Here is a 133,143-nt window from a genome sequence, read left to right as displayed (position 1 = left end):
CCATCTGGGGTCCCTGGGGACAAAAACACCTGGCGCATGTTTCGTTGAGTGGACTTCTTCCACTGCCCACCACCAACCCACACCCAACCAGGTTTACACTGTGTACCTTGTCCACCAACACCCGTGGAATGTATTATGAGTTACAGCCCTTCAGCCACCAACTACCTGTCATGGTCTTACCTCTCTCCTGTCTCCTTCGTTTGACATGTGCTGGCGGCCATCTTGGTTTCTAGGTCTCTTGTAGCCTCCCACCCTGCGGCTCCTCCTTCCCACTGGGAGGAGCTGGATACCTGGCTCACATATATAGGAGGTCTGTGACTTCAGTTCCTTGCTTGGTCCTCCTGTGTGCACATGCTTCTAAGACTGCTGCTGCTTCTGGTTCTGATCCTGGCTTCGTCTGACTTCCCTGCTGGTTCCTGATCCTGGCCTCGTCTGACTTCCCTGCTGGTTCCTGATCCTGGCTTCGTCTGACTTCCCTGCTGGTTCCTGATCCTGGCTTCGTCTGACTACCCTTCTGGTTCCTGACCTCTGGTTTCACCATCCGTTGGACTTTTGCTTTACAGCTTGATTTTCAATAAAGCCTTCTTATTTTCACTTATCTCTTGTTGTACGTCTGGTTCATGGTTCCGTAACATTAGGACCAAGCCATGAATTTTGACGGTACAGAGCCATCCTCGCTACCCACGCTGGTTGCCAGACTTGATCAGCTGGAGTCCCTGTTGGGTCAGTTCGCCGTGGCGTTGCAAACCCTGCTTGAACGCACGGCTCATTTCGCTCCCGTTGCCGATGGGTCGGTCGTCGCTCCTGGGCCCGCTCCTACGGCCGATCCGACTGTTGCGCCAGAGTCTACCTCGACACCTGTTGTTGCGCCTGCGGTGTTTCGGGGTATGTCCGGTTCTGCCCCCCTTCCACAGCGATTTGGGGGAGAGCCAACTCAGTGCCGAGGTTTCCTTAACCAAGTGGGCATTTATTTCGAGTTGCTGCCACATGCCTTTCCCACTGAGAGATCAAAGGTGGGGTTCTTGATCTCGCTGCTCTCGGACTAGGCCTTGGCCTGGGCCAGTCCTTTATGGGAGAACAACAATCCGGTGGTTGCCGAGTTTTCCGGTTTTGTTGCTTCTCTTCGGAAGGTATTCGATGTGCCGGCTCGCGCCGCCTCTGCTGCGAAGCTCCTTATGTCCGTCAGACAGGGTTCACGATCCGTAGCCGAATACGCCATTGAGTTTCGTACCCTGGCAGCAGAGGTAGGTTGGAATAATGAGGCCCTGGTCGCTGCTTTCTCTCATGGTCTCTCGGATGCCTTAAAGGATGAGGTTGCAGCTAAGGACCTACCAGTGGAGCTCGAGGCTCTTATTTCTTTCCTGATTTTGATTGACACCAGACTCAGGGAGAGACCTTCCTTTAAGGTGAGCCTGCGGAGGCCTCCTAACAGTTTGGCGCCTACGTTTGCTGTCCCACCCGTGCCTCCCTCTCCTCCCACGCCTCCTGGTGTTGACTTGTCTGGGGGTGAACCCTCGCAGCTGGGGTTTGCTCGCTTGTCCGAGGGGGAGAGGGTACTCCGGAGACGCGAGGGCCGATGCATGTACTGTGGTCTCGATGGGCATTTTCGGTTGGCATGTCCGAACCGTCCGGGAAACGCTCGCACCTGAGATCCTGTCGGGGGCAGATCTTGGGTGGAGTCTCCTCGTCCCCGGTTTCCCGTGTTGATAAACCACTGATCACTGTTGTCCTCTCCTGGGTCGGGGGCTCGGTGACGACCCAGGCGTTGGTGGACTCTGGTGCTGGTGGTTTTTTCATTGATAGTGAGTTCGCTGCCGCCAATTCCATTCCTCTACAGGCTCGAGGTTCCCCGCTGGCTCTAGAGGCGATAGACGGCAGACCCCTCCAACCGTCACACATGACTCATGAGACCCTTCCAGTGGGGGTAGCCATTGGTGCCGCTCACAGAGAGTCGGTCTGCTTCCAAGTTATTTCGTCTCCACACTACTCGGTGGTCTTGGGGTACCCCTGGCTCCAGAAGCATAATCCGACTTTTGACTGGAGATCGGCCGAGATCCTCTCATGGTCACCACTGTGTGGGGCTAAGTGCATCCATGGGCCTGTCAAGTTGCTGTGTACTTCCTCGGACTCTCTGTTGCCTCCTGAATACGAGGAGTACCGGGATGTATTCGATAAGGTACGCGCAGTTGCCCTACCTCCGCACCGCCCATATGATTGTGCCATTGAGTTACAACCTGGTGCCGTTCCTCCTCGCGGCAAGGTCTATCCACTGTCGGTTGCGGAGAATGAGGCCATGGAGGAGTACGTGATGGAGGCGCTGTCCCGTGGTCACATTCGCAAATCCTCGTCCCCGGCAGGGGCTGGATTTTTCTTTGTGAAAAAGAAGGGCGGTGAGTTGAGGCCTTGCATCGATTACAGGGGTCTCAATCGCATCACGATCAAGAACGCTTACCCGATACCCTTGATTTCCGAGCTGTTCGATCGCCTTAAAGGGGCCACGGTCTTTACCAAACTCGACCTGAGGGCGGCATATAACCTGGTAAGGATCAAGGCGGGCGATGAGTGGAAGACCGCCTTTAACACCAGGACCGGTCATTATGAATCCTTGGTTATGCCCTTTGGGTTGTGCAATGCGCCCGCAGTCTTTCAGGAATTCATCAACGATGTTTTCCGTGACCTGTTGCAGCAGTGTGTGGTGGTCTATTTGGATGACATCTTGGTATATTCTGAATCCAGGGAGGCCCACATTCTGGATGTCAAACGAGTGTTGCAACGGTTACGAGAGAACAAGCTGTTCGGTAAGCTTGAGAAATGCGAATTTCACCGATCCCAGGTAACCTTCCTAGGTTACATCATTTCCGCTGAGGGGTTCTCCATGGATCCTGAGAAGGTTTCGGCTGTCTTGCAGTGGCCTCAGCCCAGTGGTCTTCGTTCCTTGCAGCGTTTTTTGGGCTTCGCCAATTATTATCGGAAGTTCATCAGGGACTTCTCCATGCTGGCCAAGCCTCTCACGGATCTGACCAGGAAGGGCAGTAATTCCCAGGTCTGGCCGCTCGAGGCCATCCGGGCTTTTGAGGCCCTAAAATCCGCCTTTGTGTCAGCTCCGATTCTGTCTCATCCCAACCCTGGGTTGCCCTTTGTCCTCGAGGTGGACGCGTCCGAGACGGGAGTAGGCGCCCTTCTGTCTCAGCGTAGGACACCAGAGGGTCCGCTGCTTCCTTGTGGGTTTTACTCCCGGAAACTGTCACCCGCGGAGTGCAACTATCAGATTGGTGACAGGGAGTTATTGGCCGTAGTGCAGGCTCTCAAAGAGTGGAGGCACTTGCTCGAGGGCTCGGTGGTTCCGGTTCTCATCCTGACGGACCACAAGAATCTGACCTACCTTTCTGAGGCCAAGAGATTGACACCACGTCAGGCCAGATGGGCTCTGTTCTTGTCACGTTTTAATTACGTGGTCTCCTACCTACCTGGTTCCAAGAACATCAGGGCGGATGCCTTATCACGGCAGTACTCCGAGCTGTCCAGGGAGGAATCTATACCGACTTCGGTCATACCTCCGAATCAGATCCTGGCCGCCATTCGCACCAGCCTGACCTCTCCCCTTGGTGAGCAGATTTTGGCGGCTCAGTCTGGTGCTCCCTCTGGGACACCCAACGGCAGATGTTTTGTGCCTGAGGAGTTGCGCACTCGGTTGTTGCGAACCTACCATAACTCCAAGACCGCGGGGCATCCTGGTAAGAATCAGCTGTCCTGGGCTGTTTCACGTCTGTTCTGGTGGCCTTCCCTACGTTCCGACATCGCCGCATATGTAGCGGCATGCTCCGTTTGTGCCCAAAGTAAGTCCCCTCGGCACCTTCCGTTGGGTCTGCTGCAACCCATAGCCACCGGGGAGCGCCCATGGTCACACCTGGGGATGGATTTCATTGTGGACCTCCCTGCATCCCGTGGCCATACGGTCATTCTCATGATTGTGGATCGGTTTTCCAAAATGTGGCACTGTGTTCCTCTTAAGAAGTTACCCTCTGCACAAGAGTTGGCCACGATTTTTGCCCGGGAGGTCTTCCGGTTGCACGGTTTGCCCAAAGAGATAGTGTCGGATCGGGGGAGTCAGTTTGTGTCCAGGTTCTGGCGCGCCTTTTGCTCCCAGTTGGGGATTCATCTCTCCTTCTCCTCGGCCTACCACCCTCAGTCCAATGGGGCCGCAGAACGATCCAATCAGGCCTTGGAGCAATTCCTTCGTTGCTATGTCTCCGATCACCAGGACAATTGGGTTGACCTCCTGCCTTGGGCTGAGTTTGCCAGGAACACGGCTGTGAACTCTTCCTCTGGGACGTCTCCCTTCATGGCCAATTATGGGTTCCAACCTGCCGTGTTACCGGAGGCATTCTCTCCCCAGGATATTCCGGCTGTGGAGGATCACCTTTCTGCTCTACGTGCTTCTTGGGTACAGATCCAGAGGTCCCTTGAGGTCTCTGCGCAGCGCCAGAAACTCCAGGCTGATCACAGACGAGCGCCTGCTCCTTCCTACCAGGTCGGAGACTGTGTATGGTTGTCCACCCGCAACCTCAACCTTCGAGTGCCCACTCCCAAGCTGGCTCCTCGCTTTGTTGGTCCCTTCCGAGTGCTTCGCAGGGTAAACCCGGTAGCCTATGCCCTTGCGCTTCCACCTGGCATGCGGATCTCCAACGTGTTTCATGTCTCCCTGTTGAAGCCACTGGTGTGCAATCGCTTCACTTCCTCGGTTCCTCGGTCTCGTCCGGTCCAAGTGGGCAATCACGAGGAGTATGAGGTGAGCAATATCCTGGACTCACGCCTGGTCCGCGGTCGGGTGCAGTTTTTGGTCCACTGGCGTGGTTATGGTCCTGAGGAGCGTTCCTGGGTTCCCTCCGCAGATGTCCATGCTCCTGCCTTGCTCCGAGCCTTCCACGCACGCTTCCCTCAGAAACCGTTTTTTGCACCGCGGAGGAGGGGCCCTTGAGGGGGAGGTACTGTCATGGTCTTACCTCTCTCCTGTCTCCTTCGTTTGACATGTGCTGGCGGCCATCTTGGTTTCTAGGTCTCTTGTAGCCTCCCACCCTGCGGCTCCTCCTTCCCACTGGGAGGAGCTGGATACCTGGCTCACATATATAGGAGGTCTGTGACTTCAGTTCCTTGCTTGGTCCTCCTGTGTGCACATGCTTCTAAGACTGCTGCTGCTTCTGGTTCTGATCCTGGCTTCGTCTGACTTCCCTGCTGGTTCCTGATCCTGGCCTCGTCTGACTTCCCTGCTGGTTCCTGATCCTGGCTTCGTCTGACTTCCCTGCTGGTTCCTGATCCTGGCTTCGTCTGACTACCCTTCTGGTTCCTGACCTCTGGTTTCACCATCCGTTGGACTTTTGCTTTACAGCTTGATTTTCAATAAAGCCTTCTTATTTTCACTTATCTCTTGTTGTACGTCTGGTTCATGGTTCCGTAACACTACCTAACTGTGTACTGGCCCACCTTTCATACTTCCACTCAGGTGTCAGGCATCCACTTGAATAACATCACACCGGCCATAAGCAGAGTCCAATATCTTTGTTCGCAATAAAGAGTACAACTTTCAAATATTGCCAAGGCAATAAAGGCACTTTGAAATTCCATCCGGCAAGATCCTGGTAAAGCATCGAGTTCTTGTTCTCTTTAGATCAGTACTGCAATCTGGCAAGGCCCATACTGAGGGAGAACAAAGTGGGCGAACCAAACACATTCTACTTAACTGTCTGCTACATCCTATAGCTGGCCATACACCTATAGATTATCTGCAGATTTTCTATGGTTAGATGGAAAAGTGCAACAGATTTCTCCATGTATGCTAAACTGTGTGGATGGAGGAATCTCCCACTGGGCCAAGCTTCAGTATCTTGCTAGTCGGCCCCGCTGGCTCTCAACCTAAACAATGCCTGCACCCAATCAGAATGTTCAGGTATTGTAAGAGCCAACAGGGCGGAAAATCAAGGTATGGAAGCTTGGGCCAGTGGGAGATTCTTCCATCCACACAGTTCAGCGTAGATGGAGGAATCTGTTGCACTTTTTCCATCTGACCATAGAAAATCTGCAGATAATCTGTAGGTGTATGGCCAGTTTTACTCTCCAAGGTCTTCAATACTCCCCCCTTCTAGGGATCCTGCCAGAGGGGGTAATTTCCTGTAAAAGGAGGGGCCTTTTGCTAGCGAATAAGTTAACTGCTTCCCACACAAATATGTACAGTACCCAAATAAGGAAAATGAACCTGAATCAATATAAGCATGACTAAGACTGAGACAGGATCTGTATACAGATCCTATTATCTATCGCTTTATGGTTAGATATAGTAATATTATTTTAAAATGCCTCAAATCATTGCATTATTCTTATATATACTAATAGCCAGATTCAGGTAGGGGCGCGTATCTTTAAGGCGGCGAAGCGTATCGTATTTACGATACGCCGCCTTAAGTCTGAGAGGCAAGTATTCACAAAGCATTGCCTCCTAACTTACGGCGGCGTAGCGTAAATGGGGCCGGCGTAAGCACGCCTAATTCAAATAAGGATGGGTGGGCGTGTTTTATGTAAATGTTTGGTGACTTGACGTGATTGACGTTTTTTACGAACGGCGCATGCGCCGTCCGTGTACATATCCCAGTGTGCATTGCTCCAAAGTACGCCGCAAGAATGTTTTGGTTTCAACGTGAACGTAAATTACGTCCAGCCCCATTCACGGAACGACTTACGCAAACGACATAAAAATATCAAATTTCGACGCGGGAACGACGGCCATACTTAACATTGACTAGTCCAGCTATTTGTTGGAATAACTTTACGCCGGAAAACGCCTTACGTAAACGGCGTATCTTTACTGCGACTGGCGCACGTACGTTCGTGAATCGGCGTATCTAGGCTTTTACATATTCTACGCCAAACTCAACGGAAGCGCCACCTAGCGGCCAGCGTAAATATCTTCGTATCCGTCGTATCTTAGATAGATTTAAGTGTATCTAAGTTTGAGCATACACTTAGGCCCCATACACACGATAGAATCCATCCGCTGAAAAATCCCAGCGGATGGGTTTCAGCGGATAGATCCTATGGTGTGTACACTCCAGCGGATCTGTTTCCGCGGATATTTATCCCCTGGGATGGATTCCAGCAGATCGAATATTTCCTGACATGCTAAACAAATCTATCTGCTGGAATCCATCCCAACGGATGGATCCGCTGGTCTGTATAGACTCACCGGATCCATCCGTCCGAAGGGATCCCCCGCATGCGTCGTAATGATTCGACGCATGCGTGGAATTCCTTATATGACAGCGTCGCGCACGTCGCCGCGTCATAATCGCGGCGACGGCGCGACACGTCATCGCCAGAGGATTTCGGCGCGGATTTCAATGCGATGGTGAGTACACTCCATCGCAGAGAAATCCGCTGAAATCCTCGAGAGGATTTATCCGCGGAAACGCTGGACCGTATTCGCGGATAAATCCTCTCGTGTGTATGGGGCCTAAAACTTACGACAGCGCAGATTCCGAGTTACGTCGGCATATCTACTGAGCTGTTATGTTTTACCCCTTGTAATACACTTCCATTATTTATGTTGTATGCAACACCAATCACATAGGTGTGTGGCTATGGTGGCAGCATAACAAAATGGACTTGGGTATACTTTTTTATTACATATTTTATAATTTGGTCCAGCTACTGTTGAGATTTATATACCTATAACAGGCTACTAATAACAGCCAGGAGGGTGACACTCCCTTCCTTATTAGGCTTCATGCACACAGTCGGTTTGGCCCATGGACAGCAAATCCTGGCATTTTTCGGACACCTGGGAGGCACAGGTGCAGCGTCCAGGCGCTGCTGCCTATTAAACCTATGACCGGCTGAATTACATGCTGGCTGAACGCTGTACTGAGCTGTACTTGTGGTTAGGGATGTATTCTTGGAGGCACATAGCCTTGGAGTAATGGTTTATGTCCAACCAATACGTTTTATTTTAGTTTTGGATAGGGTTGGAAAGGATTCGGACTGCTGTCAGGGTTCCACTATTTTCTGGGGCTCAGTTAGCAAGGTTTCCTTTTTCCTATTGGCCCGGTGCAATGGTTTCAGTGGACAGGATGCACAGAAAAACACACTGGATGCATGCGAGTGCCATTAATTCACTGTAAATTGCACCCACACTGGGAACTGCACTGCACTTTAGTTCCCATGCCTTTTCCCTGTGTTTGAGGAGGCACAGCATCCCATTCAAATGAATAGGCTGCTGTGCCCATGCAAGACACATCACATCATGAGCTCAGCCAAAAGCCTCATATACATGATCTTATTTTTTGCGGACAAAGGACTGTAGGACTGTTGTCCGAAGGGCATTGGCCGTGAGCTTGTCTTGCATACATACGGCACACAATTGTTGGCCAACAAACATGAACGTAGTTACGTACTACGTGTTTTTTCAGCTCTTTAGCGCCACCTTTTGGGCACCTTCTGCTAATGTTGTGATTGGTGAGCATTGCTTCTGAGCATGCGTGTTTGTACTTTGGACTTTTGTCCGATGGATTTGTGTACACACGATCGGAAAATCCGAAAACACACAATTGTTGGCGGAAAATTTTAAACCATGCTATCCAACATTTGTCGGCGAAAAATCTGTCAACAATTGTCTGATAGAGCATACAAACGGTCATCACACAATTCCCGTCGGAAAATCCGATCATGTGTACGAGGCTTAACACAGACAGAAATACAGGGTTTTTACCCTTCCCCTATTTCACTAAAAAATACTTTTATTGCTATGTAATCTACTGAGCAGATACAGGTACGACTTGATACAGGTACATGTAATTGTGAAAGATGGACATCTTTCTCTGTGTGCCACTCTTGGATAGAGATTTGCCTGTATATTGGCAACCCCAAACTACAGCACAGGAGGTGAGAATGGTAAGATCTGTTACATATAGTTACATAGTCTGATTGAAAAAAGACACAAGTCCATCCAGTTTAACCAATAGAAGGGGGGAAAAAAATGATACTATCCTACATACAATCCTATACCCACAGTTGGCATAAACCCCCAAAAAAAGAATGATTCAATTTGCTCCAGCAGGGGAAAAAATTCCTTCCCCAAGAGGCAATCGAATGTTCCCTGGATCAATTTTACCTATAAATATTAGTATCCAATTATATTCTCTGCATCTAGGAAAGAATGCAGACCTTTATTAAAACAATCTACTGAGCTAGCCAGAACAACCTCTTGAGGGAGTCTATTCCACATTTTCACAGCTCTTAGGCCTCGTACACACGATGGGTTAACCAGAGGACAATGGTCTGAAGGACCGTTTTCATCGGTCCAAACCGATCGTGTGTAGGCCCCATAGGTTATTTAACCTTAGGTTAAAAAAATGGCAACTTGCTTTAAAATTGAACCGATGGATTGCTAACCGATAGGTCAAAACCGATAGTTAGTACGCACAACCATCGGTTAAAAATCCATGCATGCTCAGAATCAAGTCGACGCATGCTTGGAAGCATTGAACTTCGTTTTTTTCAGCACGTCGTTGTGTTTTACGTCACCGCGTTCTGACACGATCGTTTTTTTAACTGATGGTGTGTAGGCACGACGGACCATCAGTCAGCTTCATAGGTTAACCTAGGACAACGGTCCTTCAGACCATTGTCCTCTGGTTAACCTATCGTGTGTACGAGGCCTTACTGTGAAGAGGCCTTCTGTACGTGAAGGTTAAATCTTATTTCCTTCAGATGTTAAGAATGCCCCTTTGTCCTCTTTGATGGCCTTAAAGTAAATAGCTCAACACCAAGTTCACTATATGGACTCCTTATATATATATATATATATATATATATATATATATATATATATACTGGTTGATCATATCCCCCCTCCTCTTCTCAAGAGAGAAAAAATTCAGTTCCTCAAGTCTTTCCTCATAGCTGAACTCCTCCATGCCTCTTATCAGTTTGGTTGCCCTTCTCTGCACTTTCTCCAGTTCCCCGATATCCTTTTTATGAACTGGAGCCCAAAACCAAACTGCATATTCCAGATGAGGTCTTACTAATGATTTGTACAGGGGATAACGATATCTCTCTCGCTGTCCATACCTCTCTTAATACAAGAAAGGACTTTGCTCGCTTTGGAAGCATTTTTGTGAAAGGAGAGAGAGAAAAAGAGAGAGAGAAAGAGAGATGCAAACGCTCATAATCGCGGTATGTAAAAGTGGCAAAATTGATGTTTTAACCATCGGTTACTAGCCGTCAGAAGAGGTTTTCAAACGTCCTGTGTACATGAAGCATATGTTAATAAGTAGAAGTACCAACACTGAACCTTGGTGTACACCACTGATAACCTTGGACCATTCAGAGTAAGAATCTTTAAACACTACTCTCTGATTTCGGTCTTTTCATTTTCCTTCCTTTTACAAACTGATCTTTCCAAGCCTGGAGACTTTACCTTACACATTAGCCATGTGTGGGGAACTGTGTCAAACGCTTTGGCAAAATCTAAATACACTACGTCCACAGCCACCCCTCTGTCCAAGGTTTTACTTACCTCCTCATAAAAATAAATCAGATTTGTTTAGCAGCTTCTGTCTTTCATGAATCCATGCTGTCTGTTACTTAAAATATTTTATCTAGCAAGAACTCATCTATGTGGTCTTTTATTAAACTCTCCCGTATCTTTCCAACTAAAGAAGTTAAACTAACAGGTCTATAGTTACTTGGTAAAGACTTTGTTCCCTTTTTAAATATAGGCACCAGATTGGTCTTACACCAATACAGTGATACTATTTCTGTCAGTAACCACTTGCCGACCGCCCCACATACATGTACTGCGGGACAACGGCTCTCCTTCGTAATATCACGTACATGTACGTGATTTTGCTCTTCCGTGTATGCTCGTGCACTGCCAACGACCAGCTCTCTCTGTGATTGGACACAGCAGGAGCCAATCAGTGGCCCCGATGTCTGCCACAACCCGTCAAGTGTTCCCAAGAGAGGCGGTCTGCCTATGTAAACAAGGCAGATTGTTGTTCTGTGAGAAGGGAAGATAGAGATCCTCTGTTTCTGCTAAGCAGGAGCACGGATCGCTGTATTCCCACAGTTAAAACATCCCCCCGCATAGTTAGAAAGCACTTCCTAAGGACACATTTTACCCTTTGAGTGCCCCTGATGTTAACGTCTTCCCTGCCAGTGTCGATAGTACAGTGCATATTTTGTTAGCACTGATCACTGTATTAGTGTCACTGGTCCCCAAAATAGTGTCAGTTAAGTGTCCAATTTGCCTGCTGAAATATCGCAGTCCCACTATAAGTCGCTGATCGCTGCTATTACTAGTAAAAAAAAAATATATATATATATGAAAAACTTTTGCGCAAACCAATCAATATACGCGTACTGTGATTTTTTTTTACCAAAAATATGTAGCAGAATACACATTAGCCTAAATTGATGAAGAAATTAGATTTTTAAATGTTTTTAATTGGATATTTTTTATAGCAGAACGTTTTTTTTTTTTAAATTGTCGGTCTTTTTTTGTTTAGAGTGCAAAAAATAAAAACCACAGAGGTGATCAAATACCACCAAAAGAAAGTTGTATTTGTAGGGGAAAAAAGGATATCAATTTTATTTGTGTACAGTGTCGCACAACGCAATTGTCAGTTAAATTAACGCGGTGCTGTATTTCGCAAAAAATGGCCTGGTCATGAAGGGGGGTAAAACCAGGAGTGTATAGAGTCCCTAAAAATTAGAAACAATGGCTTTGAAATGACAGAGCTCAATCCTTTTAGGATCCGTGGGTGGATGCCATCTGGTCCAGGTAGAGTTGCCACCTCATCCCTTTAAACCCGAACACATGAATTACATGGGTTCTGAGGCTCATTTTATGCCCATAAGGCTCCAAGTGAGTTTTAATTACCACCTTAATCAGCCACAGAACCTGTGTAATTAATATGTGTTCGGTTTGAGGCTAGGTCCACACTGCTGCGAACTCTTAGCTTAGGTTTGTCCTCCAATTACATACAGTTGTGTTCAAAATTATTCAACCCCCCACTGAAATTGATTGTTTTGGCCAGTTTGACATTGATTTTGATCATTCAGTCATCCTGCTTACAATTAAATCAAAGAGGCACGTGTAGGTCAGACAAATATAACATAACATTTATAATAAAATAACCACAAATGTCTTTTCTGTGCTTACATCATTATCAGTTTTATTCAACCCCCAAGTGACATTCAATCTTAGTACTTAGTACAACATCCTTTTACAGTTAGAACAGCTTTTAAACTTGAAGCATAGCTTGACACAAGTGTCTTGCAGTGATCTACGGGTATCTTCGCCCATTCGTCATGGGCAAAAGCCTCCAGTTCAGTCACATTCTTAGGCTTGCGCACTGCAACTGCTTTCTTTAAGTCCCACCAGAGGTTCTCAATCGGATTTAAGTCTGGTGACTGCGATGGCCACTCCAAAATGTTCCAGCCTTTAATCTGCAACCATGCTCTAGTGGATTTGGAGGTATGCTTGGGATCATTGTCCTGTTGAAAGGTCCAACGTCTCCCAAGCCTCAGGTTTGTGACGGACTGCATCACATTGTTATCCACTATCTCCTGGTACTGAAGAGAATTCATGGTACCTTGCACACGCTGAAGCTTCCCTGTACCTGCAGAAGCAAAACAGCCACAAAGCATGATTGAACCCCCGCCATGCTTCACAGTAGGCAAGGTGTTCTTTTCATCATAGGCCTTGTTCTTCCTCCTCCAAACATAGCGTTGATCCATGGGCCCAAACAGTTTCATCAGTCAACAGAACACAATCCCAAAACTTCTGTGGTTTGTCCACATGACTTTTGGCATACTGCAGTCGACTCTTCTTATTCTTTAGAGACAGCAAGGGGGTGCGCCTGGGAGTTCTGGCATGGAGGCCTTCATTACGCAGTGTGCGCCGTATTGTCTGAGCAGAAACTTCAGTACCCACATCTGACAAATATTTTCTCAGTTCCTCAGCAGTCACACGGGGACTTTTCTCCACTCTACGCTTCAGGTAGCGCACAGCAGTCGAAGTCAGCATCTTCTTTCTGCCACGACCAGGTAGCGTTTCAACAGTGCCCCTTGCCTTGAATTTGTGAATGATGCTTCCTATGGTGTCTTTTGGTATGTTTAACATCTTTGCAATCTTCTTATAGCCATTGCCCTTCCTGTGAAGAGTAATCACCTCTTCTCTTGTCTTCCTGGACCATTCCCTTGACCTCACCATGTTTGTAACCACACCAGTAAATGTCTAGAAGGAGCTGAGTATCACAGTCATTTTAAAGCTGCCTAATTAATGCTTATTAGGCTTTATTGCTGCTCCCTGACATCCACAGGTGTTTTCAATACCTGATTGAATACACTTCAATGAACCTCTGTTCTTCAGAGTGGTAGTCTTTAAGGGGTTGAATAATTGTGTAAATGAAGAATTCACAAAATAAATATTTACTACTGTATTACAAAACCGATTGATGTCATTTTAGTTGCATATGGTTCTTTAAGAAGTCCTTGTAGGATTTCATTCTGAATACAATTACAAATGTACACTAAATTCCCTAAAACCCTTTACAGCATTGGGGGGTTGAATAATTTTGAACACAACTGTATTAACAACGTTAAAGGAGATCATACAGAGTGTACAATCAAATGATATAGTGTATGGCCAGTTTAAGGAAGGCCACCAGTAGATCCAGCCATGAATTTAATTATTTAGAACAGTGGTTCTCAACCTGGGGTCGGGACCCCCTCGGGGGTCAAATTACTATTTTCCAGGGGTCACGGAATCCTGGGCTGTTCCTGAAGCCCGCACTTCTCTCCCAGCCTTTTCGCGGCCGCCCAGTAGGGCTGTTCTTGGAGCCCGCAGCCGTCCCCACTCTGCCTCTTCGCAGCCACCCATTCAGTTCATCGCATGGGTGGGGGGAGAGACTAGATGTCAGCTGACTGATGAGGAATGTGAAGGGGGAGGAGCCGGAAGAGACCCCATCTCCTGCTTTTGGCATAGGTGTCACTGCTGCGAGACACCACATAGCTGGAGACACAGTGGGTAACACTACCAGGCTGTGATTAGAGTTGCCATTAAAAGTCCTCATTGCAGTTCTCAGATCAGCAGATGACCTTGATCAAGAGCACCTAAGTTGACTGATCAGAACTCCCCACCCAGCACTGCCACTGGTACCCATCCCCCCCGCCAGCACTGCCACTCATCCCAACTCCCCACCAGCACTGCCACTCATATGCCCCCCCCCCCCAAAAAGAGAATACATGGAAGGGAGAGGAAAAGGGGGAGAAAGAAAGATGGGGGGGGGAGAGCGAGAGAGAGAAAGAAAGATGGGGGGGGGGGAGAGATAAAGAAAGAAAGATTGGGGGGACAGAAAGACAGGAAATTAGGATAGAGAGAGATAAAAAGGGAAAGAAAGGAGAACACAGAGTCCGTGGGTTAGAGGAGCAAATTACTTGACTTGGGTGCTGACAACCCACGCTACTAAAATAATTTTACTGTTAGGGGTCCCCACAACTTGGGACATTTTATCAAGGGGTCACAGCAGTAGAAAGGTTGAGAACCACTGATTTAGAACAATGAAGGAACTTTGGGCCAGATTCACGTAGAAGTGCGGCGGAGTAACGTATCATAGATACGTTACACCGCCGCAAGTTTTCATCGCAAGTGCCTGATTCACAAAGCACTTGCGATGAAAACTACGCCGGCGGCCTCCGGTGCAAGGCGGGCCAATTTAAATGGGCGTGTGCCATTTAAATTAGGCGCGCTCCCGCGCCAGACCTACTGTGCATGCTCCGTTTCTTTAACCCCCGCTGTGCTTTGCGCGCCGTGACGTCATTTTTCCGAACGGCGACATAATTCCGTATTCCCGGACGGCTTACGCAAACAACGTTATTTTTTAAATTTCGACGCAGGAACGACGGCCATACTTTAGACAGCAATACGTTTGCTGACTAAAGTTAGGGCACCAAAAACGACGACTAACTTTGCGACGGGAAACTAGACTAGCGGCGACGTAGCGAACACGAAAATCCGTCGTGGATCCGCCGTAACTCCTAATTTGCATACCCGACGCTGGTTTACGACGCAAACTCCCCCCAGCGGCGGCCGCGGTACTGCATCCTAAGATCCGACAGTGTAAAACAATTACACCTGTCGGATCTTATGGATATCTATGCGTAACTGATTCTATGAATCAGTCGCATAGATAGAAACAGAGATACGACGGCGTATCAGCAGATACGCCGTCGTATCTCTTTGGTGAATCTGGCCCCTAGTATCCATAATATGCTTATGTGAGGTGCATACATTTAAAATACATAAAAGCTAACAATGTTGAGACCACAGGTAATATCTGTAAATGGCTTGGGTACAGACCACACAATCATGCTCATATACTGCACCTGTAATGCATCCAAATGTCTTTTTGGTATTAATAATTTATATTCCTGTAGTGCTTTTCTCCCTGGGGACTCCATGCACTTTATCTGCTGTTGGGACAGATGATGAGGCAGCCACCTTGAGCAAACTCAGTAGAATATCATCACAGAGCCAATTAACCTACCAGCATGTCTTTGGAGTGTGTTGGAGGAAATCCACACAAGCACAGGAAGAACATGCAAGATAGTACACTGACTGGGACACAAACCAAGGACCCCAGTGCTGCAAGGCAGAATTGCAAACAACTAAGCCAGTGCGCTCATTGGTTCATTGGTCCACCTGCTTGTAAATTTATACAGATTGTGTGGTCTCCCTTCAAAGTACTGTAGGAATGTGTTCCCTAACAGCCTTGCTCTGTTTAGTGTATTGATTATTTTGAAAGTCCTCTTTTAGAATATGGTGCTCAGGGAAGTTCTGTGTAAAGCCTCGTACACACAATCGGATTATCCGACGGGAATTGTGTAATGGCAGGCTGTTGTCGGTAATCCGACCGTTTGTATACTCCATCGGACAATTTTTGTCGGATTATCCGTGGACAAATGTGGGATAGCATGCTTTAAAATTGTCTGCCAACAAATGTGTGTTGTCGGATTATCCGATCGTATGTACACAAGTCCAAACACGCATGTTCAGAAGCAATGCTAACCATATAACACAACATTAGCAGAAGTTGCCCAAAGGGTGGCGCTAAAAAGCTGAAAAAACAAATAGTTTCGTGTTTGTTGGCTGACAATTCTTTGCCGTTTGTATGCAAGAGAAGTTCACGACCAACGTCCTTCGGACAAAAGTTCTACACTTTGTCTGATGAAAATCCGATTGTGTGTATGAGGCTTTAGACCTCTTTCACACTGGGGCCTCCCGTGTGATAGCGATAAAGCCCCGCTCGTTTTAGCAGCGCGTTACCGCTGTTAAAGCAGCGCTTTTCGGCCACTAGCGGGGTGCTTTTAACCCCAAAGAAGGGGGTTAAAAACACCTGTGTTACGGCACTTCCGAAGCACCTTTCACTGCCCATTCAATAAACAAATAGACCATTCAGCACTAGTTCACACCTGAATCACACAGGAACGTTGTCTGCATTCCTGTGCAACTTCATTTGAATGGGCTGAAATCACACTGGATCGCACCAAAGTACTCCTCAAAACTTTTTTAAGAACTACTATCCCTTGCAATCTGATGCAGGCTAACACACAACGTTTGTGATCGGCGTTTGGGGTGTCATTAGGAATATATTGACCCCTGTCACAGATCGTACACCCAATGCATGCAGGAAATGTGCACGGAACATGGGTTTCCCGTACTGGGTTCTGGGGAGAACAAGCCCTAAGTGAAAAAAACTTTGCACTGCACAGTATATTAAAAAAATGCACTACACTGCATGTAAAATGCACACCTCAAAACACCCTTAAGCCAATCGGATTTTCGGACGGGAAAAGTCTGCGCCGCATTGAGGCAGTAATTGCTACAAAAGGGGCCCAAACCAAGTACTGAGTACATATGCATGCTTATACTTTTCAGAGGTCCGATATTGTTCTATGTACAATCCTTGTTTTATTGATTGCATGTAATATTCTAATTTTCTGAGATTGTGGATTTGGGGTTTTCATGAGCTGTAAGCCATAATCATCACAATTATGACAAATCACGGCTTGAACTATCTTGCTTTGCATGTAATGAGTCTATCTCATATATTAGTTTCACTTTTTAAGTTGCATTAGTGAAATAAATGAACTTTTGCACGATATTCAAGTTTTTCGAGTTTCACCTGTACTGTTTAGAATGTTCAGATTGTGTTAAGACATTTTCTCTTCCTGTTTAACACAGATGCCTCGTATACACGACCGGTTTTCCCGGCAAGAAAACTGCCATGAGAGCTTTTGGCCGGGAATACCGGCCATGTGAATGCTTTATCGCAGTTTTCCCGACAGGAAAACTGTGCTAAAAAAAAGAGAACTTGTTTTCTTCTTTTCCCACCAGGATTTCCAGCGGACTTTTTCCCATTGGGAAAACCAGTCGTGTGTAGGCTTTTCCGAGGGGAAAAAAACGTGCATGCTCAGAATCAAGTATGAGATGGGAGCGCTCGTTCTGGTAAAACTAGCGTTCAGAATGGAGATAGCACATTCGTCACACTGTAACGGACTGAAAAGCACGAGGCTGAAAAGCGCGAATCGTCTCTCACCAAACTTTTACTAACACGAGGATCAGCAAAAGCAACCCAAAGGGTGGCGCCGTTTGAATGGAACTTCCCCTTTATAGTCCCGTTGTACGTGGTGTACGTCACTGTGCTTTGGACGGGCGGTATTTGGCCTGAACCTGTGTATGCAAGGCAGGATTGAAACCTCGTCAGGTAAAAAAATGCATTTTTTTTCCTGCCTAGAAAAACGGTCGTGTGTACGAAGCAAGAGTGTGATGTCTGGGCATACAGCCAAGATAGCTAAAATTGCTGATTGGAGGAAAGGCACACACCCCCTCTCCAAATAGGCAGAGACTCTCAAAGGTTGTTTTGTAATAGAATCTGCTTCCTGCTAATCTATTTATAGCAACCTGCCGGGACAGAAATTTCAGGCTGTTTTTATCTGATGTGTCCGAGAATTTGTCAGGAGTTATCAGGCTGATAACAGAGGAATGCTTCAGGAGAGAGCTATGGGACTTAGCTCTTTGAAACGAGATAAGAAAACACTGCAGATATATGTGCCCAGCTCAAATTGTGTCACTTGCCACCATTACTTGTCACCAAATGCAGCCTGTCACTTGCCACCATTGCCTGTCACCAGATGCAGCCTGCCACTTGTCACCATTGCCTGTCACCAGATGCAGATGCAGCGTGTCACTTGCCACCATTGCCTGTCACTAGATGCAGCCTGTCACTTGCCACCATTGCCTGTCACCAGATGCAGGGTGTTACTTGCCACTATTGCTTGTCACCAGATGCAGCCTGTCACTTGCCACCATTGCCTGTAACAAGGTGCAGCGTGTCACTTGCCACCATTGCCTGTCACTAGATGCAGCCTGTCACTTGCCACCATTGCCTGTCACTAGATGCAGCGTGTCACTTGCCACCATTGCCTGTCACCAGATGCAGTGTGTTACTTGCCACTATTGCTTGTCACCAGATGCAGCCTGTCACTTGCCACCATTGCCTGTAACAAGGTGCAGCGTATCACTTGCCACCATTGCCTGTCACCAGATGCAGCCTGTCACTTGCCACCATTTCCTGTCTCCAGATGCAGCCTGTCACTTGCCACCATTGCCTGTCACCAGATTCATCCTGTCACTTGCCACCTTTGCCTGTCACAAGATGCAGGCTGTCACTTTCCACTATTGCCTGTTATCAGATGCAGCCTGTCACTTGCCATCATTGCCTGTCACAAGATGCAGCATGTCACTTGCCACCATTGTTTGTCACCAGATGCAGCCTGTCACTTGCCACCATTGCCTGTCACCAGATGCAGCCTGTCACTTGCCACCATTGCCTGTCACCAGATGCAGCCTGTCACTTGCCCCCATTGCCTGTCACCAGATGCAGCCTGTCACTTGCCCCCATTGCCTGTCACCAGATGCAGCCTGTCACTTGCCACCATTGTCTGTCACCAGATGCAGCCTGTCACTTGCCACCATTGCTTGTCACCAGATGCAGCGTTTCACTTGCCACCATTGCCTGTCACCAGATGCAGCCTGTCACTTGCCACCATTGCCTGTCACCAGATGCAGCCTGTCACTTGCCACCATTGCCTGTCACCAGATGCAGCACCCTGCATACTGTCACCAGTATGTAAAAAAAAAAATGTTAAATTCTTAATTTTTCCAAAACTTGTGACAAAAAAAGATCTGCCACACTTTAATAAATACTTTGGGTTGTCTACTTTGCAAAAACGGGTCATTTGGGGATATTTGTACTGTACCAGCATTTTCTGGCCTCAAGAAATGAGTACCGTATTTATCGGGTATTGCGCGCTCCGGCGTATAGCACGCACCCCTAATTTTGACCCGTTTTTCCTGTAAAAAAAACATTTTATTACACTTTACTACTTACAGTTTTGGTGTCTTGCCCGGCGTCCATCGGTGGCCTCGTCCGGTATGGCGTCCGTCTGCAGCCTCGGTGGTGTCCTCCCGGCTTCTCCCGCGCTGTCTTCATGTCGAATCCCCGCTTCCCGCGCTCAGTTTGAAGCCTCCGCCAACGTATACCGAGCGCAGTATACTCGGGTATATTCGGCCAGGCTCGGCTTCTCACGCATAAACGTCACAGAGCGTGACTACGAGTGAAGCCGAGCCTGGCCGAATGTACCCGAGTGTACTGCGCTCGGTATATGTCGGCACAGGCATTCAAACACGGCGTGGGAAGTGGGTATCGGCGTATATCGCGCACCCACGATTTTGCCCTGATTTTCAGGGCAAAAAAGTGCGCGATATACGCCGATAAATACGGTACATCAGGACTGGTCGATTTTCAGATATATATACCATAGTGTGTGGCCTCTATAACTTTCCTACAGACTAAATAACATACATTGATTTGGGCTATTTTCACCAAAGAAATGTAGCAGAATGCATTTTGGCCTAAATTTATGAAGAAAGATTTTTTATTTGCAAACTTCTATAACAAAAATGCGGTTTGTTTGTTTTTTCAAAATTTTCTGTAATATTTTGTTGTTTGAGCAAAAAAACTAAACAAAACAGTGGTTATTAAATACCACCAAAAGAAGGCTTTAGCTATGTGAAAAAAAAATGATAAAAATGTAATTTGGGTACAGTGTTGCATGACTGCGCAATTGTCATTCAAAGTGCGACAGCGCTGAAAGCTGAAAATTGGCAAAATGTGGTCACAAGATCTTTTGTCAAAGCCTTACTTTCAATCCACTTCCCCCTCTTGCTTTTGCTAATAAGTTTAATAAGATAAATCTTCTAGATTGTAAGCTCTAACGAGCAGGGCCCTTTGATCCCTCCTGTATTGAATTGTATTGTAACTGTACTGTCTTCCCTGATGTTGTAAAGCGCTGCGCAAACTGTTGGCGCTATATAAATCCTGTATAATAATAATAATAACAATAAACCGAATACATTTACTAAGCCCATTTTGAGGGCTGTTCTGGTAGAGGCAGTCAGTCAATGCCCTTGTTTAACACAGAACGTGGTCTGAGCCATAGCAGAAAACTGAAAGTACCAGAAAGTATTGAACCAGTTGGAAGGAGACCAACACTGTGGGTGAAAGTTTAAGGTCCACACTTTAGCTGTCTTTCGGCTATAGCGCGGACATTAAGTGTTTAATATTTGTTTGCTTTTATTTATTTTTTTACTTTAAATCCATTTTTAATTTAATTACATTTTTTTAAAGTTATGAACATAATATATATTCATATACCTATACACTATACCGGACTTTCTCAATCTTTTTAACATGAAGGAACCCTTAAAAAAATGTTCTGGTCCCAGGGAAACGCTGCTAACAATTACTATAACTAAAGCTAATAATGTGGTGGTCAGTGGGAAGAATGCTCTTTATATTTGTGGTCACTGGGAAGAATCCCCTCTCCACTTCCTTATAGATCGCTAAAAAAGATCACTGCTGTCAATGGTTACTTATCAAGCAGGTTGAAGTTGCTCATTGTTCAAGGAAACGCTAGCAAACTGGAGGACCCCTAGGGTACAACACAACCCAGGCTGAGAAAGGTTGGCCTATACAATTCTTTAACTATCCCCATTGCCAAGGGTTTCATTACATCCATACGCTCATAAGCACAGATTTATTATGTAAGTACTACCATAACTCTTATTTTAGATCTTCTAGTGCAATGTTTCTCAACCATTTTCTGTCAAGGCATATAGCGTAATAACGTACGGTAACAAAATTTATTAAAAAGTATTCTACTTACAGCAGAAGTGATAAAAACAGCCAGTGTTTTTAAAAAGTGGAAAATGCCGGCCGGCATACAGGAGCCCTTCCTCCCGAGCGTGGTGACGTCACTGACGCAGCCTCCCAGACGCGTTTCGTCACAAAGCGGACGTTATCAATGGGGGTCACCACGGGTCACCACGCTCGGGACGTCACCACGCTCGGGAGGAAGGGCTCCTGTATGCCGGCCGGCATTTTCCACTTTTTAAAAACACTGGCTGTTTTTATCACTTAAGCTGTAAGTAGAATACTTTTTAATAAATTATGTTACCGTACGTTATTACGCTATATGCGTCCTCTTTTTTCATACACTCCCTCTATTGGAGCGACTGTGGTTTATTGATCGTGACGCTGTGGACTCCTGATCTGAGATCCCTGGGGAAACTAAAGGCCGAGGCTGGGTCATAGCCATCCGCTTTGATTCCTTACCTTCTGGTAAGAGGCTTTAATTTCCAGGTGGAGGAACTTCACAAACTGCATGCATGTCACCGGGTGTTGGAGAAATTTACATCCATCGTTTCAATATTGTGCCACACTATATGGAACTTGTGTCCTTGTACTACCAAAGTGCATTCCTAGCCTCTGCATAAGAGCTCACAGACTTTTTCCATTGCTATTACTTCTACCTTGAGTAGGGGACTTGTTCAAATATTATCTTGGCGCAGCTTTTTGTTTTTTATGTGTTGCCATGGTGCTGGTGAGCAACAATTGATGCCATCATGGGCCTACCTAGAGCATCATTGGTTGGTATGAAGCTGGAAGCCCACACCCATAGGTGTGCGCAGCCTATTGCATTACGGTGTGCACCCCAAAGCTCAAACACACACTACTCACTACTACTCACATCACTCACCATGTTCATTCAGAAAGGGAGGGGGCTGATAAATACATATTTACTGGCCCCTTCGTTCACTCATCCTAAAACATCTCTGCAGCAACAGCCGGCAGGAGAGGAGAGGAGGCAAGCCAGAAGTGCTGCAGAGGGAAGGAGTGGGGAGCCAGGGCAGTAGGGGAAATCTGTGGTGCACAGGGTGATTAGGGTGTGCCTGGGCACACCTGGCACACCCTGTGCGCACGCCTATGCCCACACCATTGCAAGTTCTGGCGCTGATCCAGGGCAAACTGGGACCTGCCCTTGCAGCACCCCTGGGGAAGCCTGAGGGCACTACAGGGTGCCTTGGATTCCTGGTTGACAAACACTGTTCTAATGAAATGAATAAGGATGTGCTCAGTGCATTATAAAGGCAAGTAGGTAAAGGCAGGTGTGTGTCTTCTCTACTTGTACTCCTAGTTCTGTGGCCTAGGGCTGTATTTACTCTGAGAGGTAACGTGGTTCAGTGTTCTTTCAGCTTTCTGCTTGTAGTCTCATTGTTCAAGACAATTAGGTGTACGAGCACCAAACTTCAAACCTCTATCTCTTGTCTTAAACTTGAAGTGACAAGATTTTTGTCCAAGGCTTTTATGGCTACATTCTATGAAGCAACCAGCTTTTGCAGTCTCTTCATTTATGGCCAGATTCACAGAAGAGCTACGACGGCATATCTCCTGATACACCGTCGTATCTCTGGGAGTATCTATGCGGCTGATTCATAGAATCAGTTCCGCATAGATAGCCCTAAGATCCGACAGGTGTAATTGACTTACACCGTCGGATCTTAGGATGCAATACTTCGGCCGCCGCTGGGTGGAGTTCGCGTCGTTTTCCAGCGTCGGGTATGCAAATGTGTTTTTACCGCGATCCACGACGGTTTTCGCGTTCGTTACGTCGTCGCTAGTAATTTTTTCCCGTCGCAAAGTTAAGCCAGCTTTAACATGGCTTAACTTTAGATGAGCCATGTTAAAGTATGGCCGTCGTTCCCGGGTCGAATTTAAATTTTTTTTTTGCGTAAGACGTCCGGGAATACGAAAGTAGGTTACGCACGTCGCCGTTCAAAAAAATGATGTCACTTCGCGCAAAGCACAGCGGGAATTTCAAAACGGAGCATGCGCAGTACGTCCGGCGTGGGAGCGCGCCTAATTTAAATGGTACACGCCCCATTTGAATTGGGCGGGCTTGCGCCGGACGCCTTTACGTTACACCGCCGTACGTTTACACGCAAGTGCTTGGTGAATCAGGCACTTGCGCTGAAAACTTGTGGCGGTTTAACATATAGACGATACGTTACGCCGCCGCAAGTATATGTGAATCTGGCCCTGGATTTTTCTGTAAATCTGATTTAATCTTAATGATCTTTATTATATGTTATTCCTTAAGGTGGCCATACACTAGTAGAATTTAATTTTCAGAACATTTGATTTCCTAGTTTTCGACCATAGTGCCAAAAAAAAAAAAATCGAAGCAGAAGAATATAAAACAAATCTTGAACTAACACAGTTCTGGGAATGTGGTTTTTGTTTTGAAACATTTTTACCTATTGTAATGTGCATCCTGAGCATAGAATTCAAAACAGTGTAAGTGCAAGTGAACAACATTTTTTATTTTTTTGCATTTTAGTACAAAATTATTAATTGGTATTCTCCGACGTTTTTTTTTGTTTTTTTTGGAATTTCTGTACGAACGAACGTTCAAATGAAATTCTATTGGTGTGTTGCCAGCTTTTTATTGAGCCCCACACCTGCAGCTTGGGCCCTGGCGGTCAAAGTCGTGTAAACTCATTTGCTAATATTCCGGTTAGCAATGATATCAATTTCTTAAATAACATTACTATCGGCCAACGTTTTTCACTTTTGCGCTGATTGTCCGCATATCTCACATTTCTAGCTAGTACGATGAATACGGTCCATTATTTATAGCTACTAAGTACTAAGTGTATATATATATATTTATTTTTTTGCTCAATATGTCATTGATTACAGCTTAGTGGTGTAGACAGCATTGCTGGTTCAATAACTATTTCCAGCGAGGTAGATTTGGCCATTCAGTAAGGACCGTACGCTCCTAAGGGTCTAGTTTGAACGCCATACTGTAGGGAGAAATTGCTTTTCTTGATTGGTTGTATCATTATGGAAATATCCCCCTCTCTTCCTGCGTCTGCATCATTCTTCAATGGGTTGCTGCTGGAAGCAGCTCAGCATCCTCTTCATTTTTTTTTTTTTCATCTTCTTCCCTCTTCAGTCATTCTCCATGACATAGAGTGTAGAAGTGTGTGAGCTTGGTTTGACACCTCTGCCGTCCTTTAAACTGTCCCTCGGCCACCTCCCCCCTTCATGTCCAGAGGTAGGAAGCAGCGTCTCTCACAGACTGCTTCTGTTTGCACCTGCTCAGTCTCCCAGCACTGTGTTGTGTGAGTGTGTGTGTGCGAATGTGTGTGTGTGTCTGTGCGTATTGATTATTCCATTGTGCTGGAGAGAGAGAGAGAGAGAGAGAGAGAGAGAGGAGCTGTCTGTGAATGGATCTGGGAGAGAGAGGGGGAGAGGGAGAGGTGTCTCGGAGACTGTAAATCAATAGGAAAAGCCCTGTCCACACAGAGAAAGTACCTCACACCACAAAGACATTGATTTATTTTTTCCTAGTCTTCATCTTCCTTCTGTAAAGGGGGGAGCAAGAAAGCCCGAGAGAGAGAGCGAGAAAGAGAGAGGGAGAGAGAGAGAGGGAGAGACCGCCTCCTCAGCATCCCTCAGACACAGCTTTATCCTCTCGCACCAGCTAAGCTGTAAGTAGCATTGATTTTACAATCTATTCCTGTTTTTTTTTCCTCTCTCTCTTTTTCGTCTCTCTCACTCTCACTCTCTCTCTCTCTCCATCTCTCTCCCTCTTTCTCTCATTTTGTGGCTTGTGGGTCAGAAGGCAATTGATTGAGGGGAGTAGATGGATGTATAGAAATTGACATATATATAATTCCACCCTTTTACAGTTACATGGAGCATTGCCGCTATTTCCAATTACAAATATCTCTGTCTGTGTTTCTGTGTATGTGTTCCCGTCCATACAGTATTTCCGGACCTTTATTTAGGTGGACATGCCCATGCATTTCATTTGCGTGCCGTAATGTTTTGCATTAATACCAACATTTTTGTTTTTGTTTGCAGATACATATAAACATGTTGATATTTGCATTATATATATATTAATACAAATAGAATTCGTACTATCCAATATGGATCTTTTTTACATATACTGCTCAATACATATCTATTATGTTAATGCATCAGATATCCTACAGAAGATGAGGGTCGCATATATATATATATATATATATATATATATATATATATATATATATATATATATATATATATACATATATATAGTGTGTTAGTATAGTATATATATATATAGAACGGTGGGTATTCATTCATTAGTCACACATCCAACATATACATATAAGGTACACGCAGCGAATCACATACGCGCACAGCAAGACAAGCAGCGGCTTCAGGTTCATTTAATATTACAGATATATGTGGGTAAACCCAGGACAGGGAAGTGAGGGTGGGGGGTGGGGGGGGGGGAGCAGAGCGAGAGACACTCCGATAGGGACCAGTAGCGGCCTGACAGTCCTTCACACCTGTCCTGTAGCGACTGTGACATCACAGCTGTTCTATGTCTGTGATTGACTGATAACCCTCATCATAGGAGGAAGGATAATGAGCACCTTTTTTAATGGCTCCACACAGGCAATGAGGCAGGTGGACTCGGACAGAGAAAGGGTTCCTACAAATGGCAACATATGTAAGGAAATCCAGAGATAAAATGATACAAAGGGGAGAGGAGGAGCTCACGTTTAGGATTAGAATTATGCAATGAAGAGAAAAGGGCTTGATAAAAGAGACTAGTAGATAGAGTGGAAGCACACTGCACAGACAATGCACATGCAGGAGTTGATTTATCTGGCATGTATATGGGGCGAAGGGGGGTAGAACGAATGGACTGTACATTCAGGAAATAAAAAAAAATGACTATCTCTGGTATGAGGGATAATCACCTATAAACAAAATCCGATAGATAGATGGAGGCGTGAAAACAGAAGAATAGTGGGAAGGTTGAGATATAATTCGGGAATTGCGGGCTGGCTTCCATGTAATCAGATGATAAAGGTGTACATATATGTGAACAGTCAAAGAAGAGCAGGTTTGTGTTGTGGATTGTGTTTTTTTTTATATTCTAGCAGCCTAGAAAATTGGTTTCTGGGGGATGGGAAACGCACATAAAGGCAATGTATGGTAGGCAGCTAGCTGAGAAGATTCATAGGTACGCAGAGGCACATCATAATGGTTCATGTATACACAGGGAATACAGCACAAGCTGCAGAGGCCTAGATGTACAAGAGATGCCATGTCAGTTATCAATAGGCACGGGGTATCGTTTAGCTAGGCCCATGCACTACATAGTAGGTAGCACATCTAAAGTTGTCCATGCATGTTGCAATCTGATTGCACGATCTCTGTACCAATTCCTTTGTGTAAGAGCCTACCAATACAATCCATTCAATTGGTACCCAGTCAGAGAGGCCTTTGCAATAGGTGTTGGTAAATCCAAAGGAAACTGTAAAACCAGATTGTAATATGTTAGGTTAAGGGTTCATTCATACCGACCCACACCCCGCTTGTATGTGTGGAGGCGGCGCAATACCTAACATATTGCAACGTTTCCTGTTTTATCTTTTTTTGCAACCGTATTAAAGTTAAAGTTTCACAAAATGATGCTTTATTCAACTTTATGCACCCTAGTGCATTGCGACATACCATGGGGCAGTGACATGTTGTAAGGTGCATTGAGTAAAAATGCAGGATTTCTCAATTTTTATGCAATGCAGCCCACCTTGACGCAGTATTGTGATGTGAAAAAGGCACATAGAAAACAATTATTCTCTATGTGCCCTTGAGTTGAGCCTGCGTTGATCTATGCAGATTATCGCAGCTCCATGGACATGGTGTGAATAAGCCCTAAAGGAGATTGTAATGAGATTGTCGCACATTGTAACATGAACAATTACACAGGCTAGTTTTAAAGGTTGTACATGTACACAGACGCTTCGCCTTAGTTCCGCAGGTTTTCTGTACCCTTTTAATTATAAGAAGGTTCAAAAATACAGGCTGTGTTTATTATAGAGGTTTAGATAAATACACCGGTGATTAGGTATGGATCTTCAGATACACACAAAGACACAAGGTTAAAGTGGCTCAGATGGATGTAGGCACTGGTTTAATTAAAGGAGGCTTGTATGTGTTCTAAGGTCAGCATGTATACACAGGGCTAGTTCGGCTGGATTCACACCTATGCAGTTTTAGTGCTTTTTGCATTTTGTAGATTTGCACTACAGTCCATGTAACATGGTTTCCTATGGAACATGTTCTGTAGTGCAAATCTACAAAATGCAAAAAGCACAAAAAAATGCCTAGGTGTGAATCCAGCCTTGTAGGGATGACACATGGTCACATGGTTATGTGTAGACATGCTCACATGAGATTTGAGAATTCAGACATAAGGAAAAAGATTGAGTTAGTTAGGCCTGGTTCACAATTATGCATCTTTTAGTTCGGTTTCAGTTTTGCAGAAACACACTACAGTCCATTTAACACGATTTCCCATGGATATAGTTCACATCTGTGCATTTTATTGAAAGGGCCAGGGCATAGGTGTGTGCAGTCTATTGCATTAGGGTGTGCACCTCAAAGCCCAAACACCCACTACCGATCGCTCGCTGTGTTCATTCAGAAAGGGAAGGGGTCGGAAAATTACATATTTACTGGCCCCTTCCCCACTCCTAAAATATCCCAGCAGCAACAGTCGATAGGAGAAGAGGGAAGCTGGCAGTGCTGCGGGGGGGGGGGGTGGGGGGTAATATGGGAGACAGGGCAGTAGGGGGAATCTGTGCTGCATAGGGTGATTAGGGTGTGCCTGGACACACCTGGCACACCCTGTGCGCACGCCTATGGGCCAGGGACTTTTTTCTGTTTTTTGGTTCCATAGACTTCAATGGACCAAAATATGTATTGAAAATGCAAAATGCACCTGGAATATGCAAACTGAAACCTGCATAGGTGTGGACCAGGCCTTATGGGGGATTTAGTAGTATACATGACATAATGGGGTTGATTTACTAAAACTGGAGAGTGCAAAATCTGGTGCAGCTCTGCATAGAAACCAAACAACCCCATTTTTTTGTTAAGCTTAATTGAACAAGCTGAAATTGGAAGCTGATTGGCTATTATGCACACCTTCACCAGATTTTGTAAATCAAGCCCAATGTGCATCATGGAATTCCATATGTACACAAAGGGTTGGTTTGAATGTTTAGGTGTACACAGTGATGGCAGGGTAGGGGGGTTTGGATGGGAATTATATGTATACAAGAACAAGGTTATGCCGGGTACACACAATCCGAATATCCGCTGAAATCAGCCAGTACGGTATAAACTGGGCGACATTCAGCGGCGTGTGTGTACAGCTCCCTGTCCGACAGAAGCCGACCGACTTCTGACGACCAGGGAGCTGTACACACGTGCCGCTGAATGTCGCCCAGTTTCTACCGTACTGGCTAATTTCGGCGGATATTCGGATTGTCTCCCAGAGCTCACGACTGGCTTCTGATGAACGGGCATGCTGGAAAACCAGCATCCGATCGGCATTCGATTAGTGCTTGCAGCAATCTTTCATTCGCTAAATACCTAAGCTGCACAGATATCAGAAAATACTAATAGTAATAAAAAAAATGGTTCAGATCTGCACATTAACATAAGGGTAATCAATCCAATTTTGTTTTGAGCTGCATAGGTAATTCTTTTTGCCACCTACTGAGAGGCAAATTAAAATGGACCATTTCTCACTTACACATACTGTTTTGGGTATATTTATAGTGACGCTTGCCCAAATGTACACAGATTGGTTGCATTGTACACAGGGAAATCTGCAGAGGTCTAGAGATATACTGAAGCAGGAAATCAGATGGGAGCTTAGGTGTGTACTGGGAAAGATACTGGGGAGAATATACACACATAGGTTCCTCTTTTTCAGCCTGCATGGATGGAGGGTCGTATTAAAACACCTACAAAACCCATGGCTGTCTGATTTTTTGAACAGGGACTACATCAGGATGCAGTCACTGTTTTGTTGATAATTTTTTAGCAGGGTCAGTTGATTTTTAAATCGACTTTTGTTGAGCCAGTGACTGCCATCAGGGCCACTCACAGCTCAGATTTAAGAATATTCATCAATAATCAGACACAATTTGAGCCACGTGTGGCCACCTTTAGGTTCACAGGCTAAAGAACTGCTAAGAAAATACAAACACCCAGAAACAAAAGGAGTTTAGATTATACACAGAGAAAATGGATACTGAGGGGCATATAGACAGAGAGATATTAAAGGCGGTTGAGGCAGCAGTCATATAGATGGAGGTTCTGATGTTTACAGAAAAAAGGATGCTGTGGTGTTCCATGTGTGCACAAGGGAAATGAAAGTTCACCAGAATGATAGAGATATGGTAATTACTTCTCACATATAAAGAATAAGAGACATTGACTGACATTCAGATATCTTGTCAAAGAAAAAAAAAAGCTGTCAGTTATAAGGAGCTATAGGAACAATGAAGACGTTGAGGTTATATAGATGATCTCTGAGAGAAATGAAAAAACATACACAGGAACCCAAACCCTAACCCTGGTGACAATTTTAGCACAAGCTGAAAGGTCATCATGAACTTAAAGCTGATATGTTTAATTGGCATCAGTGTGTAAACCCCCCCCCCCCCCCCAGCAATCTCGTATACCTCTTAAAGACCCAAAGACAAGACACAGCAGTTGTGTGTGCGCACTCTCCCACAAGGCCATAACGAAGTTGTCATTCTCAATCATTGTTTATTTTGCATCATAGATAATCTACAGGAGGGGGGGGGCAGGACCCTGTCATTTGGCTGCAGCAGTTGGTCAGAACTGGGAATTTTGTTCTTTCCAGTGAACTCTCTGTACAATAATTCAATACGCTGATGCTGATAACAGTTTTTGGTCACATTGGCCTTTAGCAACACTTGGTAGGTACAGATATATCATTTTTTTTTTCTATATTAAATGATTTAAACGCTGACCATTACATTTGAAATAAACAGGCTTCATGATATATCTATAACAAGGAGTACATTTTTTTTTTCAAAATTTTTATTTATATCAGAGGAATCGATCCACAGGGACCTCAACAGAAACAATACATCAAATCAACATAACGATCACCTGAAATACATTGTCTTGAAATAGTGATGGAGTATCAATATCCCCAGTGCACCGCGTAGGCACACTGTGATCCACCGGGACCGGCCCCCTTCATTTTCCTTTTACATCTAAAGAGGTTAGAATAAAATAGGTGAGAAAATTAGAAAGGGCCGGCGAGACGGCCCCGATATAGCAAGAAATTGGGGGGGAGGGGTAAGCACGGGGGGAGGGAAGAGGAGGGGGAGGTAAGGGGAAGACAGAAAATAACCTAAGACAAAAAAACAAAGGGGGGGGGGGGTGAGCGTGTATGTAGCCCATGGACATGAACCCACTTGTATTGCACGCAGGAAATCCACACCCACGATCCGCGTCGCACGGCGACACCACTGACAGCAGCCAGGGGCACTCGAGAGCACGGCGGGGACTCAGTCCGGGACTAATGCAGGGGGGCGAGGAGCGACCACATGCGGTCCAACCTCTCCTCTCAGCCGTTGACCTTCATCAGAGTACTTAAAGATATTCCAATGTTGCCAGGTTTTTTTAAACAGTTCCTGTCTGTTTTGGCTGGTTAGGACTAAATCCTCTAGTCTACCCACCTCGTCCAACCTCTTTATCCACGCTGCAATGGTCGGTTGGTGTGGACTCTTCCAGAGAACTGGGACGCAAGCCTTCGCTGCGTCCAGCAAATGGCGTACAACTGAGTTCTTGTAGGCGCGAGCCGGGGAGTCAGGAGTACATTTTTTACACATTCAGAGGAAAATGCAACAGAAAAAAAAATGTAGTGACAGAATTTGGGCAGATTGGGTGTTTATTAATCTGTGCGACATGCAAATTCTTATTGTGAAACAGGATATCATAATCGCGTACCATCATTTTTCTTGACCATGTCTTAAAAGACAGGTCTTGCTTTTAGCAGCAGTATCATTGTGACACATGGAATAAAGTCAGTCCCTAAGTCCCCTTACTCTTATGATTAATTTCAGAAGGTCAAGCCTGGCAATAAATGCTAATAGGCTAGACTTGAAAGTGACAGTTTTACTGTTTTTTCCATGCACATTTTCAGACTGACCCACAAGAGCTGGCTCAATCCCTTTTAAGCTGCCTGTACAAAAAATCTAATAGGTAAAAATAATAGCTGCTTCACATTTTCTTCTATTCGGGGAGCTAGGTTTGTTCATTGAATACCAACGGAGGAAAAATGATACACGGTGACAGTGTACCGGCGATGGCTAAGCTGGAACAGGGATTTTTACTGTATAGCCACTTGTACACAGGTTTGTATATGTAGTTAAATTAATTAAAACACAATTATATATATATATATATATATATATATATATAAAATTGTGTTTTAATTACTTAAAGCATTATACAGTATATGTCACTATATATATATATTTGTATTAGAATCTGTGTATACGCTGCTGCTATAGAGTAAATATCTCAGTTGCATACTGTATAAGCCATTTTCAGTTACTTGGGGAGTTTGGGATGTAAACAAACGGTACAAAATGCTGGAGCTGACCTGACACATCTTTGATCTATGAGGATTACTGATCACTTGTTTTGCAGCTGCAGTTTCGGCTCCCAACTCAGACACCCCTTTGGGATGAGGTTATTTTGAGAGCTTCTTACCAATATAAATGTTCCAGTGTGCTGAAAGAGAGAACCCGTAGATTAGTGAGAGATGAGTAGCAGAAACAATCTGATTTTTGCTGGAGATGTGACTGTGTGCCTCTGACAATAATTGGGTGGGTTATGGGATACAGAGTGGCCAGTAGTAAGTGCTAAATTGGTGCCAGACTTTTTCCAAAGTGCTCTAAAAAACCTTTGCAACTTTTTATTCATTCACTCACAACTACATCACTGCAATTATAAGGCAAAAGCTTGCATGCCATGCCTGTCTTATATGGGATGAGCAATGCAACTTGAGAAATCATTTTGAAAATCCTTAAAGCAGAACTTAACCTATTTTCAATCCTTATGCTACTAGCCTTAATATATGGATAAAAAAGCATATTATATTTACTTGTTTTAACCCTTTTTTTTCCCTTCCTGGTTTTTGGCCTAGGTCAAATGATGATTGAGTCTTTTCGGGTATTTTCTTTATTTTTTTCATTTGGAGGAGAGCAGGAGGGGTTTTTGCAACTAAGCACAGCCTCCTGCCTGCATGCTAAGGGCAGATGGATTCCATAAATAAATAAATCTTACCCAAGATTACCACGACCAGATATGCTAGGGGATGTTTTTCAAAGTGATTTCTCAACAAAATGAAGCATTGTGATATAGGTGGATGAGTGGGTTTGTTGTGAATATTACATTGAATTAAAGGAGAAGTTGGGGTTGTTAAAAAATAAAGATACTGCACATACTTGGTCTGATGCTGTACTATCAGCTCTAAGCCCAAGTACTGCTACTGATCACTTAATTCTTGGTCAGCTCTGAACAGAGAGCCGTGATTACCAGTCACCGCTCTCCACTTTGCTTCTCAAACACTCACTGGAATGTCCGGCTGGGAAGGGGACAGAAGTGTCTGGCTCCAGCTCTCAGCTGCATGCTGACAGACTGAGCCAGCTATCGATCAGGCAATAGGATCGGGATCCTTCCAGAGCCTGGAGAAACTATGAGGCCCCGTACACACGGCCGAGGAACTCGACGTGCCAAACACATCGAGTTCCTCGGCCAGTTCAGTCCTGGAGCCGCCGAGGACCTCGGCGGGCCGAGTTCTCCCATAGAACAACGAGGTAATAGAGAACATGTTCTCTATTTCCTCCCCGAGGTCCTCGTCGGCTTCCTCGGCCGAAAGTGTACACACGGCCGGGTTTCTCGGCAGAATTCAGCCAGAAACTCGGTCGGAAGCTGAATTCTGCCGAGGAAACTGGTCGTGTGTACGGGGCCTCAGATAAGCACCTGAACGACCACAACATACAAGGATATACAAGGTAATACTGACATATAATCACACACATAGGTTGGACTTGATTGACTTTTTTCAACCTCACCTACTATGTAACTCTGTGATGTAAGCCTGCTGTGGGCTGACTCTGGGTCACGGGATGTTCTACTTTAAATGTATGGGGTATGTTCTAAGAGGCAAGTAGTATTCTTTCCTATACAGAGATTTTCCAGCAAGATGGAACGTTTTGGCAGTTGTTCAGTCACGCTTCTGTTATAATAATAGATAATGGTACCCAGCATTTGTATAATAGTTGAAAGTCACAGAACTCCCACTACACTATTTTAAAGAGGGACCTGACTCTGTATGGATAGTCATATATGCAATGGCAAGCAAGCTTAGAGACCTAATATATTTAGCCAGCACTTTGAGGAGAATTACATATACCTTTGGATTCAGTAATAATCATTTGTAACCTGTAATAACACCTACCATTCTGTCAATACCCTTCGCCTTACTGCCATATACATTAAGGAATGCATAAAGTATCTGTCTTTGGTAAAGAAAAAAAAATCAGCTGTAAAATTCCATCTTACCCAGTCACATGATCAAATGCCTAGACATTTGTTTATGTCATCTTTGCGGAGGTTTGGAATTCAGAAGAGCTGATCTTCCAGCAGAAATAACAGGACCATTGCTCTTGAAATCCCATGTGGGTTCATTTTCCAAGATTGTCAAGTCTTCAAGGATTCTCCCTTTTGAATGTTTCAAGGCAGTAGGGGTGTGTTTTTTTTTTTTTTTACACTTTAGATCTGCTTTAATTTGACCGTACGCAAACACTAGCACTTTGCAAATGGCAGTATGTATCTTTAGCAGTTAAGGTTTTTTTTTTTGCTAAGAATTAGCAAAATATGTTAAGCCTTTGATGTGACTGTATCTATATCTAGATATGTCAACTCACACTTAACATGTTCATTCATTTTTAGGCTGGTCAATGACAGGACAATTTTTGAGAAGACTGACTAACATTCTTTGAATATTCAGCATATATTATTTGTAGAAAGGGAGCAATTGACATTGATGCTTTTTGAGATACTTTTATGTAACTCTTACAGTCTTAAGATAATAAGTCAATCTCTGCAATTGTCTGAGCTTTGATCAGTAGTAGATTATAGACTGTAACTGCCCTGTGTGCTAAATTATAATTTGGACTGATAACACAGTCTACTCGCTTTCTCAAACAATCATCTGCAAAAGATGATGTTCCACTAAGTTGGAAAACCACATGATATGTGTCTCCAGATTTAGTTATCATCATTGAGCCATTGTGTACCTGTGTTGCACTGTCTCTTCTTTGAATATTTAAGGAGTATTCATCTAAATTTGGTCAACCTTCCCAAAATCAGCACATCTATTAATAGCCTTGCAGTAAATATTTAGTGATGACTCTATGAACAATTAGAGATTTCTATCTGCAAATTTTCCTAAATTGCAGATTGGAGGCAACATTCTATTGAATCCCTAGGACAACGTTGATTGAATTGCTGCTACACAGGCACAGATTGATTAGGTGAGAGGGGCAGAGTGATACTGAGAAAGGATAATTATACAGCGGAGTAATTAAATGTTCATATTTAGTCCAAGGCAAGGAAAACTGAGAATGTTTAAAATTCAACTGACCAAACACGGCAGATACAATGAAGCCGTTCAATACTTCAGCATGTGTATTGATAAAATGGCAGTAATGCCAATAATAATATTCTTAAAAATCAATGTTACCATAATCCAGCATGGATTAGGGATCTTGTGCTGACCTCATTATCGAGCCCATGATGGCCAGTCATTCTGAGTGCAGAACAGCTGGATTCCATCCAGTTTGGCCACCCATGTGTGAACAAAGATCCTACCGCTTAGTTGTGTGATGTTACTGGAGCATGAATAGTGACAGCCTCAAATGGAAAACTTATTCAGAATTAGCCAAAAAATATTTACCCTTTGATGTAATCAACGTAATGAGCGTGCTATACGTATCCATTCACATTTTTTTATCTTTTTTTTAGGGCTAATGGACAAGACATATCCCAATGAAATTTATCAGTATGCGTTTTATGGTTATAGCCATTCTTTTAAACGTTTAAAGCTGAACTCCAGTGAAACATCTAAACACACTTTTGCAATACACATTTGTTTTACCAAAGGATATGCATTTATTCTCCATTAGTCCAGATTTTTTTACAGCCTCGTCAGACAGCACAGCAATCATTTGGCTGGCCATAAATGACTTCTGATCAGCAGTTGGCTGATCGAAAAAAAAAAAATGATTTCTCCATCCACACAATCAAGGTGGATGGAGGAGTCTTCCCGTTGTTCCATTGTATTCTGAAGCCTCGTATACACGACCGAGGAACTCGACGGGCGAAACACATCGTTTTCCTCGTCGAGTTCCTTGTTAGGCTGTCGAGGAACTCGACAAGCCAATTTTCTCCATTCCCGTCAAGGAAATAGAGAACATGCTCTCTTTTTGGCTCGTCGAGTTTCTCGACAGTTTCCTCGACGAAAATGTACACACGACCGGTTTCCTCAGCAAAAAAATATCTCCCAGCAAGTTTCTTGCTGGTTTTTGCCGAGAAACTCGGTCGTGTGTACGAGGCCTGACTCCTTGGCTATCAGAGTACACTGATCAGTGACTGCAGCCGTTGATTGATAAAAGTTTTCCAACATTACTGTTTGATAGAAGTCAAGTGGGAATGGCCATTCATGGATCGAAATTTGTCTGGTCCCCGCTGAAGCAGGTGAATTTCAATTTATTTGAAAGTATTGCCAGCTTTCCCTTTCTCTACTGCAACTAAGCAATACAGCTAGGTCACCTCCCTGCCCTTAGCCTGCCAGTGACAAGACAGTGAAGGGGCAGCAATGTACAGTTGAACTCAATTCTCTGTGGTTTTTCCTCCTGTCAGCATATTCTTTGTTAGCACACATGCATACAGAACAACTAATAGCCCCAGGTGATACTCTCTCCCTATTGGAGTGCTCATGTAAAGAGGATTACAAGAAACTCAATTGAAATCAAGTTTCTTGTAGTTTGTAAAAATTAGGTGATTTTTTCCTAAATATATATGCGTTGGTGTTTCTATCTGATTGGACCTCCGCCTTATGGGTGAGTTTGTTACATAGCTAACGTCAAATGACTTTAGTAAATTAGCAGAATCCTACATATATATGTTTCAGGAAATTTTGCTGCTGAGATATTGAAAATAGCTTGAAGGGAATCTGTGATGAAGCAAAACATCTTTGAGAAGTGTCACATACTAGTCATGGGGCAGCGAAGGCGAACCTATTTAATGAGTCTATAGCCTGAAACTAATCTGAGGGCTTGTTCACACCAGATGTGATTGAAAACGCATGCAGTATTGCTTGTGTTTTAACACATTTTTTAGTGCATTTTCAGATGAATTGCAGTGCAGTTTTGAGGATCTTCATTCAACAGACTTGATGAGAGAAGTGAAATGCATTGTTTTGAATGGATTTCTAAACTGCCATGAAGTTTATCTGCATTGCAAGAAGCAGAAACTGAACGTAAATGTATCTGATGTGTGTAATTTGACCATGCCCCATGGGCTAAATGAGAGAAATCACTAAATTCCCCCATCCACACTAAACAGAGTGGATGGACACAACTGCAGTGCCATCTATTGTATTCAGACAGCCGACACCCATGGCTGTCAGAATATCCTAAAGCCTGGTACACGCTAATATATATTTTTTTCATTCAACCCCGCAGGTTCAACGAAAAAAAACCTGTCAGCTCCGGTCCCTCTTCCCTGTACTAACAATCCCCCGCTGAGCTGTTGTGTTCTGACAGGTGGACACCCCCTCTCTGTTTGAGCACACTGGTCAGCACTCACAGCCATTGGCTGAAAGTGCTGATCGTGAGCCAGTCGGACGCTGGTTTTCCAGCATGCTCGTCCCACCAGCTGATATACTCTCGGACCGAATGTCGGCCGGTTCTTTTTAACTGCCCGCTGTCTCCCGATATTCGGCCCGTGTGTACGAGGCTTCACAGTGCTTGCATCTCATTGGATTCAGCCAAGAATTTGCAGTCTGAATTCTTCAACAAAGTCAATTAAAAAGTTGGGTTTCCTTGATCCAGGCAATGCCGACAGGGCCACACACTGAATACATTTCAGCCAATTCAGCAGGAATCTGCTGAAATTCAATTTGTGTATGCCCAGCTTAGGCCCTTAAAAACATACACTAAAGAATGACTGCTTTCATCAGAACCTTTTCACACAGTTGCTTTACAAGGGATTAATAATAAAAAAAAAATTAAGTATGAAGAAAAGTTTTCGCCTACAGTTACCAACCAAATTTCATGTTTAATTTTCCCCAGAGAATAGTAGATGAAACATGAATGGTCACTGTGAGCAACAACTCTACCTTTTTTAATATATATAATTAGCCTTTATAGAGAGCTAATAACATATTTGTAAGGGAAACCCATACCTATGTGTTATATATCCCAGCTAGTAACTGCAGCTGCATATGACAGGCAAATTAAAGTGGATGTAAACCCGATTCATGAAATTTGAGCTGGGCACATATATATGTAGTGTTTTCTTATCTCTCTTTAAAGCACTATGTGTCGTAGCTGTCTCCTGCTCCGTTCTTCTGTTATCAGCATGATAACTTCTGACAAGTTCTCCGACAACTGAGATAAAAGCAGCCTGAATTTTGTGTCTGGGAGGGTGCTATAAAAAGATTAGCAGAGTGCTTTCCTCCAATCAGCTGTCTTAGCTGTATGCCCAGGCTTTACTGCAGTGCTAATAAAGAAGACAAAATCTCGTAACACGATCTGAACTTTCTAAAGAATATATAAGCTGAAGACAGCAGGTATGCATGTAAAACTTATGTAGGGAGATTGTTTCATCTCTGTGTATCATCTGAGGCTGTTCACTTCACTGGGTATATGTGAGGGTTTTCATCCACTTTAAGAAATTCATCTTGTTGTTATATTAAGAATGAATAAAATGTGTTATATTTACTAGAAGTTGAAAAGATTAACAAGAAATGGAGAGAAAAATTAGCTTGAAAGATATTTTAGAGCAGTGGAATACACTTTGATATCACAAGAACCACCACATTTATGGATATCCCAAAATTTTTTTTAGATTCAGTAAACACATTTCAATATATCATCATAAAAAGATCAGTAAATAAGACCATGTTTCCTTATCTTGCATCCATTATCAACATACACACTAAGTAATACACTATATGCTTACAGTACCAAGTTACTGCTTGCTGTTGGCACTTTTATGGCTATAGCCTCGTACACACGGCCGAGGAACTCGACGTGCCAAACACATCGAGTTCCTCGGCCAGTTCAGCACTGAAGCCGCCGAGGAGCTCGGCGGGACGAGAGCTCCCATAGAACAACGAGGAAATAGAGAACATGTTCTCTATTTCCTCGTCGAGCTCCTCGTCGGCTTCCTCGGCTGAAAGTGTACACACGACCAGTTTCCTCGGCAGAATTCAGCCAGAAACTCGGTCGGAAGCTGAATTCTGCCGAGGAAACTGGTCGTGTGTACGGGGCCTAAGAGTATATGTCCATGATGCCCAAATCCGATCAAACATTGTTACATTTCTCTATCCACTCCAAACTGCGCAGATGGATGAATTCCCCTGCTGGGCTATTGTATAATGACAGCCGGTGCCAGCAGCTGTCAGAATACCTGAACAGCATCTGACTGGATGCAGGATGTGTTTTAAAGCAGGCTCCTTTGACAAACTGAGCGGGGCTGGCAGTGCCACCCACTGAGCGACTTTCAGGCAGTTCTTTAGAAACCAAACAACATTTTCTCAGTGTATGGCAAGCTTAAGACTCATTTTCTTCTTTTAAGCCCTTTCCTGCTGTGATCAGTGATCATGAAGAAACAGAGGGTACATTAAGGTATCTGAGCCATCAGATAAAGGCTCAATTAGGACCTATTTTGTTGCTTCAGTAGTGTGTCTTCTAGTTTATTGTAAAGTATAAATGAGACATACACAGTTTATAGATGTGCTTTTGGCACAAGAAAATATTTAGCGGGATATGTTTTATGCTTTTTAAAAGACAGACCATTTTAACAAAAATCTCCCTATTATACATACATTTAACATTATTTATCATTTGTGTAGACATCCAAAGGCCCTGAGACTGTTGATTGGTGTCACCACCTTAGATGACATGGCACCAGACTTATAAGAGACATAAAAGATTCTGTAGGGAGGTGAGGGGAGGGTAGAGGAGCTTGGCTAGCCCAAAGAGTAAAGCTTGCCATACCTTGGTAGGTTTTTAATTATTCAGCTAAATAAACGAGATGGGTGGAGGAATTCTCCTGCTGGGACATTGTATACTGACAATGGCACAGAATACACTGATCAGCGGCTGTAGATTCTGATCAAGGAAATTTTTCAACAGAAGCCAATCAAACAATCAATTTCTGTCGAGTGGGGGCGGCCAAATACTGAATGTCGTACAGTGTGCTGAACCAGACAAATTATGATCAATGTATGCTCAAATTTAAGGAGGGAGCTATACTTGGGAATTGACTCTTTCTGGAGTACTGAAAGTTTTTAGCAAGTTCAAAGACACATTTCAAGTTAATAAAAAATAATTTGGAAAGGAAAAATGCTGTAAGTAAGGATTTAGCCTGGGTTCACACTATAGCGAACACAGACTTTCCACGTGATTCGCACCGCATTGCTGTGCCGATCACATGCGATGTCTGTGCAATGCAAGTTCAGCCATACAGTTGTATGGCTGAATTCACATTGGATTCGCACACAACAAAGGTGCAGGGACTTTTTTTTCACAAATGGTAATTGGTTCGCATGGGTGTTCACACCCATGCGATCTGAATCCTGTCCAAACCCACAGTTCATACTGCGATCTGTGAATCTATATGGGGGTGTCATTAACATTGTATCGACACCAACAGTGGTTTGCAGAGGGCAGTGTGAACCGTCTGTGGGGGAGATGGGATGCAGGAACCGGCACTTGAATCACAAGCTGGTTCCAACATCACTATAGTGTCAACCAAGGCTTAAAGTACTTGATGTTTCTGTGCATTTACCTGCAGTTTTAAAGTTGACAGGATCATTTTATCCAGTGGAGGACTTAATTTAATGGAGAGGCTTCACACAATGAAAGTTGTTGCTAAAGTATCCTCTCATAAGGTCATTCAAAAACCAACGGGGCCTAGTGTAGAAATCAACAGGAACTCGTAAAGAACCAAGGAAGATAAACTTCTACTAGTAACAATAGGAAAGGCTTACTAACATTAAGTTGTGTATCATTGGGTGAATCGATTGTCTGGCTATTGAAAAGAAAGTATACATTAGCATGGTCTTTCATGCCAGTAGACACAAGTGTACAATAATCTTGTAGAAGACCTCTAAAAATACCTTGAACACTAGAAGAACGTGATAAATTCTCAGATCTGTCACCTTTATTTTAGATAGATAGATAAGATAGATAGATAGGTAGATAGATAGATAGATAGATAGATAGATAGATAGATAGATAGATAGATAGATAGATAGATAGATAGATAAGATAGATAGATAGATAGATAGATAGATAGATAGATAGATAGATAGATAGATAGATAGACACAATGGTAAAGAGAAGAGGAAAGAAAAGTGAGTAATAGCTCTGCAAAAATCCAGAAATATAGAATAGTGAAAATAAACTGGAGGTTAATTCATCAAAGGCATTTTTGGCTTTTTGTTTTGCTCTCATAGGCAAAAAGATACGGCTGCAATTACCTCAAAGTCTCATATGCGATATACTACTGCTTCCCATGTTATTCTGTAGGATTTACTAATTAAACACTGAGGGATTTATGTTTTGTGGAATAATATAGGTAGGGGTCTCAACTCATTTAGAAAAAAGAGAACCTTTGATGGTTCTCCTGCAGAGAAAAGAGTGGAGAGAAGAAAGGACACTTGTTGGGAAGACCGAAGTAGACAAATGAATGCAAAAGAGAATTCATACACTGTAATGTATGGATAGGAGCGATGTATATAGACAGGAAAATTTATAAGAGAATACATTTGTTAGAGACTAATGCCAGGAAAGTTTATTGCTGTGCTGTCATCAGTTGAGGATGGTGGGTATAATTATAGTATTGTGTAGTCACTACCAGTGCAACCTTGGGTAAGGTTAGCCATACACATTAATGTTTGTTTGTTATACAGTATATACCCCACATTTATACAACATGGCCATACAACAAACTCAAGCAACATTTGCAATAAATATGTAGTAGATAACTTTTAGATAATTGCAGCAAGTAAACGCTGAAAGTAAAATCTTTTAGCATTAGTAACAAAGTTTTTCCAAAATGCTTGATATTTTTCATTGTTCGAACATGTAATGTGGGATCCTCCCAGCAATAGCACACCAGTGGATCTACAGAGCCATCCATGGTGGTGGGTTCATTGTGGAGTCAATGAAGACTTCTCAGGGGCAGAGACTTTGCACAAAAAATCCCACCTACTGCTCTGTTCCAAAAACACTACACTGATATAGTGCTGCAGAGACAGAACTCCATTGTTTGATGGGTCTACCAGATTGGGGACCAGTTCACGTCATGAATCGCACAGGAACACGCTGTGTGCTTGTGTGCAATTCACATGCGATCCAGGTGCAGTGCAATTTCAGCTCATTTATTTAATCGGGCTAAAATTGAGCCGGACCACAGAAAAAGTAGTGTATGCGCTTCTTTACAAACGTAGGGCAAGCAGATTGCATGGTACTTCTGTACCATATGATCTGGTGCAGGCAAACACACTGCTTTTACCTATGGGGTGTCATTAGCATTGCACTGTCACCCACTGGAGATCGCAAGTGCAATGCGTTTTGAATGTGGTTTCCCACACCATGTTCTGGTGTGAACTAGCCCTGAAACCCCTCAGAGATAAGCAACAGATCATCTAGTAAACAACAGAGTCCCACCTCTGCAACATTGTTTCAATATTGTAGGGCAGTTTACTCTCAGCAGTAGCTGATTCATTACACTGTCAGTAATCTCCATACACTTTGTACACAGTACAGAGGTCTCCCTCATATTTCTTCTGGTCAAATGTTTATATAGTCTTATGCCTTGTACACCTGATCGGAATTTCCGATGGAAAAAGTCAGACGGACTTTTTCCATCGGATATTCCGACCGTGTGTAGCCCCATCTGAGTTTTTTCATCGGAAATTACGATGAATTCCATCGGTTCAATATAGAACATGTTCTACTTTTCTCCGTCGGAATTCCGATGAGATTTGGCCGAGCAAAAGCCAGATCATGTGTACATGGCATTAGGCCATTTTCTCTCTTGGTTGAATGTTTTTTTACCTCTTCTGGTTGAATGTTTATAAGATTTTTTGTTCTCTTAGGATCAAATGTTGAAGGAAGTTTACATTTGACCTCCGGAAGATTTACCCCCCCTCATGACCAGGCCATGTTTTGCGATAGGGCACTGCATTATTTTTACTGTAACAGAATGGGGAGCAGGGAGGTGACCAGGTAGTAATGCATAAGTGCAGTAGAGATAACTCAAGTCATAAGCTTCACCATGCTGTCTTGTAGGACCGTGTAACTATCAGCACTGATTTACAAGAAATACAAATCCTCTGGCAAATAAAACAGCTTTTTAGTTCAGTTTTAATTACATCCATACCTCACTAGTACATTTTTATTGGTCTTAAAGAATTTTTTATTTACAATAAGGTTCTTCCCTGGAAGGGATATATTTTTTTTGCACACATCTAGCTTCCTGTATGTTGAAGAGCACTGCCGAATTTCACTTTTAGACTATTTCCAAGTGCTACACGCTGATCTAAAGAGGAAAGAGGGACTCCATGGAAGAGAAGAACTACACTGTCAACATTAGCAGTAGCACCAAAGTTAACTTCATTTTTAGTGCATTACAAAGCAACAGTTTTATATCCTCTATCTTTATTGCACCATTTGGCTGCAACACGGCTTTCAAGAACCTGGAGCTAATGAACTCGCTAAGGGCTTCCAGTATGCATACTGGGTACGAGCATTTGGCATCCTTATGTAAGAGCCCTTAGCCTCAATTAGCCTAAAGTGTCCTATAACAGGTGCATAGCAAATAAATACACCAGTAAGCTTTGCTGGTAAAATGACAGCGCTGGGTTTCAATTTGGACATGGACTTAGTAAACTGAGCTTTAGCTGCCTTATTGTGATCTTAACTTTATTGTAAGAAATAGGAAAATTAACATAATTTTGTGTAACTCTAATTAGGAGGTATTTTAATAAAAGTAAAGTGATTTACCAGGCCAAATGCTTTTATTATTTTAGTTTTGGATAGATTGGGGAATGGCTAGACCCCTAGTTCCTATCCCTCAGGCTTTACTAGCCGTTTTCTAACCTCTTAGGCCGCGTACACACGGTCGTTCCAAACCGATGAGAATGGTCCGACTCGCCATTTCCATCGGTTCACCGCTGAAGTGGCCTGATGGTCTGATGTGCGTACACACCATCGTTCCAACGTCAAACACATGATGTGCTGAATAAAACAAAGTTCAATGCTTCCAAGCATGCGTCGATTTGATTCTGAGCATGCGCAGGTTTTGAACCAATGCTTTCTGTACTAACCATCGGTTTGGACCGATCGGGCAGTGGGCCATCGGTTCGATTTTAAAGCATGTTTTCAAATTTTGGACCGAAGGACAACAGACCGATTGGCTATACACACGGTCGGTTTGGACCGATGAAACTGAACCTCGGTCCATTCTCATCGGTTTTGTCCGACCATGTGTACGCGGCCTTATTCCTCTCCTGTAAGTATATACATGCTTAGTTAGAACAGGCGTTAGGGAGGGGAAAGTTTTAAGGCTAGTTAGATGTAAAAGCTGGAATTCTACTTTAACAGTTTTTTTTTTAAGTGAAATATGCAATGGGATATTACAGTGCAATAACGTTTTAGAGAAATTTAACATAGGTATTACAGACACAACAACCTTTTCATATTTCTTTCACAGTTAAAACTATGACCTGGCCTATTTTCCATAAGCTGGGCATACACTATTAAGTTTCCAGATGAATGTTCGTATAAGCATTCATATGCATATTCTTATCAGTACATTCGATCACTTAATGAACATCGTTTTGAAAAAAACTTCAAAATTAGATTTGCTTATGACAGTCGATTTTGGAATGAATAGGCTTTTCTGGAGGAAAACCACATTTACCGCTAGAAATTTGTTTGAGAAAAAAAGTTGTTGAAAATGAACCTTTGATTTGTTTATTGAACCTTCTATTTATCTACTTCTCTAATTAAATTCCACTAGTGTATGCCTAGCTTTAGAACCAAAGAACGTGGGGTTTTAAATGGTTGTATCTCATTTGTTTTGCAATTATTGAACCAGCGCGGTAAAATCACTAGCATTGTGTGACATAGTAAATCTTCCCCTCTATAAATCTTCTATGGATCTTCTACATTTATGTAGTGTCCAGTATTGTTTTTTGTCTATGGACTGTATCCTTCAGTTTTTTTATTCCGAAAATAACAATACTCCAAAAAATTACATAACCCCATGCAATTTGAGAAAACTAAAACCTAATATTTGGGGAAAACCAAACACCTAATATTTATGGGGCAATTTAAAGAATAAAATGCAAAAAGAGTGAAAATCAAAATAGTTTTGTGCAAACAGTTCTCCTCGTTACCATGTCATAGCAGGTCTGACCCAGGAACCCTGCTTCATAAAGCAGTAGGAGTTTTCCTAGCGCTGCTTGATATGCTATGGTTGGGGGCCAGCACTGGTGTGGCATGCCCTCTAGGTTCAGGAACTCAAACAAAATTGTTGGTAGTTAATTTTTAAATATCTAAACCCCCTCTTCTATTTGAAGATGTAGAAACTTTAGAAAGTTTCGTTTAGACCACAGTACCTAAAGATGACCCTCACACAGAAAAATTACTTCACACCGTTGTAACCCCCCCCCCCCCCTAAAAGTCTAAAAGTCGAAATTTTTTATTTTTGTATCCATGGTCAACCTCGCCCCTTGCCTCCATTCTCACCTAGGGGGGAATGACCTGTAATCTGCTTTTGGTTCCTCTTGGGATATGCATGCCCCATATTATCAGTTTACAAACAGCGGCTGGAGGAGGGCAGATCTGGTTGGGGGTCAGCAGCAAGAACCAGGAAGAAACAGCTGGCTCTCGATGATGTCAGAAAGGAAGGAGGCAGTGCAGGACCCAGCATGTGGCAAAGGAGGGGCAGATGAAGGATTACAACTGGCGATGGATTCCCTGTTGGTGTAAGTATGTTAATTCAAAATAAAAGGAACCATGCATTCTGGGGGCCCCAATCGTTTTTAAAAACAGTGTGCAGCTTTCAGAATTGGTGCTTAGTTTAAATGCCATGCCTGTAGGTCAATGGCAATTCCTCACATACTGGCAAAAATAATCCCATTGTAAGGGTCTAGTCTTGTCCTGCCTAGGATATGGGATGCAGTGTATGTTAGGCATGCCCCCAGCATCACAGAAATAAGTGCTCTTCCTCTTCCAAGACCCTTGCATGTGCAGTGCGCCAGCTTTACCTCTGTTTCTGGAGTGGCTTTGCTAAACTCAGTTTTTCAGCCAGGCTGCAGGGAAGCCACCATTGGCATACAAGTATGGCATTTTGAAAGCTGCATAGTGTTTTAAAAACAACTGGGGTCTCTTAACTGCATGGTACATTTTATTACAAAGGTTATCCTTTAATATTTAAAGGTCATTAAAAGTAATTTTTAAGATTTTTTTTTATATTTGCAACTTTCAAAATAATACCCTTTCGTCCTGCTATGATTTTTTTCCATGCACTTCCTGTTATAGGGTGACAACGCCCTGACCCTGTTTTCCAGTTGACCTTCTGCATTGTCACCTTGTCTGTGTGAGCTTGCGGTACTAGCAGCCGCTACTCCTCTATTCCTGGTCCCCCTCTTTTTCCAAACTAATTCCGGATGATGGTACATTTTATTTTTGATTTAATTAATTCAATCTGAGGCCATACTCACATTTTACGCATTGTCACCTTGTCATATGTTCTCCCAATGGCGACTACAAGTGGCCCCGCGTATGCTCATTGCACAGGTGTGTTTCGTTATTGCCACCATCAAGAAACCTGTTCAAAAAATGACATATAGCAGTTGCTAAAGTTCATGCATGTAGACAGAAAGCGGCTGCAACTAGACTGCAGGGAATCAGCATCCTTGTGATGCAGCAAAGACAATGGAAGAAAACTATTTTATTTAAAAATAGAATTATTTACGATAAGAAACACAGGGGTTGGTTTACTAAAACTGGAGAGTGCAAAGTCTTGAGTAGCTGTGGATGCTAGTTAATCAGCTCCCAACTTCAGCTCGTTCAATTAAGCTTTGACAAAAAAAAAAAAATGGAAGCTGATTGGTTTCTATGCAGAGATGCGCCAGATTTTGCATTCTCTAGTTTTAGTAAATCAACCCCTGAATGTAATTTGGTTAGAGTTTACATGTACTACATGTAAAAATTCCATCTTCTGCATGATTGCATAGCATATCAAATTAGTAAACTGTGCTTTCTCCAATTTAGATATTCAACTCAGACAGTGATCAACCAGATGTGGTCCTCATATGTGGACAATGTAGTTCAAAGATAATCATCTGACTTAAATTCTATCTTATTGTCAAAAAAGGAACAAAAAAAATGACCTTATACAACGATATCTATGCTGAAAAGAGCTTTGTATGGGCTTGGCAACCTATGAGCCGGTCGAGAGTTATTGTCATAGAATAAATTGACATTTAGAGTAGAAAAAAGCAATTTTTTTATGTAAAAGATGCACTTGCGCTACATGATTTCACTACCGCTGCTCACAGCCATTTATGCTCATTTTTGTATTTTCACGCTAAAACATTTATACGCTAAAGCCTGTTTTCCACCACCGCCGCTATGACACAGTTCAGCCATTTTGCAGATTCAATTGGCTTTCTGGTGCTTGCCTGCAGTGAATTATACACACATTTGTTGAGCTCACCTGACACTGAATTCATTAAATATACGTAGCGTGCATTTTGTACGCTCCATGTTGTCTTAAAGGATCTCATTGTATTGCTGAATTTAGACATTCTGCCCAGGTATACTTAATCAATCTCTCACACGCAGCAGTGTTATTTGTGCGTCATAATGCTGTTTGCAGCTCTCTTCCGTCTTTATTCCTCTCATCTTTTCTCGGCTCTCTTTGTCTCTTTGCTATCTTCTGCATTTAACTCCGCCCCCAACCATCTCCAGCTTATTCTGTCACTCTGCTTTTGTCTTCCGCTCTCTCCGGCTTTCTGCTTCTATTCTCTTTCTACTCCCCACGTCCATGTTTATTCGTGCAAGAAATCTTGACATCTTCCTTTCTGATCAGCCTTAATTTTATTGATCACCAAGTGTTTTGATGCTTGTGTTTATCTCTAGGTTGTATTTATGACTATTATTCGGGCACACACCCACAGAAGGCACTCCAGCTCCCCCTTTTTTGCAGACAGTAAACCGAAAGGCTGACACGGGCTCATTCATTTTGACTGTTAATATGCTGCAGTCTCTCACCTCAGGAATGAGCGTTATATTCGCAGCAGGTTTATATGACTTAGCCTGCGCACTTCTCTCGCCTCCATCTCATTTCACGCAATAGTATAAGTAAATCACTGCTCTGATTCAGTCTTTTTTTTCTTTTTAAGTCATTTAAAAAAAAAATGTAGAACCGTTTACCTGCATATGTGCCGGTATGCAGGATAAAGGAATGGCGTCTTAGTGCAATCTGCTGGGAAAGAGTACATTTTGGTTTGCTATTTTGGACAATTTATATTAACTGCTGCCTTTATCGCCCTGGTAAGGAAATGGTCAATGGCATATCTGTTCTACAGTAATAGGGGTACAGTCAACCATTCGAGTGTCGTGTTTAGCCACCATGTGCTCACATAGAGATGTATTAGCATGCTGCACACACCTAGCAGCATATGTCACACACTCTGATTAAAACCCTCAGTCACAATATGCATGAATCACATGATTTAATGTGATGAGGAGCATATGTTACACTTCATAAGAAATGCTCTAAGACATACTGAACTCCAGCAGTGGGAAGAAGACTCTGCTGATAGCTGCCAGACTCTGCCAGTATATATAGGGAGCTCATATTTTCGTGCACAGACAGAGTGTCGACACCTCACTCTCTTAACACACCGTTAGAAAGTAATTGTATTGATTTTTCCATCCTTCTTCACCCTCCCTCTTTAGCTGTCTCTTGGAATATCCTTGTGCTGTCTCTATCCCAGCATCACCTCTTCCAGCGCATCCACTGTCCTCTCTCCGCTGTTACATATGCTACATCATCCTCCTATGTGTTATTCACTGCTTGCTTTTATTTCTATATTTATGTCAATGTAAGATTTTTCATTTGCAATGCTTTATGGTATGTCCATCTACCCCTTGCTCTGTGTGTTCTGTTTGTCGATCCTTCAATGCGTTTAAATATCACCTTATTTTTACTGTGGATCATTCCCTCCCTCTTTCTGTTATCTCTTTCAGATTGTGATCATTCACTGTCACATGTCTATCTTTATATGAACTCAATATTTTGTTCTTTCCAAGATACCCTTTCCTTACTTCCTCATTATCACATTTCTGTAGATCCCATATTCTTCCTCTCCTTTCTCCCAATAACTCACTAGTTCTCTTTCTCCTTTGTAGTGTTCGATTACCTGCCAGTCTTCCTTTTCCTTCCTAAGGCCTCCTAGCCTTTCTGTCTGTTTCTATTAGTTTTTGTTCTCTTACTTCACAGGTCTCAACTCCTGTATTTCTTATTCTGGACAAAGGTCACAATGGAGGACTGGAAGAAGTGAAGATCCATATAGTGGCCATTATGCTTAACAGCAAAACAGTGTGGATGGGAATTCTAGTACCTCTAACATTGAATGATTGCTCTTGAGCTACCTAAACATGGTATTTTAGGTCATTAGTCTCAAATGATCTGATCACTAAAAGCTCATTTAAGCCTGGTACACACCACATGAATCTGACAGCTCAAATCGGAGCCGCTGTACTAGCAATCTGATGTTAGTACAGCTAACTCCCCTGCTGAGCTATTGGGGGATGGCCCCACCGCCAGAACACTCCAGTCAGCACTTTCAGCCATTGGCTGAGAGCGCTGATCGGGAGCCAGTCGTCAGACCTTTTTCGGTCATGGACCTTTGACAGAAGATGGCTTCTGTCAGACCGGCTGCCATACACACAGGCCAAATGTCAGCTGTTCAATAGAAACTCGGCCCGTGTGTACTAGGCTTTAATGTAAAATAGACGGTTCGAAAAACAGGGACTGGCCAAGATTCAAACCATGTATGGGCAGGCTGATTGTACCCCAGTTGATCGATCGATCAGCTTGGGTACAACCAGCGTGTCTAATTCTTCATGCGATTATTGCCAGCAGCTATAGCTTCATGTATGGCCAGCTTAAGTTTTTCATGCAGTGCTTAAAATTCTGGGTCTTTCTACACATACACAAGGGCAAGGTGTAAGGCCTCGTACACACGATAGTTTAACCAGAGGACAACGGTCTGATGGACCGTTGTCATAGGTTAACCGATGAAGCTGACTGATGGTCCGTCACGTCTACACACCATCAGTTAAATAACCGAACGTGTCAGAACGCGGTGACGTAAAACACAACAACATGCTGAAAAAAACTAAGTTCAATGCTTCCAAGCATGCGTCGACTTGATTCTGAGCATGCGTGGATTTTTAACCGATGGTCGTGCCTACTAACGATCGGTTTTGACCTATCGGTTAGGAATCCATAGGTTAATTTTAAAGCAAGTTGGCTTTTTTTTAACCAATGGTTAAATAACCTATGGGGCCCACACACGATCGGTTTTGACCGATGAAAACTGTCCATCAGACCGTTGTCCTCTGGTTAACCTATCAGGTGTACAAGGCCTAAGGCTAGCCATACACACAGACAGAACGAGAGCAAATATGTAAATTCCTCCATGCACATTAAACAGAGTGGATGGAGGAATCTGCACTGCTGGCTATTGTATTCAAGCAACCACAGCACCCAGGGCTGCTTAATTACTCTATCAGTTTCCAGTCACTGTTTGGCCAACAATTTAATATATGGCTCCTTCGATTTTTCTCAGTACAGTTTTCTCAAGCCTGGTGGTGCCAACAGGGCAGATTTCGGTAAGAATCGGCTGCTATTTAATCAGTGCTGTAGCCAGCTTTTTTCCAATACCTGTCTAGTCTTTAAACTTCCTAGTTTTGCAATATTAAACATACATGATTATTGTTGGTGTTTGATCACTAAATATACCACTTTCCACAATACAAGGCAGTATGAAAGAAACACAAATTAAATATAAAGATAGCCATTATATCAGGAAAGTCATTATATACTCTTACATCATCTATATTATAATGGCCAATTTGTCTATAATTTCTTTTGGACTTGCAGTATTTTACTTTATAACTATTTTGGTGATGAGTATTTGAATTGGGTGGCATCAAATATTATGATGGTAAAGTCATATTGGCTGGGGCCATTTTACCCGTTTGTTAGAGTGAATTGGCTGGCTTTGTTTGCATTGTCTGCTTATAATTGGATTAATGGTTTGTGTTTCCATTGTTTTGTTAGCCGAAGGTTGGCTTGCTACAGCTGTATTTGTTCATTATCTCTGCACTTGCTTGTTATGTTTGTATTGATTGATTGTCATTATGTTTTGTCTGGTTGTGTCTCCACTACTTGCCTGGGTCTTTCTTATTTTTTAAAGGTATCCGAACTCTGTATCTTGTTTGTAGTGCAGTGGAATGATACATGCTGCATTGCCTAAGGATGTCTTTGTAATGTTTTTACACAGTTTATGAGAGAAAATTGTGAGTTCCTCCAATTTGTTGGGGTATTTTTTATCTGTGTAATTAGCAAGGATGAATGAGACTGACAGGAGGGCCTTTGAAGGCCTTGGCGGGGTTATGGTACTTTAACATCTATAAGAGACAGTTGTGAATGTTAAGCCCTCTGTACACAAGCAAATTGTTCCAACACCCTTTTTGTTCATTATAGCCATACTTTAATTGGATTGCTTCATTGTCATAAAAGGAACTGTGTCTAATTTCAGAATGACTTGCACCTTAAGAATATACCCGTACATTGTATCATACATCCTCTATATTATTAAATTTTACATTGCGTGTATGTAAGCTCTTCGGAAAAGGGAAAAAAATACTTAATATACCAAAACACAGCTAAAAAAATTGAGGCCATAAATCTGACATTCAATGCACTTGCTCATAGAGCAATATTGATGGATAACCAACCAATCAGTATTCAGGTTATTAGAATAAGATCAAAAAGTTATGTTATTTTTGATTGGTTGGTATGGACTACTAAAGACTCTTTACTGAATGGTTCACAGAGTGTATAATCTATAATGAGATGGTAAACCATTTGTAATGCTGACCTGTGACTTCATGTTATGATTTACATGTGTTGTTACATTATATATTGATAATGCGACATGCATGTAAGTATTTAACATGTAAGAAAGTAATTAACTAAAATGTATACGCATTTGGTGTGAATAGTACAATTTTCTGTAATGATACCTTTTCTGTGTATCTTGATAGGTATTGACATATACAGCAGAAACACAAGGTTATTGATTCATTGAAAAAAATTGTGATTTGCTGGTTTCTGACTGCGTGTGACCTTCTTTGAATTGTACCCTTATTATATTTGGCAATTTAATTTAAAATTAAATTTTTTCATTTTTTTGGTCTGTTTGCTATTGGATCGTTACCAGTAATATATTGACTGGCACCAGGAGTCATTGTTGCCCAATGGTTACAATTTGAAACAGATCGATAGATAGACAGATAGATAGATAGATAGATAGATAGATAGATAGATAGATAGATAGATAGATAGATAGATAGATAGATAGATAGATGTTAGTTTTGCATACAAAGAATTGTGTTTGCTTTGATGTTGTTCACATATTTGATCATGTTTATTGAAAAAGGACCATTGAGCAAAGAAAAAAAAAAAGCATACAAACATAAAAAACTGCTATTGGACACATCATCCACATTTTCCCCATCTGCACTTGAAGATGAATTCCAGGTATGGTATGTTTTTACACCACCGATTTACTATGTATATATCATACCAGGCTAATGCCCCTGGAAGCTGAAATGAGATGGACGAGGTGGAGAGCATGAGGTCAACACCCTGCCTCGCCACCTCATCCAATCAGAGAACGCGTTGCATCCATTATGAATGGCCTCTGTGCTGAGTGGCCGACCTCCTGCGTTCACAATGCCTGATTAGGCCAGCTGCTCGGCACTGGAGTCAGAACCAAGTGGGGATCACTGGAGTAGCAGTGTTTACTTCAGTGGTTTCCAGCCTCCAGGGCCATCAGCCAGGTATGATATACTGTATACATAGTTACATTGGTCCAAGCGGGACCAATGTAACTATGTATAAAATATCCATACCTGGAATTCATCTTTAAATATTACTAACCTATCGCTGTCTTTTGGTTTTAATTAAACATATGGGCAGCCAGTGAAAAGAACTTTATATAAAAGAACACAAAGTGAAATCCAGTTATTAGGGCCATAACTATGTGATGGGGCCCTGTAGCATAAAAGGATATCTTGATTCTAAACTACGCACCAAAGACAATACCTTTAGCATGGGTGTCCGCTCCATAGGGCAAGGGGGGGCAATTAACCCCCCCTGGAAATTCGAGAAGCTGTTGAAGAGTGAAGACACCCCTCCACAACTAAAGCAGTGACAGCGCTGTGATGACAGGCAGGTTAGAACAGGGAGAGAGAGGCAAGCTGCTGGCCATGGCGTTACAAGGGGGGGCGGGGGGTGTCTGGTGTGGAGTGACACCACTGCACCTGACCAACCATCCCCTTCTCTCGCGGCCACGGGCTGTCTGAGCAGTCCCGGGCCAGATGTCACACAGGCGCAGCGAGCAGAGTGAAGCCACCTCCCCCTCCAGTGTTTATGTGTACACAGGGGGAGGGAACCTGCTGTGCCTGTGCCACGCTGATGGCTGATCTGAGGTACTGAATGGGAGGGGGGGTCTGTCTGTGCTGAAGGGGGATTTGTGTTGAATGGGGGTCCATCTGTGCTGAAGAGGGGGTCTGTACTGAAGGGGGGGTCCATCTGTGCTGAAGGGGGTGTCTGTGCTTAAAGGGGGTCCATCTTTGCGGAATGGCGGGGGCCTGTGCTGAAGGGAGGGTCCATCTGTGCTGAATGGAGGGGTTTGTACTACAGGAGGGGGGTCCATCTGTGCTGAATGGAGGGGTCTGTGCGGAATGGGGGGGTCTGTGTTGAAGAAGGGGGGTCCATGTGTGCTGAATGGAGGGGTCTATGCGGAAGGGAGGTTCATCTGTGCTGAAGGGGGGGTCTGTGCTTAAAGGGGGTCCATCTGTGCTGAAGGAGGACGGTGCTGAAGGGGGTCCATCTGTGCTGAATGGAGGGGTCTGTGCAGAATGGGGGGGGTCTGTGCGGAAGGGGGGTTCACCTGTGCTAAATGGAGGGGTCTGTGCGGGAGGGGGGTCCATCTGTGCTGAATGGAGGGGTCTGTGTGGAATCCGGGTCCATCTGTGCTGAATGGGGGGGTCTGTGCTGAATGAGGGGGTCCATCTGTGCTGAATGGAGAGGTCTGTGCAGAATGGGGGGGGGGTCTGTGCTGAAGAAGGGGGTCCATCTGTGCTGAAGAAGGGGGTCTGTACATTCTCTAGGCTATAGAAGCTAAAAAAGCGGCGCTTTACCATTGTTTTAGCTGCGCTATTTGGCCGCTAGCGGGGCGCTTTTAACCCCAGCTAGTGTTTGAAGAAAGGGTAAATGCTGCCGAAGCATTTCAGCGGACGCCCCTTTAGTAATAGAGAATACCAGTTGATTGCATACTAAATGCATAGAGCATTAATGCTCATCCTACAGCTTGAGTGCTGCATAGGGCCCTTTGGTGCTTGCCAACCTTTTGGACCCTAGTGGGCAGCAGCGGTAGTGGGATCATTGATGTGTTAGGGGCTGTAACAGCAATGATGTCAAGCAGTCTAATGCAACATGTTCCCAATCTCTAATTGTTGCCTACAGCTTGTCTCCAGTCTCCAATTAGATCTGTAGCATGTCTGCAATCTCTGACCATCTCCAGTAGTATGTGTGCAGTCTCTGACAGTCTTTGGTAGCATTACATGTACTGAATTCTATGTATGGCCCCTTAGTGACACCAGGGGCTTCAGTTGAAGTTGAAAACTAAACTTTATATACTTTCATTTCATCTAAAGCTATGGAATGGCCATATGGGGATCAAAATTTGGATGGTTCAGCAGGAACTAGCTGTATTTCGATCAGTGCGTGGTATCCCAGTTCAACAAAAGTTGATTGTTTGGTTGTCTTCTGTCAAAGGGACAAGTTGGAAAACTTTTCTCGATCAGTGGCCACAGCAAAATTCTGATAACGCATTGTCCAACTGTCAGGCCTCGTACACACGACGAGTTTCTCGGCAAAAAACAGCAAGAAACTTGCTGTTTTTTTTTTTTTGTCGAGGAAACCGGTCGTGTGTACATTTTTCGACGAGGAAACTGTTGAGGAACTCGTCGAGCCAAAAAGAGAGCATGTTCTCTTTTTCCTCGACGGGAATGGAGTTCCTCGACAGCCTAACAAGGAACTCGAAGAGCAAAACGATGTGTTTCGCCCGTCGAGTTCCTCGGTCTTGTGTACGAGGCCTCAGAGTAAAATGTCCCGGCAGGAAGGATTCCTCCATCCACCTTGTTTGCATGGATGGAAGAATATTTTTTTTTTTGTTCAGCCTACTACTCAAACTTGGAGGGGGAGGTTCAGCATTATGATCCAATCAGTGCTCTGTTGCTTTGAATGGTGCTGTGTGTCAAACACTGAACTTGTGTAAAAAAGAGAGAGCTCATAAATGACCACATTAGTGTGATTCTGTACTTTAATGTCCAATCAGAGGCCTAGGTGTACCTAGACCAGGCTATAATGCTTAGCTGCATTATATTCTGCACAGTTGTCCAGGACCTGACTTTGTTGTCAGGCAGGGATGTATGTCTGAATAGAATTAGACATGTATCAGCAGGTAAAACAAATTCCATATTTCCACACAATATTATGTGTGTCACAGGCTGGTATTACTGCAGTCACTTGTAAAATAATGTGCATTGCACCCAGAGCAGGCTTCATTGTAAGTAACATAAAATACATTTGTGCAACTTTATGAAAATGAAGGGGCATAATGTTATGATTAACTGTTGGTTAATACAGCAGAGACGGCTAGGGTGAAATATAAAATTACTTAGCTGGTGTGTGTAAAAGAAGGTGTTTGCTAATTATGAGCAAATAGGTTAGACATAAATGAGCTAGGTGGAAAATTAAATCTAAGTATCCAAGCAGTACCAGCAGTGAAAAAAAAAATGTAGGATTATAAACAGTCCATTCAGTTTGTTCTGGTTATAAAATGTTCTCTGGGGCATGGCTGAATTAGTTGGTTATCCCTACATTGGAGGCTCATTACTATGCTGGCTTGTGATGGCTGCATAAATTGGCTAGTTGAGCCTGGCTTGGGTTCTGATTATGAAGAGGAGTATAAACAATTACAGTGATTATCGATAATGAGGACAGCTCCATATTGAGCTCTTACGGAGGTATTTATTGATGTTGTTGGGTACATACACGCATGTCTTGAAATGGGGCGGCTTGATCTGGTGATTACAATAGAAAAGATCTTGCTTTTTTTTTTTTTTTATTCCTTTCTTTAACAGTTTCACCCCCATTCCTGCACCAGTGCTTCACCCCATCCTCCCCCACCCTATATTAAACCCCCTCCTCTGCTACGCTGTAGAATGAAACTCTTTTAGTTAATAATTTCCATACTCATTAACATGCTAATGTGCTCAGGCTCACAGCTCTTTAATCACCTCAACATCAGACTCTGTGGGGAGCAGAATTATAAGGACTCCAGGGAGGGAGGAGGAGAAAGACCAGCGGAGTAGCATTTAACCCCTATCTTGCCATATTCCGCTGAGTAAAATATTTCTAGCATGACACCGGATTGGACAGCTTTTTTTTAATTCATACAGAATTCACAGGCAAGCATTTATTTTTATGTTGATTGCATATACAGTTCTATGCCAATTACATGTATATCCTTTTAACCAACACAGAGCAATGATGTGCAATTTTATATGTTTAAGTCATTTTATTATTTGAAAGATGAATAGAAGAAAGCATGATTTTAGATGTAAGGCATAAAATGCATTGATCCGATCCCTTTAATTAGAGAATGTGGAAACATAAAAACATAAGCAAAAATGTTTAACTTTACAAATCAGAGACCTAGTAATTATCAAACAATTAGTCACATGATTCTGTCTGTTAATATTTTCTCACTATTTTTATATTTTTTTTTATACACAGGGCTGTGTCTGAGATGAGTCTTGCATATCCATTGTGGAGCTATGGATGCTGGTGAATGCTTCCTCCCCTCTTCTGGGCAGGATGAAAGAAGCCCTTGGCCTCTGGACCTTAATTTACCCCTCTGCCCAACAACCACCAAAGATACCCCTCTCCTGCCTCCCAATCCTTCACCAGAATTCTCCTCCTCTTCCACCTCTGTTACTGGAGGGGGTTATGGGGCTGCTAGCCCAACATCCTCCATGTTGCAGATGCCCCTCTTGACTCCCAGTTCTCCGCACCCAACTTATCTGCCAAAGCTCTCATCTCCTTTACAGCCAAACTGCAAAGAGGAAACTGAGGATGGAGGAGAAGCACTGGTGGGACATGTGCTGTTTGCCAGTGACGGAACTGTCTACCTCCTGAAAGGTGAGGAAGGAGAAGATGGTGCTCTTCCTTCCCCTTCTTTACCGCAGGACTCTCCAAAAAGCACAGTGACGACCCATCCTCCGCTCACCTCTTTTCGTCTCACCGCCACCTACCAAGGCTTTTGCTCTAACCAAATATCCCGACATACCTCAGCCGAGGCAGCCAATCTCACTCAAACGGCGCCTGGCACCTCGCCCAGAACACAAGACCAACCCAAAGAAAAGGAGGCAGGGGGGAAACAAGAGGAAGAAGATATCAAATATGAAGCACACAGAGAGTCTACCAAGCTACAAAGGGTAGATGGAACATGGATTTGTCTCCCATGCCGCCTCAACTTTCATACTGGAATCCAACTGGGATGGCATGCTTCTCGCTTCCATGGCTTGGAGCACCCTTATAAAGATCAGCTAGCATCAGGGGAAACCTCTGGTATCATACATAGATCTGGTGGGCAGATTTTTATCAGCCTTTTAGAACCAAAAAGAAGCCAAAATGTGTTAGATGCTGGCCAGGAGCCAGAGAATGTTGTCCTTTCTAGGGTCCAAACCACCCCATCTTCAGATGTAATCCAAAGCATGCCTGAGAAGTCAGGGACATCAGAGGATTTAGTGTCAAATACAAACCCCAGTAATACCAAAAGTCAAGGGACTTTTCAGGGGAATCCAGACGGAAACCCCAAGCTTTCTATGGGCCTGGTGCCCAACTCACCTCTAAGCTATCACAAATGTGATCCCACAGGAAATCCCCACTCAACTGAAGCCAAAGATTCAAAAGCCCTTGTAGATGAAAAGACTGGAGTAGCAAACTGGTGCTCAGCAACAGAGGCAGTGGGCGAAGATGCCGAAGAGGAAGAAGAAGATGTGGCAGAAGGCAGCCTACCTGTCTCCCAGCCATCGGACATCAATGAGCAGCTACTCGCAAACCAAAGCTTTTATGGCCCAATGATAACAAATTCCTTTATTCAAATGGGAGCTCTCCATGGCATTGACAAAGTCGGTAACCAAACAGATGCTGATCGTGGGCCTCTGGCCCATGATGAATGCACACCAACCTCAGGCCCCCAACCATTCCAAAGTCTCTCTCTGCAAGGCCAGCTTTCTCTACTACACTCACGGAATTCATGTAAAACTCTAAAATGTCCTAAATGCAACTGGCATTATAAATACCAACAAACATTGGATGTTCATATGAAGGAAAAGCATCCAGAAAGTCATAGCCACTGTTCTTATTGCCACAATGGCCAACAGCACCCACGACTGGCCCGAGGTGAGAGTTACAACTGTGGCTATAAGCCATATCGCTGTGAAGCTTGCAACTATTCCACAACCACAAAGGGAAACCTTACCATACACATGCAGTCTGACAAACACTTGGCCAACCTCCAAGGATACCAAGGATCAGGCCCCACACCCACCGCAGCAGTAGCTCCTTTAGCAGCACAAACAGTGAATGCTGGACAGGGAGATCCTAACCAAACATCACCCATTGATCGCCAGCTAAAACAAAAAGCATCATGGCACTGTAAGGTGTGCAACTATGAAACTAACATTTCTCGCAATTTACGCATTCACATGACCAGTGAAAAGCACATGCAAAATGTCCTGCTTCTTCACCAGGGGCTAGGCATGAGCCAAGACAACTTCCCATTTTATGGTGGGCCACTTGCTCCTGAACAGACACTGGATCACCCTCTACTTTTTAATCCCATGCACTTCAGCTCATCTAGTAGTCAAGGTGAGGGGTAATGCAATGTTAATAAAGACAATTCTTGATAATAGAAAAGCTCTGTATCTTAAGAAAAAAAAGATTGTTGGTTTAATCAAGAAAATGTATTATTTAAAGCCTAAGTAGAGCTAAAATAAAAATAAAAAATAAATCAGCACAAGGGACATAACTTAGTTAGGAGGATGTGTCTATTGTGCCTCTTCTTTATTAGAACAGTGGAAGCTGAGACAGGTTCTCATCAAAAGTTTCAGACTATGCCTGCCCTTTCCGCACAGCTCCTCTATTCAAAGGATCTAGTACTGCAGATTCTATGAGTGAAACCAAATCTGTGAATGGAGAATGGGCGGAAGATTGAAAGTTCTGCCTCCTCCAATCATAAATCTCAGTTCATTTATAGGAGCTGTAGTACAGCTTCTGTGAAGGGAGCAGCTGGGTGGGAAGGGCAAGCATAGCCAGGCACTCTAGATCAGTGTTTCTCAACTCCAGTCCTCGGGGCGCACCAACAGGTCTTGTTTTCAGGCTTTCCATTATTGTGCACAGGTGATTTTATCAGTTTCACTGCCTTAGTAATTACCACAGCAGTTTGATCTGAGGGAAATCCTGAAAACATGACCTGTTGGTGCGCCCCGAGGACTGGAGTTGAGAAACACTGCTCTAGATGACAGCCTGTGACAGCCTACTTAGGTCTATTAGCCCTCACCCCAACCAGAAGATTACTCCAGCGGTGTTGGCATAGTTGGAGGATGATTTTGTCTAAAATAAGCATAAGGACACATCCTACTGACTGTAAAATTATGTCCTTTGTGCTGATATTAGTGTTCTTTTAGTTGGGCTGTGCTTAGGCTTTAAATTATATTTCAACCAAAGCTAGAATCTATGTTTGTATTGAGAGTAACCAGGACCTGATATATGCAACATTTTTTTCTACCATCTCTGTTAGGCCCGGTACACACAACTGAGAAACTCGTCGTAAAAGAAACATCGTTTTCCTCGACGAGTTCCTTGTCAGGCTTGTCGAGAATCTTGACAAGCTTTCTTTGCATACACACTGTCAAGACAAAATCTTGTCGTTCTCAAACGCGGTGACATACAACAAGTACGACGGTACTATAAAAGGGAAGTTAGATTCCACTGGCGCCACCCTTGGGGCTGCTTTTACTAATCTCATGTTACCACGTGTTAAGTAAAAGTTTGGTGAGAGACGATTCGCGCTTTTCAGTCTGTTACAGCGCGGCGAATGTGCTATCTCCATTACAAACGCTACTTTTACTGAAGGTGCACTCACGTCTCATACTTTATTCCTAGCATGCGCGTGTTTCTAAGCATACACACGAACGTGTTTCTCGTCGTAAACCAGCCCGACGAGAAACACAACAAGGAAATTGAGACTCCCGATGAGAAAAAAAGAGAACTTGTTCTCTTTTTTTCTCGTCGAGATCCTTGACAGTTTTCTCGACGAAAAACATACACACGCCCGCTTGCCTCGGCAAAAAAATTCTGCCACCAAGTTTCTTGATGGATTTTGTCGAGGAAAACGGTCGCGTGTACGAGGCCATACTGTGTGCTCTGCTGGTCAGTGTGTAAGTTGATTCCCCCATGAACAGCTGACACAACTCTGACATAACATTTCCACAGCTGCATGATACATGAGGATAGGAGATCACAAAGGAAAAAAAAACACATAATTTGATCCTTAAAGTTAGGTCTATATGTTTATTATTATACAGGATTTATATAGCGCTAACAGTTTACGCAGCACTTTACATTAGGGAAGACAATACAGTCACAATACAAATCAATGCAGGAGGGATCAGAGGGCCCTGCTCGTTAGAGCTTACAATCTAGAAGGTATATAAAATGTTTATAATGTTTATTGGAGTTCTTATTCATCTGTTTAATTCCTGGAAACATTCTATCCATGTTTTACTTCAACCCTGCATAAAGCCACAGCACAGTTTCAAAGAAGGTGGACTACAACTGACCTCAGTCGATTTACTAAAGGAGTAAGGGCTGTACAATTGCAAAGTGAATGCTGGTAAATAAATTTATTATTTACTAATTTTGTGTGAGAGAAATTAAAAAAATGTTTTTGCTGACACATGATTGGGTACTCCAAGTGAACACAGGCTCATCCTATTTTCTAATATTAATTTTACAAAGTGAACTTACCCTCCACGAAGTGAACATTCACAAGTTAACAGCTTCTACTCATTAGTAAATTAACTCTATCTACTGTATCTATCTGTCTGTAAAATCTCCACTTATACAAATACTTTCATCCAGTAATGTTTAAGAAAAGGTTATTGCTCAATGCCTAATGCTTGATTTTCCATTTATCTTGGCAGCTTGCAGTCTCCTTCCACCAGATTCTCCTTCTGGACCCCAGGTCAATGCTTTAAGTACCTCTGGTATGACCCTCCCTGCACCGCCTCCCCTGCCAGAGCCATCACCTTCTTTCCCTGAGGAAGAGATATCCTCTGGGGTGTTCCGCTGCTTGGTGTGTCGTTGCTATACCACAGACAGCTTGGAGGCCCTACTCTCTCATGCCAGTAGAGGCCGGTCTCTGCCTGAGAGAGAGTGGCGGGAAGTTAGAGGAGACTTACACTGCTGTCGCCTCTGCTCCTATAGTACCCAGCTCAAAGCTAATTTTCAGCTGCATCTGAAGACCGATAAACATGCCCAGAAATATCAACTGGCTGCCCATATGCGAGAAGGTGGCGCAGCGCTGGCTACTGCACAAGCATCAGCAGCAGAACTTCCTATCAGTGGGTACAGCCAGGCATCTTCATTCCCTCCTTTGCACCTACGATGTAACCTGTGCGGATATGAGAGTAACAGCAGAGAGAAGATACAGCTCCATGTTCAGGGAGGAGGACATGAAGAGAGTCTCCGCGTGTACAAGGTGACTTTATTTTATGGGATCAATCTGGTCCTCAGAGCCCAACTCCAGTCGTAACAATTTATTGCCTACTGTGTCATTATTGGGGAAATGTTCCCCCACTTTCTGTCCTTCTCCAGCAGGGATACAGATAACACCAAAAATACATTTTTAGTAGACTGGGGAAGTGTTAGAACTTCTGACTCCATATGCTCAATGGGGTCAAAATCAGAAATGAACCCCTGAAAGAAATGTCAACACTTCCCTACTCATTCCAAAATAAAATAAATGGCTGGAATTAGACTTTAGTTAACTCAGAAATGTTTTAGATGCAATGTGCTCTGAGTCTTTTTTAATGTTTGCTGCATTGAACAAGTTGCCCATAATTTTATCAGCTATTCTAGTATTATTTGTTTAGGAGACTCTAAATTGTATTAAAATGAAGGGCAAACGACCAGAGTAAAGACATGGTATAGTACAGAAACCCTAATGGATGCATTAAAAATTCCTTATTTTTAAAAATATGTTGTGATAGTATCCTAAATGCATCTGTCCTAGAACATGAACCAGCTGGTATGTTCCCAATTTTAAACTGTGCGCCCAGGTTCACACTGGGTACGATTTGCTTCGATTTGAGATGCGATTTCACATGTGAAATCGCATCTCAAATCGGCAGCATTTGCCGGCAATTGTCGGCAATGACACCGTCCTAATCGGTGCGATGCCGCATCTGCGGCGCTGCACCGATTTCAAAAAGTAGTTCCTGTACTACTTTTTGCGATTTCGGCCGCGATTTACGTAGACATCTGTGCAGAAACCTGCACAGATGTCTCTTAAATCGGGACTGCCAGCGGGAGTGAAGCCGTGCGAGTTCAGCTGAACTCGCACGGCTTCACTCCCGCAGCCCAGTGTGAACCAGGGCTGCAGTCTATATGAAGTAATTGCTGCACAGGCCCAAGTTGGTATCGATGTTGTCACATGACATTGGTAATGGATTTGTTCTGCAAAATATTTGGGGGTTTGAATGAGAGGGTGCTGTCAATCAACCTCTACAGATAGTGGGAAAGACAAGAGGTCCTGATGTCACCTTTGCTCTGATGGCACCAGAAGTGGCAGAATTGCTGCCATTTTTTTTGTTGTGCCTCAACTATAGCTAATAGGGGCTGTCACTCAGATTGAGACTGAAGTTTAGGCTCCATTCACACTTGTATGTCTCCAAAGTTGCACCAACTTTGGAGTGCAACTTTGACACAACTTTGGATTGGTGCCACTTGGATACGACTTTGGCTTTGACCAGTGATAATGGACAACTGTTGCACACAAGTTGCATTGTATAACATTCAGGTACGACTTTCTTGCAATTTCTGAAGGTTAACATTGGAGTCTATGGCCCTCAAGTTGCATGAAAGTCAGACCAACATAGTTGATGAACTACTTTGAAGTTGTGGCAACTTTAAAGCCTTGTACACACGATCAGTCCATCCGATGAGAACGGTCTGATGGACCGTTGTCATCGGTTATCGGATGAAGCTGACTGATGGTCCGTCGCGCCTACACACCATCGGTTAAAAAAGCGATCGTGTCAGAACGCGGTGGCGTAAAACACAACGACGTGCTGAAAAAAACAAAGTTCAATGCTTCCAACCATGCGCCGACTTGATTCTGAGCATGCGTGGATTTTTAACCGATGGTTGTGCCTACTAACGATCGTTTTTTCCCATCGGTTAGGAATCCATCGGTTAAAATTAAAGCAAGTTGGCTTTTTTTTAACCGATGGTTAAATAACCTATGGAGCCCACACACGATCGGTTTTGACCGATGAAAGCGGTCCATCAGACCGTTGTCCTCTGGTTAACCTATCCTGTGTACGAGGCCTTAGTCGTGCATATACAATATGCAAAAACATAGGGAAGACAAGTCGCACAAGTGTGAATGGAGCCTTAGTGACTGATATATATGCAGGATTCTGGGTGAAGAATAATAATTCTTTAATTACTCTGCATTAACCTTGCACAATTTTTAGTAAAGTATCTTCTGGAATATACACCACCTAATTATAACATAAGAAATAGGTTTTCTTTTTTTTTCACAGGATTTTAATATTTCAATACAGTTCTATTCACCACTGTGGCATTGCGATCCCAAAGACAAACAGTGGGAACTGACATCAGTAAAAAAAAATACATTTTTCTTTGCCTTTTTTTTTTTTGTCTATGTGTGAACAGTCCCCTGAAGTTGAGCTACATCTTCAGAAATGTTTCAGATGTTGTTCTAGCTCTCTGATTGTTTTCCCTATGTAATGTTAGATACAGTATAAAATGGCCAATGCTTAACCTTTTTATTACCCATAGGGTATGGTCAAGCTTTTTACATTAACATAAAACTATATAGGGAGGTTGATTTACTAAAGGCAAACACACTGTGCACTGCAATTTTTTTCCTTGTAAGTTCCCCTTAGATCTAGAGCAACTACACTTGCAGTGCACAAACTATTTACCTTTACTAAAGAGCTTTTAAAGTAACTTTTTTTGACTCAATTTTTTGACAGAATTTGGGTAACTGGACAGTCTGCGGGATATGTATGTCTTGAAATGGTGCAGTAAAGAAAAATCAATGATAATGTGGGAGGGGGGCATATATAAACTATATGTTTATTATAGAGAGAGTGTGTAAAACGTCACCCTTATTTAGCAGAGCTAAAGTTAAAAGTCAATTATTATGCAATATTGTTCTTAAAATGATTCATGTACAGTAAAACCTTGGTTTGCGAGCATAATTTGTTCCAGAAACATGCTTGTAAGCCAAAGCACTTGTATATCAAAGCATTTTTTTTACAGGGTATAAAATAGAAGAGAGACACCTCTTAAAGCCGGTTCACACTGGGGCGGCACGACTTCGGGGGCGACTCTGCAAGGCGTCCTGAAGACGACTTCAGAGGCGATTAGCAAAATGACTTCTGTATAGAAGTCAATGCAAATCGCCCCGAGCTGCCCCCGAAGTCGTACAAGAACCTTTTTCTAAGTAGGAGCGACTTGCGTCTCTCCTATTAGAATGGTTCTATTGCATAGAATGGGAAGCGACTCGTCAAGCGGCTGATCCACCTGACGAGCCGCCCCAGTGTGAACCGGCTCTAAGTGTAGCAATAAGTTGCTAAATGTTGTACCTTCATTAAATGTAACCATATTGCTACACTTAGAGCCGTCTCTCTTCTCTTTTATACTCGGTTGTGACATGACGCTACTCTTATATCAAGACATCGCTTGTATATCAAGGCAAAATCTATTAAAACATTTTGCTCATCTTGCAAAACGCTTTCAAACCAAGTTACTCTCAAACCAAGGTTTTACTGTATTCGCAAATCTACTTACTAAAGCTCTTGCAGCTTGTATGTACTGTTTATAAAATGAACTCACTTACCTATATATGTATACATGTCCAGTTTTTGCAGGTCATTGAAGGCAGTGGTGGAAGCGATGCGGGTTTCCGCTGTGCCCCATGTGACAGCACTGTTGGGTCTCGCTTAGGGATGATGTCTCATCTACGTACAGCAATCCATCACCAAAATATTACACAATGGAGGCTTGTACATGGAGAAGCTATACTCGAAAGAATTGTAACTGTGTGCAGGAGCCAGCAAGAACATGGTAAGATCCAGATATATGTGTCTGACACTAAACAGATTAGTAATCAGTGTTATCTGTCCACTAAGGGTGGGACCCCACCAACCAATACTTTACCAGCACTTTACCAATGCTTTACATTGTCTATGTATGTTTGGGTGTATGTAATGGTATAAATTCAGTTGTTTGACATTTATGACTTGTTTTTGGCCTTCTTACTTAGAAGCATAGAAAAGTGACAGGACAAAAAGACCAAGCAGTCCATCACGTCCCCCTTTTTTTTTTGTTAACTTTTTTGCCTGAGTATAGATCTATGTTTCTCCCAAGCATTATTGAAGCCATTTACTGTTGACTGTCTCACTACCTCTGCTGGTAGTTCATTCCAAGTATCAACGACTCTTTCGGTAAAATAATACTTTCTAAGAATCGTTTTGAACTTTCCTCCAGTTAGTTTGAAATTATGTCCCCATGTTCTTGATTTTGAATTCATATGGAAAAAACTTCCCTCTTGAACCTTATTTACCCCCTTAACATATTCAAAGGTTTCAATTATATCTCCCCTTTCCCTTTTTTCTTCCAGACTGTACAATTTAAGTTCCTGAAGTCTATCTCAAAATGTTTTACCCCCCAAACCTTTTACTATTTTTGTTACCCGTCTCTGGACTCATTCTATCATATCAATATCTTTCTGTAAGTAAGGTCTCCAGAACTGGACACATTATTCTAAATCAGATCTCACTAAAGATCTATATAAGGGAATCGGCACCTCCTTAGGGTAAAGCAAATGCTATATACACTATATGGCCCAAAAATTGTGGACACCTGATCATTCCTTTTTGAGCATTCCATTCCAAAACCATTACTAGCATTATTACGGAGTTCATACCTACCTACCTTTGTGCCTGCAACATCTTTCAATTGGGAAATCAAGCTCTGTCCCATTATGCCATTTGGAAACATTGGTTTTGGGCTGCTTTTTATTTAGCACTTAGCAGTTCACTAATGATGGTAAATACATTGATTTGCAAGGCAATTATGACTCAATGCTTGGCAAACATTCAGTTTAACTTCTATTTTCACGTTTTGGCTTAAGCTGTGTATACAGTATTAGAATTTCGAGTGTAATCTGTATAAAAATTCTTAGGTAAATTTGTATAAAAATTCTCAGAACATTTGAATATCATTCTAATATAGTTCAAGATTTCCTTTACATTTAAAGGATAAGTTCACCTTTGGAACATTCACAGTGATCCAAATGAAATGTGCAGTGCTACTCTAATGCCGCATACAGACGGTCGTTTTTTGTGATGAAAAAAAACGACGTTTTTGAAAACGTCATTTAAAATGATCGTGTGTGGGGGAAAACGTAGTTTTATGTCTTCTGAAAAACGACAAAAAAAAATTCGAACATGCTCAAATTTTTTGTGTCGTTTTTCAAAACGTCGTTTTTTGTTTCACAGAAATTGACCGTGTGTACCAAAAAACGACGTTTAAAACGACGTTTTTGAACCCGCGCATGCCCAGAAGCTAGTTTCAATGGAAAAAAGTGGTGAAACATAACCTCGCTTTGCTAGAGCATTGTGAAAAAACGATGGTGTGTAGGCAACATCGTTTTTGAAAATGATGTTTCAAAAACGTCGTTTTATTTCATGATTTAAAACGTCGTTTTTTTTTTCATCACAAAAAACGACCGTCTGTACGCGGCATAAGGCCCCGTACACACGACCAGTTTCCTCGGCAGAATTCAGCTTCCGACCGAGTCTCTGGCTGAATTCTGCCGAGAAACCCGGCCGTGTGTACACTTTCGGCCGAGGAACCCGACGAGGACCTCGGCGAGGAAATAGAGAACATGTTCTCTATTTCCTCGTTGTTCAATGGGAGCTCTCGCCCCGCCGAGGTCCTCGGCGGCTTCAGGGCTGAACTGGCCGAGGAACTCGATGTGTTTGGCACGTCGAGTTCCTCGGCCGTGTGTACGAGGCCTTAAGAGATTTTCCCGCTGGTTGCAGTGAAGGGAGCTGGCATCAGTGACAGAGATTTTTCCCTGCTGGTTGCAGTGAAGGGAGCTGGCATCAGTGTACCATTCAGATGTGTAAAAGCATTATCAAAGAGGAGAAAGGCCACCGCTCACCAACCCAGTGCATTAGTCACTCTGTGACCAAGCCCTGGTGAGCGGGGCGAAACATGTCGGGGGAAGTGGCTAGAGCGACGCTGGCCACATTCATCTACATACTAATGCACTGGGTTGGTGAATGGCGCCCCTTCTTGTCTTTGATAAAACCTTTGGAACATGTTACATGTTCTACCTGTATTTAGGGTGGAGCATGTAACATGTTCCAGCTCCTGCATCCTGTCCCCCTAATTCCCCCCTCCCTTTGACAGTGGGCGGGGGGTCTTCTCCTCGTATCCACTGTCACAATTTAAAACCAGCGCGATCGTGCAGAGCTCTGCTCACATGGCCGCATCATTCATTCAAAGAGTTCTGTGAATGAATGAACTACAATTATTGTCAGTGCCACAACTGGTTCTCAATGAACTGCAAATGTACTGGTGAGCACTCTCATAGTTCGTTGATTCTTCCTGCAATTCAGCAACTGTCTGCTCATGAAATAAGAAAAGCTGCTCCAGGTGAGCGAGTCTCTGGTTAATCCCCACACACACTAGTCAGGTACTAGCCCAGCTCGCATGCTGTGTAACAGAAGAAAATGATTCCGGACGGCTGCACTTTCAAAAATCCTTTTATTGAAGCTTCATATGACAAGTGGTTGACAGATGGAGCAGGGGACTAAGAGGTTTGTTGATTCTTCCTGCAATTCAGCAACTGTCTTCCCATATCGGAGGTACGGGCAGACAGTGTACTGATTGTGCAGGATCCTGGCATTGCACCTGTAATCTGCTGATCCTGGGTGCAATGCTCTACAGCACAGGTGTCAAACACAAGGCCCGAGGGCCGAATCCGGCCCTCCAGGCCATTTCAAATGGCCCTCGCACCTCTCCTGCAGCTGGAGAGCTCCAGCCCTCCTCTGGTTCTTCTCCAGAACCTTACTTTCTGCTTTCAAGCAATGCATCCAGCTTCTTCCCAGCAGCAGCATAAGGAAAGGGGGGTGCACTGTGATGTAAGGGAGAGTGGGGGACTCAACTTCTGATGGTGGGGTGGCTCTTGACATCTAATGTAAGGGGAGGGGATGCGCTGGACACCCAATCTTGCAGATGCAACCGGCCCTTTTGAGGGCAATCATAATGCTGATGCGGCCCACAATGAAACTGAGTTTGACACCCCTGCTCTACAGCATTACCTGCAAAAAGATGTGCATTTATTATTATTTTTTTTATAAAAGGTAAACTTTCAATTTTGGCATGAATAGACTTTACCGAATGAAAACGACATACACTGCTATAAATTTGTACACTTGAGAACATTTTTCCATACTATTGCTTCAAATTTTCTGATCACTGTGGTAGAAAATTAATATCAATTTGACCCCACTAACGAACATTCTTACAATGAAAAATGTCAAAAGAAATTCTACTAGTGTATACCCAGTTTTCTTTTAGCATGATTTATTCCTGTATTTGAATGTTTTCTAATTTGAGCTTTTTTTCGCCAGTATTCAGCTTCTTCCTGTCTAACATACAACTACACTTCTCTCTGAAATGCTGAATTTTCATTGAGATCTCAGTATCTTTGACTAACAGTATGCAGTATACTTATATATATTACCAGTGTCACTTTTAACCCCCTTGGCGGTAAACCCGAGCGTGACTCGGGGTTGGTTTTTCATGTTAAGATCGGTATCCCCGAGTCACGCTCGGGGTGGACGTGCAGAGTGTGCAGCGGCGCGGCTTACCTTCTCGCTGGATCCACAGGCAAGTTACTTACCTTGTCCCTGGATCCAGCGATGCCACCCCACTGTGTGAGCGAGCGGGACCTCCTCGCTCGATTCACAGTGTCCCCGATCTCCGTTCCATGCGACGTTACGACGCACGGGAGCGGAGAACGGCGCCAAATTCAAAAAAGTAAACAAACACTTTACATACAGTATACTGTAATCTTATAGATTACAGTACTGTATGTAAAAAATACACTCCCCCCTTGTCCCTAGTGGTCTGCCCAGTGCCCTACATGTACTTTTATATAATAAAAAATGTTCTTTCTGCCTAAAAACTGTAGATTGTCCAAAAGTGTCCCTTTATGTCAAAAATGGTTTTAGATCAGCTAGAAAACAGCGATAATAAATTATAATCACTTGCAGAATTGTGCAATAGCGATTTGTGGGGAAATTCGTCATAAAAAAATAATAATAATGACAGCGACAATTCTGCAACTGAGCAAATTTCAGTGATTTTGAGTTGATTACATTATTGAATAATTTTTATTATAATTATATTATTATTTGTTATAATTATTTATAATTATGTATTATATTATAATTTTTTAATTTTGTTTTAAAAAAAAATCATACCCGGGATGCCTACAAGACTCTTGCTTGGTCAGATTTAAGTGAGTTATTTCTAAAAATTACAGGCCTACAGTATAAAACTCCAAATTTCCTTGCAAAATAATTGTACCGCTTTTGGTACGTAATTCCAGACAGAATCATACCGCCAGGGAGGTTAAAAAAAAATGTTAAAACATCACACATGTGTAGCATCTGTTGCTTTCATTTTTTAGTGGCATATACAAGCATGTAAGCAAAGTGGATTGTCATTTAAGGGGTTACTGGAAAGGGTAGAGAAGCCAGGAACATCTGTTGTTAGGGTAGCATGGAAATACAGACAAGCGAGGTGTCTGTAAAGCCAGGATACGAGCATGTCAATATAGTAGATAAACGCCTTGTATAATGCATTTTTACTGTTCAACATATACTTTCAAATAGATTCATAACAACTTATAAAAAAAGGTACATGATGAAAGAGCGACTCACTATTTTTATGTCCATTTTCCAGTTCTTTTTGTATTATCTTGTGTCTTTCACGCACTCTGTATTCCTTTTCCCCCCCATTCTGCCCCTCCTTTTCTCCTGGCTCTTGGCCCATCTCCGGATCAATATTTTATGATTTTGGCGGCCGTTGAATGGTGTTAAAGAACTTTAACACTTTAATTAGCTGAAACAGGAATAAATTCCCCACAACTGTCAATTTTCAGTATAATCGTTTATCTAGTGACACTGTGCCTGTCCTCTCATTTCTCTCTGCCTGCCTCTCTTTCTCCTGTTGCCTGGTTTCATTGCATTCCTAATACACCCAAGTATAGGCTTTATTATTTCCAGTCTGTAACATTTTAATAATGAAATCAGGCTTGATGTGATGATCATGAGCTGCATAATAGTATAGTAAAAATGTATGATATATATTTCTACTATATGTACTATACATATTATACTATATACATCACATTTTTCTGTATGCATTTATATAGATAATACAGTCATACTCCACTTTTAAGTGCACAATGGGGTTTATGTACTAAAGCTGGAAAGCGCAAAATCAGGCTCACTTCTGCATTTTTTTTATGTCACAATGTAGAGTATACGATTTCCTATCATCTGTGCCCAGTCTTGCCACACAGAGTTAATCCAGCTCTGAGCAATCCTCTTTTATTGTTCAGTGAAAATTAACAGACTTCCAGATAAAAACCTGTCTAAATTAAAAGCCCTTTCCTCTCTCCTTGCTTTGAGTGACAGGTTATTTACATATCTAGCTTGGACATGTTTATCATATGTTATGTTATGTTTATCATAATATGAGGTGATCCACAGTTCATTGTATATTACCAGGATGTGTTATGTGAGGGAGGGGTGGATTTCTCACTTTTTCTACTGTGGATCACCTCACACGACCATTTTCCTTGACAGAATCCATCAAGAAACTTGGTGGCAGAAACGGTCGCGTGTATGTTTTTCATCGAGAAAACTGTCGAAGAACTCGATGAGAAAAAAACAGAACAAGTTCTCTTTTTCCTCGACGGGAGTCTCAATTTCCTCGTCGGGCTGGTTTTCGTCGAGAAACACATTCGTGTGTATGCTTAGAAACCCGCACATGCTCAGAAGGGTGGCGCCAGTGGAATCAAACTTCCCATTTATAGTGCCGTCGTACGTGTTGAACGTCACCGCGTTTGAGAACGACGAGATTTTGTCTTGTGTGTACGCAAAGAAAGCTTGTCAAGTTTCTCGACAAGCCTAACATGGAACTCGTCGAGGAAAACGATGTTTCATTTACGACGAGTTTCTCGGTCGTGTGTACGAGGCATAAGGGCCCTGTCACAGCAGTAATTCTGTTGCTGGTAAATTGTTGCTGCAGAGAAAAGAATCACCCGCTTCCCTTGCTGGCCAGATAAGTTGCCCCCTCTCTGATGGAAACACCGCAGACCGTAAGCTTCCAGGGAAGAAGCAAGGTCTCACCCAAATATCCAAGAAATGAGTAAGGCCTCGTACACACGACCAGTTTCCTCGGCAGAATTCAGCTTCCGACCGAGTTTCTGGCTGAATTCTGCCGAGAAACCTGGCCGTGTGTACACTTTCGGCCGAGGAAGCCGACGAGGACCTCGGCGAGGAAATAGAGAACATGTTCTCTATTTCCTCGTTGTTCTATGGGAGAACTCGGCCCGCTGAGGTCCTCGGCGGCTCCAGGACTGAACTGGCCGAGGAACTCGATGTGTTTGGCACGTCGAGTTCCTCGGCCGTGTGTACGGGGCCTAACACATGGAAACAGGTGAGTATTTCCCTATCCTGTCTAACAATGTATAGCAATACTGTCACTGATGAGCTGTCATCAGAAACAGAATCACTAGTGTGACAAGGCCGTAACAGTAAATCCAGCCCTGCTGGCATGTGAAGTTAGGATATGCATTGTATAGTCATAACACCGGGAAATAGTTTGCTGGCTCTCATGTTTTGAGTGCATATGGTTTCTTCCATTTTAAAGTTTATTTTTTGCTGCCTGCCTCCTGTTTGAGCAGGAAGATAATTCCTTTACAAAATATTTTTCACACATGTCAATATGTATTCACTTCTTGTATATTACAAAGTATGAAAATGTTATACTTGTAATTTCAGTTAAAATCCCAAACACTCCAGAGATCACATCAGCGTCAGATACAGGAGAAGACAACACAGACATACCTCAAGGTGAGATAGGGCATAACATAACTAGGGGTCTGGGAGCCAAAGTGTACATGTAAAATGTTTTTAAGTGCTGCAGATACACTATGAAGTATTTACTAAGGGCAAACTGAGTGTGCACTTTGCAAGTGCATTTGCACTATGTAAGTTAAATTGCTCCAGAGCTTAGTAAATGAGGAGAAGCTTCACTTTACAAATAATGCCCAATCACATGCAAGAAAATTTTAAAAACTGCATTTTTGCTTGCACATGATTGGATGATGCAAGTAAGTAGAGCTTTACTGCATTTACTAAGCTCTGGGGCAACTGCAATTGCACAGTTCATTTGCCTTTCGTAAATCATCCCCTATGTTTGTCTATGGTGGTTATATTTCCCAGTTTTCTCTCCCAATTAATTACAGGGCTATAATTTATTATAACTTTTGCCTGGATGCAGTACCATCATCTATTTGATATTTTGTATGTGTTCTCTATAAAAGGCTGTGAAAAGAAGTCTTATGCCGCGTACACACGACCGTTTTTTGGGTTGTAAAAAATGAAGTTTTTTTTTATGTCATTAAAAACGATCGTGTGTGGGCTCCAGAGCATTTTTCACGATGTAAAAAATGGCCATTAAAAATTTCGAACATGCTGTAATTTTTCACTACGTTTTTAACGTTGTCGTTTTTAACGTCGTAAACAATGGTCGTGTGTGGGCTTTAACGATGTGAAAAAACCGGGCATGCTCAGAAAAAAGTTATGAGACGGGAGCGCTCGCTCTGGTAAAACTAGCGTTCGTAATGGAGTAAGCACATTCATCTTGCTGTAACAGACTGAAAAGCGCAAATCGTCTTTTACTAACACAAAGGGTGGCGCCATCCGAATGGAACTTCCCCTTTATAGTGCCGTCGTACGTGTTGTACATCACCGCCCCTTGCTAGAGCTTTTTTTTTCACGATCGTGTGTAGGCAAGGCCGTTTTAATGATTGGGTTGAAAAAAACTTTTTTTCTAGACCATTAAAAATGGCATTTTTTACAACCCGAAAAACGGTCGTGTGTACGCGGCATTAGAAATGCCTTTCATTGCACTAACGAGAGATGAACACTTGCCTAAAAAGTAAAGGATTAGGCTTGTAAAACAGCTTTAAAGCGGGGGTTCACCCAAAAATAAACTTTCTTACGTTAGCTACATCCCTCCAGCATACTGCTAACATCTGCAGTATGCTGTTTTTTTTTTTTTTTTGTACTTATCGTTATACGAGCCCTTGTTATCCGGCTTCGAGCGGGGGATTACTTCCGGGTATAGGCGTTCCTAAGCGAAGAGGTGTTGATTGACCGCTGCTAAAGCGCATCACGCCTTCCGAAAATACCCAAAGTCACACTCGGGTGTTTACGGGGCCTGCGCAGTCAGCTCTACACGGCAGGCGCAGGCGCCGTAAACGCCCGAGTGTGACTTTGGGTTTTTTCGGAAAGCGTGACGCGCCTTAGCAGCCGTCAATCAACTCCTCTTCGCTTAGAAACGCCCATTCCCCGCAGGATTCCCCGCTCGGAGCCGGATAACAAGGGCTCACGATAAGTACAAGAAAAAAAAAACAGCATACTGCAGATGTTAGCAGTATGCTACAGCTAATGTCAAAAAGTGGATTTTTGGGTGAACCTCCGCTTTAAGCTTTTCAAATTGAATAAGGTCTTTATTATAGGGACAAACATACAGATTGTGGTGCAAATATTTGTGATTAGTATTTCAATATAAGGTCATTACAGAAAGCTTGTTCTTTAAGTGATACCTCTTATTACAGAATAGAGCTCAGGGTCCCAAAAGCTTTTGCATCTTTAAAAACTTAAGTTAGCACATAAATGATATCACTAAAGCTTGCGCAAACGTTTAGTTTATTTGGTTCAGCCAGTGAGCTAAAAAAATTAAAATAAAGCCGGCCATAGATGGTTTGAATCTCAGCCAGTTCAGGAGGGATCGTCCGAGATTTGAACCATCTATAGGCAGGCTCCCCGCCAAGAGAACACAATAGCACTGAATGTGTTGATGGGGGAATCTAGCGATTTTATTTTCTGCAATCCGTGATAGCATGAAAGAAAATTGCATCTTCTATGGCCTGCCTAACAGTTTCCTACATCCACACATGCTGGATGGGTGGAGAAATAATAATCAGAAAACAAAACATATTTCTCTAATTTCACAACAGCTTAGTTGCTAGTTAGCTATCCGCTTTTGCACTATGAACATCTTTATTGTTTTGTTAAATATGCCTTTATGTGTACTTGTCTGCTTGCTTGTTTCTTGCTTTCCTCTTTGCTCTTTTTATTTGATTTATCCCCCCCTCACTCTTTGATATAAATATGGAGTTTGCCACTCCAACCAGTCACACACACCTTTTGTACTACTGGAGAGCCCCTCTACTCGTCTTTGTATAGAATGAGCAGTTCCCTTGTTTGTTAGTTATTTGTCCCCTTCTGACCCCTAATCTCCTGATTCAGCCCCTGTACAGGATGAAACATCGAAGACTGAATGTGAAAAGGCTGCAGAAGGCACTACGGTATGTACTCTAAAGAGGCGATAACAATAGCTCACAGCTTTGGGATAAACCAGACGGGTGGCCAGGTTCATTTCACCAGCTTTGCTTTCACTTACAAACTATTAGTAGTCCTGTTCTGTTCAATATAATCATTATGTGAACATAGCTGGGCAGTTGAAAGAGAATGTATTTTGTCAGAAATATGGGCACTGAGTTCTTGTATATTTTGCTAGCTCTCTGACAGTCATGATTCTTTCTTCCTTAGCTAGTGTGTCAGTGGTTAGCAAAAAATAAGCATCCATTGAAGTTGGAACTCTCAACGGCATATTTTTATTGGGTCAGTCAGTCACTAAGTAGGAACATTAAGAATGAGAATGACAGCCAGGTTACTATCAAATTGTGTCATTAGTGCATCCACCCTTATTTTTGACCTTGCTAATAAAATCAACGCCGCACAAGTCAGTATGGTCTCGTGCATCTATGCCCTGAGTTGTGTCTAATGAATGAAGAACTGGTTTATTACACAAATATGCTTTTACTATTTGTAGGCAACAGGTAAGTCTTACGGAAAATGAAATATATAATATGTTTCTTATTTGCACCAACATGCAGGATGTCAGGTAGTTTGGACCTTTTACTATTGATTCTGTGTATAAATTGAGCTATCTATAAAATTATATTGTTGGCAGGACTAAAGTTGGTGGCACACATAATACGGCTGTACTCTGTATAATTTCCTTTAGAGTAACCAAAAACTGAGGCCCCGTACACACGACCAGTTTCCTCGGCAGAATTCAGCTTCCGACCGAGTTTCTGGCTGAATTCTGCCGAGGAAACTGGTCGTGTGTACACTTTCGGCCGAGGAAGCCGACGAGGACCTCGGCGAGGAAATAGAGAACATGTTCTCTATTTCCTCGTTGTTCTATGGGAGCTCTCGGCCCGCCGAGGTCCTCGGCGGCTTCAGGGCTGAACTGGCCGAGGAACTCGATGTGTTTGGCACGTCGAGTTCCTCGGCCGTGTGTACGGGGCCTAAGAGTTGTCTTCAAAAAGTTTCCGCACTTTTATATTTTCATTGGAAACGGTGAGGGAGGGTAGTAGTTGGTCGTGTCTGAGGCCCCGTACACACGTCCGAGGAACTCGACGGGCAAAACTCATCGTTTTGCTCGTCGAGTTCTGTGTGAAGTGTACACACGGCCGGGTTTCTCGGCAGAATTCAGCTCCGATCGAGTTTCTGGCTGAATTCTGCCGAGAAACTCGGTCGTGTGTACGGGGCCTGAGAGTGTCATGTGAAGAGTCTGTGTGGCAAGCCGGCTGACTTTGCAGTTTAGTATCAGAGTTGTTACACTATGGTGAAGATGGCTGCTAAACTGTTTTTAAAAATGCGGACATTTTTTGAAAAATCCTTGTATGTATTGCATGAAGCCTGCCAAAGCAATCCTATTAATGTATAACTAATTACTTAACCCATCATTCCAAGGAAATCTAAAAATTATCTACTATCAGACTGTAACATGGGTGGCCAGCTTTTGAGTTGACTCTTTTGCCCTGTACACATGATCGGAATTTCCGATGGGATAAAATCCGATGAAATTTTCTGTCGGAATTCCGTTCAAGCTGTCTTACATACACACTGTCAGACCAAATTCCGACCGTCCAAAATGCGGTGACGTAAAACACTACGACGAGCCGAGAAAAATGAAGTTTAATGCTTCAGAGCATGCGTTGACTTGATTCTAAGCATGCCTGTTTTTTTCTCCGTCGGAGTTTCACACAGACAATCGGAATTTCCAATAGGATTTGTTTCCATCGGAAAAAAATAAAACATGTTCTTTTTCTAAACTCCGATGGAAAAAAGTCAGATGGGGCCCACACACGTTCGGAATATCCGATGAAAAAATTTCGTCTGACTTTTTCATCGGAAATTCCGATCGTGTATACAAGGTATATGTTTTGGAAACATTAAGCTTTACTCCAGACCAAGGGTCTCCATACTATGGCCCTCCAGTTGTTCAGGAAATACAATTCCCATCATGCCTAGTCATATCTGTGAATGTCAGAGTTTTACAATGCCTTGTGGGACGTGTAGTTCCGCAACAGCTGGAGGGCCATAGTTTGGAGATCCCTGCTCCAGACCATTAAAAAGAACAGTGTATATTAAAGCCCAATTCTTTAGGTGAATTTTATATTTTAGAAAAAAATCTCTCTATAGTGCTCAAATAAAAAAAAAATGCTGTTTCAATTGCAATGCCCACCTCCTCTCCAGCGTTGTCCATTATAGTACCACTACACCTGCCTGAAGACATCTGGAAAAGGTAAGTATAAAAAATATAATGCTTCAAGTTCTGCTTCAGGGAGAACCTCCAGGGGGAAGGGGCTACTGTTAGGAAGATGGATAATGGAGCCCAAAGTTTGGCTTTAAAGCGGAACTCCACATCTTTACCGAAAGCGGAACACATGTCTTTACTGATACACACACTTTTGGTAGTCTGTATGTGCACTGCTTCCTGGCTTTGTTTTACGACTTCTAGGGTCAACTTTATTGCTTTTCAAAGATGATGATGCTGATTTATTGTCCAATGAGGAGGCATAAAGGGTGACATTGGAAGCCACAAAGCTCAACCAGGAAGATGAATTGCTTCAGGAAGTAGGCATGTTACCTGTCTGGCAGTGCAGAGTGGAAACTGTGTATAAATAACAAATCAAATGCTTTGGCAGATAAAACTGTAAACATAAATGTATTTAATCAGTGTTTAGGCTGTTTGTCTGGAGTTTTGCTTTAAAAATCAAAGTTCTGTGCAATTATGGTAGTATTATGTAAAGTTTCTGGGATATTCATGCACACTTCAGAAGCCCTGGCATATTCATAGAGATATAAATCACACTCCCAGTAATCAGCTATAGTAATGGTACGATTCAGAATGTATGTGGCGCAAGAATAGCTATTCCCAAACATACCCAATGTAGGCTAATTGTTGTCTCTCACATACAGAAAACCTGTCATTGATGTTTCTCACAGTCGACATGCAGATTGATACTTGGCTTGAATATTTGAATATAAATATATGCATATTGTACATGAATAAATTATATACAGCCCCAACTCCCCAAAAATTGGGATACTGTGTAAAATCTACATACAAATCTCATAAACCCATATTTTATTAACAATAAAAAACACATCAAATGTTTAAACTGAGAAAATTTACCATTTCAAGAAAAAAATAAGGTAATTTTAAAATTGATGGCAGCAACACACCTCAAAAAAGTTGGAACAGGGCTATATTAACCATGATGGAGAATCCCCTCTTATTTTAACAACACTCTGTAAATGTCTGGGAACTGAGACCCTGGGAGAGAAATTTTGCCTAATTCTTGCCTGATATAGGATTCTGACTGCTCAACAGTTCTTGCTCTTCTTTGTCATATTTTTCATTTCAAGATGCGCCAAATATTTTCAAATGGTGAAAGGTCTGGACTGCAGGCGGGCCAAGTAAGTACCTGGAGTGTTCTACTACAAAGCCATGCTGTTGTCATTGATGCAGTATGTGGTTTAGCATTGCCCTACTGAAATATACAAGTCCTTCCCTGAAAAAGACGTCATCTGATTGGGAGCACTTGGAAATAACTTTCAGCATTGATGGTGCCTTTCCAGATGTGCAAGCTGTCCATTCCATACACACTAAAGCATTTCCACACCATACAAAAAAGCATGCTTTTGAACTGAGCACTGATAACAAAACAGGTCTCTCTTCTCTTTAGTTCGGAGGATGCAGGCTAATATTTCCCTAAAAAAATTCTAATTATGTTTTTTCTGATCATAGAACAGTTTTCCACTTTGCAGCAGACCATTTTAAATGAGCTTGTGAGCCTGGGACCAGAGTAGACAGTGGCATTTCTGGATCATGTTCAGATTTGGCTTCTTCTTTGTATGATGCGACAAACTGTGTTCACAGACAGGGATTTTTAGAAGTATTACTAAGCCCATACAGAATCATGCCTGTTTTGAATGCAGTGCCATCTAAGGGTCTTAAGATCACGGGCATCAAATATTGTGTTTCGGCCTCGTCTCTTGCGGACAGAGATTTTCTTGATGATATTATGTACCGCAGATGATGATATATTTAGTCTTTGCAATTTTACATTAAAAAACATTATTCTGTTTTATTGGTCACAATTGGTGAACCTCTGCCCATCTTTACCTCTGAGACACTCTGAAATCAATTTCAAAATTATATATTTTTTTCTTAAAATGGTACATTTTCTCATTTTAAACATTTGATATGTTTTGTATTATGAATAAAATATGGGTTTATGTGATTTGCAAATCATTGCATTCTGTTTTTATAAGGATTTTACAAAGCATCCCAACTTTGTTGGACTTGGGGTTGTATAAAAATTACTGTATATAAATATATACATCAAGCTGAGAGAAAGGTGGATACACAGTACATACTCCTGGAATCAGACCTATTCAGCTCCAATATGGGAATATTTCTGAAACCTAACTGCAGCGGCTAGCATATAAAGCTGATACACTAGTAGAATCTCGTTCGAATTGTTCATAATGAAGAGAAAATTTAAAGGAGCGGGATGGAAATTTGTTCTTGAATCAACACATTTGTAACATTTCTGCAGTTTTGCTGCATTTTTACTGGCTTCTGTATGACAACAGGCACCTCCCAAAAATTAAAAAACGCATTAAAAACCCATCAAAATGCGTGTAAAAAAATGCAAATATCCAGTGCAAATGGAAACCTGATTATACAATATCAAGTTAGAGGTATCTGATAGGAGCAAACATAAAAAGATGTGGTCTAACAGGAACCCCATTGGGTTATATAGTGAAAAGAGAGTTGGTCCAAGGCCCCTAAATTTTCTCAAAACTTTTTGGAGACCCCCTATTAGTGTATGTAAGTTAGTACAGCGGGAAAGCAGAATTTATCAGCCGTTTCCAAACTAGTGTGCTTTTAGATGCTACTTGAGTCGTGCAGAATCATAAGACAATGGAAATCACAATCGCAATTTTGGAAAAGGTTGCAGTACTACTTTGGTGCGATTCCAGCACGGGTTTAGCCCCATAGAATATGCAAACCATTTTAAAGTAGCATACAAGTTGCACTACATAATTACACTGAAATTCAGGTCAAAATCAGTTTGAAGCAGTGTGAACCTGGCCTAAAGAACACTTTTCCTGCCGCTGCATATACAGTATGCATAACGCTGTTGGCAATATGCCAAGATGTGTAAAAGCCCAAACGGTGCTCCTGGTTTATTATTTTTATGTGGGATCCCTGACCAGCACTCAGACCTATGGAATGCATTTCTCGTTTCCTCATGACACCATTTAGACTGAAAGTGAAGGAATTAAACTTTTAAGAAACAGACACTCACATATCCAAGGATCCAGCATCGCTCTCACCTGAGCCGGTTCTTCACTGGTCTTCAGGTCACCAGCTATGGCATGTTAACTGTGGGCAGCTGGCTTTGACTCCTTGGGGCTCCATAGCCAGCTTCCTACAGTGCATGCACAAGCCGTGCTTTGTAAAAGGTCCTGCAGCCTTTTGGGACCTGCGATGTGTCCCACAAGGTTGCAAGCACCCTTTGGTTCAAGTTCCGCTTTCACTGGCATGAATATGCCACAGTCTATAACTATATGTAAGTTAATTAGTCACATGAGGAAAAGGTTAAACTTGGTTGTCATGGCTGACTACAATTTACCTACAGTTATTTTATTTATTTTTTGCACTTCCTTGTTACATAAGCCTGAAAGTGGTCTGATCAACATGGCACAAACTGGGGTTGATTTACTAAAACTGGAGAGTGCAAAATCTGGTGCAGCGCTGCAAAGAAATCAATCAGCTTCCAGTTTTTTTTTTTTTTGTTAAAGCTTGAAGAGGTGTTCCCCCCCCCCTCCAAAAAAAATTGTTAAAAACCAGCAGCTACACATACTGCAGCTGCTGGCTTTTAATAAATAGGCACTTACCTGTTCTGGAGTCCAGCGATGTTGGCACCCGCAGCTGATGTTCCCATCAGCTGTCAGGTGCTGCCGCCTCCATTGCGGGTAAGGGTACCCAAAGGTTTAGCGATCAGGAAATTTCTGAGGACCCGACTTTCTTTTTCCTACAAGACACTAAGCCCCCGTTCACATCTAGGTGTATATACGCCTGTAGTGCGACGCCGCTGCAGCCCCGAGACGCCAGAGGGATGATTTAACATGCACCTCTATGGAGATGGTTCACATCTCCACGCCGAATGCCGTATGCCTGCCGCCTGAAAAAAAGTCCCGGACCTTTTTTTCAGGCGGCTTTCGGCGTTCGGCATAGGAGATGTGAACCATCTCCATAGAGGGGGTGAAGGCTGCATTCACAATCGCGGCGTTTTGTCGCCGCATATTGGCGGTACAAAACGCTGCTATTTGTCGCAGCAATTCGCGGGACAAAACGCCGCGATTTTGTACGCCGAGGTGTGAATGCAGCCTAAGATTCCGGTTAAACTTTAGAAAAGTCGATCCTCTGCCATCTCCTGAACACAGCAAGAGCATGCATCCCAGTAATGTGGAAGCAGACCCAACCTCCATCAGTAGGGATGTGGCTTAAACGGGTAGAACATTTGAACACAATGGAAGACTTGGTCTGGACATACCGGCAGAAACAGGGAGTCTATTTGGAAACATGGTCCTTATGGAATCTTTTTAAATATATAGAGGAGGGAAGAGCCCGTATAGATGCGAACTGAGCGGAGGCTACCTGGGGATCCATGGGGGGTGAGGCGCAGGGGTGGGGAGGTGGAAGAGAGAGAGGAGAGGTGTTTTTTTTTTGGGGGGGGGTGGTGGGGAGGGGGAAAATATGAAATGAAGAGAACTTTATGGACACAGGGTGAATAGAAGAGGGACTGGAGATCCCCCCAGCTCTGAAGACACAATGTGGGTCTCAGAGGGAGGGGGGGTTGGTTATCCATCGGCGCAGGTATGCAGGAATAATGGGCTTTATTTGAAGTAATATGAGTAAGGTGTGGGGGGGAAAGAGGTTATTAAGCTCACCAATATATAGGAACACAGTATACCATGGTATATTACCCAGCAGATAGAGATGGATATCATGTTATGTATGTTGTTTATGGAATTTAGTTTGTTTTCTTGTTTAAAAAAAAAAAAAGGGTCCCCGGCAGTGTAGCCTTTCAGCTTCATGCCAGGAACCCTACTGCGCATACAAGAGGCCCGGCGGCTGGGGGAGAAGGAGGGAGCCCCGCGCTGACGTCACAGGCCGCGGCCTGGACTCCCGGAAGTGGGAAAGGATACCTGTGCCCCCTCCCTCCCTGAAAGGTGCCAATTGTGGCACCGGAGGGGGAGAGGATTCTGATGAGTGGAAGTTCCACTGAAGTGATTGGCTAGTATGCAGAGCTGCACCTGATTTTGCACTCTCCGGTTTTAGCAATGCCCGTTAAACACAATGAGATTATCGGATGAATGATCGTCTTTTTTTTTTTTTTGCATGATAATCTCAGATAATCTTTGAAATCGCCCTACGACAAAATAAAAATTTGGAAGTGATGTCATGTGTTGTTAATGCATTTGTATTGCATTTTCAAACACTAGCTGCACTAATTAAACAAAAATCGTACAATCTGGGATTGTATGAAAAAAATATTTGTGCATGTCTGATAGAATAATATCTGATGAACTGTCACGATCAGCTCTCGAAAGCACTGTACCAAAAATTCCAATTATCATACGATCGCTTGAAAAGCGGTATTTTTTATACGATTTTCTGATAGTGTGTACAGGGCTTAAATCAACCCTGCTACGCCGTATTATAAAGGGATGAATCAGTTGCAGTGCTGATTTCCGTAAAAAAAATAGACAGTCTGAGACTGCATTTATACTACAGCGTTTTGAATCGAGGAGAGATCTGCCCGCGATTTGACAGCGCTGATGTGTGAATGACAAAACGCTGAACTCGCATTTGAGATGCCATTCATTTAAATGACACCTCAAATCGCGGTCTGCCACGATTGTCACGAGATAAAACATGCCGCAATCGCGGGACGCACGTCGCCCAAAAATAGTTCAGGAGCTACTTTGAAAAGGAGTAGAAAAGGAGCTGCTTATAACTTTTGAGGTTTGCTTTCGTTTTTTTTTTAAATCTGGCTGCTTTTGGCTCTCTCTTTTTTTATTTTTACCCCCAAAAAGAACCCTTAATAAAAATGACATTATTTGAATTGTTCTTCTCAAGTCACCCACACGATAGCTACACACTTGTTCTCGTAGTTATAGATATAAAACGTCACAATGAAATATGTATACATACGATAAGCATAACATTTACTTAGTAACTACAGGGTTTGCTTCTTTCAGTTGCACTTATTGTAATTATCACAGGATGTAAGCAGATTTTCGAATAGCTTCAAAGTAGTTAGTGGTCATACGTGCAGTAGTAATAACGTACTATGCACTCACTAGTCCCAGCATGCCCAGGCTTTACCTCTGTCACATGTTCTGCATTAGCCTGGAGCTGCAGGAAGTGATCTTTCCCAGGGAGGGGGGTGGACAGCTGAGGGTTAAACACAGGCCCAAGTCTGTAACACCCAGCAGGGGAGGAGATAGAAGGGGGAGAGGATTTGTTTACCAGCTAGGCCTAAAGAAGAGGAGAACGAGAAAGAGAGAGAAAGATTTTTATTAAAAGAGAATAAAAAAGACAGGCAATAGCTATTGGAAGAGTGCAGAAAGTAGCTGAGCCTTGTTACGAGAAGGTCATCAGCGTGCTTTATTTAGCATTCGTTCCAGTCAGGGGCGGGTGAGTGGAAGGCATGGAAAGGAGTGAGGAGTGTGAGGGATAGTTTGGGAGAGACAGCTCTGAGGAGTGAAGAAAGAGGTAGAAGATTATAGAAGTGAGGGTGGTAAGGTAAGGGTGCAGGGTACAACGTGTCCGGGGCCGCACACGACGGCTCCCCAGCCAGTACAACTTAGGATAACATAAGGTGGCAACTGAGTAAAAGTTCACAAGTATTAGTGTGGGGACTAAGCTGAGGGGCTTGGCAGAGCTAGTGGGAAGTGTCATCTCCTCCTGGATGGATATGGAAGATGTTTTATTTATGTTCAGAACGGTAAGTGACATTAAACAAGACAAGTTATGGGGCGAGGAGAATGTGTGCAGCCGTGAAAGGGTCACGCTTATTACACTAAGAAGGAAGTGCTTTGTCCAAATATATGTTTGTTTGCAGAATTTACAAACACAGTAGTTCCACATCCTCAATACGTTACTTCATACATCACAAGAAGCCGACAAGCTGTAGTTACAGCCCAGATCCGTAAGCCAATAGTACACTGAACGCTCCATCAGGGAGCGTGGCCTGTCTGTGCTGTCACATGTTATGTGTGCACTCCATGGGCTGTTAAAGGCCTCATTCGCACCGGCACTCCTGGCCTTTCGTTTTTCTAAATGTACAAGTTCTCAACTTTACCTTTTATACTTGCCAGATCACTTTTTCTTAGAACAGCCTACTTTAAAACAGGTTACTATGTGTTTAAATCAGTAAAGCTGCATTTAGAGTTTAACGTTTGATTGTGGGCACACAGGATTCTATTTTTCTCTAAACCAGGGGTCTCAAACTACGAGTTCTATTATTTCTCTGCCTTTGGGAGTCATGCTCGTCAGCTTTTGTAATTCCTCATGGGACTTGTAGTTCCGCAACAGCTGGAGGGCCACCAGTTTGAGACTTCTGCTAAACGCAGCTTTACTGCACGGCCCTAAAGGCAGCTAAATGTCCAATCGGAATTATACCTTTGAAAAACCACTACCTGCATTTATATGCACATCTAAACACAGGTTTACTCTGCAAGTGTGAATAAAGCCTCAGGCCCCGTACACACGACCGAGTTTCTCAGCAAAAAACGAGGAAACCGGTCGCGTGTAAACTTTTCGACGAGGAAACTGTCGAGGATCTCATCGAGCCAAAAAGAGAGCATGTCTTCTTTTTCCTCTACGGGAATGGGGAAATTTGGCTCGCCGAGATCCTCGACAGCCTAACAAGAAACTCGACGAGCAAAACGACGTGTGTTTCGCCCGTCGAGTTCCTCGGTTGTGTGTACGAGGCTTCATGGTGGCCATACACGATTCGATTTTATTATCAGATTATTATTGTCTCATCGATTATAGAAAACTATCATATCTGCAAAAAAAATTGACTAGCCATAACTTCTCATCCAATCTATTTAGATCAGATGTGATCAAACTGAGTTCATTGGCCAGGGCAGAAAATATTGTTGTTTTTTTTGCATCGAATGGCAGCATCAAGATACTGGGGTTGATTTACTAAAGGCAAAAAGACTGTGTTGCATTCTGCAAGTGCAGTTGCTCCAGAGCCTAATAAATGAGCAGAAGCTCTGCTAACTTCCATTATCTAATCATGTGCAAGCAATAAGGCTGTTGTTTTTTTTTTTTTTGTCCTTGCACATGATTGGGTACTCCTTGCAAAATGAAGCCTTACCCAACTTACTGAGCTCTGGAGCAACTGCACTTGCAAAGTGCACAGTCTATTTTCCTTTAGTAAATCAACCCTACTGTGTTCATGGATATGATCATATTTCGATCGGTTATGAGATTACATGGTGGAAACAAAGATGTGATTGATAATTTATGATTATATATATCTTAACTATTGATCAAAGTTCACTTACTCTTGTGGGGCATATCAGTTGAATGGGTTGTCGACTATTGATCGATGTTTCCTATCAGAAGAGATGAATCAGAAAATAAATCGTTCATTTATCATAGTGTGTGAGACCACCATTAGACCCATTTCATATCTGTGTTCTTTGATACGGTTGACCACCCCTCCTCCTCAAAAAACTCCACACCTTTGGTCTCTGCGACCGTACTCTTCGCTGGTTCTCTACCTACTTATCCAACCGCACCTTTAGTGTTACTTACAATTCTACTTCCTCCTCTCCTCTTCCTTTCTCTGTTGGGGTCCCCCAAGGTTCTGTTCTTGGACCCCTCTTATTTTCAAGCTACACCTCCACCCTGGGTCAGCTGATAGCCTCCCACAGCTTCCAATACCATCTCTACGCTGACGACACTCAAATTTATTTCTCTACCCCACAACTCACTCCTTCATTCTCCTCACGCATCACTAATTTAATATCAGATATATGAGTTTGGATGTCACACCACTTCCTCAAACTCAATCTATCCAAAACGGAACTTATCCTGTTCCCTCCCCCACGTGCCTCTTCCCCTGATCTCTCTGTCAAAATTGATGGCACAACCATAATCCCATCCCCACATGTCAAGGTCCTAGGAGTAGTCCTGGACTCTGAACTCTCCTTCAAGCCCCACGTCCAATCACTGTCCAAATCTTGCCGCCTCAACCTCCGCAACATCTCCAAAATACGCCCATTTCTAACCAATGACACAACAAAGCTCTTAATTCACTCCCTGGTCATCTCTCGCCTAGATTACTGCAACTCCCTCCTCATTGGCTTACCTCTGCATACTCTAACCCCCCTTCAGTCCATCATGAATACTGCTGCCAGACTCGTCCACCTTACCAACCGCTCTGTCTCTGCTACTCCTGTCTGTCAATCCCTCCACTGGCTTCCGCTCACCCAACGAATTAAATTCAAAATACTAACAACTACCTACAAAGCCATCCACAACTCTGCCCCCAGCTACATCACTGACCTAGTCTCTAAATACCAACCTAATCAATCTCTTCATTCTTCTTAAGACCTCCTGCTCTCTAGCTCTCTCAAAACCTCCTCCCATGCTCGTCTCCAGGACTTTTCCAGAGCCTCTTCAAGCCTATGAAACTCCTTACCCCAATCTTTCCGTCTATCTCCTTCTCTATTAGCTTTTAGAGGATCCCTGAAAACCCTCCTCTTCAGAGAATCTTATTCTACCCACACATAACAACTGTATTTTAATTTTGTCCATCTGATCATCCCCCCACAGCTACTACCCTTTGTTCCACTTGACCCTCCCTTCTAGACTGTAAGCTCTAACGACCAGGGCCCTCTGATTCCTCCTGTATTAAATTGTATTGTAACTGTACTATCTTCCCTGATGTTGTAAAGCGCTGTGCAAACTATTGGCGCTATATAAATCCTGTATAATAATAATAATATAAGCACAGGCAACAGGACTAATCACACACCTCAGCCTTTGCACTGCAGTGTGGTAAAGTAATGAACACTGTACATTTAATACCAAGGCCTCATGCACACTGAATGTTATAGAAACGCCAGTAGCCTGTATCCTCAGGTGATACACAGATATAAAACAAATCCTTCTACATAAGTTTTACCTGTTTATCTGCAGTCTTCTCTTTTCTACATCTGTTTAAAGTGCTGAATGTATAAAGCTTGTCTGAGAGTTCAGAAAAGAGGGAGTGTAGAGCTGAAGTTACACTCTGCAGAGTTCAGTGAGGAGAGGTCTGAGAGCTGATTGGGGAGAATAGACACACCCACCTTCACATAGCTCACAGGAACAGAGCTGAGGCTGTCGATCTGCTGGAGATCCCTCCCCTGTCATCATTTTTCTTTGGTGTCAGGAAAACTTGTCAGAAGTGACTGATGCTGATAGCAGAGGAAAAAAGCAGCAGACAGAAATGACAATAATTTAAATTGTGACAAGTACACACTATAGTATAGAGAGATATGCTTTGTTCAGATTTCATGTCTGAGGTTTACACCCAACATTAACTCTTTCATGACCAGGGATCATTTATGCCTAGATACCCAGGTCAAATTTAGCAGCATAAGCTTGCATCTGTTAATGTGACAATAACTCTAATATGCATACCTTAATTATGTTTTGTAGATGTTGTAAGGGCATATAAAGGGCCGTACACACAGGCCAAATATCAAGCGGTTTTGGCCTGTTCAATAGAAACCAGCCGATATTCGGCCCGTGTGTACGGCCAGCGACCATGTTTTGTCAAAGTGGCATGACAAAAAAGGTCTGCCGATCAGCGCTCTCAGCTATTGACTGTTGTTTTCTGGCGGAGGGGGGCATCCCCGTGTAAGAACACAATAGCACAGCGGGGGAGATCGCTGTACTAACATCAGATTTCGTATAGCCCGCTCGATTGAGCGAAAAAATGATAGTGTATACTAGGCTTAAGGCTTTTATTTGGTGCACTGTTTTAATCAACCCTCTTCGTTTTTTTTTTATGTTGGCAAATACATAAAAATATATATATATATATATATATATATATATATATTGTTACTGAACTGTATAATAGGTCTGCTAAAACAAATGTTAAAGTTATGTCACATGTGACTTCAATAGCCTAACTTGCATCTATTTCGTTGCTTAAATTATGAGATCTGACACTGTTAACTTTTTCAATTACATATTTTGAAGTCTTCACTTTTAATATTGCTTCACTATTTAGTAAGCTGCTGACCTGGAACAATCATGCAGGTCTGCAGTCCTAATCTTACTGGTTGCTTACAAGTCTGTGATATCAGCTCCCCTATTTTTACCGGACACCCTGACATATTTCAGCTTCTTAATATGTGATCAGATCACCCAATTCATATTAGATAGTCTTGTAACCTCTATACAAAGGGTTCCAGAGAAATGCTCTATTATATCAGATATTTGTTTAATATGATTATTGGATGCCACATCCAATACCACTCAAAAGTATCACTTCACCTTTAGTTAAAGGCATTGTAAAGGCGGAAGGTTTTTTATCCTAATGCATTCTATGCATTAAGATAGAAAAATCTTCTGTGTGTAGCAGCCTCTCCAGCACCCTCCAATTACCTTCCTGAGCTCCTTCTCAATCCAGCGATATCCACGATCCCCTTTAGCCATCCAGTAAACTCCTCCTGGTTGGCTGAGACAGACCAGCGGTGCGGTCTCAATCAAAGTCTGTGAGCCAATCAGGGGAGAGAGGAAGCGGGGCCAGGGCAGGGCTCCATGTCTGAATAGATACATGGAGCTCCGACTCGGCTTGGATGCCCCCTGTAGCAAGCAGTTGGCTAAGGGGCAAAGAAGGGAGGGGCTAGGAGCGACAAAGGGACCCGAGAAGAGGAGGATCCGGGCTGCTCTGTGCAAAACCAACTACATAGAGGAGGTTAGTATAACATGTTTGTTATTTAAAAAAAAAAACAAGCCTTTACAATCACTTTAAGTTGTTTTTTTTAATAAATTCCCCCATCCTCTGAGCGCAGTCCACTGAAATAATATTTACCTTCCTCCCCAATCCAGTGATCTTTCATCCTACATAGTCCCAGCTGGGTACCCGTCATAGTGTGCATGTGTGCAGCGGCCCCACTTATTGCTCTAAATAAGCCATACTCATGACGGTCTCCAGTGTCCCCTCCGAGTATGGCTTACTCATTGGAATAATTGAAGCTGCAATTTTTATGCACAGTACAGGTACTAGCTGTGGGGGGGGGGGGATTTTTTCCAGTACAAGTTCATTATAGGTGAAGTTGTCCTTTAAGGTTCTGTTTAATAACTGAAAGTTATGTGTGATACAAAAGAAGGAATGGTGTTATGGGCTGTGAAGTAACTCGCACAAGGTACACAAGTCATACAAGTCATAAACTGTATGACATATTATATTGTATGAACTTTAGAGACATGTGCAGGCCTAAACGTCTTTATAAACATGCGTCAACAACAGCTTCTGTAATACCAAAATTTGTAAATATTCTGAAAGTATTCCTACAATACAGGTAAATTAAAACTTAACTGAGAACAGTATCTGATCTATATTTTCTTTCAGTTTCTGTGAATCAAGCAAATTTCAAGTATCCTATTTTAGCACAATAGGAAATACACCTGTTTTATCTGTCCATCTCTGCTAAATGGTAGAATATATACTTAACACCTTGATGCTGATGTAACACAAATATGCAGCCCCACTGCACTAGGCTTTTGGTCGCATATTTGGGGTCACGTATCTCCCTTTGTGCATGGAGCACGTCCCCACAACGTGCTCCCAGCACCAAGACTGGGGTCTCACCGAGAGCCCCGTACTATTGATTGGGACTCGGAACTCCCAATTCGAGGTCACCTGATCACTGTGGTAGCCTCTGATTGGCTACCACAGTGATCAGTCACTGCGAAGCCCACCGCTGTGTTTTTCTCTTGCAGAGAGAAACAAAAAGTGTGTGTAAAAAATAAAGAAATATAAAAAAATTAAGAAAAAAGGCCTACATCAAGGTTTGAGCTAGGTCAGTGCTAGTTAAGGCTCAAAGGTCAAGGTCAGTATATTTTGGGCAGGATTTTTTTCTCAATTTTTTTAAATTAGTATCAGTGTCAGTATGTTTTTAGGTAGGACTAAAAAAAAAAGAAAAAAAGCAAATGCGCACTATTGTTTCTGGGCTGTACTAAATGTACAAATAACAATTTATTTTGGGTTATTCTTTGGTGGAAGATTATGATAGTAACAATAAATATTCAGCTACATTTAAATAAAATATATATTTTTTACTATTGTGGCCCAGTTGTTCCTTAAAAAATAAATAAAAATCAGGAGATATCCATTATCAATTACCACCAAATGAAAGCCCAGCTTTACTAACACATGTCAAAGTTGCAAAATTGGGCCTTAGACCTGAACGGGTTAAGCTGATAGCTGACTGCGCACTGTAGCTTTACTGGTACATTGCGGGTTGGCTGCGCAGAATCATGATTCTGCTTTTCTGGGTAGGGGGCACAAGCCGGCTGTGCTGTGATTAGTCACAGCACAAGCCAATCAGCGGGTGCCGGCAAATGGATGACCGCTGGCACCCACTGATCGGCGAGGAGGAAGACAGGGGGGGGTTCTCTTAATATAAACAATACAGAGCTCTGTTTTGTCAGTCGGGCAAAGTAGGGAATAAAAAACAGCAAATCCCTTAGGCCCTGTACACACGACCAGACATGTCCGATGAAAACGGTCCGCGGACCGTTTTCATCGGACATGTCTGCTGGGAGGTTTTGGTCTGATGTGTGTACACACCATCAGACCAAATTCCCCGCGGACAGAAAACGCGGTGACGTGGCGACGATGACGCGGCGACGTGCGTGAACCAGGAAGTTCAATGCTTCCACGCATGTGACGAATCACTTCGACGCATGCGGGGGATTTCGGTCCGATGGTTAGGTGTACTAACCATCGGACATGTCCGACAGACAGGTTTCCACCGGACAAGTTTCTTAGCATGCTAAGAAATTTTTGTCCGCTGGAAACCTGTCCGCTAGGCCGGAAAAATGTCCGCTAGGCCCTACACACGGTCGGACATGTCTGCGGAAACTGGTCCGCGGACCAGTTTCAGCGGACATGTTCGGTCGTGTGTACGAGGCCTTAGTGAAAGCACCTCACAGTGCACACATAAACACTGGTTAGGCACATTTACCCTTTGATCGCCATAGATGTTTAACCTCTTCCCAGCCAGCGTCATTAGTACAGTGAGAGTGCATATTTTTAGCACTGATCACTGTATTAGTGTCTCTGGTTCCCACAAAGTATCAGTTCGTGTTGCCCGCCATACTATCGCAGTCCTGCTATAAGTTGCTGATCGCCACCATTACTAGTATTAAAAAAATAATAATTACAGAATATATGTATATAGCTTGTAGACACTATAGCTTATGTGCAAACCAATCAATGTACGCTTACTGGGATTTTTTTTTTTTACAAAAAATATGTAGCAGAATACATATTGGCCTAATTTTGATTTTTTTATTGTCTTTTGTTACATATGTTTTACTACAGAAAGTAAACATTTTTGTTTTTTTTCCAAAAAATTTTGTTTATAGTGCCAAAAATAAAAAACCCAGTGGTGATCAAATACCACCAAAAGAAAGCTCTATTTGTGGGAACAAGTTAGTGTTAGTGCACAGCATTGCATGACCACGGAATTGTCAGGTAAATTAACACAGTGCCAAAAAACTAAAAATTGCCTGGTCATGAAGGGAGTTAAATCCGGATGTCAAGTAGTTAAGCCCAAAACAAAAAATTATATGCATCGCTTTCGGACCAAACTCATGCAGGACCGTTTTTTTGTCCGTACCAGAATCAGGTTGCATGGGTTGCAATTTTGATGCAGTGCGAATTTGCAGCGAATTCGCTGTGAATTTGGACTGCATCTAGTGTGAGCCAACCCTAAAACCTCGTAACTGATTGGTTTCTTTGAAGAGCTGTGCCAGATTTTGCACGTTCCAGTTTTAGTATATCCCCCCTCCCCTTTCTGTCTTAAGGTGTCTCCACTTTGGATGAAGGAGCAATGGAGACACCTCTGGACAGAAGCATTGTCAATCTGGGGAGAAGGTAGTGTTAGATGCACTAGCACATTTAGGTGGACTTGACTAACAAATTAAAGCTGAACTCCAGCTAAAGCTTTTTTAGCAGTTACAGCTGCGGTTTTTTTATTAGGATAAAGGTATTACATGAAATGAATAAAAGCTGACCATTGTAAGCACCCCTTGCCACTTTTGCTGTCATATTTTCAAAATAATAATAAAATAAACATATTAGACTTACCTGCTCTGCACAGTGGTTTTGCACAGAGCAGCCCCGATTCTCCTTTTTTGGGGTCCACCGCTGGTGATCCTGACTCCTCCTCTTCGGCAAGTCCCCCCAAAGAAAATTGCTTTCAATGGGGGCACTAGTGTGGACTCACGCCCGAGCCACCCTGTCTACTTCTATTGACACAGACAGCGTGGCTCAGCCCTGTCCCTCGCACATTTGTCATGGAATTTGATTAACAGCAGCAGGAGCTATCAATCTGTCCTGTAAGGAGGGAGAAAGCGGAGTGAGCTGCTGCACAGTGCTGGATCGAGATCAGGCTCAGGTAAGCATAAGGGGGCTGAGGGGGGAAATCTGTGACACAAAAGTTTTTTTTTACCTTAATGCGTAGAATGCATTAAGGAAAAAAAAAACTTTAGTGTTTAGAACCACTTTAAAGTATTAAAAATGTCCTCCAGAGGAATCATGGGTAACAGTGAACAGCTCTGTCTTAATAGTTAAGCTACATTTCATTTTAGCTTGGTTGTTATGCTCCTTCCTCAGCAGTAAGGGCAGATGTAATCATACATACGGTGGATTTACTAAAGGGCAAATAGACTATGCACTTTGGAAGTGCAGTTGCATTCTGCAAGTGCAGTGCACTCATTCTCCCGAGAGCTTTGTGAATGTGGTAAAGCTCTGCTGATTTTCATGATCCAATCACGTGCAAGCAAAAATGCTGTGTTTTTTTTCTTGCACCTTAATGCTTATCCGTTACAAAGTAAAACTTCAGCTCTGGGGAAAAAAATCCAAAGTGCACAGTCTATTTGTCTATAATAAATCCACCCCATAGGGTTGCACATGTACAACATATTCTTACATTTTCGTATTAAGCTGGCCTGTCTGCAGATCTTTTGGTGGCTAAAAGGTGGTATATGAGCTGGAAAAGCTACAAATTTCTTGTAAATAAGCCACATTTATCATTTTTGTTGGATAGTTGCCTGGTGCACATTGCGGTTATTTTGGCAATTTCCCCCACATTCTTTCTTTTGCTTTAGTTATATAATAAATACTCAAATGCATTTAATCATTGAGCAAAAACATTGTTATTATTCAATAAGTAAAAATGCAAAATGGGCAATTTGAAACACAAACTCAAATCTGCAGCTTCTCTATAGTTTCTTTCTTACTGCATCATTTTGTCACTAATTACTTTTATCTACTTGCTTAGTTATTATGATTATTATTATTATTATTATTATTATTATTATTATTATTATTATTATTAATAATATACTACAGGATTTTTAATATCTTACTTTCTCTGCATTTGTCCCATTGTGCCTATGCTATGTCTGATTTGCAGTTTTTATTATTTATAATTTTACTTGGTAGAATTTTCAACATATTATCAATAATTTTAACAAATAATAATACAACGTATCCTTGACATTTGTTTAGGTATTCTGCTGTCCCTTCTGTGCTTATGTTAGCCCTTCTGAAGAGAAAGTTAACAGTCACGCTGTGTCACAGCATGCATTGCAGCCAACTTTTCGGTGCCCATTGTGTCAAGAACAGCTGACAGGAACCAGTAATCTAAAGGCACACCTGGGACATGGACACAATGTGATGTCAGAATGTGTGGAAAAACTGCTGCAGGTGGTGAGTTTAGAGAAAAGTGTGAATGATTAAGTGTACAAAAATTCTAAGTCAAAGGTTTTTTGCTTTTGTGTGCATACTATTTTTATTTAATGAATGTATCTGCATGCTACAAGAAATATAGTCACATAAGCCCCAACAAAGTGTTCTGAACACAAACACACACTGGGGTGAACCTAATCAGAATTCAGCCTTGATTTGTTTCAGCCCGTGAACAAGAAATGGGCATCCCTATTAATATGCTTTCTTCAGAGGATGACATAAATACTATGGCCCAGATTCTCAGTGGAGATACAACGGCGTATCTCCAGATACGCCGAAGTATCTCAAGATACGTCTCTTATAAGTCTCTTACGCCGTCCGATCGTAACTGCAAATTTACACTGGCCGCTAGGGGCGTGTATGCTGATTTACGCGTCAAAATATGTAAATCAGCTAGATACGCGAATTCACAAACGTACGCCCGGCCGACGCAGTAAAGTTACGCCGTTTACGTTAGGCTTTTCTCGGCGTAAAGTTACCCCTGCTATATGGTGGCATAAGTGCGGTGTACCAATGTTAAGTATGGCCGTCGTTCCCGCGTCGAATTTTAAATTGTTTACGTCGTTTGCGTAAGTCGTCCGTGAATGGGGCTGGATGTCATTTACGTACACGTCGAAACCAATACGTCCTTGCGGCGTACTTTGACGCAAAGCACACTGGGATATTCCACGGATGGCGCATGCGCCCTAAGTGAAAAACGTAAATCACGTTGGGTCATGGATAATTTACATAACACACGCACACCTCTTCACAATTTGAATTAGGCGGGCTTACGCCGGCCGATTTACGCTACGCCGCCGCAACTTACGGAGCAAGTGCTTTGAGAATACTGCACTTGCCCGTCTAAGTTGCGGAGGCGTAACGTAAATCAGATACGTTACGCCCGCACAAAGTTACGCGCTCCTACGAGAATCTGGCCCTATATAAGCAATACAAGTGGTTACTTCATTTGTAGAAAAAGACTTTGGGAAAATGTGACTTCCATTTACAGACCTCCGCACATGTTCATCTACATGTGAGCAGGTCACATGATTTTCTACAATTTAGTACACAAACCTTATACCATATTTCTTTTCTGTTTCAGGCACAAAAGGTGCATATAAACTTCAGGACCAGGATTATTCCAGTGAAAATCATAGAAGAACCAGAACAATCTTCCTTGGAGATTCTACCCTCCAGTGAGTATTCATGCTGTCCTCTGTCTTAGTTTTGCTTGTCTTAACTGACTCTTTCTTTTATGTTTAATAGTAATATTTGGATGGTTATATTTTGCTGTTGACTTCAAGAGTTCTTCATCCGTAATTTTCATTCATTGTAGGTGAAGCCACAGATACATCCCCTCCAGAATCTCCTGGTGAAATTTCAACAAGCCCGAATGAAGCGACAGATTCTGTTGCCGATACTGACAAATTACCAGAAGAGACTGCATGTCCCTTGTGCCCTATAACCTCTGAAAATTCTCAAGAACTAAGAACCCACTTGGAGAAGGATCATCCAGAGTTTAGTCAGTCTGATATTCAGCAAGCATGTGAATCACGCAGTCAAGAAGTTGAAGGTACAGAGCAAGAGGATAAAAAGGGGCCTCAGGAAAGTACACCCGCTCATACTCAACATTCTATATATCGAAAAACCACCAACTTTGCCATGGATAAATTTATGGATCCTTCTAGGCCTCACAAATGTGTGGTATGCAAAGAATCCTTTACCCAGAAAAACATCCTACTTGTACATTATAATTCAGTATCACACTTGCACAAGGTGCGTAAAGCCTCTCTTGATCCTTCACTTTCTAACCGTCATGAATCTGGAGCAGGGTCTACGGTACATGGAGTACAAGCAGGACAAGATAAACCCTACAAATGCACTGTGTGCCATGTATCATACAACCAAAGCTCAACATTAGAAATTCACATGCGTTCTGTACTTCATCAAACCAGATCAAGGAGCTTGAAGCAGGACCCTACCAAGATTCCCTTAGAAAAACCTCAAAGAGACCCTGTATGTAAGAGTGAAACTACTACTGATTGCAGAGGAGAGACCATAGAATTGCAAGGAGTGGACCTTCCCAAAAAGAGACCACAGCAGATTGGTCCCTGTGTTGGAGTTCCCATTTTGCCCAGTCCAGTTGCTCCACCTCCAGTGCAGCTATCCATGGATTTGTCTAGACCACCACCACTTGTCCAGCCTTCTCCGCTTTTTACATCATCACTCCTTCCCTCATTTCCACTAATACCTGAGGCTTTTTTGAAACTCCAGCGTCAACAGCAGCAGCTTTTGCTTCCATTTTACCTGCAAGAACTCAAAGTTAGTGCAGATGGAGGACCAACACCTTTACTGTCTTTTGGAGGTGCTCAGCAGCCTCCATCCATTAAGGATGAGGGTGACCAACCCAGCGTAACACCCAGACCAGCGAATGAAAAGGATGAAAAAGTACCAGATGAGCGTGAGGCAGCAACTGGAGAAGCAGATGTTTCTCAGAATCCAGAGTCTTCAACAAAGGCTTCTGTAGACCCTACTGGATCTGCAGCACGAGCATTGCTAGAGAATTTTGGATTTGAGCTGGTCACACAGTATAATGAGGGAAGGCAGCCACTTACTAGCCAAATTCAGATTCAGCCACAGCCTCCTGCTCCACCACTTGATGCATTGCCTATACCTGATTCCACAGAGAGCCTTCAATGTGGTACTTGTGGTAAACATTTTTCAAACAGATTGATTCTTAAAACACACGAGGAGCACATGCACCAACGTTTGCTACCATTTGAAGCTTTGAGTAGATATGCTGCCAATTATCGCCGAACCTACGACAGTCATAACCCTGCTGGAGTCAATACTGAAACAGGAGGTCCTTCAGCTACACCATTAGACTTCTCTGTAACATCTCAACACTCTCAGTGTTCCAAAGAGGTTGAAGACCAGGATTCTTTACCTGATCAGGCCATTACAGTTGAACAGCTTAGATTTCTACACAACCACCTGGATTTTCCTGGTCACCTGTTGGAAGAGCAGCTATTATGGGCAGCTGAAAAGACTGGATTATCCCCTGCAGCTATCATGCAGTGGCATAAGCAGGGTGAGGGAAGCATGCAAGAGTTTCAAGAAGAAGAAGGAGAGGATTATTCTAAGACTGATCGTATGAGTAATCGACGATTTTCACGCACAAAATTCTCTGACTTTCAGACTCAGGCACTAAACAGCTTTTTTGAGTCCAGTGCATATCCTAGAGATAATGAAGTAGAGCAACTGTCCGCACTGCTAGGTCTTTCTGGACGGGTGGTGGTGGTCTGGTTTCAAAATGCTCGACAAAAAGCACGAAAGCAAGCTGCAGATTATGGAAATTCCCCTTCACCACCTCTGTATCCTGTTCAACCAGGGGAACGCCCTGCTGCCAACAGCAATGTTCCACCTTGTCGGAAATGTGGCATGAGCTTTCCTTGCATTTTTCATCTAATCCGTCACCTGAAAACTTGCTATAGTGACATCAGTGAAGAAGCAACTGAAACTGAAGAGAAAGACGAGGAATTGATTAGGTCTGCACAGACTGAAGAGTCAGTATCAGATCACACTGAAGACACTGATCTCCCATTATCAATTAGCCAAGAAAAGCAAGATAAACCACAAAAGGAAACCAAAGTTGATCAAGAAGTTAATGCTCCGGTTATAAAAGAGAAAGCTGAGTCGCCTAAGGTAAATGAAGGAAATATACCAATATCTGAGCCAGGGGATCATCTTGTGGAGCCAAATGAATCTTCTGTCACTAACAGCAATGTGGACCAGAACCAAAACAAGACATCACCAAGTAATAGCCATCTTCAAACACCTTTGATGGACCTCTCTGTGCTTATCCCAGTGGGGCCTGGTGAGGTGGCCTATCAGAGAAAAAGAAAGCATGAAGAAGAAAGCCTCTCTCCAACTGGAAGTGAAGGCGGTGATGAGCCTCCAAGGGACAAGCGTCTGAGAACCACTATTTTACCAGAACAGTTAGATATTTTACATAGATGGTACTTGCAAGACTCCAATCCAACAAGAAGCACACTAGAACGCATATCTTTCGAAGTGGGCCTGAAAAAGAGAGTGGTTCAGGTTTGGTTTCAGAACACAAGGGCTCGTGAGAGGAAAGGCCAGTACCGAGGGGTACCACCTGGCACTATTTCCGCTCCTCGACAGCAAGATGACTCTACAAATGAAGCGACAAAAAGAGAAAGCTCTGGTTCAAGTTACTTTTATAATGCAACTCCAAGCCAAATTATGCCACAGCTTGTAGCCAAGTCATGCACATTAGCGATACAGACCAGTTCTTCAGTATCTTCTAAACCTCAGACTTCTTCCAGCCTCACAAATACTCATGTTGCCAAGTCCCTGGTGAATCCAACCCAGGCTCTGTCAGGCCTGCTGAGTGCTGCACAAATTATGCCTGGCTTAGTTAATCCATCTCAAACAATCCCAAGCCTTGCTAGCTCTTCCCAAGCTTTAGCTGGCCTTGTTAATCCACCACAGACATTATCAGGTTTAGTTAACCCAAATCAGGCATTCCCAGGTCTTATTAACCCTGCCCATGTTCTGCCCAGCCTAGTGAGTACTTCCCAGTCGTCACCAGGATTGCTGTTAGCTTCCTTTCAAACTAAACCTGCAGCACCACCTGTTTTAGTGTCTTCCCCTCCTGAGGCTAAAGTACATTCTTCTCCCATCCAGCAAGCACCTTCCCAGTTGCCAATAGCTGAACCTGACAAAACAGTAACTCTGTCAGTTAATGAGACACTGGATTGCTCTAAAATTAAACATTCTGAGCAACATACTACTGAGAATCAATCTACTGAGAATCAAGGAAGTTGCAACCAAAAACCTTCAGAAGAGAAAACAGCCCATAAAATGATGGACTCTATGATGCACAGTCCACAGGCTGGAGATATGAGTGACTCATCAAGTTCAGATCCTGGTCCTTCTAGTCCTGGCAAAGGACCCTTAAACTCTGAAGGCTTTTTAGGTTCCTCAGGAGCTAGACGCTATCGCACTCAAATGAGTAGTCTACAGTTAAGGATACTTAAGGCATGTTATTCAGAATATCGCACCCCAAGCATGCAGGAATGTGACTGCCTTGGCAGTGAGATTGGGTTGCAGAAGAGAGTTGTTCAGGTTTGGTTTCAAAATGCCAGAGCCAAAGAAAAAAAGGCTAAACTCCAAGGACTGGTTGGCACAACTGCTTCCAGTGAAGGACCTCAGCCTACTGAGTGTACTCACTGTAATGTTAAATATGGGCCTACCATCCCATGTCGTGCCCACATTTTCTCAAGACAGCATATTGCAAGGCTTCGAGTATCAATACAACAGCAGCTAAAAGAGGAAAGCCGATACCGTGACACACATCCAAGTGCAGGAGCACCGTCTGTTTCAGAGAGCAAACCAACCTCGCAGATGCTTAACTTCCAGACTTCTGCTACAGTGGCACCACAAATCCAGAGGATTACACCCCTGCTGATGCCAGGACAGGGCATTCCTGCACCTATAGGTGGATTGGCCACATTTAACACAGGTAAAAACAGCTTGTCATTAGGCAGCATAGAAGAGTAGAGTCACAGTACACAAACATGCCTTGAAAAGTGCTAGGTGCTGAGTAATGGAATTATTTTAGTATTAAAATTATTACCATTAATACTAAAACAAAGAAGTTGTTCCCCTCTTAAATATGAAACAAAAGGTTGCAAATGAAATAATATGCAGGGACCTAAAGTGGCATTAGATCCAAAAAAAAAACAAACACATTTGTATTGCAGCTTACCAATTTTTTAAGTGGTTCTAAAGCCTTATGGTTTTTTTACCCTAATGCTCTTGCCGCTGTCTCCCTCCCCATTGGGAAGATTGTTAGCAGCAGGAGACATTGGCTCCTGCTGCTGTCAAGTAAATGCTGTGAAGAGGGAGCGGGGGGCAGGGCCAAGAGATGCAGACAAGGCGGCTGGGTCAATAGACGCAGACAGGGCAGCTCAGGAGTGAGCCCATGCGGGTGCCCCCATGGAAATCGTCTTTCTGTGGGGGCACTCTGTAAAAAGCAGGGGCCTGGAATGTTACCTGGAGACCCCAGAAGAGGATTGGTGCTGTTCTGTGCAAAAGCATTGCCCGGACCAGGTAAGTATAACATGTTTGTTATTTAATAAAAAAAAAAAAGGTTTAATGTCACTTTTAATATGGTGTCAACGTTCGTTTTTTAGCCTTTTTTTTTTTTCACCTGTTAAACCAGCCAGTAACACACTTCCTGTCTTAGGGTGTCTCCAGTCTGGATGGAGGAGCAACAGAAATACCTTTGGACAGCAGCATTGTCAGTCTTGGGAGAGGGTAGTATAAAATGTATATAGATTTAGATGTACTAGACTAACAAATTAAAGCTGAACTAACATTTTTTAAGACGTTACAACAATGTTTTTTTTTGTTTGTTTTTTTGGGATAAAGGTTTTTTACGTAAATTAATAAAAGCTGACCATTGTAGGCTCCCCTGTCAATGTTAAATGGTTTGTCTCAACCCTCTAAGGCAGGCCAAAGATAATGCGATTTCCTTTCCTAGAGCTATTGTGTTCTCCTGGCAGGGGGGGTGGGGAGCCATCCCTGCCAGGAGAACACAACAATTATTGATAGCGGCTATAGTCGCTAGGAAGAATCTCATGCCAGAAATCCGACATGCTGGCTGTACCCAAGTCAATTGAGGGATCGACTTGGGTACAATCAGCCTGCCCACAGATGGATCGAATCTCAGCCAGTTCGAACCATCTATGGCCGGCTTTACTGACATTTTGGACAGCTTAATCTATTATAGGAAGGTGAAAAATAACAGACTTACTGGCCAGATCTACAACGATAAATAAGGAAAAACATTAATGCAGCCACCACATCTAAGAATTGGCAAGATGCAATATAAAACATTTTTGTTTGTGGGTTTAATACCGCTTTAAGCAAACTAGTATTTCCAGAACCCTTTGCCTTATACATGATAAATGCAATATCTGAGCTTAACTGTTTACTATATTATTGTGCATTACTCTGTTTAGGATCACTGCCCATTGACATATCAGTGCTGTTTACATGGTCACTTGATGATGCATTCATTTTGCTGTAATGTAAACAGTCTGCAATAGGCAGCTAGGTTTAGACTGCATGTTGAGTTTCTTATAACAAATACATATATTTCCTGACTGTTGGTGTCAGCTGGCCAGTAACAAGCAAAATAAGGTTGGCACAATGTTCTTGACAAGATTAGTAAAAAATAATCTTTAGGGGTTGTGTGCCACATACATGAAATAAGAATGTTGTGTTAGTACAGCCACCAGTTGGACCTAAATGTGCACAGGAATCAGGAGTTGGCAAATTAAAGCTTGAATGGGATTTGTTTAGATAGGGAAATGCAGAATGCTTTTACCTAGAATATGTTAATGAATACGCCCAACTATTAAAGTAGGATATATGGGGGTTGCCAACTTAACGCTTTCTGAAAATGACAAAGAACAAGTAAGCAGATCAGAAAAGTTAGAGAAAGGGTCAGAAACCCTTATCTCTATATAAGATTTAACCTCCCTGGCGGTATGATTCTTTCATATTTTAGGTGCTGAAAGCGGTACCATTATTTTGCATGGAAATTTGGCATTTTATATTGTAGGCCTGTAATTCTTAGGACTTACTCACTTAAATCTGTCCAAACAAGAGTCTAGTAGACATCCGGGTATGATAAAGTTTGAAACACAAAATCATAAATTATAATATAATAAATAACTATAAATAATTATAACAAATAATAATAATAATAAAAATTATTCATTAATGTAATCAAATCAAAAACACTGAAATTTGCTCAGTTGCAGAATTGTCGCTGTCATTACTTTCAGTGTTTGATGACGAATTTCCCCACAAATCACTATTGCTCAATTCTGCAACTGATTCTAATTTATTATCGCTGTTTTCTAGCTGGTCTAAAAGCACTTTTGACATAAAGGGACACTTTTGGTTGCTATGGACAATCAACAGTTTCCAGGCCGAAAGAACAGTTTTTATTATATAAAAGTGCATGTAGGACACTGGGCAGACCACTAGGGACAAAGGGGTTGTGTATTTTTTTCATACAGTACTGTAATCTGTAAGATTACAGTATACTGTATGTGTACTGTGTTTGAACTTTTTTGAATTTGGCGCCGATCTCCGCCCCGTGCGTCGTAACATCGCAGGGAACGGAGCTCGACGGCACTGTGCGAATCGAGTGAGCAGACAGCTCGATCACACAGCGGGGAGACATTAAAGGATCCAGGGACAAGGTAAGTAATTCCCTGCCTGTATCCTGCGATGCAATCCCGAGTCTGGCTCGGGGTTACCGCTATTGGTGCTGAAATTCCACCCCGAGCCAGACTCGGGAATACCGCTCAGCAGGTTAAAAGAAAAGGGTCAGTATGACAGCCAGATACCTAGCATTTTCAAAAGATGAGGTTAGCAATGGCATCTTACATATTTCTATCATGACTGGTTTCCTTTATGTATCATTTTTTAGGAACCACAACATTCCTGACAATTTTGTTTTCAGCCTCCAGCCTAAGGGGTTTCACCTGTTACTTTAGTGACATGAAAGCTTATAAGTTAAAACCTATAAGTTTACTTTTACAATTTCCAGTAGTTGTAAACTAATTGTTACGTTGGGTGTAACTCTCAGGCCTTGTACTCACGACCGGATCTGTGCGCTGGAAACTGTCTGCCCGACAGTTTCCGGCGTACAAGGCTGATTTGTGTTTTGTTCCGCTGGCGTGTACACACCAGCGGACCAAATTCCCGTCGTACCGGAACGCGTGCACGTAAACTACGTACGACGTCACTATAAAGGGGAAGACCAAAGTTAATGGCGCCGCCCTCTGTTCCTCTTTTGCTAGTTACGTGTTTGCTCGTGTTAGTGAAGGTTTGGTTAGAGCTGATTCGCGCTTCTCGGTCTCCAGGCTTTGACAGCGTGTATTCACGGGTTCAGTGCGTGTGCTTGCGGTAACGTAGTTGTCATTCGGCTATAGGCAAGCAGGTTGTTTCTGCTTTAGCAGTTGCATCCTGTGCGCTCGTATCTGTTTGTCACGCGTTTGTCGCAGGTAGTGCTGGATTTGCGAGTGCTTTCTGTTTCAGTGTGTTCTTGACTGACCAGCCGGCCGGTTTGAAGCCATGATGGAGCAGCAGCGTCAATTTTCGCGAGTTGGTGCTGTTTATGGGATGGCTGCTGGATATGTTCATTTGTCCAGTACTTTGGCCAGAAACAGGGGGCGGAGGCGTTTCTGGACCAAGAATTGGTTGCGCCAGCGTGACCAGTTCTCACATATGCCTCTGCTTAGGGAACTCCAGGAGAATAATCCTAATGACTTTAGGAATTTTCTCCGCATGACGGACCCCGTATTCAACCGTCTGCTGGATCTTCTGTCCCCCTATATCACGAGGCAGGACACTGTGATGCGCCAAGCCATCACGGCCGAGCAGAGGCTTATTGCCACGTTGCGGTACCTGGCGACTGGGAGGAGCCTGCAGGACCTCAAGTTCTCGACAGGCATCTCTCCGCAGGCGCTTGGGGTCATCATACCGGACACGTGTGCTGCCATCATCAAAGTTATGCATGAGGAGTATATTAAGGTAAGTTTCCTGGCTCTAATAATGTGGCCAACTAACTTTATTTTTATTTTCCCAGATATGCTGTGTGTTTAACTAACGTTACCTTTTCTCCCTATGCATGTTGATATCAGCTTTACATGTTTTATTCTTGGCCTACCTGCATATTTGTCCCTTACCCAATATTAACCTGTCCAGCATGCTATCCTAGGGACAAACCCACCTTGCCATTTTTTCAAACAGGACTTTTTGGTTTTTGTGTCCCCCCCTTCAAACTTTTATTGTCCCCATCAGAGGGCTGTGGAGTCTCTTAATGAAGTGGCCCTATATATTTCATTTCCCAAATTCTCCATGCACATTTTTCTAATGCAATTTTAATACTGTGAACTGTCACAAGGATGCTTGTAGGATGTATTTGTTACAAAGTACTAAATCTCTAATTTTGTTTGTCCCCACAGCTACCCTCCACACCACAGGAATGGCAGTCTGTGGCTTCCCAATTTGCCCAGCGGTGTGATTTTCCAAACTGCGGTGGAGCAATAGATGGGAAACACGTCCGCATTGTGCCCCCACCCCGCTCGGGGTCCTACTATTATAATTACAAGGGTTATCATAGTATTGTGTTGATGGCGGTGGTGTCGGCACAGTATGAGTTTCTATATGTGGACGTGGGGAAGAACGGCCGGATGTCTGATGGGGGAGTGTTCGCACGGACTGATTTCTATGATCGTCTCCAAGCTGGTGGTCTGGCATTGCCACCAGATGAAGATAATGTGGAAGGACTTCCGTTTGTGTTCCTAGCGGACGAGGCTTTCGGGCTTGGTCCTCACCTCATGCGGCCTTTTCCCCAGAGGACCCTCACCTCAGAGAGGAGTGTGTTTAATTTTCGGTTGGCCAGGGCTCGGAGGGTAGTCGAGAATGCCTTTGGGATACTCACCAACCGGTTCCGCCTGTTCAGGACATCGATACATCTGGCGGAATATAAATTGGACACCGTTGTATTTGCCTGCTGCATTTTGCACAACTTTTTACGCAGGCACTCCCAGACGTACCTACCCGACATCGGTTCTGAGGCAAGACTACCCTCAGATCCCCTTCCCGGGCTGGACACTGGTCGCGCTGGCTTGGCCCCCCAATCAGCTCGTGAGGTACGCGACAAATATGTTGAGTACTTCATGGGTCGGGGGGCCATTGCTATGCCAGATCATATTTCTTTCTAATTCGGCCCCCAAAGAAAGGAATATTCTAAAAAATAATAAATAATTAGACCATTGGACTTTATACAGTTGTTTGTCATTAATGCTTTTTCTCTTTTTCTGTCTTCCTGGTTCTCTAACTAACTTCTTCAATTGTAATGCATAATTGATTTCTCCACTTTTAGTAACTAACCACATTTTGCACAGTATTCACTCATCTACAAACAGGGTATTGAGTCTAGAAATAAGAAGCAACTCCATTTGTAAATGTTGAGGTCAAGTTTTTTTAATTTTTGCTTGTTCATGACCCCAAAAATAATTTTATATTTTTTTCATTACTCCCTGCTTTTGTACTTAGGAGTCTTCAAAAATTTTTTAAACTTTTTTTTTTTTTTCAGGTAATTCAACCAAAAATATTATGCAGATTATACATTTATTAACAAGTTCACTTTTTTTTTACTCAAATATAGTTAGATTTATTGTTTACATATATATATATATATAGATTATATTTGGTGGGGTGTTTACCGCCTTAAATTTTTTTTTGGCCATATTTTTTAGGCACAAAAAACAATAATTTTTTAACCATTTTTTTTGTTTTTGGTGTGTTTTTCTAAAAGAAAATTTTTAGGTGAGAATTTGGAGTCAAATCTCTACTTCACTAAATTCAGTGATTAGAGAGATTTATAATTCTATATATATATTTTTAAAAATTTTTGGCGTTGTTTATTCTTTATGGTCTAAACTTTATAGTATCCCAAAATGTTCAACATGGTCAAAAAGTAACAAAATCCAATTCCAAAAATATAAAAACTCACAACAGCAGTCAGTCATGGTGTGCTTTCACACTGGAACACGCCAAAATTGGAAGATACACACATTCAGTGCAAACTCGCCAAATGTCATTGGTTCAACAGACAAATGGCCACATGTGCTATCTGACATCATGGGTGATCAATGTCTGTGTTTTGTGGGAGCAAACCCTTCCTCTCAACTACTTGAGGATGGAGGAGGGGGTTGGACCCACAAAGCACAGACATTAGATATTCTGTGATGGCAGATAGCACATGTTGGCACACTGTGTGTGTATCTTCAAATTTTGGCGTATTCATTATTCAAACTGTAAAAATGTTTGTGGGGGCGGGGGATGGGCGGGGGGTGTTTCAGTCTTTGACACGGCCCATCATGTCAATAATGTTCTTAAAATTAGATTCGATGACCATCATTCTTTGCCGCATATTGTCCATTTCCGTGCTGCATTCCAAAAGGACATTTGTTACATTCTGTTCCATGAGAAACATCCTTTCACGCATATTGTGCATTTCAGTGCTGCACTCCATTACCTGCTGAATAATTATAGCAGCACTTGCACGTGAAAATATTGGCACACCATCCTCCTCCCCTAAAACAAAAAAAAAAAATGGCATTTACAATATTATTTTTCAATGAGGCCTATCTACATATGTTTTTTTGAATCAAGCTAGGGTGACACTGACCTGATGGGCTTCTCCTTTCCACCTCTTCGACATCTTCTATCACTCCTCCTTCTTCCACCACCTCCCCATCATCTTCAATCACTCCTCCTTCTTCCACCACTTCCCCATCATCTTGGACTCCTCCTTCATCCATCAATCCACCTTCTTTCAATTCGCCAAATTGTTCTTCCGCCACTTGCCCTTCATCTGCTATGACTTCTAAGTCCAAAATTACTTCTTCCTCCTCTCTTCCTTCCTCCTTTCTTCCTTCCTCCTCTCCTTCCACATCCTCCTCTCCTTCCACATCCTCCTCTCCTTCCACATCCTCTTCTCCTTCCACATTCTCCTCTCCTTCCACATCCTCCTCTCCTTCCACATCCTCCTCTCCTTCCACATCCTCCTCTCCTTCCACATCCTCTTCTCCTTCCACATCCTCCTCCTCCTCCACATGTTGAGATGGCAGATTTTGGCCTTGTCTGGCCCTCTCTGCCTCCTCCAAATGCTGGCGACTTCTTTCCCCTGAAATAAACCAAAAAAAATGTAGACTCATCAGCACACAGATATTGGAGAGCATAAATCGCACACATTGCTTAGAAGATGCTTTCATTTAGTTACTTTTATCTTTCACCAAACCTACATTTTGCAATTACTTCTATATGGCAAGCTCTGATCCTGCCCCTTTTTAGCAAAGTGACACACATGGATGTCCCCCCTAAACTGTATTTCTGGGAGACCCTACCAAAACCCATTTTTGATTTGGGGAGACACAGGTGCTCTGCATTGCAGATGTGAAAACATCTGCTTTATTACCATATTATTTCTAGAACTAGCTTTTACACAATGTTTACAAACAAAGTTTTTGGCCAGTGAGCCATGTCCAGGTGTGTTGTTCCTGGAATAACCGAGCCTTTCTGATAAACTATGTGATGTTACGTTGTTTACTAAGAACACTGTTTGTAAATATGTAGTTATTTATGTTCTAAAAAATAAATAACAACATGTCTTTAAAATTACAAGCAGGCCAAGGAGGCAGATGGTGAAATATACATGGCAACACATTATTGCAGACAATCACCACCCCCCCCCCCCCCCAACCCCAATATATATTTACTTACTTTTACGCAGAATTTTAAGTATTTTCTTCATCTGATGTGGCTCCCTCAATTTTAAGTCTGACCAGCGTTTCCTCAGCTGTTCCTTGGACCTGGTGATCCCAAACATCCTCTGCATTCTCCTCGCCACCTTGTCCATAATATGTGCCTTTCGGCGGTTAGGGGTCTTGTATGGCCCTAATTCACCATCATAGTCCTTTTTTCGCATGATGTAAACTAACTCCACCATTTCCTGGAACCGCATATTAGTGGCTTTATATCTTCTTTTCCTTGATCGGGACGTCCCTGCCTCTGTCCCTTCACTTGTGGCATGAGAGCATCGTGCCCGCTCGTGTGACATCGCCATCTTTCCTTTCCCACAGAGATTATGGGCGTGGAAAAGATGAATTCTTACGCCATGGGCGGAGAAGAGGGCGGCGTTTAATACATACGCGGAGTGTAGAGAATGCAAACAACGTGTTTACGTCCGTTACGCGGAGAATCTTCGAGCGCATCCAGAACATACACAGTTAACGCCATATTTCCTAAACTCATTGATTAGGGGCCTCGCAAAGGTGACGAGGGCGGGGTTTCATAAATACGCGGAGTGTTTAAAAGGTTTACGCCGTGATTACGCATCTTACGCGGTAATTAGGCGAGCGTGAGAAACGAGGAGCGAGAGACAGGAAGGTAAGGAAATTAAAAATGTGATCAGCAGAGGCCTTGAAAATGTAGACACATGGGATGGGGGTTTGGGCTGTTGGTTGCACCCTTTTTAAGCTATTCTGTCTATGGGGTACCACAATGTTATTTTGGTATCCAAATGCTTTTGGACACCTCACAAAATAGAGATGTGAACAATGCTGTACCTCATTGACAAGTTTTTGAATGGTGTATTCAGATCAGGCAAAGTATTGTTCAAGTGTTGGTTGTACAGAGGTCATTAGGAAGTGTCTTTTATGTCATCCATTGTCAGGGGTATGAGATTTACACATGAAAGAGTGCCTAGATGAAAACTGTCATTTGTAAGCATTGTTTAATTTAATATATTTAAAATATTTACTGCAATGTGAACAATGGCTCTGCATCTAGCAAATCAATGTTTGGTACAAGCAATGCGGCCGAGCTGCCAATCATTGTTTAAACAAGAGAGACTGTGTTTGGAATTAGATATAGGTAATAAATTTGAAGACACATATTAGATCAAGGTCAACGCTGATCCTTTGGAATATTTATTTTTCTGTGGTTTATGTTTTTGTAATCTAGACTCAAAAAGAAATATAATTTTGCAAAAATTGCAATGGACCTCCTACAAAGCAAGGAATCTATAGAGGCCTTACTTCAAAAATACCAGGACACGCCCATCCTGTGGAATTCAAAACACTCGTTATATTGCAATAAAGAGGTACGAGCGGCAGCACTAGAAGAGCTAGCAAATTATATGCAAACTTGGGTGCCAGGATGCACTGCCAACATGGTGAAGGATAAACTTGCCAACCTCAGAAGCACATACAGGAGAGCATACAAAGCTAATAAAATCAAAAAATCGGGAGCAGCAGCAAGACAAGCAAAGGAACCCAAACTGTGGTATTATAAACAGATGGCTTTTTTGCGGGACGAAATGGAAGGCAGGAAAACGATGTCCAGTCTTTCTTCCAACCTTTCCTCCATGCTACCTTCCAGCGGACATTCCCCAGATGACCACAGCCCTGCAGAGTCGGAGGAAGAGGGCCTGGCTGACAGAGATGCAGATCTGCCACCCTTCGATGAGGAGGTATAGTAGTTTCCTCTATATTTATGGCGTAAATAATTCTTGGTGGATTAATGATTAGATATTGTAAAAAAAAAACCAAGCTGGAAAAAAGCAAACAAAAAGGTGTACAGACAAATAGGTGTCAGGGATGACAACTGCAGGGGTCAGAAGTAGAGTGTATTCAAGTAATAATGAACAGAAAATACTGAACGAAAAACATGAAAATGAGTGTGGTTTTATTTAGCGAAATTGTAAAAAAATTCTTTTTTTTTCCACACAGGAAGAAGAGATCAGCCAGGAGGTGGCAGATCCTCAGGTGTCTGTCAGCCAGGAGGAGGCCGGGGTCAGTGGCAGCCAGGAGGAGGCCGGGGTCAGTGGCAGCCAGGAGGAGGCCGGGGTCAGTGGCAGCCAGGAGGAGGCCGGGGTCAGTGGCAGCCAGGAGGAGGCCGGGGTCAGTGGCAGCCAGGAGGAGGCCGGGGTCAGTGGCAGCCAGGAGGAGGCTGGGCCCAGTGGCCTGCAGCAGGTCCACCCGGCCAGGAGAACCACCACCAGCCAGTCTTCTCCCCCCCAGGTGAGGCCATCAGGCCGAAGGAGGCAGTTGAGGCCTGTGGAGGAGGCAAGCCTCCGCATGATCCAGGAGGCAAGCGCCATCATGAGGGCCCCCCTCAACCCCACAGAGGCCTTCAGTGCCTCATTGGCCCATGATTTAAATGAAGGGGAGGAGGACCAGAGAAGACTGGCAAAGGCCCTGATGAACCAGGTCCTTTGGTGGATGCAGAGGGGCCTGCTGACCCCAGACACTGGGCTATGTGACCCGGCCCGGCTTGCGGAACACCATCCTCCTGCTGCCACATCAACCCCACCTGCAAGACCCCGTGTTCGATCCGCTGGAAGGCTGCCTGGAGGGAAGGCTGGAAAGAGGAGGAAACGTTGATTTTCTGCCTTCCATTTCCTTCCACATAAAGGACATCTTGTTTGTACTACCACAGTTTGGGTTCCTTTGTTTGTGTGCTGCTGCTTCATATTTTTGTGTTTGGCTCCTGAGGCTTGGAAGTTTATCCTTCACCATGTTGGAAATGCAAGTTTGCATATAGTTTGCTATCTATTCTAGTGCTGCTGTTCTTTTTATTTTTTGTGATGACATTTGCCTGAATAAAAGGCCTTTTGCTTTCATTTGAAAACATGTCTATTGTTTGATATACTGTGGGGATTATTAGGCAGCAAACCTTTAATAAATATACAATGGGTAATTTACAAAGGACACACTCCTTGGGGGGGGGGGGGGACATTTGGTGTGCCAACATGGTTTAATATTCTCTAATGAAACACCAACAAAAAAAAAAAAAATTTAAAAAAACATGTAAAAAAAAAAAAGTTTAAATGGTGACATAACTAGAAACAAAAAAAGAAATTAAAAAAATGCACATTCCTTTACAAAAATGACTACTCTAAATTATGGAGGACCACCAACCAAAACACACGTCTGGCATAGAAAACATTATTAAAGGATTACATCACAAGCAAGAAATGTGACATTTCAGTATGGGACAACTCTATTGAAATTGCATCAGCAAGAGAACGGGGTTATTCTAGCAAGAGAAGAATTAATAAAACGAGGCTTTAAAATGTGGTTTAGTGCGCCTTTTTAAGACATTGTTCTCTTGCTAGAATAAAAGGTTTCTAATGACGAATGTGCCATATCCCAAAGAAACGCGAGTTTTACCTGAACGAGCGCTCCCGTCTCCTCATTTGGACTGAGCATGCGCGGGGTTTTTGTACGCTGCTTTTGTGTACAGACGACCGAACATGTCTGACGGACACGATTCCAGCAGACTGTTTTAAAGCAAGACCAGGAAACAGTTGTTCGTTGGAAAACGGTCTGGCCGACGATTGTTTGCTGGAATTCTGTACGTTACTGCCTACACACGAACGAACATGTCCGCTGAAACTGGTCCGCGGACCAGTTTCAGCAGACATGTTTGGTCGTGAGTACGAGGCCTCAGACAGCCACATACTGCGTATAAGTGAAAACAGCAAAAAACGTTTTATCGGCTTTAACCCTATCTCTGCCAAACCCTGCCTTACATTTATTTTTTACCTTGGGTGGCCACAACATTTTTGCTTTTTTTTTTTTTACTTACAGATTCCAAAGTTTGTAAAAGACCCTTCAAGCCATATGTTTTCTAAAAAAAACAGGGCCTATTAAAATAAAAGCTGCTGCTACTGATATTGAATGGCCATGATAGCTGTGCAAATGTTTGTCAAAACTATATTTCAATAAAAATACTGAAAAATAATTTTTAGCACACACAAATACAACAATGTTTACTAAACTAGATAAATCTGTATTAAGGTTATTAAATAACAAATATTTTTACATTTTAAAATATGCCTTTTTTTTACCAAACAATTAAAAAAAAACTAAGAAAAGCAAAACTGTAAATGAAATTCCTTGAGGCTAGCTGCACACCTACATGTTGTGGTAACGCACGATCCACAGTGTGGTGATTTGAAGTCCTGCTGCGCTGTAACCCTTACATCAGTTGCAAATAAAAGGTTTAAAAACAAAATAATACTGATTATTACTAGCTATGTCTATCGCTGATTGATACCTGTGCCCCGCCAAGCCTGTACAGTGCAATGACAGGTTGTCGGCAGACTCAGCTATTATTCTTGACTGTTCACAGAGCCAGCGTTTACCTGCAGTGATCGTGGCTGTACACACACAATTGTGCTAGAAAAGCTAATACAAAAATATGCTGACAAGGGCTTGTACTGCAAAAAAAAATACGTGCATATATTACTACCACTGACGGATGCTGCCATACAGTCATACAAATGATAATATACTCTCATAAAATGTTATAAACAATAATCACATGGACAGGATTTTGGTTGTATTAGCTAGTTTAGGTCTAAGCAGCTTCATCTGATAATTAGCTTTCCTCCTTGAATAATATCAGTTTTGATATCCAATAGGCTTGTTTCAGAAAATAGTTTCAGCTTGGCTGCATCAGCTCATCCCTGTGGTCATTGTGAGGTTGATTTTCGAAAATTGGAAAGTGCAAAATCTAGTGCAGCTCTGCATAGAAACCAGCTTCCAGGCATAATTGTCAAAGCTTAATTAAACAAACTGAAGTTAGAAGCCGATTGGCTACCATGCAGAGCTGCACCAAATTTTGCACTCCTCAGTTTTAGTAAATCAAGCCCAGTATAACCACTTTTTTTTCCAGGCACTGGAATTTTGAATTTGTCAAATTTGACCATGTATGACTAGATCTGTTTCAATTTTTTTTAAATGTACTTTCCTCACTTGGGACTCATGGTGCTTTATCTGCTGTTGGGACAGCCATTTTGGGTAGGATATTATACTATAGCCAATTAACAAACCAGCATGTCTTTGGAGTATGGGAGGTAACCCACACAAGCACATGGATAACATGCAGATAGTGTCATGACCAGACTCCAACTGAAGAGCCCAGGGCTGCAATGCAAAAGTGCTGGCCACTAAGCCAATGTGCTCTCCCACACTTTACGTGTACAGTATGTTTATAGTTATTGTGGCCCTTTGCTAGCCTTTATCCGGCCCTTGGGGCAGTATTGCTCCCAATGATATGAGGCACTATTCCTTCAAAAAACACCAACAATGGGGCTCTATTTCTTCCACTAATGGAGCACTATTCCTCCTCCTACTGCCCACCAACACTGGGGCCATGTTTATTCTTACTGAAGCTCGGTCTTGGGGCATTTTTTACCCCCATTGGTCAGAATCTGGCCCCCCTGAAGTCTCAAAGACAGTAAACTGGCCCTTTGCTTGAAAAGTATGTAGACCCCTGCCTTAACCGAATGAAATATAGTTAGCTAAAGTATTGTGTATCAAAAACATTTTCTTAAATACTGCATTTACCCTTTATTATTACTCTGTTGCATATCAGCACTGTCAATTGTCCACAGCTTTTCTGCAGCCACTTCCTCACTACATGCATGCTCTCCAGCAGTGGCTGCATGACATTTCTGAAGGCCAATTTCCTAATGGTGACAACAGGTCAACATACCTGTGCAGTGTGCCTCAGCATGGTCATTTGTAGTCTCCAGCAATCATTTTTGACAGGGTGACAATGCAGGAGAACAATTAAGAGATGGGAAAAGGTATTGTCGCCCTATAATAGGAAGTTTTGGAACAAGGGCCTTTATGGAAGTATCATCTGGTAAAATATTTAAATGGGTTTTGAAATAACAAAAGGCACTGAAAGAAATGCATGATTTGGCTGCACTTAACAGTTTTCCCCTGTTGATTATATCTGTTTGTCTGGCTAATAAGAAAGAGAAATAACCACAACACTAAAATATATATATATATATATATATATATATATATATATATATATATATATATATATATATATATATATATAGGGACTATATTGTGAAATAATATCAGTGGGAGTGAGTATAAAAAGGCATAGAGTAAGTAAATGTATGAACAAATGTGTCTCAGTTTCTGAAGCTGAGATGGCAGCCAGTGTGTAAATTCCCACACTGCTTTAACATAAACCTGTAGCCTGACTGACCAGATTAGAGACAGTGTCGATGGGCTTTGGGTTTGTGTTATTGGACAAATGCAACTTGCTGCCATGTGCATTCTAATTGCATTTTAGTTCAGTTAAGACTGTTCTGAGATTCACAGGTCATTAAAGCGGTTATTAAATCTCAGGTTATTAAATCTCATTGTTAAACGACTTCTATCCCCTCTGTTTTAGGAAGATATAAGTATAGTGTGTCAGCTTTTTTAATTATTATTCAAAATACCTTCTTGCACAGCTTCGCTGTGCGGTCACGTGACCTCCCTCCGCTCTCCTTTCCCGATCTAAGGAGAGCAGCGAGAGGGGCTAAGATTCCCCACTGACGTATGCCAGCCAGCAGAGTGACCGCACAGCGGCACTGTGCTCGAAGGTATTTAGAATTATAATAAAAAAAAAAATTGACATACTGTACTTAATATCTTCCGAAAACAAAAGGGAATAGAAGTAATTAATTTATAAATGAGACTTAACAACCACTTTAATGAACTGTGAATCACAGAACAGTCTCAACTGATCTGAAATGCAAGTAGAATAGTAGATAGAAGTGAATTACAAACATTACTTTTCAGCCACAGTGGACCAGCGGAAGGAGGGGAGGGGCAGGTAGGAGATTATCTCTCACACACAGGCCTCGTACACACGACCATTTTCCTTGACAGAATTCATCAAGAAACTTGGTGGCAGAGCTTTTTTGCAGAGGAAAACGGTCATGTGTATGTTTTTCGTCGAGAAAACTGTCTTGGCTCTCAACGAGCAAAAAAGAGAACAAGTTCTCTTTTTTCTCGTCGGGAGTCTCAATTTCCTCGTCGTGTTTCTCGTCGGGCTGGTTTACGACGAGGAACACGTTCGTGTGTATGCTTAGAAACCCGAGCTTGCTCAGAATAAAGTATGAGACGGGAGCGCACCTTCGGTAAAAGTAGCATTCGTAATGGAGATAGCACATTCGTCACGCTGTAACAGACTGAAAAGTGTGAATCGTCTCTTACCAAACTTTTACTTAACACGCAGTAACATGAGATTAGCAAAAGCAGCCCCAAGGGTTGTGCCAGTGGAATCAAACTTTCCCTTTATAGTGCTGTTGTACGTGTTGTATGTCACCGCGTTTGAGAACAACAAGATTTTGTCTTGACAGTGTGTACGCAAAGAAAGCTTGACAAGATTCTCGACAAGCCTGACAAGGAACTTGTCGAGGAAAACAATGTTTCTTTTACGACGAGTTCCTCAGTCGTGTGTACGAGGCCACAGACTACTGAACTGACAGGCAGGGAGAGAGGGAGAGACTGAACACATAGCGAGATGATGGAGGGATGTAAACTGACCATGGTATCATGAATCAGCAGCCATGATTTCCATGGTCAGTACACATAGGGGGACACAGGAACAGGCAGGACCAACCAGGTATTTAATAACATGGGGACAAAGCACTATGCACTATAGAAGCACTATGCTATGGATAATGCTTTAAAGGAACAGGTTACAACCACTTTAGTTTACCTCCTTCTAAGCTGTATCAACCTGTAGAGTTGTATTTGCACTCCTATTGATTTGGGGAGAGAAGCAGTTCTGACATACAATGTCAACAAGTCACCATTTACGCTATTATCTAATCATTGTACAATTTCCTTAAAATTTTCCAAAATTATGTAATTTTAGGACCTACCTAAACTATACAACCAATTTATATCCAGTCGGGTAGGTCCTTGCAGTGCATAGATGGTGGAAGATCTAATGTGATTTTACAGTCAGATTGTAATGTGAGAGGTGAGCTTAAGTGTTTGGACTTCTTGAGTAAATCATAAACACAGAGGAGTGTGACCTCTGTCCCTTGATAAAGAAGAACAAAAGGATTTTTTAAAAAAGTCCTGTTTTCTCAAATTTTCATCAAGGGACACAAAAACAGTAGATTTCAGAAACATTGGGATGTCCCAAAACAGTCCAACTGAGAGGAGGGAAACACATCACTAACAGCGAAACAAAACACTGGGTGTGCCTGTAGCTTAACCTCTTGGCGCCAGAACCTCTCGGCCCTTTAAGAGGTTTAGGATGTCGGGAGACGGGGCTTTTGATCATTTGATCAGTCACGATGGTCACATGATCGGAACGCTCCCGATCGCAAGTATCAATCGGGAGCTTTCCGTTGGTGCCGGTAACTGTGCTAGAAGTGCGCTCTCAGAACAGCTGTATTTACATTAATTCACGCAAATATGTGGCCACTTGGTGCCAAAGCCCACCCGCTGAGAGACCGCATATATGCGTGCGGCCGGCCGGCGTCAAGGGGTTAAAGAGTTTCTTGCAGGACCTTGTATCCAAAGATACCTGAGCATCCACCTGGTAGAATTTAGAGAACATATGAAGAAAAAACAAGTAGTGGCCTTTGAGAGGCAGAGGCATATAGGCCCAGGAAGTACTCACAAGTCTAGTTTAATGCAGTTTAACTGGAAAGGGGGAAATTCAATCCTGAAAACCAGTAGGCTTGAACAATGACATGTCTGATTCAATGAGAGATGATCGAATGGGAAGTAGGTTGTCCTTTGCTGATACCTATTGGAATGACAGTCAGTTTGTCTGAAGGAAGATGTAGCTGAGAGTTAGACATAAACAGCTATGACCATATCAAAGCAATGGAGGGCTATCTCCCTAGGATGTACTGGAGTAGGACAGAGACATAGAAGGATAATGTTCTGGTTAAGGTGGGAGGTAGAAACCACCTTAGGAAGAATAGAGGCACTGGGTCTTAAAACAACTTTGTAATTGTGAAGAATCCTAAAGGATTCTTTACAAGATAAGGCAGCTAGCTCCGACACTCATTTAATACAGGTGATGGTAAAACCACTCTTTGAACTACAGTGGAAAAAGTTATATCCCTATCAGGTTCAAAAGAAGGTCTTTGAGGAACCATAAGAACCAGGTTAAGATCCCACAGAGTCAGTGGAGGCTATACAGGTAAGACTGTATGAGCTACATTTTGTACAAAGGCTTTGCAGAGGTAAATTTAAAACAATAATAGCTAGATTCAGGTAGGGGCGCGCATTGTTACGGCGGCACAGCGTATCGTATTTACGCTACGCCGCCTTAAGTCAGAGAGGCAAGTACTGTATTCACAAAGCACTTGCCTCCTAACTTACGGCGGCGTAGCGTAAATGGGGCCGGCGTAAGCGCGCCTAATTCAAATGTGGATGGGGCGTGTTTTATGTAAATGTTTGGTGACCCGACATGATTGAAGTTTTTTACGAACGGCGCATGCGCCGTCTGTGTACATATCCCAGTGTGCATTGCTCCAAAGTACGCCGCAAGGACGTATTGGTTTCGACGTGAACGTAAATTACGTCCAGCCCCATTCACGGACGACTTACGCAAACGATGTAAAATTTTCAAATTTCGACGCGGGAACGACGCCCATACTTAACATTGACTAGGCCAGCTATTTGTTGGAATAACTTTACGCCGAAAAACGCCTTACGTAAACGGCGTATCTTTACTGCGACGGGCGCACGTACATTCGTGAATCGGCGTATCTAGGCATTTACATATTCTACGCCAAACTCAACGGAAGCGCCACCTAGCGGCCAGCAGAAAAATTGCACCCTAAGATACGACGGCGCAGGCTATCGTATCTTAGCTAGGTTTAAGTGTATCTCAGTTTGAGCATACACTTAAACTTACGACAGCGCAGATTTCGAGTTACATCGGCGTATCTACTGATACGCCGGCGTAACTCTCTATGAATCCAGCTATAAGTCTTTGGAATAAAATCACAAAAGCTGAAATTTGTCTCTTTATGGAACTTAAAGCCATATGTTGACCCCACCCAGATTGTAGAAAGATCAGGGTCCATCCCATGGAGTATTTTTTCAACCTTGCACCAAAGTAAGCCCTCCATGTGCTATCATACTAGCTTTCAGAAGTATAGGAATGACCAAGTCAGAACAACCCCTATGGCCCCGTACACACGACCAAACATGTATGCTGAAACTGGTCCGCGGACCAGTTTCAGCATACATGTTCGGTCGTGTGTAGGCGCGAGCGGGCCGAATTCCAGCAAACATTTGCCCGCCGGGCCTTTTCCCAGCGGGCAAATATTCCTGGACGTGTTTTAAAACCGTCCGCTGGAATCCTGCCCGCTCGGACATGTACGGTCGTCAGTACAGACCTACCGTACATGTCCGAGCGCCCGCCATCCCTCGCATGCGTCGAATGACTTTGACGCATGCGTGGAAGCCTTTAAATGGCAGGCCCGCCCACGTCTCCGCGTCATCGTCGCGGCGACGACGCGGACACGCCCCGCGTATTGTTTACGCGCGGACTTCTGTACGATGGTTAGTACAACCATCGTACAGAAGCCCTCTGGCAGGCATGTACGGTGAAAACGGTCCGACGGACCGGTTTCATCGTACATGTTTGCTCGTGTGTACCGGGCCTATCTCTTAGTACCTGGGCTTCAACAGCCAAGTTGTTAAAGCTGCTGACTGTAAAGCAGAGTGGTAAACTGGAACTTAAGACAGAGGTTTCAGCTGATCTAGAAGAGCACACAGGGTGTCTGCTAATAGCCTGACATGGCCTCCTGGACCAATTTGGTGCAAAGAGAACAACTGATATGCCCTCTATTTTATTCCTGTGGAGCAGATGAGGAAGGGGCTTTAGAGGGCATAGATCAGGTTGTTCCGATTCCACAGAGCTACCAGGGCATCCCCTCATTCTGCCATGGGATCTCTTCATCTGAAGACTGTATCTGTCCAATTTGTTGTTGAAACTGGAGGCAAGAAGGTCCACATCTGGACTTGCCCGATTGCAGGGCTGGGATGGAGAGCCACGAGGCCAGAGAAGAAATTGTCCTTGGTATCTAGCATAGTGGTAGGTCTAATGACTGTAACTACTTCTCACACGCAACCAAAAATGTTGAGTTGCAATGGTCTGGAACTGGGCAAGTGGGACTGCCTCAAAGAAGGCAACGAAAAGCAAAAAACTTGTGTGCCCACAGCAAAGCGTTGATGTGCTGAAAAGATGGGGACATGCAAATTGCATGCTTGATGTCAATAGAGACCAGATAGTCTCCCCAGTCGAGGGAGGAAATGGCTGAGCTGTTTATTCCATGTATAATAAAGACATTAAGTGTATTAAGGTCCAAGGTAGGGGAAGATGCTTCCCCTTGCCTTGGGAATGGTGAATAAGCTCATGTAACAATGTTAAACTTTTCCACTTGAGGAACAATGTCAATGATTTCTAGACTTAGAAGGTCTTCCCGGGTATCATAAAGATTTGTTAGTCTTTGCTGAGAGGTTGGCTCATTTGAAGAGGAAGGCAAAGGTATATTCTGGCTTAAAGCCCCTGAACACCACATCTTTTACCCATGCATCGGAAATACTGTAAGTCCAGGTTTTTGCGAAGGCTAATAGAATTCCCCCCACTTTAGAAAGTGGGGGAGTCCCCTCATTTTGAGTAGGACTTGTCCACAGGCTTGGAGGACTTGGGAGCTCAATATTTACGAGTGAACGGGTCCTAGAATTCCGCCTGGATTTAAAGGCCTCTTTTTGCCTTTAGAACAAGTTTAGCCAGGTGCAGGCTTAGGTTTCTTTTGTTAAAATGTATTTGTACCTAGCCAGATGGTCCTTTACATATTAATAGACAGGAGACTAATTCTGTAAATGAGATAAGCTATAAACGCTCCACAACTGACTGGTCAGTAAGCATGGCATTGAGTCCCTTAGATTTATCCTTAAGCCACACTCCCAGGGTCTGGAAAGTTGCCTTTACAGCAATAGTAGGTTGCAGAGCAGAGCCTGCTAGGGAAAACAAGGACTTGGAAAGAGTTTTCAGACACTTGTCAACCTGGCCTTTAAACACCAACAGGAACAATCAGAGGTTTTTTTCGGACAAGAAATGGATAGGTCTGCAATGGGAATGGTCCACTTTTGTGTGAACTCTTCCTCCATAGGATGATGGTTAGTAAGGTGTTCAAGAGGAAAAATAGCATTTTATAACATAACATTTTTTGTAAATAAGAACTGAAATGGTATCTTTAAGCCTGGGAATTATATAAGCAAAGCCGAAGAAAACTCCTCCCTGGATTTAGCAGAGGAGGGAGCCACACCTGAGATCTCTAAGTGAGTAGACTCAAGCAAGGGACAATGGTTACAATTTTCAGCATCAGGTCCTTTAGGGGGAACACTGCAGGCTTCCACAAGGCTGCTAGAGAAATGTGAGCTGGAGAGGCCCACAGGTCTGCTCTTTGCAATTGGAATCTGACACACTACAACTAAGGCAGAATAAAATACACCAGGAGCACATGGGGTACTCGCAGCCAACTGCTGAAGCAGGAGAGGCTATTTGGCTAGAGGTGTCACTGTAAGGTAGCAGTAAGGACAAACCAAGGTAAACCCTTGACCCTTGCAAGAAAAGCAGTGGCGGGAAATCCCACGCTGAAAGGTGGGAAATGGCAGTGAAAGTGCTCATGCCACAGCTGTAAGTAATGTAGAACCTAAAGCCTAAGTACAACCAAGATCAAAAACAGAAAAATCATCACAGGGGACATAATTTATAGTCAGTAGGATGTGCTCATTGTACTGTTAGTAGTAGTCTTTTCTTCCATCTCTTTGCCCCATCCCTGACGCTGTAAAGTTTTAGTGCATTGGGGGTTAATACAACTAAACGGCAGTCACAGGCTCTCCAAGTGAGCCTGACTATGCCCACCCTTTCTGCCTAGCTCCACCATTCATAGAAGCCATACTATGGCTTCTATGATTGGAGCAAAATCTAAGGCCCAGTACACACGGGAGATGTTGCCTGGTTAAAAAAAAAAAAAAAACAGCCGACATTCGGCCTGTGTGTATGCCAGTCTGTCCGACAGAAGCCGACCATTTGGCTGGCTTTTGTCGAACGAGCATGCTGGAAAATCTGCAGTCCAAAGGATTCCCGATCAGCACTCTCCACCAGCACTGATTGGAGTGCTCTGGCGGGGGCCGGGGCCACCCCCTGTCAGAACACAACAGCTCAGCGGGGGAGATTGCTATACTAACTTTGCATAGTTAGTACAAGTGCTCCTAACGGAGCTGACAGTTTTTTTAATTTAACTCAAAGGCCTCGTACACATGACCGTTTTCCTCGACAGAATCCATCAAGAAACTTGGTGGCAGAGCTTTTTTTGCAGAGGAAAACGGTCGTGTGTATGTTTTTCATAGAGAAAACTGTCAAAGAACTCGACAAGAAAAAAAGAGAACAAGTTCTTATTTTCCTCGACGGGAGTCTCAATTTCCTCGTCGTGTTCCTCGTCGGGCTGGTTTTCGACGAGAAACACGTTCGTGTGTATGCTAAGAAACCCGCGCATGCTCAGAATAAAGTATGAGACAGGAGCGCACCTTCGGTAAAAGTAGCGTTTGTAATGGAGATAGCACATTTGTCACGCTGTAACAGTCTGAAAAGTGCAAATCGTCTCTTATCAAACTTTTACTTAACACGCAGTAACATGAGATTAGTAAAAGCAGCCCCAAGGGTTGTGCCAGTGGAATCGAACTTCCCCTGCCGTTGTATGTGTTGTACGTCACCGCGTTTGACAACAAGGAGATTTGGTCTTGACAGTGTGTACACAAAGAAAGCTTGTCAAGTTTCTCCACAAGCCTGACAAGGAACTCGTCGAGGAAAACGATGTTTCATTTACGTTGAGTTCCTCGGTTGTGTGTACGAGGCCATAGTGTATACCAGGCTTTAGAATGCAGGGGATGGAGCTATCAATCATGTGCCCATCCTCCATTCATAGACTGTGTCACGGTTCTGGACTTGTAAAGCACTATGTGGCTAAAAAGCCAGAACAGGTGCCTGGAGAGTGCCACAAGTAGAGACGAGAACCTGAAGGTCCAAGTATGGCTTCCAAGATGGCACTGAGGATCTGCCAATCCCGACAGCTGCATAAGCAGAATAATTAATAATCTCAATTGAAGAAAAACCTATTTTTGATATAAGTAAACATTTAGAAAAAAATGGGGTTGCTTTCCTCTGAAGAGAAAATTCTAAATTGAAGAATCATGGGGGGGGGGGGGGGTTATGCTGGTCAGCCAACATTTTTTGAGTGCCTAAATCCTTCTAAAGGAAGTAGTATAACCCAGTGTTCCAGAATTCTACTGTTCCTGGGTCCCTGATGAAGGATTTAAAAAAACCTTTGACACGTGAAATGATCTGTAGAAGCGGTTGCAGAGTTTTTCTAGTGCTGAAAAATACATACATTTGCATTGCTGATAGCAGGTATACAGATGTAACTGTTAGCTAATTTGCAAAGCTAATAGCATAGCTGTTGGTGCTTCAGTTGAAGAGTGTTTATGAAGCAAACCACGTGCAGGAAATTTATTCTATTAATTGATGTTGATTCACAAAAACGGAAGAAAATTGCAGCAAATGAAGCGAAGGTTCTAGTTTTGCTGTGTAATATATTTCCTTAATATTTTAAACAGACAGGTGTCTGACAAAAGTTCTGCCCTAGCATGGGTCACTTTTAGGACCAAAATTAATAGCGAGGTAGAGTATGGTAGCATTCTAGTAACACATTTCAGGAGTAAAAATAATGAGGATTCATTTGTTGCACAAATGTTGTATACTATATATTAACATTACATGAAAATATAATGGGAAAGGTGGACATTCACAGGCAATCCAAGTGTACATGTACTCATAATGATCTCATGAACTGTCAGTGGAAAAAGGCAGTGCATTTTAATCCTACACAGGACAGAACACTTTCATTTCATCCCTGTATATATTTCAGTCCTGTCACTTACCTGACAATTATCTCTATGCACACATCATTCTAAAATGAAATGGAGATGCTTGCATTTAGTACCTGCAGTATTTGCATAGTAGTGTTCACTTCTTTATCATCTGGATAGGACATTTCTGCACTGCAAAACACATTTGGAAATATTTAGACATTATTGAATGTACCAGCAAGGTACATACTAATTTACTTTGTTTGCATCGCTATTTTTTAATTTATTTTTTACATTTTACAGCCCCTTATATCTCATTGTCTGAGACAGCTGTCTGCCACATGGCATTTATGGCACAACTGTGCCTATTGAAAATAGGGCTGCAGTTTTTTCTCTCTTGTTTAATAGTAGAATAAGGCACTGGTGTTATAGTGTCAACTGCCCTCTAGTGGATCTTTTAAAGTAATACATGGAGAATGCAATCCAAATGATTCCTGGCGAATCAGCCCACAACAGCTTGTCACAGTGGGAATGAAAATAGAGACAGATCATTCACTCGGTATCCCAGACAGTAGAGACCCAGCAGGAATTCAGAACATGCCTTCCACTACCTAAAATGAGTAAGATATTTCACTTGGCATTCCACATTTAAAAGATACTACACCTGCATACTTAATGTCTTATTATCTTATTATTGACGTACAGTGTCAACATATTCTAGTAACTTTATCCCCAAGTTGCTGCCTATGTTTTAGCATCTTTGTTTATTTCTGAAAAATATTTTCTAAACTCTATTTTTCTTTGTTAGAAAATTACATGTCATCTACTAGGGCTGCAACTAACGATTATTTTCATAATCGATTAGTTGGCCGGTTATTGTTTCGATTAATTGGATAATGGCCTTAAAAAAAAAAATTCAAATGTTTTCATTTTTTTGGGCCAATTTGTTGTTGGGCAGATTACAAAACACAAATTGCCACAAAAACACATTACATGCTTTTCTGCAGCTTCTCCATTGAAGTATATTGAAAAAAAAAAAAATAGCACCGTTTTGCGTTAAAAAGTCCTTGCTCTTTGCAAATACGCAGCAGCTGAAAAAAAAATCATGGATGTGAACGTGTCCCATAGGAACATGTAAATGAACTGTAGTGTGTTTCTGCAAAAAGCACCAAAAAACAGAGGTGTGACCCAGGCCTGAGATGTTTAGTAACATAATGTGGTTAAAAAAACAAAAATAAGTACAAAAAGAGCAAATAATCGCTACTGTAAGGGGTTAATTTTTTTACTGTGGGACAGTGACTGTAATATTTACAGCAGCGATTAGCTTTTTTGTACTATAAAGGGCTAATTTTAGTTGTTTTAACCCCATTATGTTACTGCCCGATTAATCGATTTATGAAAATTTTAATCGATTAATTTCATAATCGATTAGTTGTTTCGGCCCTATCATCTACCTATACCTCAATATGATATATATCTTTATTTTTCTAAGCAGTGTTCGGTACACGTTAACACAAAGTAGTGCCAATAATATTGTGCTGAAATAGAAATTCCCAGTAGTAAATGTAATCAGACAAAACATCAAATAGTTGGATAGAGAGGTCAGCTATTTCCTCTGGTACTTAAAACAATGAAACTCATAAATTCTTTTAATAGGACATTGTTTTATGTTAGAAAATAAAAAGCTAAAGAAATCAAAACCGAAATACAGCGTGCATAATTAAATACTCAATGCATTGTGAAAAAAACATTTGTCTAATCAGGGCAAAGTTGCCTTACATTGCCCTTTTTTAGTGTATTAGATAACTTCTAAATTTTCTAAATAAAAACCTCACTGGTAAGGAAGCATTATTCATTCTGTGAAACTGGAGCATTGGTGTGCCAAAAACACTTAACAGCTTCCCAGATACGTTGTGTATATTTTTGGATGTCCTCCTTGTGGATACTAATATTAACTACTGAAGTGAAGTCATCGAGGTGCCAACACACCCTGAAGGATCCAAAGTATAGGTGTACCAGCCACCCATATATAGGGAAAGTGTAATGGTTTTGGGGGTAATTTATCTTTTATTTACTTTCTCTATATCTAAGCAACATGAGTTTTCACAACTGTTGTAATCTCCTTTCCTACACAATGCCACTTATTGAGGCTTCATACACAGCCAATGTTTCATATTCCCATCGCACACGTTCCTGGTATAAGCTCTCAGAAATAGGGTGCTGTAGCAACAACCAGCTGGATACTGGTTCAAGTCACAAGGTAGATATTTGCCAGCACACCAAGGATCAGCACAAAGTGGCATCAAAGGATGCCACTTTGTGCTGATCCTTGGTGTGCTGGCAAATATCGACCTTCATACACAGCCATTCCCTGTGAAGGGAAAGAATTCACTGTTTTGATTCATTCACTTCCATGTTGAAATTTCAGTTTGAGCTACTGATCTTATCAACGGTCTTTTCAGTGGGAGGATAAACTTAAAAAAAAGAAAGGCCTAAAACCCCACATATTGACATGCAATGAGATTTCCTATTTCAAAACGTTTTAAAAATAACTTTCTGGCCAGACTTCAGACGATGTGGTAGAAGTCTAAAATTGCCAAGCCCACATCTAAAATAAAATACCATATACAGTGGAACCTCGAATTACAAGCATAATCCATTCCAGGAGAATGCTCGTAATCCAAAGTACTCGCCTATCAAAGCGAGTTTCCCCATAGAAGTCAATGGAAAAGAAAAATAATTTGTTCCGCATTGACTTTGATGGCATGCAATACCGCATGTGGCCTGATGTGGGGGGCGACGAAGAGCTACGGAAACACTCGGAAAGGCCAGAGGACAGCTCGGCTGAACTCGGAAAGGCTTGGGAACGGAGTATTTCCGAGCATTTCCAAACGGCTCTGCTCGGCTCCGGCTCCCCCCGCCCCCACCTCAGGCCAAAAGCGGTACTGCACACCGATGTGGCTTGAATCCTGCGCACGAACTGAGTCAGGATTTTTAAAAATACAGTGCTCATTTTGCAAAACACTCGTTAACCGCGTTACTCGCAATCCGAGGTTCCACTGTATACAGTAGTACATGGTAATGGTTACATTATACTGAGCGGCTGCTTTTCATTTGTAGACACTATTAGCCAGATTCAGAGAGAGTTACGTCGGCGTATCAGTAGATAAGCCAACGTAACTCTGAATCTGCGCCGTCGTAAATTTAAGCGTATTCTGGAGACCAGATACGCTTAAATTAGGCTAAGATACGAGCGGCGTAAGTCTCCTACGCCGTCGTATCTTAGGGTGCAATATTTAGGCTGGCCGGTAGGTGGCGCTTCCGTTGAGTTCGGCGTAGAATATGCAAATGCCTAGATACGCCGATTCACGAACGTACGTTAGCCTGTCGCAGTAAAGATACGCCGTTTACGTAAGGCGTTTTCCGGCGTAAAGTTATTCCAACAAATAGCTGGCCTAGTCAATGTTAAGTATGGCCGTCGTTCCCACGTCGAAATTTGAAATTTTTACGTTGTTTGCGTAAGTCGTCCGTGAATGGGGCTGGATGTAATTTACGTTCACGTCGAAACCAATACGTCCTTGCGGCGTACTTTGGAGCAATGCACACTGGGATATGTACACAGACGGCGCATGCGCCGTTCGTAAAAAAATTTCAATCACGTCGGGTCACATCCATTTACATAAAACACGCCCCCCCTCATCCTCATTTGAATTAGGTGCGCTTACGCCGGCCCCATTTACGCTACGCCGCCGTAACTTAGGAGGCAAGTGCTTTGTGAATACAGCACTTGCCTCACTTACTAACGGCGGCGTAGCGTAAATACGATACGCTACACCGCCGGATAGATGCGCCGGCGTACCTGAATCTGGCTATATACATATAATTAAACGATAGAAGGATAATTGGTTGATGCATAGTATAAAAGTTGATCACAACAAAAAATAAGCTTTTAAATTTAGCTAGGAATGTACACTAGTCCCAAATGCATGCATGTTTGACAATAAAATCTATTCCTGCGAATTACAAAACACATAACAATAAAAGCATGGTGGGTTTTTCCTACTTAAGACTGAAACCAACCTAATAATAGATAATATTGATATGATATGATGATGGTATATCAACATAAAATGTGAATATTAACAAAGGCTGTGGAAAGTATCCAGGGTGTTTAATATTTTTACCTCCCTTTACTACTAAACTGCTTCCTTACTTTTTGAAACTAGTAGTTTTTATGCACTTTTCCTTGCATACCTGGCATTCACATTTCTTTTATACATTGTTCATTCCCAGCCTGTTCTCATCTCTGTGTTTCTTTCTTATCTTAGGCCCGCCTCCAAGCCTCATCGGGATGACGTCTTCTGTACCTCCAGCTCTCCTGTCCCGTGCAGCTCCAACTGTTCCTTCTACACACATAACCAACGATACCACTATGGAGTCCTCACAACCTACATTGACCTCTGAAACCACTGGTCCTTCAGCTTTAAAAGCTGCTTCTCTCATGGGGGCTCCTTTTATGCCTTTTTCACTTGCTCCAGCTGCCACTCCCCTTTTCAGCCCCCAGATACAAGGCCCCTACTTTCAGCAGTTGTATGGCTTAAAGAAGCGTCTATTTCCAATTAATCCTGTCATTCCCCATACGCTTCTTGGGCTCCTTCCAGCCCCCCTCAAACTGGCACCTGAGATATCACCCCGTAAACCAGAACCATCACAGACAAAAGTAATGAATGAATGCAGTGCAGAGTCTAAAGAGAGAGAGGAGGAAAGTGTGGATCGAGATGACGACTTAGATGATGAAGATATACCAATGGTGGATGTGGCGATTAGATACCAATGCCAACATTGCAAGACTTCTTATGATGAAGAGGGGGAAGCAGAAGCTCATCAACGTTCCGGCTGTTACACTGGTCCTCCTCCACACCCACCTCCACTCAGAGTGAGGGTCTGTACCTATCACTGCCTGTCCTGCCAAGTGCTACTGCAGGGTCCTGAAGCTCGAAGCCAACACTTGAGGTCACAGCAGCACCGTGCACAAAGTGCATGCAGTGATGGAGCATCCTCTGCAATACCTCAACTCAGGCCAAAGAGTGCTGCTACCTCCGTGCTCATGGCTTTATAGAGACACTCTATGTCTGTCTCACACTACAGACAAGCTTTCGGGCTGTCTTTTATCTTATTTCACTTAGTGTGTTTGTTTAATTTGCCTCCTAGAGTGTTTGTATTTGATCCCTTTCTGTGTACGTGTCTCATTCTCAGTGTCTCCCTACTCGTGTGTGTCTGTTACAGAATAAGCATTCCCTCACTCAGGAATGCTTCCTTAACCTTCATCTGCTGGAGTGACACTATCTGCTCACTTGACTGTCTAACTGTTTTGAATCTGTGTCTCTCCAGCAGGGAAGTATACTCAAAGAAATACATCACAACACAGGCCAAAAAGAAAACAAAAAAACCTTTAACCTCTGCATAGAATAATGAGAACCCAAAGCTTTTCTGCATTTCCTGATCCTGGTGCCAAAATAAGAGTGACCTCCCCCTGTCTGTGGACATTGTACCCAAAATCCCTGATGGTCATAGATGGCTTGACTGGAACATAAACCAATGAACAGGGGGGAGGTAAAAAAAAAAACTGAATATATATGTATAACCAAAAGTTCCGTGACATAAGGAACCAAACACAAAGGCAATGCCCTTCTCTTCTGTTACACATGCATGTACACACACGTGTGTACATAAAGAATTGGGGGATTTTATTTCAGATGGGGGATATAGCAACTCTCCACCAACGACTTGAACTTTGTTATACTTGGGGACTGATGACAGCGCTCCAAGAACTCTTGCTGTGATGCTTTAACCATTTGTGGAGGGGACAAGGGAAGGGCTTTAACTTTTTTGGGGAGGGTTATGGGGGGGAGGAACATTTTTCACACCCTTGCTCCCCTGTATCGCTCTCCCCATACCTCACTCTCAATGTTTTAAGCTTGGGGTATTTGGGGGGGGGGGGGTCAGGATGATCAACCACCGAACAAGGACACAACAAAAAAGTAACTAAAATGTTTGAATCCAAAGTTGCATAAAAACAAAAAAAAAATTCACACCAAAAAAAAAAGGAAAAAAAAAATGGACGGGAAGATGGAAACCTGAAAATGGACAATTATTTGTATTATGGGTATGAGGAAAATGCTGAGTCACTGCATATAGTTCATCACTCAGAGCAGCGTGGGATCTGTACATAAACAGACATATGTCTGATACAGACTTTTCTATCCTCACAGCCACCATGTAGGATTATTAACACTAATGTATAAGACGTTCAATCATTTGCTTTCTTCATTTTTGTCTTTTCATACTGCTCACATTTCTTTGTTTTGATTATGTCTTCCTTAATACACGGTACAATTGTTCTTTAGCCATTTTTTTTTAACAATTCTTATAATTCAACTTAGATACCTTTTTGTAAGATTAAGAGAAAATTTTGTTTGAGATCAAATATTTTTTCCAGAAACGTTCAATAATTTATTCTTTGTCATTAACAGAATAAAAATGTGTAACTAGGAAATGGCTTATTTTAGCCAACCAGTTGCATACAACACATACTAACAGGAGATAGATAAAAAAAAGTGGCATACCCTTTAAAGCTGTATGCTGAAATTAGTTCACACAGCAACCTAAAATTGTACTGTGTATGGCAACCTCTATTATAATATTATTTTTAAGCTCAATGAATTAGGCCTTGGATACAATAATAAGCAAGAAATGCAGTTTCCATATATTATGGAGTATGGAAATTGTTACAACTAAATATAAATTTATCATTTTTACAGTAATATTGAATGTAATCTGTTAAAAGAAAAACTGGCCACTTTTCTTGCATGTTTTCTTAAGAATTCATTTAGTTGCACTTGAAACATGGGTTGGAACATGATGGTATGAACAGACCTATATTCTGCTATACTTATGGCAATTTAGGAATCTTTTCATCTACTTTCAATCAAGAAAACGATACTATTAAATTAAATGGTCCATGGCTAACTTCCACCAATGGTTTGCAATCATTTCTAGGAAAGAGGTCAAATGCAGTCAAAGAAAACCAGCTTTCAGAGAAACTGGATTGCTTTTGAGATGTGTTTATTCATTTGTTGCCGCACATTTCCTAAGCCTTGAAATTGTATTCGAATTAGACTGGAGAAGTAAATGCAGTTCAGGTGCAAAAAAACAAAAACATGATGTATGGAAAATGGAAACAAATGCTAGTTAACACTGATCCATGCAATCCAAAATTCACACACTGCACTCCAGATGCTTAATTCACATCAGCAGCAGAACCAAACAGAAGACCTTAGACAACCTATGGTACGAGAGTTTTGTGGACTTGCTAGGACATCATAGACATATTTGACTGAATACTTTTGGTCCTAATAGTAACGTATTATTATGATGGCCACAAGAATTAGCAACATTCTTTTTCTCCAAAAAGAGGTACAAGTCCATAGAAAATAAAAATCTAAATACATACCGATATGAATAAATTTGATTTGAAGTGCTCTCATATGTTACAGGGATATCTTGACATTTCTGGTTTAAAAATTCCTGTGGCCTAGGCACAAGAGGCCTTCACAAATCTAGTTCTTGAAGTTATATACCAAATGTGAAACCATAGGCTGTCTATTGCTGGTCTACCAGTCATCAGTCAACTGACTATCTTTCCTCTAGTGTGCATCTACAATTTTTTTTTTTCAAATGTATGACAATTTATAGAATGTACTTTTGTAATTCATTCATTTCATTCATCAATTATTTTTAGACCAAACTTCATTCTTTGCCAAACTTTCTCTCAGTTTACTGATGGTTTCTCTTATATGTGCTAAAAAATACATCACCGTATTCTCCAAAGATGTCAGATAAGATTGACTACCCTCTCTTCTTTGTAAAGTTTAGAAGCCTTTTTAATTAATCTACAAATTCACTCACTTGCCACTAGCTGTATAAATGTGTATAGTGGCCGGAACTAAAAGCTTTATCTTCTTAATATAAAACCAACAAATGTTCTGATATCTTTTACATGTGAGCAGAGGTTGGATATCCAATTCTGCATTACCAAGGATAAGTATTTCATTTTAAGAGTTATTAACTTCTAAACAGAGCTTTACAATAGATTATCTGCATGGTAGTGTTGAACTTAGATGGTGAAAGGTATCAGAAAAAAACCCCACCTTAGTTTATGTAGTAAATAAATTGTTACCCAATATAAAGCACAGGTACACAGAGGAGCTTGGACAACGCACAGTGCATGCAGCCTGATTCCAAAAAAAACATAGACAATTTTATCAACACACTGCATGTAGATTCCGAGACCAATTCCACACCTATCGTTCAACACCCAATGTTCTTATTCATACTAATGCACACACGTAACTACAGCAATGGTATTTGTACATCTAAAAATTATAAATCAACATACAGAAGCAGTTTGCAGACATTGTTGCAATGCTACACTATCATGTACTTCGTATATTATAAGCTATAGCCTAACATGGCAATACAGAGGTTAAAAGCAGACGTATCTACCCTTATGTTTATAAACTATTGACTCCCATGACAACACTGTTCTATACAGTGGCATAACATAATAAAATGGAGTCATGTGAGAGGGTTGAAACATACGAGGATTCCACCAAAAGAAGATGCTTGGATGGCCTTTTGTTTGCCGTCAGATTAACATGAGAGACGACGCGTATTTCTTTCTATTTCGTTCGTTACGTGCATGTGTTAAAACATGTAGCCAAGTACAGATGGTCTTACCCACTCTTGACATGTTTGATTACACACTACTAATGAATATGCTGATGCATTAATAAATCGCTGTAATACTGCATCACACAAACAGTACGTGAGTAGAATTTGTTTCACAACTGCGAAACGGACACCTGCCAGGCCTGATTTTTCTAGGTTTTATCTTTGCTAAAAGATCTTTTGTCACTCTATTGACATACCATCATTATCTTGTGTCCTCTTTGTCTTCCTGTTCTCAGCTATGTCACATGCTTTCTGTCTACTGTTTGTCCCTCATATATTTGCTGTGTTCATGAGTAGAATGTTACATGGCTACATATAGTAAAAAGAACAGACCGGGCCTTGGAAATTCTTATTATTTTTTGTTAATCTGCAATTTTTTCATTTTTTTTTTTTTAAATAAGAATCTTGTACTGTTATGGTAACTGGTGCCAATACTCAAAGTTCTGCTAACACAGAGCATGTGGCTAGCTAGTGTTAGCTCTCAATCTCCCTGTATCTTCTGATTGTCTGGTGACCAGCTGCTCACCCAACTTGGATTGTCGCATGCAAAGAGTTTGAGGAATTTTTCAGAGTGATGTATAAATGGTTAAAAAAATATAAAAACTAAATTTAAAATGTTGCTGCTGTGTATGTCCTTTTTTATAAATCTACCCGTGTAATTAACCTGAAGGAAGGTTTACCGTCTGTCACTCAAGCCACATGAGAACAGATCCAAAGGATGTCAAAGATTTTTTCCTCCATGAGTGTGGTCCTAATGGTAAAATGGAAAATGTTGGTTTTATGATAATTTGTTTCTCACCGTCTTCCAGATGCTTCTGGTCCCCTTGGCTTGGAGCTTCAATGATGGTCGTTCTTGAATCTCATGAAGGTCTCCTTGAACATGGCCAAGTTTTCCCATGGCATTGCCGTTGTTGTAGGCAGGCCAATATGGCAACACTTCACATGCTCACTTAACAGCACGTACGTATGGAAAATGACTCGTACATACACCGAAAGACATTTGTGTAGCATGAGCAATTAACAATGATAAAATCAATAGATTGTACCCATGTGCCATCCTCTTCTATCCCTTATCTGTGCCACTTCTCATTACATATCCTGGCTTTATCGCTTTTTGGCACTCGATTTCGTGCATAGTCTGTACGGCACAATAATAAGTACCAGGTGCCAGCTCTGAGGGGGTCGCGTCTGTGCCAGCTTCTCCGCCAGCATTTGTATTTCTGCCAACTCCGCTATCTGCCTCTTTCTGCCCATCTCATTCTGTCAATGCATATCTCACACAGACTTGCTCCCTGTCTGTGTATCTCTCTGCCCCACACACTCTTTCTGTGTGCCAGGCTCTCTGCCCGGATATGCGCACACAGGGCACAGACAAACAGATGCAAATACATGAACATGCACACAGATGGTCATTGCCCACAGCTGCCAGCTCACACCTCAGGGAACAGTAGTGGGTGAGTTGGTGGGGGTGAGATATATACGGTTCGATATTGGTGGGAGGGTAGAGGAGATGCTGTTTTTTCGATGGCGGATGCATCTGCTACTCTGCGCACTCTCCTTTCTTCGTCACCGCGCGCTCTTTCCCTGTTGTCTCTTGCAGTCTGTCATCTTGAAGGGGGCAGGTACAGGC

General features: G+C 42.6%; 1 protein-coding gene across 2 annotated transcripts; it reads left to right on the top strand.

The window, feature by feature from the left end:
• The first annotated feature begins 24,739 nt into the window (after nt 1-24,739).
• On the top strand, nt 24,740-132,131 carry ZFHX2 (zinc finger homeobox 2). Of its 2 annotated transcripts, XM_040354405.1 has the most exons (11): nt 24,740-25,015; nt 56,922-59,060; nt 61,397-61,953; nt 65,369-65,573; nt 72,602-72,673; nt 75,140-75,198; nt 94,093-94,293; nt 95,417-95,510; nt 95,651-99,862; nt 100,589-100,671; nt 127,049-127,131. In XM_040354405.1, the coding sequence occupies exons 2-10, from the start codon at nt 56,963-56,965 to the stop codon at nt 100,666-100,668; spliced, it is 7,578 nt and encodes a 2,525-aa protein (XP_040210339.1). In that variant the 5' UTR covers nt 24,740-25,015; nt 56,922-56,962; the 3' UTR covers nt 100,669-100,671; nt 127,049-127,131. The 2 variants fall into 2 exon arrangements, with proteins under 2 accessions (XP_040210339.1, XP_040210336.1); XM_040354402.1 differs by lacking the exon at nt 100,589-100,671 and having other exon boundaries at nt 24,741-25,015; nt 127,049-132,131.
• Nucleotides 132,132-133,143: the final 1,012 nt, after the last annotated feature.

This window comes from Rana temporaria, chromosome 1, assembly GCF_905171775.1.
Source record: "Rana temporaria chromosome 1, aRanTem1.1, whole genome shotgun sequence".
Classification (NCBI taxonomy): domain Eukaryota; kingdom Metazoa; phylum Chordata; class Amphibia; order Anura; family Ranidae; genus Rana; species Rana temporaria.
This window is presented reverse-complemented; position numbering and strand designations above follow the sequence as displayed.

What these genes read in the sequence shown, in the direction of transcription:
- ZFHX2 (XM_040354402.1), top strand. Translation starts at nt 56,963, where the DNA reads ATGGATGCTGGTGAATGCTTCCTCCCCTCTTCTGGGCAGGATGAAAGA. An exon ending in AGGCTGCAGAAGGCACTACG is followed by an intron (nt 75,199 to 94,092) that starts GTATGTACTCTA and finishes ACATTTGTTTAG; the next exon opens with GTATTCTGCTGTCCCTTCTG. An exon ending in CTTGGAGATTCTACCCTCCA is followed by an intron (nt 95,511 to 95,650) that starts GTGAGTATTCAT and finishes CATTCATTGTAG; the next exon opens with GTGAAGCCACAGATACATCC.